The following is a 142262-nucleotide window of genomic DNA, read 5'->3' on the forward strand; positions in this document are numbered from 1 at the left end:
ATCGTACCACCTGCTGAAAATATTCCATTTAATGCTTATTATTTACAGATGTTTTAAGTTTTAATCTTACTGAAGTTGAAGAAACAAAGAAAACTGACCAAAGTGTGTCAAGCCCTTGGATCCATGTTCAACTGCACTGGTGTGGCCTGAGCGCAAGCTCAAAAGATACCAAAATAGACTCACAAGTCAGCGTGGCCAAACTGAGCAGCAACACAGGACCCAGCTACGAAGCGCACGTTGGAATAAGCAGTGGGTGTCGAGTGGCACGGCAAGACAGGCCAGCAGGATGAAATGGACACTGTCATTGGTTATTTTTGTAACTCAACAGTGAGCGCTGATAGGTTCTTGTATGGACCTTCTCTCTGCTGTCTGCCACCTTTGAAAACATGACAGGGTCTTCTTGTCAGTGTAAAGGAGCTGCTGATCAGTTTGGTGGACACTTGCCTGCTATCACTGGCCAGTATTTAGCACAGAACTCATTTTGCCTTTTGTCCTCCAGAGAAATTAGCTCTCTGATGTCGCCTCATACAAGTACAGATTAGTGTGACAGTCCATAAAGGGGAGATTGGTGGTCAGATGTTTCTTCACTGGCATGACTGTGATGGGGCTGGGCTCATTCTTGCCGTTTAAGCTCTGTTTACAGGGCTGAGTTGTGGACGTGAGTCAATGAGTAGTCTGGTTTCAGGGCAGCTGTTGTTGCTGTGAGATTATGCTGAAATGGAGGCAGTGTTTTGTTTACTCTGTATGACTCAAAGAAAGTCAGTAGATTATATTTCATGTGGTGAATGACCCCATGTACCCCGAAAAAAGAAAAATATTGTTTAAGAAATAAGGCGTTGCTCAATTCAAGTTTATGGAGTAATAACTTCATAAGGAGTGATAACTTTCCTTGCTATTCTTTGATTCTTTTTATAAAATAACTTTGCGCTTGTCAACTTGTTTCACAAAACACTCTTTTCTGCAAATACTATCTCAACAACAGACACATTTGAACTCACTAGTCTCTCAGCACATGAATAAGGCGCTTTATACACCATACAAAAGGTCTTCAACTAATCATATCCAATAAGTTTCTTGAATACTGTATGGAAGCAGATGTACTGTGTGAGAGGATTTCCTGTTACGCTGTCTGTATTAATGCCCATTTGATGTATTCAGTGAATAGACTTATCCAGGATAAGCTAGTTTAGCTTGGTTTAGCTATAGCTGAGTTTGTTCTGGGTCTTTAGTCTTTATCCAATCTTGCTGTGTGAGCCTCACTGAGGTGGAACACTTTAGCATATCGTTCTCTAACAAGTTCTGTGTGTAATAGTGATCCAAAAAGGAGTAACAGGAGCACAATGGCGACTATAAACTTGGCGTAAAATGTGCAGAGGATGAAATTAGCCCCACATGGGGGTCAGGAGAGATGGTCCATTGTTTGAACGCCTGGCCAAAGTGTCTGTCCAATTGACAAGCAAACTAAAGGCGCTGCTGGAAAAAATACCACCAGGTTTCTGACTGTAGTGGTTGGAGAGGCAGAGACAGGAAGAAGCAGGATCTTCCTGTATATTGACCAATTGTAGAGGAGCTGGACCAAGAAGGGCAGCCCTGCTCATTTGCATATTGAGGCAGAAATGCATAAAGTAAAGTAAAAAGAAGAGACGAGGGAATGTAAAAACAAGGAATGAATGTATGAGGAAAAGGAAAAATATATATACAGTACAGACCAAATGTTAGGACATACCTATATATACATACCATATATATATATATATATATATATATATATATATATATATATATATATATATATATATATATATATATATATATATATATATATATATATATATATATACATATATATATATACATATATATGTCAGTGCCTCCATAGGCATTATGTATCTAAATATGTGCACTGACTTATTCCTAGAGGGGAATAGTACATCTACTGATATTAATGAATGTGTATAATTTTAATATTAATGTTATTGAAAATATCATTTTATGTGAAGATAATGTGATAAAGTGACTTTAAAAAAAACGTTGAAAAGGCAGAAAAGGGGATAAAACGGCATGATTCAACACAGTAATACAAACTTGTAAGCAGCAGTATAAGTATCCAACCCTGCTGGTTCCCTGTTGGTGGACTGTGATCAGTCAGTCTTTGGAAAGAAGCTGGACTTCAGCCTCAGTGTTCTGGCAATGGGACCTTTTGGCTGAGATGAGGCAGTGAAACAGTCCATGTGCTGAGTGGACACGGTCTTTTACGATGCAGGAAGCTCTGTTGCTGCTGCACCTGCTGATATAAATATCTTCAATGGAAGCAGATCTCAAACTGCTTGAAAAAGCTATTTTCCCTTGTGATTCAGTTGATCTATCCATTATATCAGAAAGAACTGCTTGCTCCTTGAAGTGTTTGTATTTTTTATTTTTTTTATAATCCATGTTTGCCTTCATCTGAAAAATGCGGAGAGAAGTCGGTTAACTGAGTTGGACTGCAGACGATCGTGAATGAAGTCTCGTCTTTCACTGTCTGGAACCAGTCTTTGTTTTCATCTTTATGACTGACACACACATGTGCTTAGCTGTCTGTGAAATTAGTGGGAGGTATTCAGTAGCCTGGCTCAAGCTTCCTCGTTCCTGCTGAGACCTCAGACAGGCAGACAGAGGGGATGACCGGCCCTTGGGACTGTCAGGCGAGATGAGACATCTGAGACAGATCGTGTAACCTTAAGAGGTGGTGAGAGCAAAAACCACCATAAACCCACATAAAAGAATCTGGGTCTTTGACTGGACATTAAAGAATACTTTTAATGTCGACACATAAAATAGTATTGAGGCCAGCCTGGATTCTGCTCGGAGACATATTTTGTTCTGAATATTGACCATGCCCCTCCTTGAAACGCCACCTTACTGTGGTGGAGGGGTTTGTGTTGCCCGAGTGATCCTAGGAGCTATGTTGTCGGGGGCATTATGCCCCTGATAGGGTCTCCCATGGCAAACAGGTCCTAGGTGACGGGCCAGACTAAGAGCGGTTCACAAGCTTATTATGGTAAACAAAACAACAAGGACCGTTACGTCGCCCGGATTGGCGTCACCGGGGCCCCTCCCTGGAGCCAGGCCTGGGATGTGGCTCGAAGGCGAGCGCCTGGTGGCCGGGTCTTTGCCCGTGGGACCCGGCCTGGCTCAGCCCGAAATGGCGACGTGGGCCCGCCTTCCGTAGGCCCGCCTTCCGTAGGCCCACCATCCGCAGGAAGGACCGTGATGAGCTGGTGCCATGTGGACTGGGTAGCAGTCGTGGCGGGGTGCCTCGACGACCCAATCCCTGGACCAAAACCCTCTCAGTAGGGACATGGAATTTCACCTCGCTGGGGGTGAAGGAGCCAGAGCTTGTGCGTGAGGTTGAGAGATACCGGCTAGAGATAGTCGGGCTCACCTCCACACATAGCTTGGGCTCTGGAACCCAGCTCCTTGAAAGGGGCTGGACCCTCCACTACTCTGGAGTTACCCAGGGTGAGAGGCGGCGGGCTGGTGTGGGCTTGGTTATAGCCCCTCAGCTCAGTCGCCATGTGTTGGAGTTCACCCCGGTGAACGAGAGGGTCGCCTCCTTGCGCCTTCGGGTCGGGAAAAGGTCTCTCACTGTTGTTTGTGCCTACGGGCCGAACAGCAGTGCGGAGTACCCGGCCTTCTTGGAGTCCCTGGGAGGGGTACTGGATAGTGCTCCAACTGGAGACTCCATTGTTCTACTGGGGGACTTCAACGCTCACGTGGGCAATGACAATGATACCTGGAGAGGCGTGATTGGGAGGAATGGCCTCCCCGATCTGAACCCAAACGGTGCTTTGTTGTTGGACTTCTGTGCTAGTCACAGTTTGTCCATAACAAACACCATGTTCAGGCATAAGGGTGTCCATCAGTGCCAGGACACCCTTGGCCGGAGGTCAATGATCGCCTTTGTTGTCTTTTCATCTGACCTTCGGCCGCATGTCTTGGACACTCTGGTGAAGAGAGGGGCTGAGCTGTCAACTGATCACCACCTGGTGGTGAGTTGGATGCGCCGGCGGAGGAGAAGGTTGGATAGACCGGGCAGACCCAAACGGATTGTGAAGGTCTGTTGGGAACGTCTGGCTGAGCCCTCTGTCAGGGACATCTTCAACTCTCACCTCCGAGAGAACTTCTCTCAGATCCCGGGGGAGGCGGGGGACATTGAGTCCGAGTGAACCATGTTCTCTTCCTCCATTGTCGACGCAGCGGCTCGAAGTTGTGGACGCAAGGTCTCCGGTGCCTGTCGTGGCGGCAATCCTAGAACCCAGTGGTGGACACCGGAAGTAAAGGATGCCATCAGACTGAAGAAGGAGTCCTACCGGGCTATGTTGGCCTGTGGGACTCCTGACGCAGTAGATAGGTACCGGCAGGCCAAGCAGGCGCGCCTCAGGCAGTCCTGGAGGCAAAATCTATTGTAAAGAAATTCTATAATGGAAGCCTATATGAGAGTCAAGAAATGTCAAAGAGCTACTCACTGTAATCGTTTGACCAGTAAAGCTTTGAAAGCCACAATCTCAGGAAGCTGTGTGCTCTTTGTATGAAAGACTGCTTCAAAAAGTCATAATCACAAGAGCGATGAGGGCATTTCAGGTGCGAGGAAGCCTTTCAGCTGTCATCAGGACTGTCCTTATTACGGGTGAGGAAGCTTTATGTCATGAATATTTTTGGTTATATTTATATCCTATACACTGTTTAATGCACGTACGTATTAGTGATTTATGGTGACAACAACACGTGTTGTTCCAGAAGAGCTTTTTATAGTAACCCTCAACTGACCTTTAAACTGACATGCTCTTACTATTTTATAGCTTTTACTAACTAACTTTTTATAGAAAACCACTGGCAAACTTAAATAACTTTAGAACTCAGATAATATAGTCTGATAAGTGCAGACCACAAATAGACCAATGAAATATTCAAGTTTAGATATATTTTACTGATAAAATCACTTCAAATTCATGGCATGAGTTGATGTGTTTTTGTACCACGCCTCTGAGAGTTTGTGTGAAACAATACAGTTATTTCTAACATGTGAATGTGTTTGAATGTGTATGAATGTTTGGTGGTGGTCGGAGGGGCCGTTTGGCGCGATATGGCAGCCACGCTTCCGTCAGTCTGGCCCAGGGCAGCTGTGGCTACAAACGTACTGTAGCTTACCACCACCGGTGATAATGTGTATGAATGAATAATGATCTCTGTAAAGCGCTCTGGGTGCCTTGAAGGGCGCTATATAAAACCAAGTCATTATTATTATTATTAATATGATTTACTGACAGTCGGCTAGCCGTTATCACTTCCTCACCCGTAATCGTCATGCTACAAAGCTTAGCGACGCAGACAGTTTGTATTAACCCAGCGTTGGCTAAACACAACAGCAATTTTTGATTTTGGTGTTGCATCCGACAGCAGCTCTGCAGGTATTTCCACGGGGATCTGCTGAACGAGCTGATAACCAAAGCTAACTTTGATTGACATATGGTGGGCATGTTCCTGTCGGCTTCCTGAGCACATGTTGTTGGCTTAACACCGCTCCTCAGAAACCAATGGGTCACGTGACCAAATGCTACATCATTACTTTCATGCGTATGTCTGCCGTGATGTCCACTGTAGTAGCTCTAGGCACTAGCTTCATTGTTGTTCATGTGGGATGCTTTACAGTTGCTGCAAGAGATGACTGCAGTTAAAAAGGCTTTTCCTGATATTAAGGATAGGAGACTGTGAGATCTGGACAAATATTCTTGCCTGTGCTGCTTTGTCTGCACAGGCTGAGCCCAGACTATCACCACTGGTGTCTCTCAGCTGGCAACATGGATGGAAACTCAACAATATTTTATAACGTATGCTAAACTTAGCACAGTAACATGTCTGTTGTCCCTTATCTTTTACTATTACCCTTTTGTATTTATTACTTTGATTTATTTTTATTCAACATATGGTGGTTGGTATCAGTTTACAGATATTTTGTTGTACCTTAACTTATCCTGCGGGTCAAACTCAGTGAACCTGTATAGACGTGCCCTGTGTTGCTTGGTCTCCATGAGATATTATATAAGAGGTCACACGCTGGTCGCTGGATACTTTATCTGACACATACTCTGCCAGGGCATGATATGAACAAAAATATATAGGCTACGAGTGAATTTCTCTCGATACGGATCTTTTCTTGATCAGTCACAGCTTCAACACTGGCAACAGCCAACACCGTTTCTATCCCTAAGCAGGGTTATCTTAGATTTTCTGTTTTTATTTAAAGTTTTTACATTTTCTGCTGCCTTACATATAGTTTTTATTCTCATTTATCATCAGCACCGCCATAGATATCTGACTGGGCTCCTGTTTATGCACTTGCCGAGTGTATGCACTGTTTCAGCAACACTCTCGTACAGTCATGCATCACCTCACACAGCACCACTCCACTTATGCTGGCTCCTGAAAGAGCAGCTGGGTACTGAGTAGTTGGCTCATGGCTGTTAAAAAATGTCTGTATTCTTTCCATGTCCTGATGCCCTACCCTGTCCTAAATCATATAAATACTGCCTTAAATGTTTCAAGATTACATTTGAAAAAAGGGCAGAGGTATCACATAATGTAATATCAGCTGGGGATGCAAGGAACTACAACAATGATTAGCCCTCCTCCTTCAGAAGGAGGCTCCTGGATTGCGTGGTTGTGATGTAGCTGCTGTCTAATGCAGATGTGGAACATGTATAAACAGATGCAATTTAATTATCCATGATGAGCCCTCAAACTTGTAACAGGGACTCATAAGTCCAAATAAAGACCTGGATGAAACAAAGATGTGAGGTTTATTTCTGTCCCTATGCAGGGTTGATGTATAATTACTATCAAGCAGGGTGGTGGAGGTATGATGATTTTTTTTAAGCTACACACTTTGTTGAAACTGGGTCGTGCAACAGTTCAGTGATCCCAACAACACAAGCAAATCTACAACAGACATGCGGAAAAAAAAAATCACAGACCTCAGCTTATCTGAAATCCTAAAGACAGTTATGCACAAACCAACAATCGAACCTCCAAAAACTGAAGCAGCACTGCAAAGAAAAGGGGTCCAAAATCCCCCCACATAAAGCAAGAAATTGATAACATCACCCAGAGATCAGTTTCCCCAAGCCGTTCATCAGCTCTTTCAGATAAGACAGAAAAACAAGACAACTAAAAACAGACCCCCTTTTTTTGTGAAACACTTTCTTTTGAGATTTCACTGTTTCCATTAACCTTTGTGTTGCAAAAGCAGAAAAAATTCTGTTAGCCATTAAGTTTTTTTAAGAGTATAACCTTAACATCTAGTGGGAACTTCTCAGGCTCACGAGCTGAGAGGACAGAGTCAATGAATTTGAAATAAGATTTAAGATTTCAAAATTGAGCCACAACATCATGAAAATATGAAACTTAACAGTGATGCGAGAAGTGCATGTGATGAGCTGATTTCATTCACTAATACGAGATGATTCCATGACCAAGAAATGAGTTTAGCAGCAGCAGCAGTTCAGGACCAAATGGAGGTGATTAAAAGAATCTTAGCTAATTTGTGATTCAACTTGTGGAAAGGTGAGAGCGTTACAGAAATGTCTTTAGTAGTGCTGCAGATGCAGGAAGTCAGATCGGTGAGTGCTGCACCACAGCACGGTGGCTGCAGTTTGGTCTTATCTGATGGAAGAAATGATCATGTCATTTACATCCTTCCTGTTTGCACAGCCTGTTTTTGTGACCTGAAAATAATGAACAGAAACTAACGTGTTTCAGGGAGTCTGCTGAGGAGAGTGAAGGGAGACAGAGAAGATCCTTGAGAGCAAATAGGTGCGTCAACCTTTGAATCCCGGGACCGCTTTTTTTAATATAATATTTTAGAGCTAACTATTATAAAGGGCAAAGATTTAATCTTTTTTTATTTATTATCTTTTTATCTGGTTTCTAAGGTTCCAAAGTTCTGTATTTGAAGAATTAGTCAAGAGAAAGTACTCCGACTTACTTGCAAATAAATATTTGTCTTTATTTTTTACAGTGTAAAAAATCGGATACTCTGGAGCTAATGTCCAAGTCTGAGTGGTGTCATTTTTGAATGTGAGCAGTTATCTTCTACCTATCGGTCCGCTGCAGAGAGGATCGACACAATAGTCTTGAGACAGCCTCTAATCTGAACTTTGGTTAATTTGTGAGTTCTGAGCTGGGAACTAGTTCAGAGGGAGCACTTGGTCTTCATTCATTCTGGTTGAAGTAGCGGATGTTGCTACTGAAGCATCTGAACTAAGGAATGCCTGAGCTGAAACCCGAACTGCCGGAGCTCCAGTCGGCTAGGGTTCAGCTAACCAACCTAGACAGGTCCTGGCCCACTGAAAGGGTCATCGCTGGATGACGCTGGCTCCAGCAGCCAAAGAGGTTTGTGGCTGATGAGGTAGCAACAATCAAACCAGTTTCTCAGACTAGCCTAGCTATGGCTGTGCAGTTTAGCTACAGTAGCAGTAGCAGGTTGCACAGGAAGCCGTAGATGCTTCCTGTGCAACCTGGAGCCGGTTGTGACAATCGGTTAGTTCAATTAACAGCGCAAAAAGCCGCCTGTCCATCCATCCCTATTTCAGATTCCACTGTGGGGACAAGATATAAAACAAAGTGAACTGAAACAAGGACTCCTGCCGAGCTCAAACCTCCACAGACGGTTAGCCATCAGCTAACAACCTGGGGGTCAAGCCAACCTGGAAAGATCCAGGCAACGCTTCACTCTGCAGCCAGTGAAGTGGTGGCCATCCGACCGCTTGTCATCCAGCTATATCTGGCTTGCTGCATTTCTGGGGGGGGGGGTGTCTTAGTAGCTCCTATTGGCTGCTCTCTTTGAAGTCAAGTTTGCTAAAAGTGCTAAAACGGTAAAGGGATGAAACCATAGGCACCATAGGATGCTACATAAGCATGCATAAACTTGACTAAGACTTCATGTCCATTGTGAAAAACAGGTACTGGTACCAAAACCTTTCCACCAGGCTGTGAATAAATTTATTTCTGCTCACAAGCGGGTCATTAGAGATTGGCTCGGTTTTAGAGGCACATCCCAGTGGTCAGTCGAGGAACTGCAGGCTTTGCTACGTCCACATTGGCCGTATTGTAGCCCCTTATGGCACTAGCACCTACTCGGCTCTACTCATCTCAGCTCGGCTCGACTCAACTCGGCCTGGTTTCTTTTCCATAAGAATTCAGCACCTGGAGCAGAAGTAGGAGGTTGGAGCGAAGCTGCTGTGGCGTATTTGATTGTGTGATCTAAACGAAGAAGACAACAACAGTAAAGATGTAGAACATGGAGGAGATGATACATGTGCTGCTGGTTGTGTGGCTCGTGTTCGATATTGAGTTAAAAACTGCGAGTTAGAAGGGGGTTCAAGCGGCAACGCTTTTTAATTTTTTTTTAGTTTGTCTCAGTGCTGCTGAAAAGTCAGCTGGGAGTAGCGAGCAGCTATGAAGTGACAGAGCTCCTGGTAGATCTTTTCATTCCTTATCTAGATCCCTTTTTAATTATCTCCTCAGCCACCAGGTTTATGAACATCTGCACCTCAGAGTTGGATCATGAAACAGACTTTTGAACTGCCATTGCCTGTCGAATAAAATGAACGAGAAGCCGCTGTCAGAGTCGCTCTTCAGCTGATGTCACATCCTGACTCAGACGTCTGACTCCAACCCCCTGACCAATTGGTGGCGTGTAGTGTGATGACGTCAGATGCAGGCCGGCTCAGCCGCTTAGAACCTCCGCAGAGTAGAAAAAGTATCTACTCGGCACGGGTAGACTCCAAGTGGGAAAGAACCAAACCGAGTGGAGGCGAGCCGAGCCGGGCTGAGTAGGTACTAGTGGAAAAGTGCCATTAGATCAACTCCAAATCTGAAGAAAGTTGTGACTTCATGTAAAATGTAAATTAAACAGAAAACATTGATTTGGAGATATGATCAACCTATATTTCATCGTCAGTAAAGTAGTACAAAAATACAAGAAGATGCTACATCTCAGATAACAGACATCATAACCTGAGATATGCAGTATTTCTGATCTTGTTCCCATCTCATCTGATCTTATCAATATCATTCACGTGACGTCCTTGCTGGAATCGTCCCGCTTGTCTTTATTAGAGGGACTCCTGCATCATTGACCTGCAGTAACCTTCTGCTTGCAATGAATGAGAGATATCAAGGATTCATGTTGCAAACACTGGTGACGCAACCTGATTTGCAGAAAGAGCGTGACACGGACTTGCATCTCCCGCAGAGTAAACACGTTGTGAAATCAAACATCTCTCTTCCTTCCTCCTACTTTCCCACACACTCACGCACGTGCTTTTCAGCACGTTAGCAGGCTTGAACCTGAGCTGGTTTTCTCCAAACTGATGTTTTGCTCCGTAGCAGGTGTGGCTTTGCTCCGTTTTTTTTTTTTTTCTGATGACATCGGCTGGTTGTTCTCCATCCAGAAATGAAGTACATCTTGATCGGAGGTGGGATCGGCCTGTTCCTCACTGCCGTGTTTATCATCGTGAAGATCTACATCATCAGGAAGCACATTTGTGAAAACAACACAGGTGAGACGATGGATGGCTGGTGAGGTCCTGTTTACACTATTAGTTCAACATGCTTCTTTAATAGATAAATATATATCTCAACATGTTCTTTCCTTTAGAGAAGAGGAATAAGAGGAAGGTAAGCAGTCAACTACTAAGAAAATCAAACTCTGGCTTATCTGTTTTGTGTTCTTCAATAATTGAAAATATTTCAAAGAAGTAAGGATGACACAAACATTTTGCACGGTTGAAGGAAACATGCTTCCTTGTCTTTGAAAAGGCAAAGGCCTGCCGTAAATCTCATTTATTCTCCTCCGCAGCCGAACTTGGTCTCTCTGAGTCATCTCAGCCAATCAGAGCATCCCGTGGTGGCGGCGGTGTCCAATGACATGCAGTGTTAAAGGTCGCGCGGAGTGCAGAGGGGGCGTGAAGGGTCAGCCATGCAGCCCCACGTCTACTCTTATTTTGCTGCACAGTCATCAACGTTGAGCAGTTTCATACCTTCTACCTCTCAAACAATACTGTATATTTCACTTTGGCTATCGTGTGAAATGCTGGAAGAGAATCGTTCACATTGTTTGTAACCATGAAGTACTTTTTTGTTTTAAAAAAATGCAATAAATGAAGAATGAAAGAAAAAAGCATTTTGAGGTAAGAAGATGTTTATTTTTGAGCTTTCTTTCGCGCTTTCCTTGAAGAAACCTTGCATTCATCTGACAGACTTATTTCACTGAGCACCACTCAGCGGAACGCTCAGGCAGCAGTTCATGATGCTTCCAGAAGAGGGCAGCATTTACCTCTGAGTGTCAAGGACATCTCACCTGAGAGACCTTGACAACTCGCTCTCTCATTCTTTGTATCTCCAGTCATGTCCCCTCATGCTTTTTTTTGTTCAAAGTCTTTTTTCAGTTTTTCAGTTTCTGCTGAAATGCTGTGTTTGGTTTCCATCAACCTCGGCGCCACCCATAAAAGCCAAACAACTCCACTTAGTTCTAAAAGACGTTTTTTCAGAAGTATTTTGATTTGTTCGGATGTAGTTTTGTGAATTTTAGTTGTGCATGCGTGTTCATCTTAGACAGATGGGGGTTTCTTTTGCAAGCACTGAGGGGGGGTGGCTGGATACTTAGTATTACCCACATGACATTTTCTTTTTGGCCCTAAATTTGATAAATAAATAATTAGACGGTAAAAATTATTTATTTTTGTTGTCTGATGATTTTTTACAACAAAAAGCATTAAAAAGAGGGGGTACTAACATTTGCACATCCCTCAAAAAGTTTAGAGAGTTTAAATACAAATGGTCTGTGGAATAATGATGACTAAGTGTCCCGGTTTCACACCATCAGACAGCACTTCACGGTTACAAGCAGCACAAAGGCTCTATTTCAACATAATTTCCTTTAAGTTTGAAACAATAAACATTACTATTAACATATAAAGGGATTAACACAAATGAGAGGGCTTAAAAACAAAGCAGACCCGGCTGAGTGTTGTTTCAGCATACTGATCTCAGGGGAGTTTTATGACGCACCCTCTTCAGCCTCTTGGTCGCCTCGGCTTTGTGAGCTAGTATCATATGTGCTGATGTGTGACATAGACATAGACATAGACATATACAGACGTATACTAAACACACTTCCAAAAAAGGTATTTAAGTGTTTCTTCAAATGAAAATGAACCTAATGCTTGAACACGAGTAACAAAAGACCCCCAAAAACTTGAGGATGTCACTTCAGAAGACGTGTTACTACCAGGTGTCAGAATGCAGCTGTTGAAACAACGAGGGAAAAAAACATTTCAGGGTTATGTTTGGGTAAAACACTAGTGAGCAAACTGATGGACAGCAGCACGCATCAAAATAATAGAAAAATATATGACTGAGCATTTTATTCTGAAATAATTACATGCAGTTCAAGCATGGACAGTTCGTACCGACCTCACTTGCTGTCTCCCTGCTGAACTCTGCCCCCCCAGGCCCCCACCCCCTTTCACTCACACACACCAACCCCCGCATCCCTCCACCCCTCCAGAAGTGAACAGGGCTAGTACCCACTAACTCTTTGCACTATTCTGCACATCTGTACATAATATAATTGCACTGGACTTTTTTTTACCAACTACCTCCTCGCACTTCTGTAAATACTTCCACACTGTGAATGCTGCAATCACCCATGTACATACTGTTCTGTTATCATATAATCACATCTCATCTGTTTATAATCTGTTTATAATATATATTATCACTCATTCATGTCTGACCTGCACCTTATAACAAACATTATTTATTAATCTGCACTGTGTACATACATATTTATATATATATATATATATATATACCGGTATGTATATATGTGTATATATGTGTAAATGCTGTACATTGTGTTTATTTCACTGCACAAGCACTTCCGGTTAGATGCTAACTGCATTCCATTGCCCTGTACTTTAACATGTGCAATGATAATAAAGTCGAATCTAATCTAATCTAAACTCATGAGGAACAGATCACTCAAAATCAAGCTGTTTAGAACAAAAAACCAACATCCCAGATAAGTAATCCAACTAAACCAAGACTGAAGCCAGCTGGTTGGGTGATAAAAATTCACTTACTCCAATCAAATCTCAATAAATCCCGGACTTCACCGTCTTCACTCTGTTGTCTGCTCAAGTGTCCGAAGGCCTATTCAATTATGGGCTACTATTCACCCGAGTTTACACGTTTACCTTAGTCACGGTAGCTCCAGGTGCTGCGTTCATGACCAAAAACAGAATAAACAGAACAAGTTGAATTTCCTTGTAAGCGTATGAATCATTAAGCAAGTTTTCAAAAAAGGGAATTATCAGTAAACCCCTGAGTTGTTCTCAGTTCTGCTGCCAGTTTTAGCTTCATTGTTCGGGTTCAACTCCCCCCTCAGCTTCAGCCTCATGGCTCTCATTATCCTCATTTTTGGCCACAACAAAGAGAAGTTGCTTTGAACGACCACAGCTGGCCTTTAAGTGGTCATCTCAAGAGAGAATTTAGCAGCTCAACAGATGAGACGCTGGGAAAGGACAATGGGAAGGTGATAAAGAGAAACTCAGGAGCTCAGGATTTCCTCTCAAAAATTTTGAAAGTCGAATTGTTGCCTTAAAGGTATTGTGACATCATTTTTAACATGCTTTTAACACTATTAAAAGTCTTGGCCAACATCCCTCAAATGTATCTAAAAGGGTGTAACAAGAAAAACTTCACTCCAGTACTCCATGCCTGGCTTTTTATGACGGTGTTTTTTTGCGCCGTGAAAAACGCGTCCTTTTCCCCCTTTCCTGTCAATCATTGCCCCGCTCCTCCTCCCAACCTCCTCCAACCCAACTGCTACACGCTTCTGCCGGCGTCTCCACACACACGCGCGCACACCAAACCACAAACACCCACACACACAGCCCAGACAGGGCGACTACAGCCCGGGGATGAAGTCCGTGACCAGAGGACCGTAGCTCCCCGCAAGCCATACGCTCACAGCGGCGTCGGAGAGTTAAGCCGGGAGCGACAGGCAAAGCAAGCATGCACGGAAAAGCAGCACGGCGAAGCAGTCCACCGCAAACAATCATAAAAATAAAGGCATGCAAGCAGCAGTGTCCCCTTATCTTAAGTCCAGTCAGTGGCCGCGGGTCTTCTTAGCAGTTTTCCTCCGGTGATGAGAACAGAAGAGGCTCTAAACAGCTCCGTGTTAAGCCTGATTTATGGTTCCGCGTTAAATCGACGCAGAGCCTACGCCGTAGGGTTCAGCGTACGGTGCGCGTCGCCGCGTAACCCTACGCCGTTGGCTCTGCGTCGGTGTAACGCAGAACCATAAATCAGCCTTTATGGTGCGCTGGAGAGGAGAGGAGGCAGGGAGCTGGGTGGAGGGGGCGGTGATTTAGCGGGCCCTGACGTCACGGCCCGCCACCAAACCAGATGAGCCTTTTTTGCATAGTTATGCGGAAAATCCCAGAAAGCACACAATACACTGAATGTTAAAAGTTTGTTGTTTTTTGGGTGTAATTGATGTCAAGACACCCAACAAAACACAAAAAATCAAGAAAAATGTGTTTTTCATGTCACAATACCTTTAATCTGATCGATATCGAAGTTTTAAAAGCCACGTATACACCTTAGCCGGGCTGTAGTCGGACCAAACTGAAGCTCTTGAGATGGAGCTTTTAGTGCCAGATAATGTGTCCTAATTGGAACTATTCCGGCATGTATACGCAACCCACGCTTAGCCGAGCTAGTGACTGCCCCGGTGACTTCCAGAAGTGACGACACCGTGAAAGCCAGAATATCAACACAGTAGGAGAAGAAGAAGAAGACGAACAACAAAGAAGGAACCGGAAGAACGCTAACGCAAAAGTACATGTGGCATCACCTAGCATCGTGGAGTCGAACACTCAGTAATCGATTGTCTTCTCCTGGTTCTCCAGCATGTAAACTTGGATTTCTTGGAAACTCCACTTTAATCCTTAGCTAGATCGTTGCCAATAGCTTGATTTAGAGTGTCCAAGCATCACTTTTCAAAACAGCAAAGAAGGCTGCAGAATTGCTAATAGCACCCTGAATCAACATCTTTTTTACTGCAAAACAGCGTGCCAGATGTTGTTTCTTGATACTAGTCTGGTTGTGGCTCTGGTTTCAGAGAGGAAAATGGGAAAGTCGAGGCTGTTTGGAAATAGTGATTCTTTGAAATGTAATTTCTTTTCCATCAATCATGGTTTCCTTTGAGCCTTCAGTCATTGTTTTTTCACAATTATTTGTTACAAACACCTTGGTTAAGTATTCAAATCTGCATGGTTGAGGTCAGGAAGCGATAAAACAGACACTGTAATAAAATCTCAAAACATCTTTTACCAAGACTTCTTACTGATAAGTTTTGCGCCATCAGTCACTTCTGACTTATATAAGCTCCTTTTGTAACCCATGCTTCTCTTTTTTTTTTAAACTAACGTTCAAGGCAACTAAGGACTAAATAATAAACGCTATCTTGTTTCTTTGATTTATTGCCAGGGAAAAATGTATGGATAAGGATTTTTGCACTGCGGTTCAAGCCCGAATTTTGTTTCGCCTCAACTCCCAAGGGTTGTAAATCGTTGGTAAAGTGGGAACATGCTTGTAAAGGAAACATTCATGTTTGTCAAAATGTCACCAGGCCAGAAGCACTTCAGAGGCCTCTGCAGAAAGACTCCTTTATCAGTAAATCAAATGTATCCCGGAGCTCCACAGTGCTGCTTTCAGAGGTTCCACAAAAGCCCACAAAGTGTCTCAAAAAGCCTGAGCTGACAGACAGCCGCACAAAGATTCATTGAGGGATCTCATCTTACATGAGACAAGACACCATGGGAGATGTGAGGAGTCACAAACAGGCCTGCGATGATAAATCATAGACCGAGGATGAGAACCAGACCTGGACAATGATTTTATGATGTCATTCATAGGGTTTTCTGAAGAGTGATTTTTGGAGCCCATTTGTCTGAGTTCTGGTTGACACCAATATTAGCAGGAGCAGACCAACGGTCCGGCTACCTGGAACGATCCAGGCTACACTGGGCGAAGGTAGTTTGACCAGAGCAGACAGCTGCTCCAGCTGCTGCCGTCTGGCCCGGCTATCCTCCAGCTATTCCCAACCCAACTCAACTCAGAGTCCAATGGAAGTCCCGAGCAGCTAAGGTTATAGCATTTACCCGTTTGACCCCACTGTTGCAGTCACTCAATAAACTCATCATTTGAACTGATTAATTTTTTTTTTTTATTAACAATTGCAAACATAACAATGATAAAAAAAACTTCACATTATGCAAATTCACGTCGAATTATAACATATAAAGAGTACAACTCAAATAAAAAACAAAACAAAAAGCACAACACATTACAACCAGCCAGGGGGGGTGAAATTAGAACAGAAAGCCAAAACATTTACATACATTTATGGTTTTGATTGCCTTTGAATTATTAGAAAACTTAATAGAATACTGTTTTAGTTCACAATGAAAAGTAAAAAAAGAGGGTTTTTTGCGTAAGAATTTAGATTTGTGGATGTGGAATTTTGCGAGGATAATTAACAAATTAATAATAAACGTTTCCTTTGGCTTTGTTCTAATTGTTACATGATCAAAAACACCAAACAACACATCCTTCCAAAATAAATTAAAATCAATATCAATTCTATTTGAACTGATGAGTTACATAATGACACATCCCCATACAGTGGTCATGGATGTAAAACCGAACACAGTCCATGTAAAAAGCGCTAAAAAGTTAGTTTGAAGCCTGCTTTTGGATCTCAGGACGGAGCCATATTAGCATAAGTTGACTCCACCCAGCCTTTGTTATTCCAAAAATGGGCAAATGCGCAGAACAAATGAAGGAATGTCTTGAAATATGAAGATGCCAGGCAGCATGTTCCTAAGTCACCGCAAGTTAGCTCTTTTCTTTTAACTTAGGCCAAACTAAGCTTCGATGCTATTGTTACGTTACATTCATACTGATCAAACATCCTTTGATACAAGCACTGATGGAGTCCAGCCGACCCCCGCTTGGGAGTCCCGGGAGGCTCGGCCAGATCTCTCCATCTGAAACGGTCCAGTCCAGCTCGGCTAGAGGAGCTGGCTGTTCTGGCTGCTGTTAGGGGTAGGGTTAGAGGCTACCCTCCAGTCAGCCCCATGAGCAGCTCCAGCTGTGTCTAAGATAGCTGCCGTGGGCCTGGCAGTCTTAAAATAAGAATAATAAGCTCTGCTGGGCTTTATTTAAAGCTCAGAAGTGCTGAAATCCCTATTTAAATGAAATTAAGCTTTTATATTGTCTTGCAAGTTGGTTTAACAAGTCAATTTCCCCACTGTGGGATTGATAAAGTCTTATTATATCCTGATCTTGTAGGTTTTGTTAAAAATAAAAACCACAAATAACCCATAATAATTGATAAAATTACTATTTAACACAATTAAATTGTACTCCCTATACATTTGGATACAATATTTAGCCATGAAGACAAAAATCTTTATGTTTCACCTTTCCTTCTGCTGTAAAGTTGAACATTTTAACAGGGAGGACAGTGCAGGTTGAATCGCTTATGAAGCCCCTGGTGGTCGGTCGGGGGAACTGCATATTTTGACATTTTAGAGCTTTGATAAGTTGATCGAGCTGGATGTTGGGCCTCAATAACCTTGTTGTGTATATAACCATCACGTGCTGACCAACAGTGACAACAGTCGCTCCTTTGAGGAAAGTATTTGACTATTAAAGTAAGTTCAAAATAACATTTTGGTAACATGAGAGATTCTCACACACACAAAGAAAAGGCTGCAGACCTCCTCCCCCCCTTTTCTTTTTTTGCGCCTGTGTGTTCCAAAATAACAGCCCTGACTGAGGTCGGCCCCCGCTGTCCTCCACAGCTGGAAGTGCGATTCGCTCGGCGTCAATCTCAACAGCACACCCGTCCTCGACCCCCCCATCCTGCACAGGAAACGACTTTCCCCTCCCTCATCAGAACCAGAGGTGGTGCGTGCATGTGTGTCCTCACACGTGCTCACCTGTGTACTTGTGTGTGTGTGTGTGTGTGTGTGTGTGTGTGTGTGTGTGTGTGTGTGTGTGTGTGTGTGTGTGTGTGTGTGTGTGTGTGTGTGTGTGTGTGTGTGTGTGTGTGCACATGAGCCTGCCAAATGTGTTTTCACTGTGTGAGAGGAGACAAGGAGGAGGAGGAGGAGGGGCCAAGGGAGGTTCTCAGTAGAAACAGAGCGTTCAATGTTTCATATTACAATCCTCAGCTGGGAGGAAAAAAAAGAGAAGTAGTAGAAGAAAGTTGGGGATACTTTTGCTCAGGCGCATTTAACTTAGAGTTTATGGAGGCTGCAGCCGTGGAAAATGAAGAGGTTCTCTCTGCTCTTTGCTCTTCTGGCCCAAACTCTTCTTGAAGGTAGGAATGAACATGATCTTGCTTCCAGGGAGTAAAAGTGGTTTATGGAGATTGTTTCCAGCAGCATTCAGAGAAACTTTGGAGAAAACATCAGAGTCAGAGAGGATGCTAGGGTGATGGGTGCAGAGGTGGAGAAACAAACATCTTAGCCAGACAAATATGTTTTGAGAGTCGGATCTTTATGGATTGTCTGTTAAATGTATTTTCTTAATAATTCTGCAAAATGTATCAAAGTGAGAGACGTTTGTGCTGACAAAAGGATGAAACTTCTGTGAGAGTTCCTAAGTTATTTAGGTCCTGCTCATTAATGTTTAGTAATTTCCGTGATTTTCTGTCATGATATCACCAGGTATCGGCCTCTATTCTGTTACTCAAGAACAGTTACAATAGGAAACGGCCCAGGAGGAAGTGACCTCCAGTACGGGCACAGCTCAGCATCACATTCCTGACACAGTTTAAATGATTGCGTGTCGTGGAAAGCGTGTGTTGTGAAGTTGCCTAACGTTGGAAAAGCAGATGTGTTAGAAATACTGTCATGCAACGTGCAGAAGTTATGCTGGTTCCTCGTGATTCGGCCCTTGTACGTCGTCACGGGTGGCAGAAACCCCCCAACCGACTCTGTTGTGAAGGAAGACAAGTGCTGGGCAACAGCAAAGTCACTGCCAGTCCTGGACATGGAGTACTGTGTACTTGTTGACAGGAGACCAGTAAAACTCAGTCAGGCATTACACCATTTTATTTATTTATTATAAATAAATCCCATTGTTAAAGGCAGGGTATGCTATTTCTGGATGATATCTATTGATATCCGAAACAAAAACAACAAAATATAGAAAGTGAGCTCAGTGTTCAAGGAGAAAACGCATCCCATTATGATCACGAACATCATAACCCTGTTTCTAATTGGCTGGAGCAATGATTTTTGTGGGTTAGGGTGCAGGCTGCCCTCACTTAGTTCCGATTTTACAATAGCCAGGGCTGTGCATTTATTTTTACTCTGTACTCACAAAAGGGACAGACAGACGGACGGTGAGGACATATTCATTTAAAGCGATTTAAAAAAAAAAGGATTCTGGGCTATAAATACCCCAGAATTACTTACTCCACCTTTAAATTGCATCACAGTAAACAAAAATTTCAAGCTTGTTATGTTTGGAGGTGGAAATGAGGAGACGTCTTAAATGAGTTACTAAGATTAAATAAATTACTAAGAGTTAAGAGCATGACAACTAAGCAGTCTGGGCACTTTTCTTCTCCTCTCTGTTGCCGAGTAACTAACGATCAACCTCCCTCTCGTGGTTGCAGAACACAACACAGCTGAAAAGCTTTACACCACTTTTTTTACTCTCACCTTGGGCCCTGTTATTTATTTGTCCACTTCTTTCAAAAGTTTGGTTTTTCCTTTCTTTCCCCTCACATTGACAAAGACTTATCAACAAACAGAAACTTGAAAAACTTGATTTAAATTTAAAAAGTGCTCTTCACTGCAAACGTAGATAGAATAAAGCCATTTCAAATTTATCACCATATTGTTTTCTTTTTATTGTTTTTATTGTTTTCTTTTCATAAATATAACACGTGTTTTTGGGAGAGTGTCATTTAACATTTCAGTCAAAGTTTCTAACATTTATCACAACATACATACACATACAGACGTCAAGAAGAAATTTTCCTTTTTTTGGAGTTCACCCGGTTCCAAGATCCTATCTTTTCCCTTCTGCGGTGACATGGTGTTGAAAATGAACTCCACTCTCACGAATGGACCATTTTCAGATGAATAAAGTTTGTTGTGGACAAAATATTTTCTCTGCTAAATTTTTCAAAGCTTGATGAAGATTATTGTCCCCAAACATTATGTAAATGGTCATAAATTGTGGCTTAAGTGTACAATTTTGTTCAAAAGACAACCACATTTCCCCAAAAGTTGGACAGAACCACAAATAAAACAGTTAAACAATGTAAATTAAAACAAAATGCAATGATCTGCAAATTTCGAAGAAAGTTGGGCCACCATGTAGCATCCTCGTCCTCTTTTTACAACAGTCCATATGGAAGTGGAACTAAGGAACGTCAGCCAGTTGTTGGGAGAAGAATGTCGTCCCGTTCTTGTAGGATATAAGATTCAAGTTGCTCAACAGTTCTGGATCTTCTTCGTCATGTTTTGGGGGGTTTTACTTACTGAAAGGTTAAGACTGCAGGGAGGCCAGTTCAACACCTGGACTGTTCTACTATGAAGCAACGCTTTTGTAACGGATGCATTTTTGCATTGTCTTGCTGAACGATGCAAGGTCTTCCCCAAAAAGAGACTTTGTCTGGATGGGAGTGTTTGTTGCTTCATGTTCAGGTGTTCAAGCTGCCCGGTCCAAAAGCGCTAACACATCCATGTAACATCTGGGATGTTATGCCGCGTTCCATTTGTCCTCGGAAGTGGGGATTTCCCAGTTCCCAGTCGGAATTTTCAACTGGAACGCCCTCGAAGTGGGATTTCCCACTGGGAAAGTGGGAGAGTCTTCACCACCCCCAAGTTCACATTCCAAGATGGCTGCCCCGGTTGTAAACAGTAGAAGAGAGCTCTGTAAAAATTCATAGCACTTCATTCTAGTTTTGGTCACACTAAATCAGTCGTATACAAGTATTGTTCGGCATATATATGCTGCTATAGTGTAATTTACATTTGTCATGTGGTATATGCGAACTACAAACTTGTTTACCTATTTTGTAACTGGAACGCTGATAACTCGGCTGTGACGTCATTCCCAGTCCCGACTTCCGAGGTAAATGGAACGCAGCATTACTCTGTGTCCCAGCTTTTGTTTTTTTGGAATTGCTGCTGTAAAGATTGTGCTGTCACATAACTGTTTAACTCCCTAACTACTAGAGGATTATAATCAGAAAAGGGAAACAGATGCCATTAAATTTAAGTGGGAATGTGTGAGACAAGAAAAGCCGGTCCTGCTAAGTTATATCTCAGTGATCAGATGTGGAATCTTAGTGTGGGGGATCATTTTCACAACCCAAACAGATGAAGACATGTGATATCATGGCTCCAAATACAACAATAATTTGTGGTTGAACCCTCTTTTTCCAGATTTATGTCTGGCCATCAACGCCACCATCACTCCCTCCCCGTTCACGGTTGCCCAGGAGGGTCAAAACACCACCCTCACTTGTGTGGTGTCCCAGCGACGGCGTAACACAGCTCTACCCGTTGTCAAATGGACCTTTCTGCCAGCGGGCTCCGATCGAGCAGAAGATGAACTCCTCATCGCCCGTGTCAACATGAGGAAAGCTCGTTTCTATGGAAACTACACAAAGAGCTTCACGTGGCCAAAGATGAAGCTGACGGTGGTGAAGCAGGGGAAGATCTTTGAGCTCCTGATCCTGAATGTGTCGGAGGATGACCGGGGACTCTACATTTGCCGGGTGCAGGAGTTTAAAAAGCAAAAGGACCGCTGGAAGGCCTCGTCCAACTGCACTGCTGCTACAGAGCTCAGAGGTAAGGGCTTCATCCATTATCCTCCACCCTGTTTCACACTTTATCAGCTCAGATCATTGCGGTGATGAGAACATGCGCACCTTTACACAAACAGCGAGGAATTTCATGTTTTTTCCCTCCTTTCAAAGTCATTTAATTTGTCGAACATCCATTCTTGCATTTGAAGCTGGTAAAAAGCACTAAAAAGATGGTTTTAAGGTATTTTAGTGTTACCTAAGCTGGTGAAGTCAACTGAAATAATCATTTGGTACAAATAAGCCAGTAACCGTTCAAGGCTCTGAGGAGCAAAGATGGGCAGAGGATCTCCATTCCATCAACGAATGTGTGACAGAATCACTGAAGTGTTTGGAAACAATGTTATTCACACAAATTTGGGGATTTGACTAATCCTCCTTCCAGAGGGAAGAATTTTACTACATTATTCAAGGAATCTGGAGGAATGTCTATGTGTAAAGGGCAGGAGTGTGAGCCCTAACTGGTCACTGATGATCTAAAGCATCTCAGGAAGCGTTGTTCTAAGAACCAGTGCTTATGCAACCACATGGGTAAGAGATTACCTTTGGAAACTTTTGTCAAGCTCAGTAATATGGAGCTATGCTGAGAAATCCCATTTAAAAATGTACCGTGTAAGAAAGAAGTCTCCTGCAAACCTTGTCCAGAGGCGGTGTTGACATCTCTGGCCTCAGAGGCGTCTGGGATGGACCATCACAGGAAGTGTGGATAGAGGAAAAAGGTATTCTAGACTATTTATGGATGAAATGGATGACATATACTCCAGACCAAGACTGTTATCAGCAACAAGTCCAAAAGTCAGGCTCTGTAATACTTTGGAGCTCATTTACTTTCTTGTCATGGCCAGCATGAATACATGTATTTAGAAAATGTAGAGATGAGGGAGGAAGAGTTGCTGCCCTGACTGAATATTGCATCTCTTGTTCGGTTTTTTTTTTCCTGGGACATTATACATTTTTGAACAGGACATCATACAAGCACATTCTGCTTAGGCATGACTAAGAAAGAAAAGGTCTGAATGTCCTGGACTTGTCTGCCTGCAGTCCTGATCTGTCCTCTGTACAGACTGTTGGAGAATTTTGAAATGGAAAAAAAGGGTGACAATATTGACTCTGCAATGTCACAGACTTTGAAACGTGCCTGCAGGGAGAATGGGACAAAATAACAAGTGGAAAATGTTATCACTTGCTTTCTTCAATCCCGCAATGCCTTTTGAGTGTGGTGAGAAGGAGCGGCAACATTACAAAGAGCTCAAATCTGTCCCAACTTCATTGTTGCCAGCGATAGCAGACACCTGAAGTTAGTGTGAGGTTGGAACAACGTTGTATTCCAACATTTCTTTTTTTTTTTTTTTTTTTTTTTTTAATTGTATTTTTATATTTTCAGCCACAAAAAGAGGGGTATACCTTAGATACATAGAACACAAACCCCCACAACTCAATTTCAAAAAAAAAAAAAAAAGTCAAAGTCCATACATACGGTACCAAAACATATTTCATAGTGCTATAATCATGCCAAATATACTAACCAAAAATTCTACTCAATGCACTAATTGAGAATACCAGATAGTACTACCCTATCTGTTCTATCAATGACTCTGAAATAATAATTAAAAAGTTAAATAATATTCCTACCTACTTCTTGATGAAGGGGACTTATCAAAAAAAAAAAAAAAAGAAAAGTAGGAAACACTTAATGTCATTACTTTCTTATCCTAAGTTGGGGCTGGTCCGTTAAAGAACCAAAATGATATCCAAATGTATACCCTCAAAACACAACGAAAACAAAACCAAAAAAAAAAAAATTCCAACATTTAATTATAATTAGATTATGATTTAGATTTGAAAATTGTGTTAACGCCAAAAACCTAATGTTGGCTTGAGGTCTAATGATAGTAAGGTAACATGGACTAGATGTTGGATGATAGTTGCTTGCCAGCACTACATAATTAGTTATCTGACAGTGTCTGCCGTTGCAACCGTACTCAACCAAGGACCGACTTTAATGTGTCAGCTGAATAGTCCGACAATCGGTCAAGCGGAGCGGCTTCGTTGCTTACCGAAGTCGCACTAAAACATGTTGACAGATTTTTGAGCGCAGTGTACCAGATAAAACTGGTTCGAGGTCAGTAAGCACAACACAATTCATACATGAGGTGCACCGGATTATAGGGCGCAATGCTGATTTTTGAGAAAATGTAAGGATTTTAAGTGCGACTTACAGTGCAGGAAATACAGTAGTTCAAATGAAAATCCATCCAGCATTGTGGCGCACCATGTAACCATACCAATCTAGACCAAATGGAGGCAACACAACACAGGAAGGTTCATGTGCCAGCCCCTGATGTAAGACACAGTGAAGTGCATGATACAAATAAGTTAAAAAAAAGTGAAAAATCAGTTTCCACTAATCATTTACAGGATCTCCCAGTTGCTTCGTGGAGCTCTCTTCCTCACAATTCCTTGCCAGTTTCTTGCTCTCCTGTTAGCTCTAGCTTGAATGAGGACTTTTTTGAGCTCAGTCCAAAACGTATATCTGGGGCGGTGTGCTCAACATGACTGACAAGCATAACTTCCTGTCCTTCATTTAAATTCATTTAAATACATATAAAAAAGGTAGACCAAATGCTGCAATGATTTATATTAACTCTAGAGGGAGAAAGTGCTTTTACAAAGCCTCCCGGACCGTTCCCCTTTATCAGCATAATATTTTTATTGACTCTTTCATTAACACAGTGGATTGAGAGAGTGTATCTAACGTTTTTGTTAGTGTTTGTGATTTACTTACATTACAATATTTAAAAAAAGTGTACATCTTACATAAAGTAGCTTCAAAGGTTCTATTGTAATTGTGATGCCGTTCAAAGCTGCTGCACCAACCTCATGTTTCAGTTATAATGCATTCATTAGTTACTTAGATTTAAGTTTGCATTAAAGCCATTACCTTGCAAAACCAGCCCAAACCTAGAAAAAGTTGGGAATTTTGCATTTTCTTCCGCATGAAGCCATTTGTGTGGTATGTTTCTCTAAGGATGCTGGCATTTCTTTTTATCGGACGGGACGAGGCAAAGACTTTCTAACAGCGCCTCCAACCACAACAGAGTGACCACACAGAAGTTTAAGCTGGTGCATATTCTCCTGCAGGGAATTCAGTTTTCACCTGACAATAAGAAGAGAGAAAAAAAGGAGCACAGACCCCCTGTTAGCTGCCTGGCAAGAATTTCGAACCAAAAACCCATAGGGAATATGCATAGTTCCTGCCCTCAAACAGGCATTTAAAGTAAAGGGAGAGATGCTCATAGGTTCAGAGACATACAGATAAAGTGGGCCAGATGAACTGAAACCGTGATAACTATTTGTCTCTGGAGACCAATTATGTGTCTCCAGTAGCTGCAGTGTCTGACCACAGCTGGGTGATGTCATACATCTGGCTGCACAGAATGCTGAGTGGTTTCAAGCGAGCACAGCGCAGTCCTGCTTTTCATTTGGGAGGATAAATGTCATTGGTTGGGACGAGGCCTGGAGATGACACGATCCTCCGTCTCAGTAAGCTCTGGAACGAGAGTAAAGTGTGCAAGGTTTCGTTGACACTGCTGGCACGAGAGACTTTCACACAATGGAACTGATGACATATTCACTGCTACCAGATCCTTCACTGAAACCTTAAAACCTGAAACACATTTAGAGAAATTTTGCAGTGTTGCCTTTCAGTGGATGTAGATTTACAATTCAGACATTCATCCATAGCAGTGAAGAAGCTTCTCCTCTGTTGCAACATTTGTCACACTAAACAACAGTCTTAACTACATTACTGTACATTTTTGTTTTAAGGACACTTGTTTCCATGAGCTGCACTTAATGACCTTTGAAGAAACTCTTCTAAAAAAAGGTCCAAAACTTGAATTTCTCCTCATGTAGAAGAACTGGTCTCAAGTAAGAGCAGGCTGGGATGTGGTCTCCTATATTCTGGCTTTTCCAAAACACTCTAAAAAAAACAATACACAGGCAAATGTGTACAGCTTTGGTCCATCAATGAGAGTGGTGCCATTAGCAGCATGTGTTCTCCAAAAACTTTATGATCTCCGTTATCCATCCTTAGAAGGACCTAAGCAAGGTGAGGCAGCGTTCAGTTATTCTGCTCCTCACCGGTGGAACAAACTTCCTGTAGACCTGAGGTCTGCTCCAACTGTCAGCTCCTTTAAATCAGGCCTAAAAACATTACTGTTTACTCAAGCGTACTCCTAAATTAAATACTTACCTGCTGTACTTTACTGTCCTTACTTTTTAACAGCTTGTGCTTTTTATTATTTTACTTATTTTCTTATCATCTTATTCATAATTTTATTCAATCTTGTTTGTTATTTACTGTCTAATTATGTCTTGCCGCTTTTAATGCCAATGTTAAGCACTTTGAATTACCTTGTGTTCAATTGTGCTATATAAATAAACTTGCCTTGCCTAAGCGCCATTTCAGGGCACTCCCAAGTGTACTATAATCTGCTCATTTAAAGACGTATTTCTCGTCCATTTGTCTCCTGTTATTTCTGCTATAATACTTGTGCCAAAAAAAAAAAAAAAATACTGGTGCAAAAAAATGTGTTCAGACTTCTAAAATAAACCTTTCCTCAAATGTGCTTAAAATATCTTCTGAGACCCTCCGAACTGTTTATCTGCAACCTCCGGAAATTAAGATAATGTTGACCTATAAATCAGGTTGCCTGTTTTCTTATCATCAAAATGAACCAGATTCTTTATGGCATTCTTGTATCTAACTTCCCGTCAGAGCGATCTTCCACCTGTAAGTCGGCAAAGCGCCAAAACAGACTCCAAGCAAAGCAGATCGCTTCTTGGCACCCTTTGAAAACGGATGCACCTGTGGTGGAGCAGCTGCCATCAAGTGGAAGAGACTCTTATAGCGGAGTTATGCCGTCCTCACTGAAAAAACAACAACACAGAAACAATAAATACATAAAAAACATACTGGCTATGAAAGGAGCACCACAAAGAGAGTCTTGCAAATGTAAAGATAAAGTGACATTGACCTCTCTGTGAATGCCAGATTCCTTTTTTTGGGCACAGAAAGTTTCATTTCTCATTCAGGCTTTCGAACTGATTTTGCACCACATATGTCAGTAATGCGTTTAAGATTCAACTCTGTTTTCCTGTCAGACGATTGCTAATGCTACACTCGTGAACATGTCTGCATCGCTTCATCAGACATTTATTACACAATCTAAGACACAGTTTTGTTTGGACCCATGTTTAGCCAGACAGATGACGCTCAAATGCTTTTAAACCTTTCTTCAAATTGAGCCACTAGACCAATGGCTTTCATGAAACTTTCAATTGTCAGCTTTTCCTTAGCCTTTATGTAGCCTTCTCTTGATTCATGTGGACTGGTGGTTGGATATATTTTGCACTAAAAGAAGAAATTATCCATTTTTCCCCTCAAGTGGAATTTGTTTTCCTACTTTGATGCCTCACGCTGAAATTTCCCTGTATTCAGCAACTGAAATGCCAGATGAGACAATTTTCTTTTACAGACGGAAAACAATTTTCAGTAGTTTTGGGAAATGAGTGAGAGCAAAACACAGATGTCGTAAATTAAAAACTCATCGGGTCTCGTGCTTTGTATTTTGTGGTTAAGATGTGTGGTTGTCACACGTGGACCTTTTTTTTTGAGGTCACAACAATGATCTAAAGGCTGTGACTTGTAGGGTTTCCGTCCTGGCTTAGAAAAGATCAGATCCAACACGTAGTCCTGTTGACATTGGCTTCAACGTAGAGTTTCCCTCCAAAGTAGAACGGACAGAGTCCGGTGTCCCGACAGAAATGGAACAAGGAGCAAAGCTCAACGTTTCTCTGCAGTGACCGTTGACTGGGCAGCTGCGTCGTGTCTGGCTCTTAACACAATGTGGTCGAGGAAGTGGGAAGTTATTTCCATCCAAGGAAGTCAGACCATTGTGGTTTGAGTGATAATAATAAAAAAGCCCACTGCAACAGTTCTGAATGCTACAATTAAGCCACCAGTGGTCAAATTCATATGGATTCCAAGGTGACAAGAAGCTAAATCAAGGGATGGTGAACACCTCCCTTGTTGAAGAGGCGCTTGTAGGCCCAGAACTTAACAGTCTAGATTCTGTGTCATAAATCTCCACCCTTGATCCCCAGATCTAACTTGCAAAGATGCAAGCTTTGATTCAGGCCGAAAGATGATTATTTACATCTGATTTTGAGCTTAACACTGCTTCACTGTGTGTGGTTCTAACTCTGGGTACAGAAAGCCGGCATTACTGTGATGACCTGAGGGTTCTGGTTGGTTCAGAGATTTATAAACCAACAGCACGATTAGAAAATCCAGTTCTGAATGAACTGGTAGGGAGACCCACCAATAGGAGAGGGGATGTCAGACAGCGTTACAGTAGTCCAGTCTACTGAAGATAAAAACATGTACAGGTTTTTCTATGTCCTACTGAGATATCAGTCCTTTAATCCTCCATATGTTCTTTAGGTGATAATAGGCTGACTTCACTGCTGTCATAATGTGGCTGTTGAAATTCAGATCTGAATCCAGAACTACTCCTAGATTTCTGGCTTGGTTATTGGTTTTTAGCTTTACTGCTTGAAGATGAGTGCTGACTTTTAATCTTTCTTCCTTGGCTCCAAACACTATTATTTCTGTTTTGGCTTTTTTGACACATGCACTCTTTAGTTTGATCAATGTTTGAATTGGATTACAGTCTCCTTGCAAGATGGTTATATAGATTTGAGATCAACACAGTAGGAGAAGAAGAAGATGAAGAACAAAGAAGGAACCAGAAGAACACCAAACGCAAAAGTTTGTGTGGCGCCACCTAGCATCGCAGAGTCGAACGCACCTCACTCAATAATCGATTGTCTTCTCGCGCATGTTTACTTGGATTTCTCAGAAAGTCCAGTTTAATCCTTAGCTAGATTGTTTCCAATAGCTTGATTTAGATGTGCATGTAACCGCACTGAGTGCTGTGGTGTGGATGGAAACTTGACCGGAAAACATCAAAATAGTAATTTAGTGTCAGGATCTTATACAGCTGTTGAAAAACAGCTTTTTCTATAATTATTTTAAGAATAGGGAGGTTTGCTATAGCTGTTCATAAGTTAACCATCTAGAGTTTTTTTTTTTTTAAATGTGGCTTAATGGCAGCTGTTTTTGGGTACTTTGGAAGTATACCTGAAAGCAATGTCAAGGAGCTCTGAGGCCAAACAATGTGCAATACTTTAAAAACGTTCTGTTTGCTGTATCAAGACAGCAAAGAGTGGAATTCAGGTGATGTATGATGTCATCCAGCTTATAATGAGTGATTAGACAAAATTGTGTCATGGCTTCTTCAAAAACATGACACATGGTGGAGAGAACAGTACAGATCTGCAAGGAGCAAGGGAAAGACAAGACAAGATATACAGTACAAAGAGGGCTTGATGAGACACAGGTGCAAACAATCAGGGCAGATGGGAACAAGGGAAGTCAAGCTCAAAACTTAAACACGAGGACATGGAATTTCAAAATAAAACAGAAACCTAAATTCCAAAACCGTGACAAAACCCAACACCATGCCAGAATTAAAAAAATGAATTTTGTCAATAAAGAAAGAGGCAAACTCATTGCAAAGAATAGTATAGATGTTTGCAACTGAAGATTAACAGACCTTTAAATTAGCTTTGGTATCAACAATTAAGATTCAGACTTTATCTTGAAGATAGAAGATGGCAATCAAATCATTTTTATCAAGGTATATGTATTTGCTGTTAAGCCAACAGTCTAAATAGCAAGTTACACAACACACTCTCCTGTTGAGTTGTTTTAATCACTTTGAATACATTATCATATTAGTTGCTCTGATTACTCATATCACTAACCAACTGTGTACAAAGTCAGATTGATAAGCAACTCTCTGTGCTGCCCCTTGGATCAGGAGGCCTGATGGATCGTTTTTAGACCCTACATGTTTCTTGATGTGAGTTTGACCTATAAGGCTACCAGCTTCCTCCAACAGTCTAAAATCATGCTAGTATGTTACGCTAATTGGTGATCCTAAGTTGTCCATAGGAGCGATAGAGTTTGTGGTTGTCCATCTATATGTACTCTTGCAATGAATGATCTGGGGTCAGCTGGAGCCTTTCCCCCAAAGAGAGGTGGGATAGGCCCCAGCAGATCAACGTAACCCGGAATAGGAAGGGATGGATGGATGGATGGATGGATGGATGGATGGATGGATGGATGGATGGATGGATGGATGGATGGATGGATGGATGGATGGATGGATGGATGGATGGATGGATGGATGGATACACCGATGCTTATACTTTCAAATTTAATAAAACACTTAAATAGGATCTCTAGAAAAAGATTGATTGAAGATTGTTCAATAGTGCTGGAAAACAATCTTTGCTCTTTGGTCCAAATTCAGATACGACACCAGACAGCTGATGACCACTCGTGTGTATGCTTTTGTGACATCAAACTAATGGAATTTGGGCTCTGGGAAACATGAGGCGGTCAGGTGTTTCCACAATTTGTCTCATTCACAAACCCCCCACCACTCTTACTACTACCATAATAAACACTCCCAGAGCTTAATGTGGAAGCAGCCTCCTCCTGAACTCTTATTCTTCAATAAAATTCTTCAACAAAATGAAATTCAGGGATAGCTCTCATCTCTTCAAAACTTTTTTCTTTAAAATAAAAATAAAAAAAATAAAAATAAAGAGGATGATGACTAACCATCCCACAAATAGGACACAGAGGCACATTGATCAACCGCGTAAAAAAGATGCAGATTCTCAGAAGGAATAGATGCAAAGAGACGACAGGAAGTTTGAGGGTAGATTGTTAAAAGCTTTGTACTTCCATTCATCTGTAGTCATTTATAATACAGCAGATCAGAGCGATGAGTGATTTAGTCACAGAGGAACATTATTCTGTACAGTTCCCGTCTGTGTCTTGATGTTTACAGCACTGGGTTTGTTGGGAAAGAAAAAAAAGAGCCACAAGTCTAAATAGTCTGTAACTGAATACAACTCTGTGCCTCTGATGGACAAAAAGGATCGTGATGAATCCCTCCTCTGTAGGCCTGTGCTTTTTTTCAGCCATTCAGACGTTGGCAGGAGGACAGGAGTCAGTTTAACGGAGCACAGTACAGCAGATTCAACACATTTGTGATTGCTCCAGCATGAACAGCTGCTCCACTGACAGCTACACAGAACCCGAGGCAAAAGCAACACATAAATGTCAGAGATTTAATCATGATTTATGCTGTGGATTATTGAATGTGATGGAGTGGAGGTGATCTATGTTACATCATCTGCTGTTTGAAAATACTGGAAGGATATTTCACAGAGACAGAGACTGTACTCACCATTTTATTAACCACAGACTTCTGCATCTCTCACAAACTCTGTGGGTGGGAATAAAAAGGAAAATATGCATTTCTCTCGAACAACTTTGGACAATTAAAAAATAGGGAATTGTGAATTATTTTCTTGTGACTATGAGCCTAAATTGATTTTTGTTAAAGGTCTGTGAAAAGCGTCCAAACACTAACATAAGACTCTGGTTTGATTTTGTCTCATTGATTAAAAACAGCTTCAGGAGTTTGACTCGATCAGTGTCATGCTATCGTTTAGCTTTACATATCCTGTTTAATGGATCTCATTGGTCATTTATACCTCTCCTCTATCAAACAAGCGACGTATCTCCTCTGCAGCCGGAGACCCCTTGCGCTGTGACCTCCGCCACACCAGAACAGTAATTATGCTGCTGATCAGCTAGAACATGAATAGGAGAACGCCAGTTCTTTCTACATGTTCCATCCATCCACCCATACCTGATTATTCTAAATTAGGGTTACAAGGATCTATTGGAGCCTATCCCAGGTGAAAGGCAGGTACTCCCTAGACAAATCACCAGTCCATCACAGAACTCACATAGTATATAATAGACTTGATTAATTGCTAAATAAGTGAACAAAAGAGAGTTAAGCACCTTGCGCTATATCACTGCAGAACAGAACCCACTCAACCATAGCACTTGGTGATGTAATTACACATGCACCATCCCCCTGCACCCGTTGCCCTTGGGAGACACTCTCACTGGCACAAGACCCAGACAGCATAGCTACTGGGATCATTCTGGATTCAAATCCAATCCATCGCAGTAAGGTGATTATTCCCCTGGAACTTGAACACAAATGAGAGTAATGTGATAATATGAAGTTGACATCACGCCTCACCGAATATTCAGCTATGTTTTTTTTCTCTCCAACACCATTGTGGTGTAGTCATTCTCATCTAAGGGTCCACATCCAGCATGCTAGCCTTATTTGAACATGGAAATAATTACGATTGCAGTTCCTCAACTGACCACAGGGTGGCTTCAAAGCTAATCAATTTCCACTGTTAAAATGACAATTCCTGCGTTGTTAACTGTACTTAGAGACCAATGTATACAGTTTTGGATTACATTGGAAGGGTCCAGGATCAACACACAAGTTTGCTAATCAGGCTACTTGCCAAAAGCTCCTGAAGCGACCTGAAGGCCTCTGATGTCACTGGGCCCTCGGCTCACGGGTCTAAGTTGGAAGTTTTGCCCGATAGGTCCTGGCTGAGCCACAGCATGTCCACGTTCAGCTCTGGTAGCACTGGTTTCAAGTCTTGCCTCTGCAGCACCATTTGAAGTGAGGCCCGTTTCTCCCACCCATTTGCAACATTATGCCGTGCGGTACGAAGAAAAAGAGGGTTGAAAAGCCCTCTTTTGAAAACCTATGGATGACGTCCCTGAGAGTCTGTCCAGTTCTTTGTGTACAGTTTATGCTTTGGCCTCATAGCCAGGAGATTCCAGGCTCAGCTCTCAGCTGGAGCTTTTCTATGTGGCGTTACCATATCCCTCCCATGAGTTTCACTCGGTACACCAGCTTCCTCCCGCAGTCCTTAAACATGTCTTTATCTCTGATTCTAAATCTTCTGTGAGTGTCAGCCCCCTACAAATACCAGTGTACTAAAGACAAGTATGAAAGTGATTTACAGAAAAAATAAAAGGACAAAAGATGGGAGGGATCAGATTACACAGATAGTTAGATTTTGACACACTTAAAGGAGCTTGAGGCCGGATTGTGGCAAGATTTATGAAAAAAATCCGTATACATTTTAAGTTTTCTAGTAATAATGTCAGATGAAGCGTTCCAAACCCAAAAGAATGAGCCCTCTAGTGTATCTCTTCTTTGCCTTGAACAGGCTGTGTGCTGCAAAATGTGCTGCAATTCGGTCCCGAATTTCCCGCGCTGGGCTGCGGATGTGACGTCACATGACGCTGCATGCGCGTTCTCCCCGTTCTCCCGTGCCGGCTTCACTGTTGGCTGCAGTACCCCCAACGGCCGTCGTGGTGAAGGGTGGCGCTAGAGAGTCTCATTTCTTAAAAGGAGCCTCAAGCTCCTTTAATGTTAATTGCTTAAAAATTAAAACCATAATTCAATGATCCCTGCTATGAATGATTGCTAGCTTTGTTTTGAAACAACACATATGGATGGTTAGTGTGTGGTTTCACACGCACTAAATTTAAAAAGTATTGTTCTGATGTACTTAACTTTAATTAAATTCTTATACCACAGTCCCATTGAATTTTTGTCTGAAAGCATTCTCAGTTTGTGTAAAATAAGTACAAAGCAATAAACACACATTGCTCTACGTGACATTTAACAGCCTCTAGATTTTGCTTACTTGCTTACTTACTCCACTCTACTTTATGATTTTGGCCACAAATCTTTTTTTTTTCCGCAACAGAAGCTGCGATTGACACAAAGTCTGATTTGTTTCTATACCTTTTACTCTGCGTCCACTTTCTCAAAAGCTTATTTCCCTTAATACTAGAATACGAGAAAATGTAAAACCTTTTCCTGTTTTCGTCCGACTCCAGAGATTGTAGTATTTCTGGATCATGTGAGGCATGCAGCCTTGCTGGCAGCCCTGCTTTCCCTGTCCGTCTGTGGGAAAGTCTCCAGTGGGCGTGGTGACGAGCCTGCCCGTCGTCAGCTGCTGGTGGTTTTGGGTACTCCAAAATTTGCTGGTGGGTGTCACTTCACGAGCTTCCTGCCACCAGCTCAGCAAGAGTACAGCAGTGTTAAAGCTCCTGTGGTCAAACAGGGAAGAGAAATGAGGGAGGCGAGTTTGTGTGGGCCAAAAGGTTCACATCAAGATTATCCCACTGGGGCCTATATTCAGTTTTTTGGGGTGTGTTATAACTCTTTTTTTATGTACTACATCCTGCGATGTCAAGCGACCCATGTATAAAGAAACTGTAATGGTTTTGACCCAAGAGATTTAACTTTAACCACTAATGTTTTCATTTAAATCTCTTTTTTGGCAACAAAACTACTGAGTTGACAACAAAAAAAGTGGTTATTCTGAGAATGTAAGTTAAGCAAGGCAGCTGGACATTTTAACATGGAAATCAACTGAGATTGAGGGTTTTCACACTGACACCATTTAGGTCGCCCCAAAGGTCCTCTGGACGCGAGTACGGTTAATTTGTGTCGGTATGGGCATCAAAGAGGCCGTACTGAGGCCGCTTGTATCAGGTGGTCTCGGTACAGGTGTGAGTGAGCCCTGGTATAGTCTGTTTGTGGTGTGAAAGCTCCAGGACTCTGACTCAACCCAACTATGGGCAGATTACGCGTGTTTGAGCTTACAAGGCTTCTCTAGCTGGGTGGTCCATTGTGGTTTATGAAGGAGCACATAAACAGTTAAGTAAATACTCTTATTCCAGTTTATTTCTGTTTTAACCAAAACGTTACTGTTGGTACGTGACAAATCTATTTATGAGCTGTGGAGTAAAAATGCAGCGCAGTGAAAAGTTTTTTATTCCATCTGAGAAAATATTCCAATAGTCTACACAGTCATTACACTTATGAATTATGATACAGTGACGGAGGACTAGTAGACTAGAGAACAACTAGGGGGTGGTTTCAGATACAACAGCCATGGTTGAAGAAAGTAATGCAAAAGTGACAGAGAAACAGCCTTCAGCTGCAGTTGCGCTTCACAAACCATCCATAAAAAGATGTCCGAGTCTGGGTCAAAACACACAGTTGTTGGGTCGCTATGCCCTGGTATAGTCTGTTATAGTCGTTATACTTCAGGTGGGTTGTCATGGTAACACAAACACATCTGGTGGGGGGTTTGGACCCAAATTAAAACAACACTTTTAAACACGAAATGAAACTTGAAACAATGTAACCTGGAGCTGCGACATAAGCGCTGACAGCCTGATTTGCTTTTGCAACCAGCCTCCCAGTGTTCAGTCGAGGAACTACATCAGACCAGCAAGCCGGATGCAGTCCCTTAAAGTTATTCTATGCAACTTCCTAGAGCTAGCAAGATTTGAAAGTGGCGCTTCCTCTAAGCCCCGCCCCCACCCACGAGCGCTCCGTCCAAAGCCACGCCCCCACAAACACGAACACGGGGCTGGAAGCGAGTGCGCGCATGGGACAGGGCGGGGGGGGCGTGGTTTAAAATGAAGGCATCTGATTGGTTCTTTCCCTTCCTGGACCTGGACCAATCCGTATCATTCGAACCGAATGGGCGGGGCTTAGAGGTGCCTCTTTCAAAATTCTTGCTAGCTCTTTCAGATCAGGGAGAATACCTTTAAATCTACCTCACATAGTGTATCCCACAATGTAATGGGCCACTATAGTGGTAACCAGTCACTTTTACTATTATATTACATCCATCACGTACAACAGTAGCATTTCAGACATTAAATACACAAGTTTCCCCTTTCAACCACAAGAGAAGGTTGGCATTTGGGCATACTTAGGTGTGAGTAAAAAGTTTACCCCGGCGTCTGACTTAATGAGACATGTATCATTTTCGCCCGGCGAAGGTTAACCGCTGTGGACAGTGAATCAGAGACACAATCATTCAGGGAGGAGGCCAAGCTTGGCTCCCTGTCTTCAACAATTAGCTTTATTTAAACTTCAGTTAGGGTGTAATCAGGCAGCAGTGGAAGCCACAGTGATGACTATGGATGTCTCTCTTCTGTTTTTTTCTTTCCTGTATAGTGCACGTTGTACCAGCGACCAAAGCCAAAGAAAGCCTGTGGAGTTTGTTTGAAGGTAAGTTGTGGTATTTGAGCATGCTTTTGTGTGCACGTTTGTGGTGGACTACCATCGCCCTTGGTAGGCAAAAATAGCCTAACCCCCAAGAATATACATCTTAAAATAGCCCAGCAAAACGTGTATTTCTTTTTTTTTCCCCTTCATAATTTTACAAAGAGTGTAGTAATGTGGATGTTCTTGTGCTGCTGCACTGATGTGTTTGTTTCAGATGTGTACCTGTGTGCAGTGCTGATCTGCTCAGTGGGTCTGCTGTGCATGTGCATGTTCACTGTGACAGTAACCTGCCAGTTCATACAGAGGAAGCAGAGACTAAAAGGTCAGCACCGCAGCCATATCCTACCATCTTCAGTACTACACACTGTAGAATTGTGTCTCCATATTCATTCATATTAATGTTCTATCTTCACAGATAATTACCTTTTGGTCAAAAGCCCTCAGAACAGGTACGATGTCAGAGCACGATAGTTTTCTCCCAACAAATCATTGGTCAGTAGCTATGATAGTAACTGGAAAAACTAAATATTTGCTCATCTGGTTCCACTCCAGCTCAGGTGAGACGGTCACCAGCGTGGTCAGTGTCTCTCCTGCTCTTCCCAAGAAAGAGAGGAAATACAGAAAGAAAAGAAGCAGGGATTACCAGGAGGAAACACCACCAGAGATACCAGCAAAAGGTAAACACGACTCTACAGCTGATTCTGTTTAGTGAAAAGCAAAGATAGAGACTGTTAAAGGGGACCTATTATGAAAAACACGTTTTTTCTTGTTTTAATATAAAGTGGTCTCCCCTCACCCTGCCAACACAGGGAAGATAAAATACCATGAAATTCTGCAGGGTCTGCTCCCCCCCCCTGACTGAGTCTTCCAGTGTCACGTGACCTTTTTTTGAGCCATTCTGAATCTGCGCCTATGGTGACGTCACCATAGGCGCTCATTTCCATAGGTTCAGCCTCCGCTGCTGAAACCACGCCCACAACCAGCTCTCTACGCTGCTGGAGCGGTCCTTCCTTGAGCCAGTCAGACGCGGCGCCGCGGATCCGGGTTAAATCATCCAGGTTCCCGGGTGGTTTGGGAGCTGGGTCCTTGGGGGTCTGTCCCAGGCTGGACCAGCTTCATGCTCCGAGATTTACAGCCAAATCTGTCGGTTTGATCCCCGGTAACGGGCGATGCGCCGCGGATGCGCCGCGGATGCGGCCCGGAGCCGATCTGTGCACCGGGCGCCCGTCGCGCAGCATCCGCCGGGCAGATCCGGCTGAAATTCCGCTGGTCGGTCCCCGGGAGTCCCTGCTACCAGTCCAGGCCGGTTCCTGGGGTCCGGTCGGAACCGGTCAAATTCCCCGGTTGAAGTCGCGGTGATGCGCGCTGCTCCAGCCTACTTCCCCGTTCCCAAAGCGCAGTCCGTCCTACTAAATTGTCCAGGTTCCCAGCCGCTTTGGGAGCAGGGATTTCTGGGGTACGTCCCAGGCTGGATCAGCTTCACCCTCCGAGATTTTCATCGAAATCTGTCGGTTTGATCCCCGGTAACGGGGGATGCGCCCCGGAGCCACGCCGGGCGCCCGGCGTGGCTCCGGGGCCAGCGTTCAGCATCCGCCGGGCAGATCCGGCTGAAATAGTGCATAAATGTTATTTATACACAACTCATATTTAATTTTTTTAACAATAAAGTTGCCATTTGTGAAAATTCAGTGTTGTATTTATTTACAGGCTCGGGCTGCTCTGGCGGAGCAAGGTTTATTCTCCTCCCCTGCTACACGTCATTCAGAGAGCCAATCAGCACAGAGCCTCATTATCATACCCCCCCCTTCCCTAAAAATGAGGCGCAGAAAAAGAGGTTAGAAGCGGTAAAACTAGTGACAGGGCCCACAGGCTGGATTTCTGATTTATGTAGAAAAAACAAGCTTTAGATTGTTTTTAAGACATTCAAGGCCTGTTTAAAATATACATTAAATGCCATAATATGTCCCCTTTAAGTAAGCATCTGTCAAAACTGAAGTTCTTGTTGACTCATTAAAGCAGCACAGATGAGTTTTGTCATGTTAAAATATCAGTTTTAATATTGTTTTAAGGAATAATTGATTAACTTTGAGGAATAGTTGTTTAGCCTTTTTCTGTCTCCGGTTCCTCCTATCATAAATGACCCAAAGTAACTTTAGACACCTGTCTTGGTTGTCTCTTGCATCAAGTGCACTATATCACACATCAACAACGATGGAACTATATCAAAGAGCTTCAGTGGATATCATGGCAAAGGTGATGAAAGAGAAAATATTGACAGAAGAGAAACTGTGTGACCGAGCAAGAGACCAAACAAGAGGTTTCCTTTAGTGGTGGTTTGGGGTAAAAACCTAGAGGGCTGAAGCTGTAACAGAGTTGACCTCCTTCTTGGTTCTCCCAGCCATTTCAAATACAGTGTTGGACCCAGTAGGATCCACTGATTTTGGAAACTACCACTCCATACCACTGGGTGGTGGTAGTGCCCCATATTCTGTGCTTGACAATTGAAAAAAGAAGAAGAAGAATATGCAAAAGAAGAATAAAAAGTAGTAGATAAACACTCAAATGATGAGATCAGCACTGAATGGGTTGCTGCTTTTCTGTTTGCATAGACGGTAATGGAAAGAGAAGAAATTAGTCAAACATCAAAATAGCTGAAGAATCTCATCTCTCAAGCACTGAATGAGCACCATCCCGCATCTAACAGTTTGTCAGGACTGCAATGTAGTACCTGACCCAGGACAGGGGCTTGTTCTGACCTTGGAAAGGTTCCCAGAAATTCTTGTTGTATGCTAGGCTTTATAATACTACCCCTAGACCTTCACGAACCGAAACCCACTTACTTCCAGGGAGTGTTGTAAAAGCAATTTCCACTTCATGTCTATTGGGGGCCCTCTGAGCTAAGAACTGCTAAATTAATTTGTGCTGCTTCAAATTTGAAAAATATTTTTGAGTCATGGAGCTGGTTCTTTTTTATTATTTATACCATCTCATTCTTAATTTATATATCAATCGCACTGGAGCAGCTGACAAGATTTATTCGACCCACATTTAAAAAAAAAATGTTTGTACAGTTGGAAAAGGTACGCTTGGGCATGTGGTGACAAGGGCATGTACATTACTTTTGCATGACATGTACAGTAGATGTTACATCCTCATGACAATCATGTGTACTTTGAGCAAACAAACCGGTGCTTAACATTCATAATGTATAATGAGATATGCCCACGTGGTTATCGTGGTTAACAAGCTGGGACTGTAGTAATATGGGTGCGAGGCAGCAGGGGAATCGAGAGAATCATGCCTAGACTTGGGGCAACTCAGTTAGTGTGTTTGCTGCTTTAAGAAGCCTAAAACATTACTTGTTATACTAACAAAAATCTCTTTTATTGTTGCTAGGAAAGGAGTACATATCAAGTGTTTTTAATCATACATGGCACATTTGCTATTCTAACTGTACAAAACCACTCGCTTATGTGTCATCTCTGCAGTTCCCATTGGAGACAAAACACGCAAACCAAAACTTTTAAAACCTCATCAAAGGAAAGTAGTATTGGTGAGTACATCTATGTTCTTTTTGCATGCTGCTTTCGATGTTCTTGGTGCTTTATTGTGTTACAAATACATGCAGTGTATTATACTTGGGTGTGAACCAATCCAACATTTAATGTGCCTTGATACTTCATGTCTGAAAATTGCAATATATTTCAAATGTAATGGAAAATAAAGGACATATAGCAGAGAGCTTTGCAGTAAATGTGCCAGAAATCTTCATAAAACGTGCCAGTTGAAGTGACTCTGTGTCAGCTTTGTGCTTTGATGGCACAAATTAGGTTTTTGAACTTTTAACTTCTTCTGGGTGGCATCTGCACAAAGCCTGGTCTCATTTCCCAAACCCAGAGGTTTATGCTTACAATTTATTTACAGCGCTCAACACCACTAAGCTTAATGGAGTTTTTCATGAAACTTTCATTAACTTTTTTTGCCCTCTTAAGCTTCCTTATATTCGTCTTATCACTGACTCCCTCCTCACCATCATGTTTTCTCCCCTCTCCCCTAGCCGAGGATAGTGGAGGAGAACCTGACCTATGCAGAGCTGGATCTGGTGAGGCCAATACCAGACACAAAGGCATCGTGCAGCGGGACTGTGTATGCTCAGATACTGTTTGGGCAGCAGCAGCTATGAAAGAAACGCTTCACCACTAATAACTGTGCCTTATGTAAAAAGAACTGTCTATTTATACCTCTGTGTTTTAATATGTTGTATACAAATGGACTGAGAAGACGTAAATGTGTAGTTTCTCAAACTTTTAACAAAATGTTGATGTGATTTTATATATTGTGGTATAACTATGTATCGGAGAACTTCGTTTTGCACCCGTGTCTGAATCCTGTGTAGCCTACATTACGAATGCAGTAGAGGTGTTTGTGTAGATTTAGAACTGATTTGTCCATGAATGATAATCAGAAGTCAGATCAACCATGTGGTATTTGTGACCTGATGTCAATATGTCATTATTGTGGTGTGGCTTTGTCTTGGCCAGTTATAGTGAGGTTAACTGTGGAAATAAACTGAGATATAGAACATGCCATCCCCACTGTCCATCCATCCACTGAATTCTGCTTATCCAGGTTTGGGGGGCAACCTAAGCAAAGAAGTCCAGACTTCCCTCTCCCCAGCCACCTCCTTCAGTTCATCCGTGAAGACACCAAGGCATTCCCAGATAAGCTGAGAAATGTGATCAGTCCAGTGTCTCCTGGGTGTGCCTCAAAGCCTTCCCCTGGTTGGACATGAGCAAACACCTCCTACAGGGAGACATCTGCACCTCAATTTGGTCCTCCTGATATGGAGAACAAGCCACTCTGCTCTGAGTCCCTCTTGGATCACTAGACTTCTCAGCCTGTCTAAAGGGATAGTCCAGCAACCCTGCAGAGGCAACTCATTTCAACCACTTAGGCTGCGTCCCAATACTCCCCCTCGCCATCGTTTTCTTCACTAACCCTAACTTTTGCGCGTTCCCGTGAAGGTAGTGGTGTCCCAATTCCTCTTTTCACCTAGGGGGAGGGGGCATAACGACGGCTAGAGGCTGAGAATAGCCCCTTCAAATCGAGGGTTTGCAGATGCTCACTTGGCGAGCGAGGGGGTATGAAAATGTTTTGCCATAGGCTCTGCGTCGATTTGACTCGCCGACCGAAGGCAAACAGGCAGACTCGTCTCAGAGAAATAGAGAGAAATAATCCTGTGACTCGTCAGATTTGTTTTGGATGTTTCTGATATAATAGTCTTCAGAAACCACAAAGTAATCCAGCTGTTATCTGGGTAATTTACACACTTTCAGATAAAGTTGCGGAAGATCAGGCCAGAATAAAGGGATTTATGATTCCGCGTTACACCAACGCAGAGCCTACGTCGTAAGGTCTGCGTCGATGTATGCGGCGACGTGCGCCGTACGCCGTACCCTACGGCGTAGGCTCTGCGTCGATTTAACGCGGACCCAAGCTCCGGAGCCGGCAGACAGAAATCTATAAATTTCTGAGCAAATTTCTTAACAGGCGTAGCTACAACTGTTATATTTAATCTATTAAACCAACATCTTCCTAAATGATTTATTTCAGCCAGCGTAATTCTCAACAGAGCTGCGTCCCAGAGAGAGTTTCTCTCCCGGGGCGACGGAGCAGCCTGACCCGGCGGACACGTCTCTTCTCGGGCTGTGAGCTGCTGCTGCTCCCCGGGGGCGGCGGCTCTTCTCATCTCCGAAAACATCGGGTCAAATTTCTTAACAGGCGTTATTTGGATAAACTGAGCCCCGGTTGCGGATCTTAAGGTTACCTTTATACCTGAAAAAATATTAAAACTTAATAAAGTGCCATATTAACAGCGCTACAGCTGAAATTAAAACAGCTTTTGGCTCTCAGCTTCCTGATCAGGTTAGGGATGAAAACGAGGGGGAGTAGGAGAATTGGGACAGGCACCTGGGCCAAGTGCTCTAGATTTCAAGTGCCCTAAAATCTCCCCCTTCTTTTTTAGGGGTTAGGGAAGAAAAGAAGGGCGAGTGAAGAAAAGTAGGGGGAGTCTTGAGATTGGGCCTTACACTTGCAGTCTTGTTCTTTCAGTCACTGTTCCTTCACTATGTTAAGGGAAACAACAAAAAGCCAGAGACCTCAGCTGTGTGGACCACTTTAAATTAAATGACCAGTTGGTATTACATTTATTCCTTCAAAAGGGTTGGGGTTAGAGTTTTCACCAGCACACTTCTGTTGCGTGTTGCTTGGTTGGTCACGCACACATTTATAAGTAATTTGCTCTTATGCTCCTCTCAAAACCCAGAATGTGTGCGGTTTTCACGCTCAGTCCACTGCCAGCGGACCTCTCTTGTTCGGTGTTGCGCATGTAAGTCACACTCAAACTTGCACATGGGCCAAATGTGGTGTGTGGACCGTTCTCATTCAATGGTGTGTACAGTATCACTACATTATACAAGGCAGTCCCAAGGGCAGTCGTTGATTTTTGAGCAGTGGCTCTTGGATGCTCCTGTATGAGTCTTTTTATACAGACTTCGCCCCATTGCAACATTTCAGTACGTAGTGTGGAAGTGGCTCTGAATGGCAGTTGTACCAGACCTGTTTCACAGGAGATCATTTTCATGAAGTGACGAGGTATGGCTGACCACTCTAAATAAATACTTCTCTTTACAGAAAAAGATTTTCTCCACTGTTGGCAGCAAAGCAGTGGCATCAAAAACACCAGCACTCCCCAAATCCATGTTATCATAAGACATCCTCTCATCACTCTGTCTCAGTCTGTCACCTTCCTTTATGTCTCGTCGTCAACTTATGAAGCTCCTTGTCTGTAGTTGTCAACGCAAATAAATACGTTAGACCAATCACAGAAGTGAAGCAACATGAGACTGTCATCATGATAATCTACAAGATAAACTGGCATAGACTTTAGTTCTTATTTATAGAAAATGTGCCTTTTTCAATCAACCAGCTTGCTATATTCAATGAGTGGACAAAGTCAGTACAAATAAACACACGCAGACATACATAAAAACTGCTGTTTATGCATCCAATTTTCTGTGTTTGCATCTTCTCTCCTGACACCAGGGAACAATGGACAGTATTTATTTTCTTATACCTCCGATAGATATTTATCTACTTGACAGGTTAATTACATACAACAAGAATCCGAGTGACATTACTTGTTAACAGTGTTCTAGTTTATAATGATGGAAAAGCTATGGGCTCATACTCATAATAGCTGTCCCCACTACTAACATTTGTTAGTAATAGCCTTTCATACCAACGCTTTACACTGGGTTTAACACATACGAACAACAGGACTGTATTATATGTTTATCTGACTTAATGGGAATAAAATGTGACAAAACAGTTTAAACAGTCAAAATTAGCTGCGTTTACGTTGAGATAACTGGCATTACAGCAGGAAGATCAGGTTGGTGAGGTTTCTCAGACAGCCTGAGTTCAAATTCTTCCTTTAGGTGGCATTCCAGTTGAAACTTCCAATTAGGAACTTGGAAATTGCAACTTCTGAGTACAAATGAAGGCAATTAAGTTCCACAACGTGACAAGTACCAATTTAAATATCTATTTCTCTAACTGATGAACTGTAACTTCAAATTCAAAGATTTGTACGTCATTTTTGATATTTCAGTTTAAAAGTGCAGAACGGAAACAGTCTATATAATTTATTTTGAAATACCCAAATTAATATATTTTCTCTGGTTATAGCCATAGACTATAAAAAAAAAGAATTGGGCAAGCCCACATGTGACATCACCTATAGGTTTATGGAAAATGTCTTTTTAATCCTTTTTTTCCATCGCCTTGCACCGTGTCATGTTGGCACAAACTGAGTCTGACCAACCTGATTAATCCAAAAATTTGGATTGGAACATCCCCATCACAGATAAATCACCTCAAGCTCACATAATTTAGCTTGGTTTACCCCACACTCACCCATGATGCTAACTAATGTTACCAAACATTTGCTTTAATTGAATCTGTACATGTTTCCTCATTTTAGATATTGCTACCAAATACATTTCGGAAACAATTTGGAAAGGTCCTGGAGTGGTCAAAGATGAAAGTCACTTGACCAGTAGACCTATTTGCTCTGGGAGGTAGAAGTGGGTGAGCTAGAGGTAGTCTGTCTGGGCATTGGCTAGTTAGCCTCAGTCTTCAAGCGGGGCTGAACGTAGATGCTTCAAAATGAGGACTGGAATAGGCTCCAGCCCCTGTTACCATGTATAGGAAAAGGTGGATATAGATAATGGATGCATAGATGGATAGGTGGATCAAACTCCTAGGGCCTGATTTACTAAGATCCTAAATAAAGAGTACTAAATTGTGTGTGCACTGAAAAAGTTTGCGCGTGCTGTTGTTGTGTGTTTTGCGGGTGATCAACTAAGAATGCTTGCGCAATTGATAACAGGTGCAAACCGCAGTATTTAAATGAGGTGTTGCGTGTCTTGCGGTTTGCGCCATGGAGAGTTTGGATGAAAAGCAGGATAGTCGCAAGCGCAAAATGAAATTTGACGAGTTGGAGTTAGAGATATTAGTGGAAGAGGCAAATAAACACATTCATGAACTACAGCAAAGAAATTTAAACATTACCAAAAGAAACGCAATATGGGAGAAAATCTGCGATAGAATAAATGCAGTTGGTAACACAAAAAGAACGGCAGATGAGGTTAAAAGAAGGTGGCAAGATATAAGGCGAAGAACCAAAGAAAAAGTGGCCTTTAATAAAACTTCGGCAAAGACTCTCTCTCTGCGTATTCTTTGATTTTGGCGATGTCCCCTCCTTGCCTCTGTTGTGCCGTATTCAGCACCCCTGCCGTGAAAAGCACCCCCTCGTCTGACATATATTACCCACAGATCTCTTATTCACGAGTAAATGTCAAAAAGGACTAAATGCTCATGTTTAATTTACTACAAATGACAACGTACACACAATGACAAAAATTATATTCTCATTCTGTGTCACGTTCTGTTTAGCGTCCAGTTTTGTGTTAATGATTCATGTTTAAATGCGCTCATGGATTCCACAATAGTCGTACTTTCCCACAATCACAGTCACAGATAACAAAAATCGGGTAAATGGTTATTGATGTCATTAATTAATAGCCTGCTTACTGTGTTGTCTTCCATAATATTTGTAAATATATATAATAGAAACTCCTAAGTATGTGTTTGTGTGAGTGTGTATGAGGGGGTGCTTTTCACGGCGGGGGTGCTGAATACGGCACAACACCACAATAACAGCAGCCATCGGTGCGTAATGCTGGGCAGATTAGCACCTTCCTTTCGAACGTATTAAATACAGACGCAATCACAATCCCCGCAATTACTTTCGGGCTTGGTAAATCTCATTGCGTGTGGTAAATTAACCTATTTGCATTTTCCCCTCCCAGTATTTAGCGCTTTCTGGTGGGTACGCCCCATATTGATTATTCATCAGGTCAAAAGTACTAAATGAACAGCGTGTGCTATTTTGCTCATTTGAGAGGCGCAGTCCTCTTTGCACGCTGTTAGTAGATCAGCTGGCACATTGGTTTGCGAGTGATGTCAAGTTTGCACACGTTTTTACACACGCAAACCTTTAGTAAATCAGGCCCCTAGTGGTCCGCTTAGGAACAACACTTTAACATAGAAAACTAGCGGTTGTAACTTGGTTTTAGCCTTTTATGGTAGCGGTTTCTTATATAGATTAAACTCACTACCACAGTAATATGTAGGAAAACCCTTCTAAAGTGAGCAGATTTATCAGGAATTAAAGTAAATCAAAAACATCCGTTGCTGTCAGTTTGAACTAATGCATTATTGGATACCAATTCAGTGTCTTCTAAGCAATATTTGCCTCACAACATCTGCGTTCGGTCTTTTTCTATGTTTGACGCTGACATTTAAAATGACCGCAGTGCCACAGAGTTGATGCTAAACCTAGCAATTAGCCTCCGACCTCCCCCACAGGCAAGTATGTGAGACCATACGAGTCCTTTCATCTGGCGCCAACATCAATTTAACAGACTGTTAACAGCACACATGCTCTCAAAAACATACATACAAATGTGGAGTGAAGGAATGAGGGGTAAACGTAGTGGGAGGAAGGGATGCACCGTATAGTTAAAAAGCTGCAAACAATTGTGAAACTTGATCTTTGAATGGGCACAGACTTCAGACCTGTTTTTTCTGCTGTTTTACATTAATTTCAGTCACAGTTTACTTCAAATTTTTGATTATGCTGATTAAGAACTGGAGGACACATTGGCCACAATCCCTAAACCTTTGCTACGGTCTCCTTGCTTTTTCACTTTCCATGAATCTGAGCGTGAAAGCAGTTTGGGCTCTTTTTCCATTGAATGATCCTTTGGACTCAGGCATGGAAAAGAAAGGGAGAGCTTATTTAAACAGTGAACTTGAAACCCAGACACAAAGGCACCCGTCCCTCCCTTCCCCCAAGACTTTCGCTATCTTCCTTAAAGTCACCAATAATGATGGACAGCTGGTCTTTTCTCCTGCTTGATTATTGAAACCCTAAATGAGCATCTTCTTCTTTAAATGGTGATTTCCTCTCTTTTCAGTGGACACACATTAGCTAATCCATTGTTTGATCATCAACTGATACATATAACATAGAGCATTTAGAATTAAAGAGACCTACTCATGTCAGACAAATATAAATCTGATAAAATTAGGAAATCCAAGTTATATATATATTTACAAAATATTGTACTGTGCATGCCCTTCCTCTATGTTGTATTACATTGTAAGCCAATTTAACCTTTGTCCTTTTCTGTATTCCACTTCTTCACTGTCGTTCTGTAATGTTGGTTTTGGTTACACAGTGTGTATTATCCATATATGAAATTAAATTCTCAAAGTGACCCTCAGTGGTGGGTAGAAGTGTCTTTAAAATGCCTTCAGACTGTAAAATGTAAAGTTTCTTCCAAACCAAATTATCTGTATTGGAAATCCACTAACTAAAACCATGTGTGAGAATTCTGCCTCTGTGTTTCCTTTCATTTTTTCCTCTCTGGGGCCTACACTGACCTCTGCACTATCAACATTCCAGCTGTTTTGCTCCAGTTGCACATTTTAGCTACAGTGTGTTTGGAAATATGTGAAATAAATAGGCAATGAAGGTGGATTTAAGCAGTAGTGGTTTTAGCAACATCCAGGTGGATGGTGATGTTAACTGGTTGGCCATCCCATTTTCAGAGCAGTTGGAAAAGTGGAAAATATAGGAATAAAATGCAATGAATTCAAAATACAAGCTTGAAGTTTTTTGGAAAATGCGTACTTATTTTAATGTTGTTGCAGATCATTTTTAAGTTGATTATGGAACAATAACAGTTGGGGAAGTTGTGTAATATTGAAAAAGTATTTGGTGGAACATTAACACTATTCAGAATTCAAGATTACTTGCACCACAGATATCATACTTTACTTGGATTCTAAGGACTTGAGGGTGATGTTGGGTGACATCAAAGTCTGGACAGGCAAGAAGTATAGTGCCCAAGAAGATGTGGAGATGGTCAAGTCATAGCAGAGGAACAGAACGGCATTGGCTGAAACAGCAGCCATCACAAGTTAGGGTGAGCCATTACCCAACACCACAATGAAAAGGCCCACTGGAGAATCACCAACCAACAAGCTTGTCCTTTGTGCCCTGGCAAAGTTTCCCTAGAGAACATCCTAAGTATCTACCCAGGGGCCCTGGAGGAAGGCCATGACATCTGCTGGCAGAATGACCAAGTGGTGAAGACAATTGCAGAAAGTCAATTGTTAGCTATGGCCAAGAACATGCATACCCACCATCAGGGGGCTGTCAGTTTTATTAAGGTGGGAGAGCAGCCCCTCTTCCAACAAAAACCTGCAACTGGGCTGTTTACCCTGGTGTTGGACTGTGAGCTTCAAGTTGATCTGGGTAGACAACTCAAGCATTCAGACTACATTACAACAACTTTCTTGAGGCCAGATGTGGTGCTGACGTCAGGCGCTCATTGAGGAGCCCACAGTTCCCCGTTGAAGTGGTGTGCAGAGGCTTTGCTGGTTGGTCACAGTGCAAGGGTCGACACACTACTTTTGGAAAAACTGGGGCTACAAAGAGGAAAGACATCAAATCCATCATAGAGGGAGTGGAAAGGGCCTCCAGATGGCTGTGGCTCAGCAGGAGTGACCCAAGTTTGGATCAACTCTGGTTAGGTCACCTAAGTGAGGGTATATGACGTTGACAGATTCGTTACATCCAATGACCTCAGGAACATTCATTAAGCATATCTGACATGCATCTTTGAGACAGAGATATCGTGAGGAGGACATGGCTTAGGATAAAACCCTCAAGCTGTCTTTTATTGAATTTAACTGACACCGAGTTAACATTTGTGTCTACAAATTATGTCCATCCATCCATGCATGTATGTATGAATGCATCCATCCATGAACTTCAGCTTATTCAAGTTTGGGTTCATTTGCACAGAAACTGAAAAACCTGACCTAGATTATTAACTATACTGGAAAAGAAAATTGGTGACCAGCTAAAAATAATGATGAAACATGTGCGCAGCAATACCCAGGAGGTGCACCACTAAAAAGGCAGCATTGACAGCAGTCTGCCCAGCGTTTCAGACTTCAGACTTTGATTTTTCCAATGGTAATAGTAATATTGGTTACTGCAAAGGACACTGCATTACCTCTATGTGGAGGGCAGTAATTAAAAGCATTGGTTCCTATTTGGAAACAATGTCCTCACAAAAACTTAGGAACATAAAATGAGTCCAATAAAACAATGGCAGTAGAGTTGTTATACGATCAGGCAGGGGTCCATCATGTTTAGCATCAACCTGCATTAGACGACAACAGTGAACATGATAACCAGAAATCAGGATGACTTGAGGTTGAACAAGTGCAAACATGTAGGTGAGATGATAATCATGGATACCAATGCAAATGTGATCATGTGTTGAGAGGTGAGGACCCAAATGCAGGAGTCAGGATGATGGAGTGTGCAAAAACAGGTTTAATCTCACCAAAAACACTGCAATACACAGGGAATCCCAAACTCAAAGAACTGAAAATAAATAACCAGAAACCGAATCATAAGAACGGAAACCAGAGGAGTTAACAGGCAGGCAGACAACAGCATGGACCACCAGGTTGGAAGGGAACGACAAAAGAATATATGCAGACTGGGGCGAGACACAGGTGCAGTGAGGACAGATGAGAACCAGGGAAGTCAAACTCAGACTGAAGCACAAGGATGCCGACTTTCAAAATAAAACAGGAAACTAATCAAAATCCAAAACGGTGACAGTCCTGCTCTACAACATCTCATCAACCACCAGGTTTTGTTCCAGTCTCCATATAGCTTTGCTGTGGAGGACCATTGCCCTCATAAGATCCAGGTGGATCATCACTGGATCTGACAAAACATTTTTTTTTGTTTAAGGCGTCGCAGGAAGCTGGTCATTCCTTACCACAAGCAAGATGTACAGTACAGTACTGAGACATACCAGTGTGTGGCTTTGGCCTTGCATCAGTGTTTTGCTATATAAGAACTGCATTCAGAGCTCTCTGCATTCAGAGCAAATAAAACAAACAAGCAAATAAACAAGCATGTTTGTTTATTTTTCCTACGAGGAAAAATAAACAAACATGCTTGGGAATAATCAAATTATGTCGGAAATGTCGGAATCATCTCATATTCAGTAATATTATGCATAGGTACGTTTAGTTCAGCTGGATGAAATCCTTTTTTCACATTTAACCAAAGCCTTAACTCTACAGCAAAAAAGTGCTTATTTTAGCTGTTCCCACCTGGTATTAATAATCGGAGTTAGTAATCAGTAAAAAAGCTGTAATTAGAGCTCAGACTTTTGTCTCCAAGTTGATAGGGGGAAAAAAAGAAGGAGCTACAGCCGTTATGGGTGTTAGTACCCATGTGGTGCCGAAGGATCTGTAATGAGAGACGGAGGGTTTTAAATGTTGGGATTAGTTTACTTGCAGCCTCCAAATTATTTTCAAAAATGAAAAGAGGGGAAAAGTTCAACACGTGTGAGAGAAAAAGGAACCCCAGAGGTCTTACCCAGATGTCTCTCCCACAAAGAAAATATATGAAGTCGATGAAAAGAAACTGGTCAGTAGATGACTTTGTCTGGGGGGAAAGTGGTCCAATTGCAATAGAATCCAATAAAAAAGGAAAATAAAGGCTTAAATTGCTCAATTGGGTGGGACTGTTGAAAAGAATAACGATGGAGACCTCGGGCCTAAGGAGGGAATGAAAGATCAGAAATAAAAGAGTAAGAGTTTAGGAAACAATTTGTTTATAGAAAGGGGGGGCAGAAAGACGCACAGGCGTGCACAAATTGATGTTTGTCTGAGCATGAAACAGCAAGTCTCACTGACGCCCCCTAAACCAGGCACAAATGATGTCACCAGAGAAACAGGCAAACAGACCAGTTGTTAAACCTGAATAGGTTGTGTGTCCATGCGCTGGTTTCGTCTCCTGCATGCCATCATCTAGGAGACAGAACCAGAACCAGAACAGAACTCCATGCAGGAGTTGGGGGTGATCCACCAGCCTCCAAACCCAGTATGCTTCCAGCGCTCAGTTTTCATCAAAACACACTGAAATGTGCCACACGAGTGTCAGATAGGAAAACTGCTGTGACAAGAGAAACGGTCAGCTGACCTGCAGCTTCACTTTTCATCGACTAACTTGTCCAGTCACTTTAAAGGCATTCATTATTGGTCAAGACCTACATTTGGAGAGATACTGGTTGAATTTCAAGTTCCTTGTCTATGACTTGAGAAAAACAACAACAGGACCAAACAAAGTTTTAGAGATTATTCAGTACAGCAGAAAAACCGAGGGTAATCTGTTTGTTTTCAGTCCCACACACTTGGATGTGTTTGACAGGCGAGCGGTAACCACAAGACGTTTCCAGCCAGATTTATTAGTCTGCAGTAGGGGCGACTGTCATCTCTCAGTGCTATGATTCATCCTGCTCTTGTTTAGAAGTGCAGGCCAAGCAGGACAAATGAGAAACAGACTGGCAGACGACCTGCAACCATGTTTGGGTTCCCCTCAAAATGATGACATCATACTACAGTGACATGGATTAAAAGGATTAGAAGTCTCCAAGAAAAACATTGCGAGACGAAAGCTGTAAATGATAAGGTCGATGAAGTCCAAATGAGGATTCCTTGACCATGGAGTTGATTTTGTACATTCATCTGGTGTTGTAACTTTGAGCAGAGAGTATGGTATTTTCTATTGAGCTTGGCTAACAGCTGCTATCTTGAGCAGATCTACTGGCAGAGGTTTGAAGGTCTAAAGATGTAGGACAATTTATGAGCCTTACAAGTGTGAAGTAGAATTTAGAACTTTTTCTTGGAAAGTTGAACAAAAAGGATTAAAAAGGAGCACAAAGTGATCACAAAAGTCTAAATTGACCAGTGAAATTAACTGAACTGGACGTATGACCCTTCTGCTTTTGGTGTGAGTTTCCTGTCTTTCCTATCATTTGCCCATCTCTTGAACAAATCCGTGAAAAATTTGGCGCTGTTGGACATTTACCGCTCGTGTTAGCATCTGGTCCGGCCACACAAACTATCGGTTTAAGCAGAGACCAATAATCTTTTTTATTTGGACACGTCAACCGTGCAGCTCCGAACTACCACCAAATTAGAAACTCAACCCCAACATTTGATTTATTCATACCAGAAATGCTCCAGTACCTTTGTTCTAATTTCTTTGAGGAATTTCTACATTTTCTGAAAGGTTAACTCCAAGGTGTGGTTCCTACGTGTTCCCTTTTGGTTTAAAGAGTCCTCATGCACTTTCACCTGATGGCCAGTCCAAATGGGGGCAGTATAGGTGCGCAGAGTGACTTGATCTACACTCGTGCAAGAAACGAGAAAACACAAAGTCCCTCCTCATCAGTTCTGCAAATCAAATCTTGGTTTTTAGAGTGGAGACCTGTGCAGCCCGAATGGCAGTTGCCAAAATGTCTTTGGTTTCCCTCCAGGTGAGCCAATCTAACCTAAACCAAGCTGCACCAGTCCAGAACAATGGAGTTCATGAAGGAGTGTAGGTACAGTAGCTCTGAAAAGGTTGCCAAGTACCAGGATATACCAGTGACGAAAAACCAAGACGGAACTGTAACGAGTGGTTGATGTGTTGAAAAAGAATTTTTGAGTTCTGCTCCTCCACATTTGAGAGGATTTGGGATTCTGGTTAGCAATCCTAGCAATTAGCAATTATGCAATTATGTCTCTCAGACACCTTACTGTTGCCGTTGAAGCGGCATGCGGCCAGATAGAAGGAGGCATGGCCCTTAGAAACACATCTTTTCAAAAAGGCCCTCATAAGAAATAATTGATTCCTTCATATCTTTTAATTCAGGTTGTAAAACGTTCAAACACACTCAAATGCAGTTTGCAGCTCCAGCAAACTATCCTGACCCGGTCGTTCCATCCACCTTGGGACTGACTGTTTGAACTTTCTCACACTTCTGGTGAATATTTTGTCAAGTCTATGTTAAGCTTCCCCGAGTGAAACGTGAACAAACGTTAAGAAAAAGGAAGGGCATTCTTTGAAGTCGCAGCGTCGAAGCAACAACACAACAGTTTAGAGGAAAGGAAACCCACGTCCACTCGGAGCTCAAATAAACACGAGGGCCACTGCCCCCGTGGTGCCAGCTTTCCTAAACACGTCTAACAAGCTATCACTTACCTCCGCACAAAAGCAGCTTCACTCTTGCTTTGAATTAAAAGGTTGGAAGAAAAGTAAAGAAGCAAAGTGTGTGGAAGCAAGCAATGAAGCGAAAGCCCCCAAAACAAACCCAGGAGGCCTTTTTATAGATTTTGTCTATGTTCACTTTCCGCTCTGTAAAGGTTCATTCTTGCCTTTATTGACGTTTGATGAAATTTCCTCCACTTTGCTGATTGAAAATTGCGCTACATTTGTGAAAAGTGAATATCAGTTCAAGCTCATAGACAACTTAAATGACATAGATCATGTGATCAGATGTTGGTTTGCTCCAAACATTTGTGTTCCAGGTAAATTAAAACATTACTTTAAGAGTGCTCCAGAGGTGCATGAAACTATAATCATAAACCAGAACTCGTGTATGTCATCGACTGGATGAACATAATATTTTCCAGGCTGCTCTTCCTGGGTCAGCATCTTCGGGAGATGTTTTCCCACTGAAAGGGAAGTTTTCTTGTGCCTTCCACCCTTTGTTGCTTTCCTTCGCTAAACTGCTTCTTGGTGGGATTGTCCACTAAACGCTGTTGTCACAAAAACACATTTCTTCACAGGAGCCAATGCAAACCATCAAGCACTTCCCCTCTTACCACTCACCACAGATGTGCATAACATTTCCGAAAGACACAAAAGAAAGAAAGAAATCAACAATTTATCATGAAAAATGAAAAAATCCAGATCAATGAAAGGCAGAGTTTTTGACAGAGCGGAGGAAGCTAAGAAGACAACCTTTTCTTTCTTTAACCTGCTCTAAAGACCAGAGTTTTCACTAAATAAAATCCGGAAAAAAAGTTTCCAAACGAAATCTTTTTGCTCGGCTGTGGCTCTCACTGTGGAGTCATCGTTTGTCTTTAACCTTTCAAGTCTCACCATCGCCATGATCAAATCAAGCAACTGCTGCACAGTGCAGGCTAGTAGCACCTGTAAGCTGTAAATTTGTATACTTGGATAATTACATTTAAAAAAAGCTTAATCATTACACCTGTTTTTTAATTTTATTCTGTTTTATTTTTTATCTTGAATTCACTCGATTAAAGTGAATTCATGTTTGTCTACAAACAATTGAACTGCAATTGAAATTCTCGGCCTTTATTTTCTTTTGTATGTTCATGTGATCTTTAGTTTAAAAAAAGGTTTAATTCCAAACTTGTTTTTTTTTTGTTTTTCATTGTACATTTTGTGGTATACCATATGGAAGCAAATTATGAAATCTAAGTATAAGTTCCTATAGAGGAGGCTGTGCAAAAAAAAACCCCAACAACATTGTTTTCATTCTATACCACTAAAGTAGCTCAGAAAAGCCCAAAATCCCTAACATGGCTTTGAGAACAACAATGTGTATTATCGCTCTGAGTCACACTATACATCAGATCAGCAGCTTCTCTGTTACGTGCTGTATTTTACACACACTTTCATATCTTCACCTAAACATTTGAGGCAGTAAGCCGTCGAGCCATGCTCCAGGAACTGCTCAGTCCAGTCAAAAACTGGTATTATAGGAATCCGGGTATCTCAGGGTGGATTGAATTTGCTTTTCAATGGATAATAATGTGATTTGAACTGTATGTTAGTCATACTGTATATTTACTTCACTGAGTTTGCTTTCCTTGAACATTTCCCCCGAGACTACTCTGGCTTTGAAATGTCATTATAAGTAAACTAAACTGAATATGTTACAATAAAGTTGTGAATAAAAGCAGGGAACAAACGGATGCAGGAAGTGCTGCTGTCGAGTGGCTGTGAAAGAGGGTGGAAGGAAGTGAGTGCTTGAAAGAAAGGAAATGTTCATGAATGAAATACAGCTGAGGATTTTTATTTACAAGCATGTAACTCTCTAATTATCTGCTGCAATTCCAGTTATTCCAGTTATTAGATGTTCGAGTCTCCAACTTCAACCATGTTTTAAGGTTTGGAGCGACATGATGTTATGCTTTAATAACCTGTTCTTGTACCTAAACTGCTCACAATTTGCTGTAAATTTCCTTTCTAGCATTAAAAGAACATACAAATATTTAGAAATTGTTTAATGCAAAGTTACAAAGCCTTTTACAAACTCTTATTAATGGATAGTGACGTAAATCAAATTATCAGAATCCATCAGCGCTCAAACGCAAAGCAAAAACAGGTTTGTTTTAAAACAGCGCCCCCTGCTGGAGACACGGAGTTACTGCGCGGCAGTGACGTCATCATCCAAAATGCATGAGGCTAAATTTAGACTCGTCACAGCTGAGTAATGCTGCATTTAAGGAATGTCATACATTAAAGCCGTTGCTGTCACATTCTTGAGAATCATGTGTTTGGGAAAGAGAGGAAACTTCCTTCATGTGGGAGTTAAAGGGAAACCATCAGTCACATGTGTTTTGAGTTTATGCATGTATTGTGTTTATTTCCTTTATTCCATCACTGTTATTCATATGCAAACATGGCATTTGATTGGAACTGTGTGCCTTGTCAATTCAAACAGTCGTTTTCAGCAGGCTTGGCGCTTTATTGGGGCACACCCACAAATACTACAGTACAGTTTAGAAAGCCCATTCATATCTTTAGTGAAGGAAACTTAAAACGAACTCAACTCAACTCAAACTTTATTTATAGAGCACAGTATACAATGAAATTAAAAATAAAAATCAAATAATTAAAAATTAGAATATGTCCAAAATCCACTAAACTAACAAAAAGCCAGGGAGAAAAATGTGTTTTTGAAACTGATTCTGCAAAACTAACACATTGTATATCACCAAAGATATTTGTTATATTGTGGACTTCACTGCTCCTCAGCATTGATGGGTATAGAAAAATAAATCTGTGAGGTATATCATGAACTGATCAGAGATGCAACGTCCACTATGAGAAGAAACCATGTTTCATAAGAGAATTTAAAATGAAAAATCGAGCTAAGTCCTTGCTTGAAATAAAGTTTTGGCACAAAAATTTCTTAAAACTATGGATAAACAAATAATGGCTTGTGGTAAGATGTAGTTATGAGATAATCAAATAGCATTTAACATAATGTTGTAGTCTGTGGATGATATTTGAATTTTCTGCCATCATTAATTCCTTTTGTTTGCATTGATAAAATTATGAAACCACTTTGATGTGCAAGTTTTTATTTGAAAGAGAATCATTACAGAAGCAGAAAACTGTAGTTTTGTAAAATGCCTTCCAAACCGAGACACAAAACAAAGACGCCTTGCTGGTGTGACTGTAAAACGGCTGTAAAGCATTCTCAGTGCAAAGAGTCGTTGCCGGGAAACAAATGAAAACAAATGTCCCGTCTGGTGTCCGGTGTGTCCTGCAAGGTCAAGAAGATGGGCAGACAGTCTAAAAGTAAGACTATCACCTTGAAAAAGGCTAAGAGCTACGTGGAGTGTACACTGTATGGGAAACGGCGGCTGGACCTCAGTTTCAAAGACCTCTCCACCGTGCCCAAGTGCATCAGGAAGCTCTGTGACGTGGATGAATTGGACCTGGAACTGGATAAGAGATGTCCCAGATTTCATTGATTGTTTCACTACCCTCATTGTTTTGGATCTGCACAGCAATTGCGTGAGTACTACAGACAGTTGAGACACTCACAGTTCAAGTCTATCCGCCAACAGGCGAGGGAAACTGTAGTTCCCCTGACTGACCACTAAGGGCTCCAAAAAGACGAGTGAGTCTCCAATGACCCCTACTTTAAAAGAATCAGCTTTGCAGCACAATGAACATTATGTTACATTTAGCATACGCTTGTATCCAAAGTGACCTAAAACAGAGGAATACAATCAAGCCACATGGTACATGACAAAGAAGGTGCAGATGAAGCCCAATTTATACGTCTGCATCAAAGCAACGCTGTAACTAGGGTGTAAATGTTGACTGGTTTGCACCTCTCTACAAATGTAACTACAACAGTAACTCCAACAGCCCATCTTACAAACGAGTCATGATACGCTACTGTCTGGAGTTAACAACCTATCAGCCAATCAGAAAATATCATTTTTGTTGCCGGGTAAGGTCTGAGTTTCAGCTTCAAGCGTTCCATGAATGTGTAGTGGAGGTAACCTAACTTACAACACACATAAACACACACACACAAACAGGGATAGAATAACCACCACCATTCAAGGGGCCCATTTGGGGCTAAATGTGTTTTTTATTTAATTGAAGTGCATATTCAGTAAGGTACAGTCATATTTCTTTTATGTTGTAGCGAGCAAAGCGACACAAGCGGGACACTGAGGCAACGTGGCCAGAGAACGAGAACCGGTCATCAAACATGACACCGGACTAACAGCCTGTATCATACCTAGATTTCACTTCCATGTCAACTGCACAGTGTTTGAATTGTTATGTGCCACATCAGGTAAAATTATGTAAAGCCATGAATTCACAAGTGGATAGCATTACCTGGGGACTAGCAGTAATTCAAAAATGACACTTCAATATATGAGTTTTGCACAGCAATTTTGCACAGGGTAAGCAAAATTTGTGCTTCACTGTAACTTACAAATCTAATCCTCAGATGTGTCACCAGGAGCTCACGTTTTGATAAACAATGTTTTTTTTATTGACATAAACATTCACTATTGAAGTGGAAGCCTCTGATCGCACACGCTACAGCTAGACTTGAGATGAAACCTACAGTTCTTACTGTAAGTTGCCACGGTAACAGTAAACTGACCAGTAGCTGTAACTGGAGCTTTAGTTGTAGCCTAAAGGCTTTGTGCTGTCAGATGTGGTTTTGAGATTGATGGAAAATAGTATGTTTCTTCTTTTCTATGCATCTCATGAATGGAAAAACTTTCAAATAATTCTGAAACAACATTTTTGGTTTTGGATTATTAAAATGGAAATATGGGAATGTGAAGTTGGACATTTAAATAAATGGTCCATAGAGACTGACTCGATTTTGGAGCCTGCCCCTAGTGGTCAGACAAATAACTACAATTTGCTGCACTTCCTGAACCACCAGACTAGTAAACCAGATGTAGCCCCTTCATAGCGTACCTATATGTTCTGTGCTGTTCTCCATTGTGCCGGTTGGCTACAACGCATGCACTTTGAGTAAACAAATGGGTGTTTATTGCAGCGATATGATGACGTATGTAAAACCGACAGTCGTGTTCAAGCACTACTGAGACAGAGACGGATGAATGTGTATATTGCAACACAACAACAAATATAACAACTGTCCAAATGTTCTACTTCTTTTACAACAGTTGGAGGAGTTCCCTGTGACTATCTGCCACCTCCCGCGTTTGCTGGTCTTACACCTGTAGTCTATTTGCCAGCCTATAGAGCCCTATTGTGAACCCGGAAATGTTGAGTACCCCAAAGTTTTATGTTAGAAATGTACAGTATAGGTCCCCAGCATTTAGAAACTGCCGGATGCTAACTTGCATATGTTGGGCAATTAGCATAATTAGCAACAATTAGCATACTCACATATATGGACAATATTTCAGCAATTGCTTGGCCAATTTGGACAATATTTGAGTGGTTTTGGGGGTTATTGATGATGCTGAATCCATTTCTGAATTCTGATTCTTTTCAGAATTCAAAATGGCCGTTTCAACCAGAAGTGGCCATATTTCAACTCAACACTTTCAATTTCAACTCCCGATTTTGATTAATTTTAGTTGATTTTGAGGTTATTGATGTGCTTAATACATTGGACTTACATTTCAGAATCAAGAGAGCTAACCCTAACCCTAACCTTAACCCTCTAAATGTGATGAGCGACAGGATGACTGGGCTAGGGTAGTGGAGCTACGGGTGAATGGCGTCCTGGACCTGCCTGCAGCTGATGCCCAGTATCACACCAAGTGCTACAATGATTTTAGGAAGGTGCCTATTGACTCAAGTGCAAGTGTTAGTTATAAATAGGGGTGTAACGATACACTAATCTCACGATACGGTACGATACACGATATTGAGGTCACGATAACGATACGATACGATATTATAGCAGTATTTTTTTAACAACCTTGAATGAGGAACATATGACTGGAAAAAATTGTCTTTTATTTGAAAGACACAAAATACAAAACAATGCTGTGCATTTGCCCTATTGTTACAGTTTGTAATGCTTTATAACTGTTTAAGTTTTAAAGAGAGGGCCAGGCCAACCATTTTCCACAAACTGAACTAAAAGTAAATGTCAGGTTTGCATTATGCATCTTCAGTATAAATATTTTGCCACAAACTGAATAGTTTCTCTCATGTATGATTTCATTTTTTTCTTTCTAATTTAACAACTAAAATTAAATAAATAAATAAAAGTAAATAAATACATACAATTTTACATCATAAAAAAGATTGATTCATGCTCACCTTATAAGTGTAAGAGGAGATTTATTTTTGTTAAGAAGTTTATTTTGGTAATTCAGGGTTCATTATTTTATAAATATATTCTTTATATTCTGATGTAAATCAGGGACTATAATGACACTAGTCAGTTTATCTGTAGTTGTTAATATGTTTTAGATTGGGCGGAGTGATACAGCACTAGGTGCTGTGTTGATGCTCTAAAATCCTACGCTGTTGAGCGGACATTAAAGTACACTGGAGCTCAGCAGAAGTTGCCTGCGTGTTTATCCTACTCACGACCCGAAAAAGGTTTAATTTAATAAGGTTAGGCTTAACTCTACACCAGCCTTACATAAGTAAAAGTTCAGAGCTCAAAACGGGACCACAAAACGGGACTAGTTTCTTCTGAGCGGAGTAAGATTTCTGTCCGCGGGTCGAGGTGCGGTCGCGGCCGTGGTCGTGGTCGGATGCGCGTTACTAGTCAACACAATAGATTCATATTAATAACCCAATATCGTTTCGTGACGTTTTTGTATCGCGAAATTTCGTGGCACGATATATTGTTACACCCCTAGTTATAAACCAGTTGATAGATACTTAGCTGCTGTCATTGACCACATGAATGCAAACAAGTCGGTGACCTGGACTGTGTCAGAGTTACACGATGTATATGAAGCTAATTCAGGGGACCTCTGCAGGAAGCAGATGCTATCCAACTTGTGTGATTATTATGGTGACACTGTAGTTGTACTGAGGGTTGAAGGGTGCCTGACTATTGTTGGCTTTAGACAGTGCGTTGGTAAGTCACTCAAACTAGTAAAACAAGCTGAAACCTCTAGTGATGATGATGATGTCACCAAGCTTGTTAGGAGAGTGCGGGCGGAGGTCCGGAATATTCCCTTGCCCCGTGAATATGACCTTGGCAGCTTCCGACATGACAAGGTCATACAAGACACAAGTCCAACCCTCCTCCAGCTTGTCTCCAGTCTCATGTCCAAGGAAGGAAAGGTGACTAAACCATTACACTTGCTCAATGCATCCAGCAGCACATCAGTAGGAGCTGGAATCAGACAACTCTGGGGCTTGCTGTGAAACTCCACCATAAGCATGGTAGGTCAGAACTGGTTCAGAACCTAAATGAGCATGGCATTGTCACTACCTATGATGAAGTCCTACGGTTCCGGAAGTCAGCTGCCAAATATGCTTCTGAGGACCCAAATATGTACCTGCGCGCAGTTGGCCTAGAGAAACGCATCGGCCCTATCCACAGTTGGGGTGATAATTTTGATCTTGTCGTCTTCACACCCAATAGTCGCCGCACGACTCATGCCATGGCCACTCAGTTTGTGCAGAATCCAGCAGGTATCCTGTTCACTGGAGGAGCCACTCCTGGTGGTGGAGTCATGTCACTAAAATTACCCCGTCTGACGAAGCTCGAAGCTGGGAAACTTTGTCTAGCAGAAGGGAGCAGTTTTGTCATTGAACATTATACAGGCCCCAAGAGGCATTGTTTGCTCGGCTGCTGGTGGTGGGGAACAAGAGAAGAATTGAACTCTCTACCCTCTTTGACTACGAGCTCGGCCCGGTCCCTGTATCCATCACCGATGAGTATGGATGCCTCAGAAAGGGTAACAAGTCTGTGATCATCCAGCATCTTGGAATCCTTGTCCCCAATCCCCACCCACCAGACATTGTACTCGTTGATGCATCGCAGCTTTTCTACCACGTGGTGTGGCCATCGTCAGGCACCGTGACTGACCTTGCAACCAGCATGGGGCGCAGGCTTAATCGCTACATGATGAGGCTGACGTCTCCCTTATCTCATACATGTTGGATGCAGCCAGGCGTGGAGCTAAAACTGTCCGCATTCTCAGCGATGACACTGATGTGTTTGTGCTCATGGTCTATTGGTGCTGGAAGGTGGGTATCACATGTCACCTGCAGATGGAGAGATGGGATGGCACTGTTCTCAATATCAATTCGACAGTATAGAATCTGGGTGAGCAGTGTCGCTCCATCCTGGCTATGCATGCTCTCTCTGGGTGTGACACCACCTCCTATCCCACCAGGAAAGGGAAGGTGTCTGCGCTCAAGGCCATGAGAGTAGTACCTGGTGACCTGCTTCACTTTATTGGAGAGGAGGGAGCTACTGATTTGCAGATCACAGAGGCAGTGAGGGGTTTCTTCCTGGCTCTGTACAACCAGAGGAAGTCGGCATCTCTGAACGTCGCCAGATATGACATCTACCGAAAGCGTAAAAACCCCCCAGCACTGAAGACACTGCCTCCTGCAGAGCGAAACGCGCACCTTCATGGACGACGTGCCCATCTACAGGTGCTGCTTTGGAAAACAGCAGACCGCCCTGATCCACCAGCTGTGGACATCACAAAGTTTGGATGGGACAAGAAAGAAGGCGAGAAGGAAGGAGAGGAAGTCATCATGCCCGTCCTGGATGCAAGCCCCATTGCTCCTCCTGCCCTGTTGGACATTATCAGCTGTAGCTGCAAAGCTGGGTTAAAGCCATATACAACAGCAAAGTGCAGCTGCGCAGCTGCAGGCCTGGCCTGTACCAGCTACTGCTTCTGCAAAGGCTATGATGGTAGATGTTGCAACACGTACACACACTCACAGCAAGAAGAGCAAGACAACAAGAATGTAGAGTCTGGAGAAGAAGATGATGACAGAGCAGACGACGAGGATGATGTTGGGATTGATTATGAGGATATGATTTATAACAGTGCAGAGTAGTAGAAGTGCAAGGCGCTCTTGCTTGATGAAAGTTTTCCAGTTGTAATGCATTGTGTAACTAGTTCACATAGAGTTTTCTGCTTTGATAATTTTGGGTATATTTGTGTTTTAAAACCTGTGTGTAAACTCATGTGTTCTACCTGTTGAACATTTTTTACTTGTATTATAGTCCCTTCTCTATTATTTGAGGATATTATTCAGCCATAGTCATATTATTAGGGCCTGAGCACTTACAGTGCGAAGGCCCTATTGTATCTGTAGGAATTATTCTTTCTTTATTCTTTCTTCTGACGAAATGAGGGACTTTTTTCCCCCTAAACGTCCCCCAAAAGTCACCAAATTTTGCACGCAAGCCAGGCCTGGCGAAAAATTTGATATTTAATGGTTTGCATTAATGGGCGTGGCAAAATGGCTCAACAGCGCCCCCTAGAAAACTTTGTGCCTCCAGTCCCACAATACGGTTTGACGTACATGCACGAAAATCGGTACACACCTGTATCATGGTGCAACTTAAAGAAAAGTCTCTTGGCGCCATGGCCGAAACCCAACAGGAAGTCGGCCATTTTGAACTAATCGTGTAATTTTGGCGCAATTTATGCCATTCCTTCGGCAGTTAATACGGCCCGAACCGTAACGTGCACCCAGGTGTGTTATACATCCAAATGTGCGTCTCCATCCTGCCACTACACGCATTACTTTTCTCAGTCTGGACATGTTAATCTTGTGGCACATAGTTAGTTTGATGGGTTGCTGTAAAGCTCAGGAGGTAGAGAATGTGTTTGAGATGTTGCAAGACTGAGTTCAATTATATGCAAAACTATCAGAAAATGACGCCAAGGAATGCTCTGTCAAATATTAAATGTGAGAACTAGTCAGTTTTTTTTTATTTAAATAGGAGTACCGGCTTGTGTTGAGGTTCAGTGCCCTCTTCAACATGTTCTTTAACATGTTGAACATTTTGAAAGCTTGAAACAAAGGACAAAAGATAAAAAGTTTTCAGTGCAGTTAAACTTGTGTCCTGGTGTAGCTCATCTTGGAACAAAGAGGCTTTTAATGCAGAAGTTATTGGACGTCCTTCTACTGACGATTGAAAACTGGCCAGGAAGCCTGGGAAAGAGGCAAGAATGTGGGGCCTCATGGTAAAGACCTGAACATTGGTAAAGAGACTGAGGGCCAAATCCACAAAGAATAGATTGCGCCCGAAAATAGCGCTGTGAATTGCGCTGCATTTGCGCCCGCAATTTGCCCCGCTTTAAGGTCCTATTCACAAAAGATTTTGCTCTAATGATATACCGGCGCAAACACGGCCATAAAGTTTTGGAGCTGAGTGCAATTTGCACTTGTCTGAGTCGAGCGGAGCTGTTTCCAGTGTTCTCCATATTTCAGCACACAGATTGGTCCATAATGAAAACTGCAGAAATAAAAAATAAAGCGTCCAAAGCGAGTGAAAATTGCGCAAGGGCGCAATTTCCACTGGGAACAGGGGGGACATGCCCCCCCACTTTTCAAACTCATGCTTTTGTCTCTCTCCCCCGGTTTTTTTTACAGTTTAAGAACTAACGGTAGGCTCAGCCTGTAAATCCTCAAGACACTGTGCGAAGAGGGGAAGGGAGCTCGCTCCCCCTCCTCCCTCCTCCCTCCTCCCTCAGTGCTGTTCAAGGCTGATTTATGGTTCCGCGTTAAATCGACGCAGAGCATACGGCTAAGGTTACGCGGCGACGCGCACCGTACAGTGCGCATCGCCGCATCTTTCAGGCCCTTTTTGTGCGCAAGCAAGCTTTATAGATGAGGTCCCAGATAAGGATCTGACGGTAATTCATGTTCTGTGTTTTGCTACACACACCTACAGGTCAGCTGTTAAACACACACATTCTACATTTATATGTTTATATGGTGGAATTGTTTGTAATAAAGCAGCCCCTACTGTATGGATGAATCCTGAGCTCCGTCCTGTTATTTTTATTTTTAAATCCGAGATAAGTCCACAACCCCACTTGATCTGAGTGTGTACAGTCATGTCTGACTGTAGATTTCACCTTTAATATCATTCGGTATCACACAGGCTTGAATGATATTGAAGAGAGAAACAGAGACAGACGGGGAGTGAGTTTGCGCGCAGTTTAATACACGCTTCTGAAACACGATATTTGCTCCACTATTTTTGCGTGTGGCAAATAGCCCTGGCCTTTGTGAATTAGGCGCTTTTTGCAATGAGGCTTATTTGCATAGAAAGGGGGCAATTTTGCGCCGATGTATGAATATTACCTAATTTGCATGCATGCAAATGGCACCGGCGCAGACTGCAACTATTTGCTTGGCAGCGCAGTTTGTGGAGCAATTCGCCCTTTGCGGGTGCTTTGTGAATTAGACGCTCTCTTTTTGTCTCATTTGCACCGGTTTAGCGGCCGCAAAAGCCGCGCAATCCTTTTGTGGATTTGGCCCTGAGAGTTCAATTCCTGCCAGAGGTCTTCAGCCCGTTGACTTTAAGTAGCACAAAATCCACTTTTAGAGTTCAACACACAAACTGAAAAGTTAAATGCGCTATATGAGAGATGTCTTCTGTCTGAGTCTAGTTGGTGGTGTGGAGTGTTTGCTCACGCCTTTAAGGCGCCAATGAAAAGGTGGTGCATGCTGGTTCAAACCATCCTCAGTATCTGGAGGCATCAGACTTTATAATTGGACCACTTTTTAAATGATGTCCTTCAACTGAGGACTGAAAACTGGCCGGGAAGCCTGCAAAGGAGGCAAGTATGTTGTGCACCATGAAAGAGTGCCGCACGTTGTTAAACAGACTGTGAGTTCAATTCCCGCCGGACTTCTTCATCCAGTTGTCTTTAAGTAGAGCTAAATCCACTTATAGAGTTCAACACTCAAAATGAAAAGATAAATGCACTATGAGAGATGTCCTCCCCCAAGGATACTGGTGGTGTGGAGGGTTTGCTCAGGGCTCTAAGGTTCCAATGAAAGGGTGGTCCATGCTGGTTCAAACCCGAGGTAGAGGCATCAGACCTTATACCTGGACCACTTTTAAAAAGGATGTTTTTCTACTGAGGATTGAAAACTGGCCAGGAAGCCTGGGAACGAGGGGAGAATGTGGCGCATCATGGAAAAGTGCTGCACATTGTTAAAGAGACTGTGAGTTCAATTCCAGCCAGAGGTCTTCAGCCCGTTGACTTTAAGTACCGGTAGATCAAAATCCACTTTTAGAGTTCAACACTCAAAATGAAAAGATAAATGCACTATGAGAGATGTCTTCCCCCAAGGATACTGGTGGTGTGAATGGGTTTGCTCAGGGCTCTAAGGTGCCAATGTAAGGATGGTGCATGCTGGTTCAAACCCTCCCCATCCTCACAATCTGGTGAGGTAGAGGCATCAGACCTTATACCTGGACCACTTTTAAAATGACGTCCTTGTACTGAAGATTGAAAACTGGCCAGGAAGCCTGGGAAAGAGGCAATAATGTGGGTTATCATGGTAAAAAGTTGCACATTGTTAAAGAGACTGTGAGTTCAATTGCCGCCAGAGGTCTTCAGCCCGTTGACTTTAAGTAGCACAAAATCCACTTTTAGAGTTCAACGCTAAAAATGAAAAGATAAATGCACTAAGAGAGATGTCTTCCCCCCAAGGATACTGGTGGTGTGGAGGGTTTGCTCATGGCTGTAAGGTGCCAATGAAAGGGTGGTGCATGCTGGTTCAAACCCTCCCCATCCTCAGTATCTGGAGGGATAGAGGGATCAAGGAGGATGAGAGGTTAGGAGTGCTAGGGGGATGAGGTAGGATGATGAAGGCTTGGGGGGTCAGGTAGGATGAGGGGGGTCAGGTAGGATGAGGAGAGCTAGGGGGGTCAGGTAGGATGAGGTGGGCTTGGAGGGGTCAGGTAGGATGAGCAGGGGTCAGGTAGGATGAGCAGCGGTCAGGTAGGATGAGCAGGGGTCAGGTAGGATGAGCAGGGCTTGAGGGGTCAGGTAGGATGAGGAGGGGTCCGGCAGGGTGAGCAGGGGTCAGGTAGGGTGAGCAGGGGTCAGGCAGGATGAGGATGGCTAGGGGGGTCAGGTAGGATGAGGAGGGCTAGGGGGGTCAGGTAGGATGAGGAGGGCTTGGAGGGGTCAGGTAGGATGAGCAGGGGTCAGGTAGGATGAGCAGGGCTTGGAGGGGTCAGGTAGGATGAGCAGGGCTTGGAGGGGTCAGGTAGGATGAGCAGGGGTCAGGTAGGATGAGGAGGGCTAGGGGGGTCAGGTAGGATGAGGAGGGGTCAGGTAGGATGAGGAGGGGTCTGGTAGGGTGAGCAGGGGTCAGGCAGGATGAGGAGGGCTAGGGGGGTCAGGTAGGATGAGGAGGGCTTGGTGGGGTCAGGTAGGATGAGGAGGGCTTGGTGGGGTCAGGTAGGATGAGGAGGGCTTGGTGGGGTCAGGTAGGATGAGGAGGGCTTGGTGGGGTCAGGTAGGATGAGGAGGGCTTGGTGGGGTCAGGTAGGATGAGGAGGGCTTGGTGGGGTCAGGTAGGATGAGGAGGGCTTGAGGACTAGATGAGAAAGGCAAGGGGGATCAGGGTGTAAGAGGCTAGGGACATGAGGAAAGACAGCTTGGGGGGGTCAGGAAGGTTGAGGTAAGAAAGTAATTCAAAGCTTTGATTTGTAAAAGGCCCTATCACCTGATCCACCTAGCCCTCCCACCATTTCCTCTTACCTGATCCTCCAAGCACTCCTACCTAGCCTGCCCCCTCATCCTTCCTGGCCCCCTTTGCCCTTCTCCTACCTAACCCCCCAAGCCCTTCTCAACGCCACCAAGCCCTCCTCTTCCTGGCCCTTCAGCTGTCCTCTTACTCCCTAGCCCTCCTCATAGCCCCTAGCCCTCATGCCCTCTCCTCCTACCTGACCACCCCCTAACCTTCTCATCCTACCTCATCCCCCAGGCGCTCCTGCCTTCTCATCCTCCCTGATACCTCTACCCCTCCAGATACTGAGGATGGATCCTACCTGACCCCTCCTCATCCTACCTGACCCCTCCTCATCCTACCTGACCCCCCAAGCCATGCTCATCCTACCTGACCCCTCCTCATCCTACCTGACCCCACTCATCCTACCTGACCCCTCCAAGCCCTACTCATCCTACCTGACCCCTCCAAGCCCTACTCATCCTACCTCACCCCCTAGCACTCCTAACCTCTCATCCTCCCTGATCCCTCTACCCCCTCCAGAGGATGGGGAGGGTTTGAACCAGCATGCACCACCGTTTCATTGGCACCTTATAGCCATGAGCAAACCCTCCACACCACCAGTACCCTTGGGGGGAAGACATCTCTCTTAGTGCATTTATCTTTTCATTTTTAGCGTTGAACTCTAAAAGTGGATTTCGTGCTACTTAAAGTCAACGGGCTGAAGACCTCTGGCGGGAATTGAACTCTCAGTCTCTTTAATAATGTGCAACTTTTTACCATGAGGCCACACATTCTTTTTACTCCTTACATTTTAAAAACAGCCTATTTCATTTTGGCCTTTAAAATAAAACTATCCAGTTAAATTGCTCCATCCGGATAGAGTGAATTTGGTTGTGGTTGTGGCACAGATGTTCTTGTCCAGTTTTGTTCTTACACCCGTTGCCCTCAGATTCCTGCAACTAAACTTGGATGTACATTCCAATAAAGGTTAGGATAAATGATAACATGCATTAGATTATGTGCTACTTAAAGTCAACGGGCTGAAGACCTCTGGCGGGAATTGAACTCACAGTGTCTTTAATAATGTGCAGCTCTTTACCATGATGCTCCACATACAGTACTCACCTCTTTCACAGGCTTCCTGGCCAGTTTTCAATCCTCAGTAGGACATTAGTTTAAAAGATGCTCAGGTATAGGGTTTGCTCCAATAACCTCTGCATTTGAAACCCTCTTTGTTCCAAGATGAGCTACACCAGGACACAAGTTCAGCTGCACTGAAAATTGTAATCCCTCCAAACCACCAAATAACCTCTTCAGTCATGTCTCATAGCGCATTTAACTTTTCATTTTGAACTTTAAAATTGACAGGTTTGGTGCTTTTTAAAGACAACAGGATGAAGAACTCTAGAAGGAATTGAACCTTAAGTCTTCTTTAGACCATGCACCTCCATAACATCTTGTGCCATAGAGTCACATGCCGCTAAGGCTTCCTAGTGAGTTTTTAGTCCTCAGTAGAAGGAAATCGCTTTAAAAGTGGTCCCGGGATAAGGTTCTAACACAAGCTCTGCAGTGGAAAGCCTCTTTGCATCCAGTTGAGCTACTGAAGAGTACTTTGACATGAGGTTTCAAAATAGTCTATCACAGGGCTCTTTAAGTCCGGTCCTCGAGGGATCAGGTAGGATGAGAGGGCAAGAGGGGTAGAGGGATCAGAAGGGTCATGCATTGTTTAGGTGTTATCTTGCATCAACACACCTGATTCTAATCAATGGTCATCACCAGAAGTTTCAAGTAACAAAGTACAAATACTTCGTTACCTTACTTAAGTAGAAATTTTGGTTATCTTTACTTCACTGGAGTAATTATGTTTCAGACGACTTTTTACTTTTACTCCTTACATTTTCACGCAATTATCTGTACTTTTTACTCCTTACATTTTAAAAACAGCCTTGTTACTCTATTTCATTTCGGCCTTTAAATAAAAACTATCCAGTTAAATTGCTCCATCCGGATAGAGTGAATTTGGTTGTGGTTGTGGCACAGATGTTCTTGTCCAGTTTTGTTCTTACATCCGTTCCCTCAGATTCCTGCAACTAAACTTGGATGTACATTCCAATAAAGGTTAGGACATTGCTGGCAAGTAGACTACTGTGTAACAACCGTTTGACGAGTCTCCCCAAAGAAGTCGGCCAGCTGAATACACTGGAAACGCTGAACCTGAGCCTCAACCGGCTCTCAGCCCTTCCCGCCTCCATCAGCTCGCTGAAGGAGCTCCGATGCATCAGCCTGTGTGACAACCTGTTCATGCGGGTCCCTGTCTGCCTCGCCAAGCTCAAGAAGCTGGAGAAGGTCAACCTGGACAGGAACCCCTTGTTTGACCGTCACAGGGAGGTTAAGGTTACGTTAGCAGAGAGCTTTTACTTGGTCAATTTGAACCGTCTGTGCAACGACTGTCGGAACAAGTGCCAAATCGAGAGGAGAAAGATGGAAGATGCAGAGAGGATGAAACCGAGTTATCCACAAATCCAAGTTAAAAATGAGCGTTTCGTTTAAGTCCTTTGATTTATGTGTCTTCATCTGAAGTGAATCAATAAACTGAACAACAGACACACTGCTGTTTCATATCACAAACGCATGCATGAATCAGTCAAGAACCGCTGTGTGCATACATAAACATGACCTGTATTCAAAAATAAAATGAATCAAGACGTGATGACACGTGGATTTCTCACGTGTCATCATCAGTGGAACGTCATGGGAGCGCTCACTGCAGCATTTCTGATCAGCTGCAGGCTGTTCAGAGTTACTTCAGGACATCCAACATGTTTCTGCCTGTGTTGGCAGTTTTTCTGGACTAGAGGGCAGCAAACATCTGCAGAACTCACTTAAATGGTATTCAGTTTCAGTTTTGATAAGGTATTCAGTTAAATCATTACACCGCAGCCTCAATCTGTGATTACAACGAGTCTTTAAGAGCTGGGTTCAACTGTCGCTGTAAGAAATCAAGAAAAAGTGCAGCGAAACTGTAAAGGACCACTGGATCATGACGACCGACAGACTTCTTTAGATTTAATTCATTTCCATTTTATTTATATAGCTTCTACTGCAAAACAAGCTGTATCTAGGGCTTTTCAGAGACCCAGAGCAGGATCCCCCGAGCAAATATTAGTAGAAAACGTCTCAGATGTGAAACTGCTTGTAGTTTTTAACTCATTTCGGAAGGAAAAGCTACCTGTTTTTACTTTAATTTGAAAACTCCCTGTTTCCAGTCAGATTGCCTCTGTTAAGCTGGTTTCCACAGACCTTGTTTGTGTCTCTCACCAGATCTGGCAACGCTTGGCTTCACTGCGGTAGCGAGGTTTGGTGGTTTAGATACAAAAACCATTGAGTGAGGTTCATGGAAATATCCAGTTTGGGTTTAAAATAGACATTTACTTTAAAGTTAGATGGTAAACACAAGTTCAAAAATAAAAGAACAAGACATGAACAAAAAGAAAACACATTTTCCCTGAGAACGAAACAAGTCAGCAGTCCCCTTCTGTCACAGTCATAATGATACATGAGCAAAGTGTTGGTTTACAATAGGATAAAAATCCCTCGAGTTTTGGCCCAGCGTTGTGCTGATGCACCAGTCTGAACTCTCTCCACAAGATGAAACATGAAAATACGCTGTGCTTGTTTCTCCGTTTGTAATGAAGAATCACCTCAGCTTGAGTTTAAATGAACGACTGTTGGAGTAAAGTCATATTCCCGTTCCATCCCAAAGCTGATCCATTCATATATGGCCAATTCTCAGATCCCGTCTGTGTGTCCTTTGCTGGCGTTGCCATGGCAGCCCTCACGCATGGAGCTGACGTGAGCAAACTGAGATGGAGGGTGAACTGTGTTACGTGGAGCTGTGACAAGTTTCAAGAAAGCGCCAGAGATGAAGGACGCTTCTGTGCACTGCTCTGGTTGATGTGGGTTTTAATATTTCAAAACACTTTTTTTTTTTTTTTTTACTTTTTATTTAAACATTTTAAACATTTTACAGAACATATCCTGACATATGACTTCACATCAAACAGAATAAGTGACTACAGAGCAGAGCAGAAATGAATCTGCCAAAAGCAAGGTAAATTAAAGAACCCCATAATTGTTATATTAAAAATAATAACGGTAACAACGATAAGTAGAAGAGCAAATATCTATGAATAGTGGCTGAGCAGGATTTTATAAAGAGGAACTCCCAAAAGTTCTCCCTCACATCATCCCATCCATCAAACCCTCAGGTATCTTGAAATGCAAGTCCATCTCCGCAGGATTGTGAGCTGTAGACTAGCTGTCATTCGCTCCATCGTGTATACATCTTTCAGTCTCTGGGTCCATTGAGCTATAGTTGGTGGTTTTACTTCTCTCCAGTTCACTGTAATCATTTTTTTTTTTTTTAAGAATCCTCAATATATATTGTTTGTCTACATTATACACGTCTTTGGGTATGACTCCCAACAAGAACAACATTGGTTCTAGTGTATTCAAAACACTTTTTGAAACCGTATATGAGCAAAACAGAGCACTCAGATTGAGATGTTGTCTGGTAAAATTCAAGTTAAATCACATTTGAAACCACCTCCAAAAGTGGTTTCAACCTGAAATGTGAAAAATTGTAATAAAGTACTCCTTCACATGGAAAAGACTCTGAACATAAACAGCTTTTTCTTGCTTTAGTTTATCCTGACCAGAAGTGCACATTCTCGTACGTCTTCCATTCGCAGCCGTATCTGCTGGTACACAATGTACCGAACCAGTTACTGGGGCTTAAAGCAATGACTAATACAAGAGTGTCCAAAGGCCGCCATGCAACAACGAGGCCTTGGACCTCGGGTCCTACGCCTCTCCAGTGGCATTCAGAGACCGTTTCGTTCGTTAACATGCTGAAAATCAAAGTCCAACCTAGAGGAACCAGATGAATTCTTTGGGAGATTAAAAGAGCTATTATCGTATATATATATTGTTGGCTAAAAAGATGGCGGGGTCCGTAGGGTCTGTCCTTTTTTTAGTTTTTTTTCTCAAATATCCTGTCTGAAATCGATTCCTTCTTTTATTTTCTCCCTCGTCTGCCGCGCCTTGCCGACAAAAAAAGGTCAATAATATTGGAGAAGGGGGACAACCCTCAGGGGAACGCGTCCTTCAGTTTCTAGCGTGCGGCTGAGCCGAGGACTGCTGAGTCGGCTGAGCTGGGATCTCAGCAGACACGGTCATTAGGTGGGGAGCAGCACGCCATCCACTCTACAATTTAGGTGCCCTGAAACAGACATCACAACAGGTCTAGCGTGTATTATTTATTTGCTCTTGGGGACGTTCCCGTCCCAGTCTGCATGAACAAACCTCAGACTGAAGACACTCCTGACACTCTGCTGTTGAATCACTGCTTTCTGAAGAGGATGTGCAGTTTTAGGAGGTTCAGCGACGTCTGCGGCACGGCCCTCATTTATCAGCTCGTTCAGCTTCTTCGAGTCTCTGGCTCTGATGCAGATTTGAAAAAAAAACTTAAATAAACCAATCCGGTGGATAGTTGGTCAGAGTTGGTCATAGCTGGACAGTCTACAGGTTCTTTGGGTAAGACTCATGATCACAATGTCAGGGGTGTTGGAAATCAGTGCACACACATTCAGATGTCCAGGTTCTTCCTGCTGTGATACTCATCAATTTCATCAGTCCACTCCTCCAGCAACCCGCCATCCCTCCTCCCCCCTCCATCAATCAACTAAACCCTCAGAGGCAGACCGAATGAATCAGAGCTGATGTGAAGGAAAAGAAGTGTGGAACAGCCCCCGTATTTATCTGCAGTGCACAGATGCAGAGACGCAGGACATACGGACACTGAATTAAAAAGAGAAGAAATTACACCAGGACCTTGGACCTTTCTGTGAAGTCTAGTTTCCTCTATTATTTTAACAAAGTATATGAGGTTTTTTGTGTAATTTAAAAGGAGGTACCATTATGTTTAAGATAGAGTTTTATTTATAGTCCTGATTGAGTTTTTCAAGTAAGGTTCACTGCAAGGTGGCTGTGTGGTGAACTGGTGGCCATAGGGGTCACAGTAGAAAACCATCCAGCAGTGAGGGACACTGTGATATAGGCCCAAACGTAACAGGGGCAGAAGAAAGTTAGCGTAGACCAGTAGACGAGCCCCCCTTTGGTTTATAAGAAAATCCTTCCAACCCCTCATAACCTCTTTTAAATAACACAACAAACCACATTTACACGGTTATTTTTTCAAGTGTAACTGTTTTTATTTATTGTGCAACAGTATTCTTTGCTTTCAGGGTAATTATGTTCAGTGTAACATATTTCTTTTTTTATTCCTGTGTAACAATATTCAACATTCAATACATTTTTCAAAAAATGCCTCTCTGCGTAAAATGTTTTTAAAAACATGAACAACTCCCCATCCAACAACCATCAAAAACCTATCCATCATACTCAGAGGCAGTTCTAAAGTCTCTTGGGGCCATGGGCCAAAATTCACAGGGGGCCCCTCCAACAAATTAAAAAACGTTATATACAGTAAATAATCTGATGCTAACAAGAAATTTGAAAGAAAAACACAAGTTTAAATAACGCATATTTATATTGTTTCAAAATAAAATATAAACACCACTGGCACACAACGCACAATTATTTCCATCCATGCACCTTGAATTCTATAATGTTTCATTCGTTAAGCTTAATTGACACAGCTTTGATTTGATTAGCTGAAGAAGGAGTTCTGTCCAAGATGGCTATTTTATTTTCAGCCTGCTAGCTGAGTAAACAAGTTGATTGCAGGTGCCTTTACTGTGACACAACATTAGCACGACATTAGCTGCTCTGAGCTAAATTACATTTAGCTTATGTACTATCTGTACTACTTACCACTTTCTTGATGGTTTTTTTGCTCCTCCTGTTTTTTCCTTTCATTTCTCACTGCCAGATGGAAGAATTCTCTTCATTTTGATAGACCTGCTCTCATCAGGTTTGTTTACATGAGACCCAGGGAGCGAGAAGCAGGGCCACTTTAGGCTCTTCTCCTCTGGCCCGGCATTGTCATTAAAAATGATTTTCATTGCCCCTGATCTGTTGCGATTCAAAGTTGATCGGCCCTCACAGGCCCCCTTCTGGCTTGGGGCCTCAAGCATTTGCCTGGTATGCCTGTTGGCAAGCTGCTCCTCTGATTATGGTAGCAGGTTCCAAGCATTCATTTTTTTCATTCATTCATACCACACACCCCCTGCAATGGCTCTGCGCTTCCCCTAGGGGGCATGCCCCCCACGTCGGGAACCACCTGTGAAGTCAAAGGACTGATTAAAATATGATCTCCAGTGAACCCTAAAAGCGGCCTGCGGTTCCGTGAAAAGTTACGCATTGTGCTGTGCAGCACGTAGCGCTCACATTTAAGCTGCGTGGACACAACAGAGAACAGAAGACGAGCCTGCGCATGCATGCAGTCTAAACCACAAGCGGGAAAGCAAGGTGAAGAGAATGAATGGATTTTTTGAGCGATAACTGATTGTGACACGCTAACAAGGTAAAATAACTGAGCTAAGTAGGAAAGTAGCAGCTCAGGGAGTTATTTGAGGTGCTCTTTTTGTATTGGTGGATCCAGGAAGTGTTTAGTTTGTTGGAAGTGAAGGTCCAATGTTGACTCTGGCTCTAAGTGAGCTGGGGTCTGTTCCAGAAAGCAGGTTATGTTGAAAGTCTGGGTAACCCTGAGCTGGGGGGCGGACTCTGGGTTTCCATCTCAGCAAGCAAGGTTAGTTTTACCTTGATTCTGTTACCATGGTAACTGGTTGTCATAGCAGCGTGATCCCAGAGAATTATTACACAATAATTTACATAGAGAGAAGATTTTCCAAAACTCGAACAGAAGCATTATCATTTCCTTATCAGTAGTTCATCAAACGGTACCGTTTTGCAGTTCCTCGGATTCTCCAGTCGTACATATCCAACATGACGCACCGTAGACATGAGATGATGCCACAGCACAAGTTGTACTTTGCGCTGCGATACTTTTTACACAAAAACCTTTCTAGGTCAGATGCTCCCCAGGGTTCATGAACTGGACTAAATTTGGATTCTGGCACATTTTAAAAGAGCCAGACATTGTCCTAATTTCATAAGGTAGTTTTTAACATTGGATACGGCGATTGTGGTGGTGGCCAGGTGTGACCCAGAGGCCCAAAGAAAATGAAGAGGTGGGCCATGCTGCGTCCGCTGGTTATGTGGCCACGTTGATGCAACCACACTCACCTTGAGTCAGTGCTGTCAGTCTAAGCTAAATGTCAACCAGACAAAACTGCAGACATGGGCCAGGTTTGGGCCAAACATTCTTTTCTATATAGGAACTGGGTTATACCAGAGACGTTCTATAACCGAGACAGCCCACTACGGTTGTGTTTCTTGTATCTCTGTCACGTGACTGCTACGCCCCCTTAGGAGACCGGAAGTAGGTCCTGAGTCTATTGAGTCCTATGGGAAAAGTGAACATGAGCACAGATTATTACCAATTCCTTCGCCCCATAGTAACCTAAGTAAATATGGGACCCATTTTTCAAAAGCCACAAACCTTCTGAACATTCTGACACCAAAATGGAAATTTTCAGACCGGCAGATTAGGAGAAAATGAACTTTGTTTGAGACCTGTCTCTGTCTGAGCAACACACTCTCGCGAGATTTGGCTCTCATCGTTTTCCCAACGGATAAAATGAAGTTTAAAACTAAAATAAAACTTGCTTCTTTGCTTAATAATACTGTTATTTTTATTATTTAAGTATTTTTGGAAGAAAGTTGTACTGTATCTAGTGTTGTATGTTCCAAAACGATGTGCGGAGAGGGGCGGCCACGCCCACTTAGGAGACCGGAAGTGTATACCGTTTCAAACCATTGCCAGTAACGGCAATGCGCTATCTTGTGTATAGAAGATCTTTGGTTATACGTACACATGATTATAAAACTGCATAATTCAGTAATTGGACTCTTAAATTCAGCTACCAAACTTTAACTCAACAGAAATACTGCAGAGGAATCTTTAGTGGACAGTTTATGCTGGGAAAACCATCAGCAACCCAGTTGTAATAGTTGTGACACTGGCGTCACAGGAAAATAAAAACACAGTCTTAGCAACAGCTATCTGGCAAAAGGACAGCAGAGTAAGAAAACACAGAGAGACAAACACCCAGTTGGACAGGCAGAAGGCTGCCATCCATATTGCATACACCGCAGTCTGCTCCCCTTTCAACCATTAGTGGATGAAGTCATGGCCCTGTGATAATTGTCAGTGACAGAGTAGTGAGGGGATGGTAATCGGGGGCAGAGGGGGGGGTTAGAGAGAAAGACAGTAGCAGACGAGGGACACACCTCTTGGGAAAACACCTGTCTCCCAGATATTTTCAGAGAATCGTGTTCCTCTCTTGACCACAACCAATTTAAATTTTTCATTTTTTTTTTCCTTCTAATTAAAGACTTGAGATGCGTTTGAGTCTCTCATCTGTTCCAGAGGGGGGATTTTAATGAGCCAAATTTCAGATCAGCTTGACCAGTGGGAATGTTTTTAACTGCTACGTACTTTGCATACAAACCCTTTATTATTGTCTGGGGCACTATAGGACAAATTAATGGGATTAATATCAGAAAATACATGGAGATATTGGATAATTTGTAAGCAGCACTCTGACAAGCCTTATTTTGCTTGATCCACATCAAACAAAATGTTTGAGCCTTCAAACTTCAGACTTTTGAAGGCTCAAAATGGTCTTGAACTGTCATACAACTTTTTTAATTTAATTTGCTAATTCTTTTTGTCGGACAAGAATTTTAAAGTTTTATAAATACCTGACATGTTTCTCCGATTTCTTTCGCTTTTCCTTTTTATCATAAACCCTGTTTTCAGTCCATCGAAGTGTCATTTTAAAAAGGTGTGTGATTGATTAAGCAATAAATACAAGAGCAGTGACTTCTAAAGACTGCCACAGATTTTTCCTTTTTTTAACAAAACGACTTTCTGTTCATGTAAGCATTATTTGCATATGCAGATTAGTCGACTAAAGTCCAACTGTATATCAATCCAGCCCATGCATCCACCTCCATAGATAACCAATAACAGAGTGTGCGGAGGATTAGTTAAACTGAAAGCATAGATATAGATTGAATTGTGGTTTAGTTGAAAGTGTACAGCATCTCCTGTTTGCTTCACCAACTTCGTTACCTTACAGTGGTGCCAAACCATGCCTTGTCCTCAAACTGATATTTCTCTGATGGCCAAGAGATTTACCATGTTAAAATATCTGTCGGCAGTCAAAGTTGTTCAAACATAACAGTCGAATTCTGATTGGACACTGTCGGGGTTTGGGCCAAAGTGAGTATTCTGTCAGCACAACGGTTCAATGTCTATAACATGGAGTACCCATTGTATCTGCAGACTTTCATTCACTGAGCCATTCAGATTTGCAGAGTACGGTGACATCACTGACCCAGATCAGAGTAGAATTACCCACTCTCCCCTTAATATTGTCCACATCATATTTCCGTTGTCCATTTCACATCATGCTGCATTTGCTTGTCCTCCAAAGTCGGCAATACAATGCCTTAAATGATAAAAATGCCCATCTTGCAAAAGAGAAGGTGGAGTGAACCACTGTTTATAAATAATACATTTACTTAGCAGTGTTACGGTCGGCGCAGCCCTTCTGTCGGAGCCGGTGGCCGATGCTAATCAGTCAGTCAGTTTTCATCAATAAATGATGCTAAGTCAACAGTCACACCTCTAGCCCGCCAGCACTATATGAAATTTTAATCATGACTAGCATCAATATTTCAAAAAGTTTTCTAAACACTGTATTCTAAAGGGCGTATTTGCATTATGAGCATCGTCCCTGGTGACATTATTGGACCTCAAGAGACAGAGGAAGGATGAGGACAAGCTGGGCGGTGCTGGTCATGGAAGCAAAAGTCCCTTTTTTCTGTTTTTCTTATCTTCAAACGTGTATTTTGGGAAGAAACATCTCATCAACAGCAAATATTTTCAATGGTCTATCTCCACTTTACCTCCTAACTGTTATCTCTCTTAGGATGTGCAGTGGCAACCAAAAGTATGGACAAAAAGTGTGAGCCTGTAAGGAAATAAAGAGTTGTTCACATGCACAAGGAATACTGTACCAAGTGATCTTAGAATGTTTAGGCATCCATCAGTCCACAGTAGACAAACATGTCTGTAAATTTAGATATTTATACGAATGAACTTCTCACTCTACCTCTAGGGCAGAGTCCAGCCACCCTGTGGGGAAAACTTTTCCACCTGAGGCAGTAACTCATTCCCAAACCAGAGAGGGAATTCCACCCTTTTCTGATTGAGAACCTCGGTCTCAGATTCGGAGGTGCTGATTTTCAACCTTGCCGCTTCACACTCGGCTGCTCCAGTGAGACCTGAAGATTGAGGCTAGGTGATACCAGCAGGACCACATCATCCCCCAAAAGAAGAGGTGTAATCCTGATCCTAGAAATGTTGTTCATAAACATTATGAGAAGAACTGGTGACAATGGTCTCACTCCCACTTGGAACAAACCTGCGATGCGAACAAAACTCTTCTGTTTGTACAGGGACTGATCTGATGACACCACCCCAGTAATGAAGTACGATGGAGGGAGCATCATTATTTGGGTTAATTTAGCTACCTCAGTAAATCCACCATATAATGGCTTTAGAGAAAGAAAATTCACCTTATGGAGAGCACACAGACTTTTAGCAGTTCTGGAAGGAGGGATGGTCAGAAATGTTTTCCCAGTGTTGTTCTGGTCCGCAGATATGTACAGTTTTTGCTGGCCAGCTGTTATCTGGATGAGTTCACTTTATTTTTCCTCCTCGACAGTTAAATGGGGGTTTTCAACAGAAACATGAAAAGTCGAATGCTATCGAGTGTTATTATTAACCATTGTGTTTGGTTCTTTTATTATTTCGTGGATGAAGATCAGACTCTTTCTAAACTATGAATCTATCTCGTATCATAGAAGATACTAGAAAACTAATACCCAAATATCTTTATGGAAATGAAAATCTTTGTTGGAAAGAGACGGTAAAAGAACACAGAAAACCAAGCATCCGTCACGACACTCCACCCTGCTTTAATCGCAGCCCTGTCCTTCGCATCAAACCGGAGAGAAAAGGCTGACATTTAATCAAGCTCTGAAATAGCTGGTACACGGGTGCTCTGGTGTCAGTGAGGTGTATATAGAGAGCAGATGCGGTTATAGCTGAACAAAAACAGAAAACATTGGTTGTGGCCTAGTTTGGCGGTTTGCAGCTTTTCAACTGGTCTCAATGTGCGGCTTCCGTCCTAGACTCCATGTTCATTCCATTTCCCACCATCCCATTTCTTCCTCTTTTGTCCGACATTCCACACCATGATAAAACAACACAAGGATGTTCCGGGTGGTAAATTTAGAGGGAGCAGTGCTCACAGCCACACCCAGCATGGCCACTAAGCCTTCAACCAATCTCAGTTTGAAAGTAAACACTGCAACTGAAGGTTGCTTTTTCTTTCTCTCTTTCTTTTTTATTGCCATCTCATTTTGGCTCACTCCTCCCTTACTCTGCTTCATCTTGGTTTGTTGTTGGTGTGTAATCTCTTTTCCATTGTTTCATTTCAGCTTGCACAACCTCATCTCTGTTTCTGTCAGTCTTCGTTTGGCTCCCGTTTGCATTTCTCTGTTAGTGTGTGTGTGTGTGTTCAATTTGTCTGTGTGTTTGCTGTTTCATTTTAACAGCTTGTTATCTCGTGTGTGCGAGTATAAATGCTTGCATGTTATGTGTGGGCACACGCCCCCCTCCAACCCCCCATCTTTCCCCCTCTTTGCTCTGTAATAAGAGCAGCTGTGGTTGACGTTAGGCCAGCTCTGATTCAATTGCAGTGCAGGACGAAGGCTATTATCCTCTGTATACTGGAGGAGGAGGAGGAGGAGGAGGAGGAGGAGGGTAAAGCAGCTGCTACGGCAACGACAGGTTTGATACTGCCTTCCAGGATTGACTCACAGTGGGAAATTTTAGAGATCAGCCAAAGAAATATGTAAAGAAATGGCCATATAACACATATTATCATTTATGAATCACCTAACGCATTCTTAACGGAAGCACATACCATAATGTCTAGGACTAGTACAGTAGAGACATATCATAGGAAGACGATGGGCAGCGTAGGGCAGAGTGACAGTAGCTTCCAGCCGAGCAACGTCCTGTTAGTCAACTTGGAAGGGTCCTGAAATGATCTGAGGCAAAAGTCACATGACTAAAGGACACAGCTGCTGTTAGAGGTAAACACTCGTGAGCTAGAAGCAGTCCAGTTTGTGTCCTCTGGTCAGCTCTGACCAGCAGCCTTTAAAAAGGGGTGAATATATCTATATTGCTAACTTTTGAATGGTTTGACATAGAGAGTAGTGGGTGGTGTCATCAGACTCGGTATTGAGTCCTTGACCATAATTGGTGCAAATTAGCCCCGCCCCTTCTTCTGATTGGTCGATATTTGATAGTCCCTATTCTCTGCCGTAACTTTTGAACAGGTTGTGATAAAGACATGTGGGTGGTGTCATCGGACTCGGTATTGAGTACTTGACCTTCATTGGCCTGAATTAGCCCCGCCCCTTCTTCTGATTGGTCAATATTTGATAGTCCCTATTTTCTGCTATAACTTTTCAATGGTTTGACATAGAGAGTCGTGGGTGGTGTCATCAGACTCGGTTTTGAGTGCTTGACCATAATTGGTGCAAATTAGCCCCGCCCCTTTTTCTTATTGGTCGATATTTGATAGTCCCTATTTTCTGCCATAACTTTTGAATGGTTTGACATAAAGAGTCGTGGGTGGTGTCATCAGACTCGGTTTTGAGTCCTTGAACATAATTGGTGCAAATTTGCCCCGCCCCTTCTTCTGATTGGTCGATATTTGATAGTTCCTATTTTCTGCCATAACTTTGGAATGTTTTGACATAAAGAGTCATGGGTGGTGTCGTCGGACTCGGCTTTGAGTCCTTGACCATAATTGGTGCAAATTAGCCCCGCCCCTTCTTCTGATTGGTCGATATTTGATAGTCCCTATTCTCTGCCGTAACTTTTGAACAGGTTGTGATAAAGACATGTGGGTGGTGTCATCGGACTCGGTATTGAGTACTTGACCTTCATTGGCCTGAATTGGCCCCGCCCCTTCTTCTGATTGGTCAATATTTGATAGTCCCTATTTTCTGCTATAACTTTTCAATGGTTTGACATAGAGAGTAGTGGGTGGTGTCATCTGACTCGGTTTTGAGTGCTTGACCATAATTGGTGCAAATTAGCCCCGCCCCTTTTTCTTACTGGTCGATATTTGATAGTCCCTATTTTCTGCCATAACTTTTGAATGGTTTGACATAAAGAGTCGTGGGTGGTGTCATCAGACTCGGTTTTGAGTCCTTGAACATAATTGGTGCAAATTTGCCCCGCCCCTTCTTCTGATTGGTCGATATTTGATAGTTCCTATTTTCTGCCATAACTTTGGAATGTTTTGACATAAAGAGTCATGGGTGGTGTCATCGGACTCGGCTTTGAGTCCTTGACCTTTATTGGTGAAAATTGCATGTGCGAGGGCCCGTTCATCGCTGCTTGCAGCTTTATTTATCTGTTAGATCTTTATTCACAACTTAGAAGTCAGGTTAAGATTGTAGTAAGAGCCAACTATGTAACTTCTGGGTTGAATCTGATGCCTTACTAAGATTCCTTGCAGTTCCTCGGTTGGCCTTTGTAGGGTGGCTCCAAAAGCCAGTCAATCTCCATTGGTTTCCCTGTTAAAACTTCCAACTTTGCAGCAGAAATAAAAATATTTGCAACTTGGTTCAATAAAACATTTTCATCTCAATCGTTTGATATATGACTGACAGTTAACTGAGCTGCCATTGGCAAGCTCTGCAGGTATTTTGGGGGGGGTCTGCTGAAGGAGCAGAGTGGAAGCCATAGCATAAGTTGAGCATCTTCTCCTCGGTTTCTCAGGCAGCATAGCAGCGAGCACTACAAGGAAACAGAGGTTTAAAAACAGCTCTTCAGAAACCTGGGGGTCATGTGACAGATTCTTTGTCCATTGTATTTACAGTCTATGGTGCTGAATAGTGATGACAGCTAGCTAATTATGCTTAAATGTATAGTTTAATATCATCATATAAATATCATTAATTTCAGCAACAGCTTGAGTATTAGTTCAGCTTAGTTCAGAGGGTAAATAAGAATAAATATTGGGCCGAGTTGTAAAAGCAACTTAAGCTGTTCACACATAGAGGAAAAAAAAATGCAAACTATCAGAACTGTCAACTCCAGATTTGGAGGACCAGAGACAAAATAAAACACGCCCGAAAAAATGAGGAAAAACATGAAAATGAAGGCGATATAATGGTATACAGAAAAGGTTTCCCTTTTTTTATTATTATTTTTATTCCGCACTTTTTTTCGTCCGTTAATGCGGCCCGAACCGCAACGTGCACCCATGCATGCCATACATGGTTGGATGCGTCTCCATCGTGCCATCGTTTTCTCAGTAATAGGGGTTACCGTGGCAACGCTAGTTGCCAAAAAGCAAAAAAAAAGGCAAAAATTCAGACGCTTATCGCTCGGTCGAACTTTATCGTAGAGACATCGTTAAAACTTTCAAACACTCGGCCCGATTGGCACTAACAGACCGTAGAACGTCATTATGCCAATTATTACAGTTTTTGCGATAATGACCTTTCTTTTTCTTTTTTTTTTTCAGTTCGACTTTGGACGCTTGTTGCTAGGCAACAGGTTATCGTAGAGACATCATACAAATGTTCCCTAACTCGGCACACTGGACCTTAACATATTCAAATTTCATGAAACTGGGATTTAAGGAAATTTTTTGTGAAAATCCAGGCCGCACGGCCCCATTCATTCGGATGGAGTTTTTTACCATGGTGGAAAAAAAACCTATCCATTAACGTAGCCTGAACCAGAACATGCGCCCATGCATGGCATACATCGTTGGATGCGTCTCCATCGTTCCTCGATGGGCATTACTTTTCTCAGTAAAAAGTGTTACCGTAGCAACGTGAGACGCCAAAATGCAAAAAAAAAGGCGAAAATTCGGACGCTTATTGCTCGGCCGAACTCTATCGTAGAGACATGGTTGAAACTTTCAAACACTCGGCCCGATTGGCAATAACGGACCCTACAACCTCATTATGCTAATTATTACAGTTTTTGCGATATTAACCTTTCATTTTTTTTTAAATTTCTGTTTGAATTTGGACGCTTGTTGCTAGGCAACAGGTTATCGTAGAGACATCGTACAAATGTTTCCTGACTCGGCACGCTATGGACTTCAACATATTCAAATTTCATGAAGCTGGGATTTAAGGAAGTTTTATGTCAAAATCCAGGCCAAATGGCCCCATTCATTCGGATGGGGTTTTTTACCACGGTGAAAAAAAAACCTATCCGTTAACGTAGCCTGAACCAGAACGTGCACCCATGCATGGCATACATCGTTAGATGCGTCTCCATCTTGCCTCAATGGGCATTACTACTCTCAGTCAAAAGCGTTACCGTGGCAACGCTAGATGCCAAAAAGTGCGCCCCATTAATAACTATTGGGAGCACAGGAATGAATGAAATACAAGCGTAAAAACACCTCAAACTGACATAGAACCACCCCGAACACAAACACTACTGCCCCAAACCAAAGCAGCGAGAGGGGTCGAATGGGCGGTAGGGCATGCCCATATCAAAATTTCATGAAATTTTCTAGTTAAATATGTTGTTTCAATCACACCTGTTATTTATAAAATTAGGAGTTTCAATCATACCTGTGGCCACAAGTGAATAAAATCAAGGATTACACAATGCATCTCCGGTTGAAATAATGTGTAATATAACATTGTTTTATTCTGAAAGGTTTAATGACATCAAGCATGACGCTGTGATAAGATGCCACCTTTGCAGTGAGACGATTCATATATCATCATCCCTGCTGGATAATCCACAGTTAGCTGTAAGTGATATTATTAAAAAAGTAGAAATGTTTAGGGACAACAGCAACTCAGCCACAAAGCAGAAGACCATCTAAAATCACAGCCCATAGTTAATGACTGCTGCAGTATTTGTGGTATCTGAAAGACACCAAGGTTCTGATTTTGTAGCTGAGTTCAAAACATCCACTGGCATTAAAGAAAGCACAAAAACTGCGCAGCAGGAGCTTCATAGCATGGGCTTCCATGGCCGAGCTGCTGCATGCAAGCCTTACATCACCAAGTCCGATGCCAGGCGGCGGTTGGACTGGTGTAAAGCCTGATTTATGCTTCTCTGTTAATTTGACATTGTCGTGATGCAGAGCCTTTGCTTCTATGTGTACCACCCCCCTCTCTAGAGCCTCTGCATCACCCGACCTGCACCTCCAGCATTTTCTGACTAACTGTCCATGCAAGAGAGATCGCAAGGGATGCTGCACTGCACAATTTCAGTCACTTCGCTTTTCAGCTTTATCCCTTTCGCTAGATTCGATCAAATGCCGCACAGAGCAACTCTTGGCTGGACTTCTCTTTAGTTTACGATGAAACATTTGCAATAAAAGCTTTCTCAGTTCCACATCGACCAGATCCAACTCAACCAAGGTAAACACACAACCAAGTGTTTCATATGATTTCAGGGAAGATCCTTCCAAAATTGAACACACCGTAGCACTATGGTGGTGAAATGCTTCACGAGGCTTCACAAGGCACAACCCCTAACCATAACCATAGTTACCTGCCTAACAGGATTGTGCTTGCTCTGAAGTTTGGTGGGGGAGGGATTATGGTTTTATAAGGACTTGACAGTTCATGATTTTTTGGTATCACAAATGTTTTGGGATACCAAAACATTTTTGAGTTCTTAGCTAAGCTTTTCTATTCCGATATGACAGCATCTCATTGCACGAAGCGAGGTTCTAATAGACAGATGAGTTCTGTGGGGAGGCACTCGACTGACCTGCACAGAGCCAAACCTTTAGCACTTTTGGGTTGAACTAGAGACGAGATTGTGACCCAGACCTTATTGTCCTATTGTGCCTGACGTCATGCTCCAGAGAACAAATGGATACAAATTCCCACAGCAAAACTTCAAAATCATGTGGAAATGTTTCTAAGAAGAGTGGAAGCTGTTACAGCTGCAAAGGGGGGACCAACTCCAGAGTAAAGTTTATATAATTGAATAATGTCACTACAATAAATGTTGGTGTAATGCTCTACTACTTTTTTCCATATCTACTCCTCTGTGGTTCTCACAGCCATGGCATTGAGCAGATGTGTGAGAAAGTGTTTTTAGACGTGTGAAACTAAGTGAAACACAGCCGTTGCAATATTAACAGAAAAAAATTAAACCTGTTTTCACCTCTGCCTAGAGAACAAATTAAGTGACCAAAACCCACAGCTGCAGTGATGAAAATCAGTGTAAATAAAGTGGTGACAATAAAATGTGACTAAAACGCATTTTCTCATTCCCAGGATGTTTTTTCTTTGCCCAGCATTACCACACTCCTACACTCGTGCACTTAGCTGAAGGTGACAGGACTGTTATGAAGGACTGCATTCTCTCTGCTGAGCTGTACGGCTGAAATGCCTGGAGGGTGTAATTACAACCGAATGCCCGAGCTGGGATTTTTATCCTGTCCTGAAGTGAAGGCAGCATTACTCTAAAAAAGTCAAACCCAAAACTGTTCATATCAGTAATTAAAGGAAAACTGGGGACCCGGGAACCGTAGGCGGTGGTGGAATGAACAACAAGCAGTGATAAACCGAGTGGGGGGTAAATGGCTAATTAAAGGAAGGAGGTGGGGACAAGTTGAGGACATCTACATCCTAATTAGGAGCAGAGGCAGGAGACACCTGCCACATAAACACCCTATGTTCTCTTTAGATGCAGACAGATCTTCGTGAAAAAAAACCCCAGATTGTAGAGAAGAGGAACACTTAAAATCTTCAAGCCCGGTTTCACTGATGGGGTGCACTCCCCACCTCCCACAGGCGGATGTACCACTATGAATAATGGAACAGGGAGGGGTGGAGGACACTGGGCGTGTGCTCAGAGAGAGAGAGAGAGAGAGAGAGAAAATAAGAGGTGTAGTTCCTCCCCCTCCTTCTCCATTACCACCCCTGTTCTCTTCCCTTTCTCCTCCCCTCATATGTTCACCCAACCCCCTTAGCTGCCGGCCGCACTGCAGAAGGTCAGAGGGAGAAGGAGAGGAGCAAGGAAGAGGGAGACGCAGGGGCGGGGTGCTTGGATGTACATGAACATGCTGATAGGCGAGCGTGTGGACGAGCAATGACAACCATGCTGAGCCCAAAGATCAGACAGACCAGGAGAGGTGAGTTTATTCACCTTCACAGGTTCATCTCCTGCCACCTGCATCATCCTCACCTCTGCGGTGACACATCTGGTTACGTGTGATGGGGACTGTGATGGAAGTTAAATCCCAGGATGTAGTAGGGCTTCAGAGACACCTAGGACGTACCTCAACTTTTACAAGCAAAAATAATTTCAACAAGTCTCTCCTAAAATTAGGACTTGACACCATAATGTATCTGTGGACTCTTCTCCACTCCAATTCCCTTCTTCTGTCCCAAGGTTCTGAATGAAGCAATCCATTTGCCCACACGGGAGGTTTCCTGCGCACATTAGCATTTTACTACAGCTGGCTGGTGCTGCTGCTGCGAATCCCGTCAGGAGGAGCGATCTGCATCTCTAGTTTCATCTCTGCAACGTTCAGCATCATCAGGCTGCCGTCAGCTGCTGCCGCCGTTGCCGCGTGTGCGCTCTCGCTCGGGCTCGTCTCCGTAGATGGATGTATTAATAGTGTTACTCCTTCCTTCCTGTCTTGGCACTAATCTCCACAACTGCAATTATACAGCTGGATCTGATTAAGCTGAAATGAATAGGCTTCAACAATGGAAGCGTGAAGTTGAAATCCTCTGCTGGAGTGGCAGAAAATTAGAAGTGAGGTGGATTCAATTTGCATTTGCATGTACAGAGCAGAAGGAATTTAACATGATAAATGAATGGAAGCAATTCTCTGTGTACATATTGAACATTAGCATTTAATTGATTACACAGCCCCACAAATACCTTTTATAATGATGGTATACCATCATCATAAAAGGGGGAGATATATTTGGTTGAATATGCATGTACAGAGGCATCACATGCGCAAAAATATTAAAAATTAAATAAGTAAATCAACTGCCTCAAGGAGGTGTTCATACCACATGTCCTTGCTGCTTTTCTAAGACTGAAAATGAAAGGGATTAAAGCGCCTGTGTGATTCTGCGTGGGATGCATTCCCTGCATAGCTTCTGTAAATTGGTGCCCGACTGCTGACAGCATCACATTTGCTGCATCAGGCGCGTGAATAACCGAGTATGTGACAGATGTAGAGGTGTAATGCATGGCGAGCCCGGGTCAGAGCTGGTCAAGAGGCAACACAGCATCAACCACAGTGTATGTGGTTATGGCTATGACACGACATTATAATGTGGAGTCTAAGAAGACAAAGGGAGGAGGACTAAAAATGTGATGGTGCAATTATGTGTCATGTTATCGATCATGCACAACATTAAAGTTATTAAAGCTAGTTGGTCAGTTTATGCAAGCAGATTTAGATTTACTACAAACTGTCATGTCTAAAAATAGATTAGATATGCTAAGTTATTTTGGCACAACCCTAGTATGTAACCAGACAACTAAATATATTTGGAAACTAATTCACATTTTAACCTATTTATGATTTTTTGTACCCTCTACTATTGCAGAGAAAACCTGTTTGCAAGAGGCCATTTTTCAAAGGTTTGGTTGAAGCCCCACTGGCAGGAGCTAACTCCGCCCAGTCCTGGTCAAACCAAAAACTGTCATCAGAATATTGAGTTGGTATAGATTTTCTGTTGGATGCCTTTCCTGACATTTCTGATGAGACTTTGCAGCACCATAAACAACCGATCAAAGTTCACCCCCCACTCGCCACACAAGTAAGCCGTGTGCTTTTAAGCAGACCCCCTTGAACTATTTTATTGATTAGCACTAGTTTTGCAGCGAGAATCTGACGGGCCGACACTCGCTTTGAAGCGAGAAAAGTTTGAAGACGTTCTTGACGTGACCCCTTTCGTGATTAACGAGCAATGATGAGGACAGTTCCAGCGAGCAAACTCGTTCTATACTTGATCCATCCCATAACGCACACACTAGGGACTTGCTGTCACTGGGTGACGAACAGGGTACCCTGGACAGGCTGTCAGTCCTTCACAAGGCTAGCGTTTCAGATGGATTTAATTATTGCTAACTTGTTCTAATCGCTATTAAAACCTAGAACAACAGTGGTTAATCATCGTCTGGTTCGTTACTGCAGAAATGCGGTCTGACTTCCCCATTATCATTGATACAAGCGCTTAGCAGAAACAATAAATAAATTGCTCTCTGGACTCCAATCATTGATGTAGCAAGAGTAGCTAATACACGCCATAATCAAAGCTGAAGATTATCCAACAGAATATTGTAGCTCCAGATATTTTTCATGTTTACACAATATGCAGATGACGTACAGAAAGATATGTATTTTAACATGACATGATTTAGACAACAGATAGCAAAATGAAGCCGATTTTTCCCTGGCTTTGACTGTGATGTGTAGCGTTGAAGCAAACTGGCACAAATATTTTAATCTAGTCCAGAAAGCCAACAATCTCCTTATATCTCACACTGACAGGCAGCAGAAATCTCATAGCAGCTTTAATTGCCCACACATCAGCTGCTTCGTGTCTTGCTGAAGCTTTTTCATCCACGTGACGTTACCATGGTTTTATGATCAAAGTCATACAGTGCGGTAGCACCGTGATGTGCACTCTTTCTGCGGCATGTGGAGGAAAAGCGTCCGTGGGTAGTTTCGGTGGGCGGGAGCACGTCTGAAACAATCACACATAGATCATTTGCATGCGGAGACGATGAAGCGTACGTGCTCACCGCTGCAGATTTGTTCCACTCCGCTGCAGCTCTCATATAACGGGCTTGTTTGTCATTGGCTTGTCAAGGAAAAGGCTGCTACACACACACACACACACACACACACACACACACACACACACACACACACACACACACACACACACACACACACACACACGCAGATAACGGCTAACACATCAATCTGCAATGATAGAAAAGCTCCAAGTTCCACACTGATGCACCTGTAACTCTCTCTCCCTTTTTCCGTGAGCCATAAATCGCTAAACAAACAACCAGATTAACAAACATGAATTCCTCCACCATGCCTACATGGATATATGAATGCGCTTGTGTGAATGCATTTCAGTACCGCACTAATGCTAATGGAAGCCCTCCCGTCTGAAGTGGATGAAAGCCGCGTTTCCCATCGCTGATGATGATAAATATACGAGTCCAAGCTGCATAATGTGGCACCATGGGAGCCTGGAGGCATGCGCGTAAGAATGTAGTATCAGATGTCATAACAATTGTGTTTTGTTTTAGGTTTGTAGACAACCATTTGTTCACAACGTAACATTAGATCCACTTTGAACAGACAGGTGTCCCTGCACTGCCGGTTTGAAGGCGCAAAAGACTTTACAAAATGGAGGGGAACCCGTGAAAATTGATCTTTTAAAAAACTGATTAAAGGGCTTCACCTCATTTCTATCATGTATACATAATGATGATGTTGTAGATGTCCCTGTTACACGCGGACAAAATTTCTTATAAAGAAGTAAACCTACAACTCTGACATGATCACTGTATTTCCAGCAATTTCTTTTTTTTCTTATGTTCTCGTAATGACCTACTGTAACATCTGCTTCTGTGTACTGTGATACATCATTTACAAGGACCGATCTTGTTGCATTTCTGCCCAAAGCTCAAACTAAATGTTTGCCAATGGAGCTTTAAGCAATTCCCCCCCCCTTTTTATTGTTTTTGTACAACATACTTTTTCAAAGGGGTCTACAGTACATGATCCGGTTTGCACACTAACACCAACACACACACGCGCACACACTGTTGATGATAACTTCTCTTGCATGAGCTCATTGCTGAACCAGTAGCCAGTCTAATTGGTATTCCTTGATTTCAGTTACTTACCGAGAATTATCCTAAAATAACATGACTCATGCATTGATTTACATGAATGATCTTTGGAGTGTGTCATGATACATTTACGTGCGCCCACTGAGCGCACAATAAGACACCAAATTTAACTCAGCTCACCCTTGATTACCATCTGATGCAAACAAATGAGCAACAGCTTCCCTAAAATGTCGAAATTGTGCATTTTCTGTAAAACAGGCTGTTCACAGAGCTGCAGTCGATTGTTGTAGAAGGGACCACAGAGCAGCTCCACCCAAAACCAAGGAAGGTCTGAATCACTCAGAGAAAAAGGGTCTGAAGCGGCGCAGTGGGCAGTCGTGCTTGGCACACACACACTCACACACTCGCAGAGTCAAAAATCTGTTGGTGTGACTCAAGCGTGAATCATCCAGTATGTTCCACTCGGTCTGTGATCCAGGCAGCTGATGTGTGGAACAGCGGTGCTCTCTCATGTGAATACTGGCAGGCAGAGATGGAAAGACATGAGGGACGTGATGTGGTGAAGATAAACAGGAGGACCAAGCAGGACAGAGGAGGTGAAAGCTACTATTAGCTGCAATGAAACTGAAAGAACAAACAGCCGTACCAGTCGGTTTGATTTCACGCTGCTGCTGAGCACAAGTCAGCATGTCAAACAGAAGACTTACGCATGGTGTCTGACTTCATAGCAGGAAGAAATGGATGAACCGTCATTAAACTAATTAGAAAGAAAATGTTTGGCAAACGTCTGCAGTTTCTGGTGTACCTTCAGGTACCCACCTTCCCCTCTCAACACTCATGTAACTGATGTCTTGTTCGGGCCACAGCTGTCACATAAAACAAAAGTTATGACCAATGTTGAGTGATAACCTTTCAGCCCATGGCCCATATGCCAGTGGCATAACTGCGCCAGAAGTGCCTGAAGTGCGCCAGATTTGGCCCAAATGTGCCGGCTCTCTGTGGAAACTTGACAGCCGCCAAATTGAATTGAATTGAAAACCTTTTATGACTTTTATGGACAGAATTTCTAGCACGGCCAAGAGGATCAGGATGCCCAGTTTTAGTTTCGTCACAATTTCATCTCTATTTTTTTATGGACGATGTGGCCCTGTTGGCTTCATCGAGCAGGGATCTTCAGTTCTCCGTGGAGCGGTTCTCAGTGGAGTGTGAAGTTGTGAATCAACACCTCCAAGTTCACAGTGGGAAATGGGTGGAATTTGGCCGGAGGTGACGCGCTTCCTAAAGTGACGGAGTTTAGATAGATCTGGGTCTTTTTCGTGAGTGAGGAAAAAATAGAATGGGAGGTTGACCAGTGAATTGGTGCAGCTTCTGCAGTGGTGTGGACTTGGTACCGGTCTGGTGTAGTGAACGGAGAGAGACGCTGAAACACAGAACTCTGATCTTTGCTCCTACCTTGACCAAACTGTGGGTAGTGAGTCAAGCTATCTGGTTAAGATGGCTCCTGGTCACTAGCTTAGGGAGCTGTTTGGGCTTGTCCATGGTTGGATGGATGGATGGATGGATGGATGGATGGATGGATGGATGGATGGATGGATGGATGGATGGATGGATGGATGGATGGATGGATGGATGGATGGATGGATGGATGGATGGATGGATGGATGGATGGATGGATGTCAAGTTTCAGTATCCAAATAAAAGACCATGGGTAGTTGTCATTGTCAGTGGTTAAACTTTGATGTAATTGATGATTTTAAAATCTCAAATCTCTTCTAAGAACAACAATCACGACTAAAGTAATAATATTCCGTTTCCACATTACTGATGTAATAACGTGATGTAAACAGACATCTGGTTGGGAAATGTAGTAACAAAACCTCCTGATGCCTCATTAGAGAGGTGTTTGGAGCATGTCCAGGGAGGAGGAGGCCCCAGGGTAGACATCAATGCTGGAGAGATCGCACATCTCTGCAGGGTTAAGGAAGGCTTTGGTATTGTCCTTGAAGATCAACAGGAGGTGGACATGAAGAGGTAGGTCCGGTTTGGGCCTTACGCTGTTGCCTCGGTGACCTGAACTTGTTCACCGATGGTTCATACAGTTAATCTGTCTGAAAGTCGTATGTACGTTCAGTTCAGTGAAGTATTTGTTTCTGATTCTATAACTTTAAAACTAAACTATCTTTAGTACTAAAGAAGAATTGCACGACAGCTATCTGACCTATGAAACATGGGTGGATGTGGGAGGGGACATTTATCAGTGAGGTAAATAAATTTGATAAACAGATCTGATATATGACAACCCAGTCTCACAGGAAAACGTGGTAGAGGCTACGTTGGTCCACATTGCAAAACGTGGCAATGTTACGATTTGCCCTCCTAAAACGTGAGATGTGAACGCGTTGTGGCCCATTCATTTTAATAGGTTTCGTTAGGTTTCGTTTCTGTCACGTGACTTTCAAGTTTTCGGCTGTGGAGGAAAAATAAAATTGCTGCCATTTCTTTGATTCTCGGTCTAAATTGCAATATTTTAAGATAGTTTCGCCATGAAAAGCAGATTTGATCATATTCATAGCAAGAAATATATATTGAAATTTCACAATATTTGTGTGTCTGTTTACCTCACGTCGAGACCGGCAACTTTTTTTTTTTTTTTTTTTAACTTACTCCTCTTCCGGGGCTCTCTCGCGGTAAAAACTTCTTCTTATAATTACGCGCGGCCCATTCTGACACCATGTGTTGTCTGTCTTAATATATATGTATATAGCAGACGAGGCGTGTAGCTGGTCTCATCAAGACGTTTATTCCCAGACCGTTATAATCAACGACTGGCTGTCATGGCAACAACAACAACTGACGCTTTCATCTGGCGCTCTGCTGAAGCTGCATGTGCTAATCACCTAGGGCATGCTGGGTAATGGAGTTCCTACACAGTAATCCATACAACACAGAAACCAAGTGGCTTATATGCTATTTTAATTACTTTTAATATTAGGTAGTTGTGTGAACTGTTAAGATATTTGTGTAATTTTGTATAACTGTAGATGATATTATTTCAACATAGAACAACATAAAACGGCTTTTAGTGTCCCCAGGGTCACACATTTCTTCTTTGAATATCAGCACCCCCGTGTTTTTGTGAGACAACCTGGAAATTATTGCTCGCTCCAAAAAAAAAGCATGTTGTTTTTTTATTATACCTTTTATCAGGGTGCGATTTGCCGGAAGAGCCACGGAAGAGGAGTAAGTTAAAAAAAAAAAAAAAAGTTGCCGGTCTCGACGTGAGGTAAACAGACACACAAATATTGTGAAATTTCAATATATATTTCTTGCTATGAATATGATCAAATCTGCTTTTCATGGCGAAACTATCTTAAAATATTGCAATTTAGACCGAGAATCAAAGAAATGGCAGCAATTTTATTTTTCCTCCACAGCCGAAAACTTGAAAGTCACGTGACAGAAACGAAACCTAACGAAACTATTAAAATGAATGGACCACAACGCGTTCACATCTCACGTTTTAGGAGGGCAAATCGTAACATTGCCACATTTTGCAATGTGGACCAACGTAGCCTCTACCACGTTTTCCTGTGAGACTGGGTTGTATATGAATGCAAATGGTGAAACGGCTTGCTGGCGGGTAAGGGCCTTTATAAAATAAGTTCTTTAACTCCAATCATTCAATCTGCCACGCCTTACCAGCAGGACCCAAGCATTGCCTCATGTCTGCATGACCGGAAGGGAGCGCTGAGCTAACACAGTGGCAGTGGATGACAAAGCCGCTGTGGTTTTTTAAGACATGTTCAGAGAGGATTCAGAGATGAGAAAAGAAGATAGCGGGTTTTAACACAACCAGGGTAACGTCTCACCTGAAGGGTCGTCATGGTGACAAAGTTGTGTGGGAGGAATATGAAGCAGCAGCTGGAAGCTCCGAGGCTGAAACAATAACACGGAGGTTCAGGCTCCTGAACACTGAAAGAGAGAATGCTGAAACCATAGACATTACCCTTAGGTCAAATACACAAAATATCAACTTCTTGGTTATCAATATCAGTATTGGTCATACTGGAGCAATTATGATATATATTATGATTTAGATGTTTTATGTGGTGCATTCCTATATTGAAGTCCTGAAGGTTAACACAATTTGGACTCAAAAGATAAAGAACATTGAACAGGGGGGTTCTTCTTCTCCACTTCTGCTGTGTCCTACATTGTTGGCATAATGGGCATAATAAAAACAATTTAAATCTTAATTAGCAGCACCAATGTTCATCACTGGCATTGTTCTCACAAACAATGTAAATGATTGTTTGGGTTTTTTTTTTTTAAATAGGGATAATGAAAGCATGCCTCTAATCCAAGAGCTAATTTATTAGACAAAGACAAGTGAGACGTGGAGCCAGTTGTGATTATTCCCTTCACGAGCCAGTGGCCCGAACATAGTTTAGATTTTCAGGACCAGCATTGCTTTGCATAAGGTGGAAGAATCATTTGAGTCTCAAGTAAAATAAATGGAGGTTACAAGGCATACCGGTGAAAATACAGAACCAAGCAGGACTGGAACTAAAAGGTCAAAGTAGAGGAGAGATATATATATATGGTATTAAAGGAAGGGTATGCCATGGGGAGCTAGCTCTTCCTCCTCCAATACTAGAATGAATGTTTTCTCTGTCTGTAATCGGCTGGATCAATGTCCGTTGAGGTTTGGGTGACGGGGTGCCCCCACAGAACCAGGGCTGTGTGTAAAACTCTTTTTTTGTTTTGTTTAAACAGCATAGTCATATCATAGTGGGACCAGCTAGTGAATGGTGAGGACACATTAACTGAATATGACAAAAAGTTATATAGAATTGCTTCCACTACCTTTAAAGACAAGAAAGCCCTGGGCAGTCATCAATACTGCGATACTGGGGAAAACTGCCTGTACTGGATCCACTATTGAACTATAAAACAAAACGGGCACCGAAGTCCACTTAAAATGATGTTACAAACCCAGGCAATCTTAGAAAGAAGTGTTCTGCAGCTTCCTCGGTCAACATGTTAGCCGTTATTGGATCCCCGATGACTTGGAGGCTTCAAAGCTGCACTAATGAATCTTATTACAGAAAGAAAAAATGATTAAATGACAACGAGCGAACACGCCTACCACTAGCCTCCAATTCCCTTGAGCTCAACAGAGTATTGAAGTATCTTAAAGAGCTTTATATTAGTTCTTCCACTCATCCAATCAGCTGTTTTACTTGGCCGTCATGTAGCTTTTTCAGTGAAAGAGCTCAATAAAACCTTTATTCACCAACTTCTCAGCACATTTCATAACATCAACAGGCGTTATTGGCTGACAAGATTAACGTATTACATGTGACATTAGCCATGTCCTTCAAGCCACGTATATATATTACATATATATAACATATAATATATGAGAAGGGACAATAAAGAAGAATAAACATTGATTTTCTGCCCCCACCCATTCAGTCTTCTTCTGCTTTACCTCAGCGCCATCTGAAAATTGATCGTGTCTGGGTGTGTGTTCCTGTGTGTGTGTGTGTAATGGTGCAGTGAGGACGTCTGCTCAAATAGAGCGTATAAGTGATACGGGATCATTTAATAACACATAGGTCAGCTTACCAGTGCCGAACCTTCAATCCTTAATCTGAAGTTGTAACGGTTGACTATAAGAGTGTGCACAGACATATGTTATGTTATGTTGACAGGGGTCGTACATAAATGTCAGCACGCGTGATTATTCAACGTATAAAATTGAACCACTGATTTCATCGGAGGGGTGTCCGAGCAGAGCAAAGGCTCTGAAGCTGCCATCTTCTCTTTAAACATGTCCTCGGCTGAGCTCAGGTTACACACATTTGCTAAGAATCACTCAGCGGGTGAGTCAGTGAGTCAGTCCCATGTGGTCCTATTATCTGCGCTCAAAGCCGCCGCTGTTCTGCTACGCTGTGACAACACACAATAAGTCTCTGCCAAGGACCTCTGAAATTGAAGAGGGATATCCCTGTCACCCGAGGCTATGCGTAATGCACACTTGTGTGTATTTGTGTCTGTTTTTCTCCCCCTACACAGTCTGTGTTGTAGCTGCGCTCCATTATTACAGCCTTTATGTCTGCCGTCTCTCTGCTCCCACTCCGGCTTCATAAAGAGGCGTAGCAGCCTGAGGTCACAATCTGTTTGAGCATGCGTGTCCGTGCAGCGTACCCACCGGAGAAATAACCCACAACCCTATAAGACGTGAGCAAAACCCCAAAGCAGTCTCCTCTGACCTTTATCCCATGATGCATTCAGAGTTTGAAAGTCTGCCTTGTCTGTGTTTGCAGCCAGGTCAAAGAGCATGGTGATGGGCGAGGTGTCGCGGGGCCCGTGCCGGCCGGCCTCCCCCAGCCTCCAGGAGGGGGCGCTGAAGGCTGGATGGCTGAAGAAGCAGCGCAGCATCATGAAGAACTGGCAGCTGCGCTGGTTTGTGCTGCGCTCAGATCAGCTCTTCTTCTACAAGGACGAGGAGGAAACCAAACCGCAGGTAACACTTCAGCCACATCTGCACAACACAGTAAACGCTCTGAACTGAAACTCGGAACTGGCCTACTAGTTTGTTTCCCACGAGCCTGCTGGCTGGTTTTTATGCAAAATTGTGCATGCGCGCTCCCAGCGCAACTGGGCCGTGGAGGAAACCCCGGCCGGCTGAGTTTTGTTTAAAATTGAATTTCTGTTGCAAATAAAACTTGTCTTCCAATTCATTGCATTTTTCATTGCATTTTTAGCCTAGTTATTTTTGTGGTAGAAGTATCGGATCGGTACTCGGTATCGGCGATTAGACAAATTAAAATACTCGTACTCGTACTCGGTGTGAAAAAAATGGTATCGGGGCATCCCTAGCAACCATTGAACTTCACCCACTCATATCTATAAAGTGGAGTCACTTGGTAGTTTAGGAACATGGGAAGAAAAACCTTCTACATTGTTCCCTGCACTTCTTTTGATTAAGAACTATCCTCCAGTAGCAATTGTGGTGTGTGGCAGCACCCGCACATAGCTGGAAGCTGAAGGAAGTAGATTCTCTCTCCTCTGTCACCTTGACAGAAACCAAATGAGAAGACGGTAAAAGGACTGGTGCAGACAAACGTTCCCGCAACACAAAGGTGTTTATCAACTTTACACACAACACCACACCTCCTCAGGAAGTACAAATGTCAGCTTTGCGATAGATTGGGTGAAAGCTTCACCATCGATTGAACCGTTAACGGTGAGGCTCTCCTGCTGGTGAACTGATGGATGTATGATCGGGTGCAAATGACTTGGATCGGACGTGCCAAAGCCAAGGTGCGCTGGTCAAATTTGTCCTTCTTAGACATGTTTCTTTCTAAAGAAGAAAGCCAGTACTTTATTTTAGTGGCATAAAGGTTGATTGTCCGTTAAGTCTGCCACACTTCTACACTAGTAATGAATTTATAGCTGTCATTAATAGTTTAATACAGAGGCTTAAAATAGTTAGTCGAAAGCAGTTCTGTTCTGTTTTTGTGTTATTCTTCATCAAACTTTCAGAGACGTATGTTTTTGGCCCTTTTGCATGCAAATCATTAAATTCACCTAAGTTTAGCCATTTTTCAAGTCTTCATTTACCAGGTTGCTATTACTTAATCCGAACTAGTAGAGGTATTACATATTTTTCCGACAACAGACACTAACCTTAATGCTGATGTGGCCTGGGATGAAATACGCTCTTGGCACCTCTGACTGGCTATCGAGGGTTACGTTGAAAAATATTGTATTCCAGATCATGCAAATTTAAAGAAGTGGTTGCTAGAAAAAGGTTCCCATGTACAGCCTTCTACGTGGTTTATTCAAAGCTTTGTAGGTTCATAAGTCTATTTAAACCGTGCTTTCAAATCTCTTGCCACCTGCTGCGTCCAGCCATCCGAGTGCACAGCTGGATGCTGAGGGTGTACCGGGCTGCAGCTTCCTCACATACACTTTCTGCTTCAGCTTCTACTGATTTCCTGTTCTTTCTCCAGCTCATGCGCTGCGGCACATAGACATGCATTTGCGTGCACCGAGTATGCATCAAGAGCACACGTAACCATGGAAACAAGCAGAAAAGGCCGGTTGATTAGAAGGAACAGTAACAAATCATTTCACCAAGCACACGTCAAATAATTATGTCTGCTGATTTGTTTCATTTATGTTTGTTTGTTTGTGTTTTACAGTGCTCCCGCCTCCATAGTGAAACCTTAAAAAAAAGATTCTTGAATTGATAACCCATTTAATATTGCACTGAGGATCCAATTTATGCCACTAGAGGTGCACTTTGCTTCGTCTTAGTCACTGACTCCTAACATCAGGGCATCATACTGACTGCAAACAGCAGCAGTGCTTCGGGTTTTGAGCAAACAAATGATCTTTCGAATTCTGTAATAATCACCCTTCCACATTCCTGCTCGGAGCCTCAGCACATATTGATTTCTCCGGACTTCACTCAGCACGACTGCTGTTCATTTCTTGTAGGCAGCAGCCGGCTGCCGTCACTGTCTCTTAGTGCCTGTCATCTCAAACACGCACACGCACGCACGCACGCACGCACGCACGCACGCACGCACGCACGCACGCACAGACACACACACACACACACACACACACACACACACACACACACACACACACACACACACACACACACACACAAAATGACTGAAGGCTCTGACAACCCGTCTTTCATCAGAGCTTGCCAATACTCATTCAGCCTGTATTGATTTGTAACTCCCAGCGGATTCAAGATGCATACATGGCTGAACGCTCAACACACCCTCTGAGAAATACACACTTATACAAAGACATACACAACACCTCCCCTCGCCAGGGGCTAGAAGCACGACAGAGTCACCAGCTTTCTAATCAATGGGAAATCCGAGGCCGGGAGTGTCATGGGTGTGTCTGTGTGTGGTGGAGGGGTCAGGAGGGTGTAGCCGGATCACTGCTGCAGGCCGAGACTCACCCCCCCTACCCAAAAAGAAGGGATGTGATAATTGGTTGAGGGAAAGACAATACTGACAAAAGGATCTTTACAGGTTTTCTTTTCCTTTTCATCATGTGGGGGATAAAGCCACAGCCAGACAAATGGACTCAAGTTATTGGACAGTCGAGGGTGGGAAGCTCCATTAGCTGCGATAAAAGATAAAAGATAAAAGATAGCTTTTAAAGTGGTGAGACACGACAAGATTTTCTTGTCTCCATCTTTATTAGTAAGTGGTTATTGCTGCCATGTTCAGACAGAGAGGCCACCTGTCAGCCCAACAGTGTGGTGAAAAGTTGACGTCGACGGTTGACAGTGTTCTAATTTTACTTGACTTACTTGACTTACTTGACAATGAGAAGTATACGGGTGCATTTTTATGTACCTCAGTCAAAATTTGACTGAGGCCATTAGGGAGAGTGAACAGGGGGAGTGAAATCAGGTGTGGCATATTCTCCTCAGCTGTGGAACAGGAAAATAAAAAGTTAGTAACAACCAGTACTGGAGTTGAGGGGGATGAGGGGGGATGGCATCCCCCCCTGAAATAAAAACGGTCAAAATCATCCCCCTGTAAAACTGCCATCCCCCCTTTCCATTCCTTATGTCATTTCATCAATGAATGTGGTTTTACTGCTATTTCAACATTTAGAGTCATCACCAGAAAAATTACTTATTTAACCATTTTCACCTGTTTCAAGTAAATTTTCACTTGAAATAAGTAGACAAATCTGCCAGTGGGACAAGATTTGTCTTCTTATTACAAGCAAATAAATATTTTTCCACTGGCAGATTTTTCTACTTATTTCAAGTGAAAATCTACTTGAAACAGGTGAAAAATGTTGTTTTTTCCAGTGATGAGTCTTGTTTTAAGTGTAATGAGATTTTTTTTAAACTAAAATGAGACATTTTAACTAGAAATAAGACAAATATTCTTGTTAGGATTTTGAGTTTTTGCAGTGATCCATTTTACTTATCCTGTGAAGGACAGAGTCATATTGATAAGTTCAGAAAACTGTTTTTATTGTTGTGTTTTGATGTATTTGATGTAAGCCCAGTGGATATTTAAAGCTTACAGAAGGCTGCATTTAACTGCTGCTATGTCATTCCTGCAGTATTTCTGCAGGTGTTTTGGTCACTGCTATTATTTGTAACATATTATATTATTTGTAATCAGCACAAATTATCTGTCCCCATATGATAAAATCCACCATCCCCCCTGATTTCTTTTTACAACTCGAGTACTGGTAACAACCATAGTGCCACCAACAGCAGGGGATGGGTAGTCACAGTGGTCAGGCTCATCCCAGACTAGAAAAGTGAGTTGCCCCTGCTCGAAGCACACAACTGCAGGACGGGCAACATGAATTAGTTGAGATGTGGTATGAAGGCATAGGCATTGGTGTTCTGACCCTGAATGGGATGAAGCAGATAGAAATAATGTATGGCTTTATGCAGATTCCTGATGTAGTTTAGATTTATGCAGCATCTGTTAATCAAAGTTTACGTATACACCACATACCCTTTGGTCTTGGAAAATTTACTTAAGAGTATCAGCTTTTCTTTCCGCTTGCTTGCAAGCTTGAATACAAGGAATGTCATGGGGATACGTTCTGTCAGTAGTTTACAGCTTTGACTGGTGTCCAGTGTTTTTATATCACCGGTTTCTCTTTGAGGAGAGAATTGTTCTGACCTGGAATGTCCTCAACAGCCGGAGTTGGAGAAGATTCTGTCTGCACATGATGCTCATCAGCAGGAATGTGTGATATCTGTATCGGATCTTGCGCTGGTGGTGAAAGTGACCACAGTGAGATAAACGCGAAAAGGAGCGACAGGAAGCTAAGCTCACGTTTGGGTCCAGGTTGAAGACTAATTGACATTCATTCATGCAAACTAAGTTAATTTGGACGTGTGCACATCTGTTTGCAGCTTTTCAGGGCGTTATGCATGCTTCACAACCATTATCTAACCTGTAGAAAAGGTCTGTGTACCTCTCCTTGTACTCTCTCAGTCTGCTATTGTCGGTCTGATTTGTGTTCTCGAATTACAGGTTGGCTTTTCCTATTCATTCATCTCCAGCAACCTACTGTGTTATTCTGAGCACATAGCACCCTTGGGACACCCATCCCGCCCTGCCCCTGCACTACATCCATCCACAGCTCCCAACCTCTTCCATTTGTTGCCATGGAGATTAATGCTGGCGACAGCCCGGCCCTCTGGCTGAGGCCGTTTGGCAGACACCTCTGGCTGTTTGATGGAGGATGCCAGTGCGGAGAAAATCAGAGCCGACCCACAGACGCTGGCATCCCTTCACGGCTCACTTGGCCTGAGTTCTCTGAGCTTAATGGGTATTGATCTGGATAATGTATTCTGATAATCTGTGTGGGTCCCGGTTCAATCACAGGAGTAGCTGCTTCAAATTTTCAAAGCAGTTAAGAGGTGAGAAATAAGAAGGAAGGAAGTGGGTTCTGTGGAAAAAATACCTCTGTAGAAACACATGAAGCCTGAAATAATATAATAGCACTTTAAAATGAAGACTTGGCAATATGGCTCGAATTAGTGAACTATTTAATCATATTTAAGAGTCAAAAGTTAAATTCTTGAGAAAAATAAGTTCCTCCAGACATTGGATGGCGTGGAGGAAACGTTGTGCGCATGAGACAAGAAAATAGACGTAAAACATAGAATAGTCCTGTTTCTGCTTTGGAACTGGGGTCACAAGAATATAAAGGCAGATGGCAAATGAAACCTGAGCAGAACCCATGATCATCTTATGAAAACAAGGAATCACACAGCAACACAAAAACAAAATCCAGAGACCAAATAATCAGAACTTCTTCAGTAACACCTCAGTACTCTGGAAGTACATCTCTTTCAGTGACCCAGGATCCCAGGTCAACAAGTGGAGCATGTATCTGTAATTATACGACAACCAGCAAACGCCCTCTTTTATTATCGACATGCAGTTTTATAGGGTAACATTATGGTTCCAGTTCCAGTTGACTGGAAGAGGGTCAAACCCCCCAGTGGTGAGGACTCGAGTGTGATCAGAGGTCCAACCGCTTGCTTTTCTTTTCTTCTTGCCATTATGTCTTTTAATATTTACTCAGGGGAGGTCGCTCAGGACATCCGAGAAGCACCAAGAGACGTATGTAGACGAGATGTATTGAACCAAACTGAATTTGAAAAGAAAAACCGAGGGTTATATGCCAATTTTTTTTATTTTTTTTTTAACTCTGGAGAACCCACGGGGTCAAATTTGAACACCATTTTTTGCTAATACCCAAAATAAACAAACCAAAAAAAAGATTACCTCAAGTGAGACAAGGCACATGAGGAATTTTTGACTTGTCAAATTTGTCCCAGAAAATGGTCTTCGGGGGCACGGTGGCACAGCTGGTAGTGCAGCCGTCTCACAGCAAGAAGGTGCTGGGTTTTATTCCCGCTGTGGGCGCTGAAGTGAACCATGACTTCAGCGCCCACACCCTGGGTGGGGTTGGCGAAAGGGCCTTTCTGTGTGGAGTTTGCATGATCTCCCCGTGAGCTACGCTCACAAAAACATGCACACAGTCCTGGGCTATACATGCCCCCTCTGGCCAACCGGGGCGCCAGATGGGGTGGGGAGGATCTGGCCGGAATAACGTGATCCTTCCACGCGCTACGTCCGGCCGGAGAATCCTCACCCTGTCTGGTGAAAAGATGCGGCCTGCTCACTCCTCAGGTTAAGGAGGAGACCTGAGCTCAGTGCAGGGCCCTCCCGGGGCTGGTAGAGGATGGCAATGCCCAGGACTGTCACTTAGGTAGGAGCACTGGGTGATATAATGGGAAAAAAATTGGGGATAAAAAAATATTAAAAAAAAAAAAAAAAAAAAAAAGGTCTTCTCGGCAAACTAACAGTAACCGTGTATTTTTTGTTAGCCTATGTAGTATTAGCCAGCATAACATGTAGAAGTACTTTTTATATGACTTTTAGATAATTTAGCAAAGCTGAGCTACATCAAAAAACATGTCAAAAATTACCCTTTGGGGCTCAGAGTCATTTTGTATATGGAGAATAGTGACAGTTCTGTATTTGGCTAAAGCCTTAAAATAAATTCATTTGTAGAATAAAATGTAACAATAAGAACAAATGTATGATAAAATAAATATAAATAATATATACATTTAATTCAATTTATTTTTTTGATGATGATATATATAAATAAGAGTATACAGTAAGTAAAGTAAAGTAAAAATCCTGTCCAGCAGTTATTCCGACCAATCACTAAACCAGCTTCTCTTCAGGTAGATGGTAGGGCGTTTGTTAGGAATGCGGTTGGAGTAGGACCCAGATGTAGGAGACCAGGAGGCAGGAGTTCCAAAAAAAACATGATTTATTAACAAAAAGCACTGTTGAGCAGGATTGCAAAAACACCCGAACATGAACGTTACAAAGTACAAAAACCTGAGCTGAAAACACGGAGGAACAAACAGTAAGGACCAGCTGGGAGCAAGGGAAAGATTAAAGCTGCAAGCAGCGATGAACGGGCCCTCGCGCGTGCAATTTTCACAAATTAAGGTCAAGGACTCAAATATTGACCAATCAGAAGAAGGGGCGGGGCTAATTAAGGCCAATGAAGGTCAAGTACTCAATACCGAGTCCGATGACACCACCCACGACTCTCTATGTCAAACCATTCAAAAGTTATAGCAGAAAATAGGGACAACCAATCAGAATAAGGGGTGGGGCTAATTTTCACCAATTGCGGTCAAGGACTCAATACCAAGTCCGATGACACCACCCACGAGTCTTTATGTCAAACCATTCAAAAGTTATGGCAGAATCACATATCGGCCAATCAGCTACTAGTATCACTTCCTGTTTAGCGTTGAAGTTTGACGCGGCGCCACGGCCACGCCATTTCACGAAAACTCACGATTTTGATAACTTTTCATCGTTAACGTCTTTTGTGTCTCCTGAGCGAGTTTAATGTCGAACGGACTATCCTGCTAGGAGGAGTTCGTTAAAGTACGACACGTGAAAATGGCATAAAATTGCGCCAAAATGACACGATTAATTCAAAATGGCCGACAAACTGTTCGGTTTCGGCCATGGCGCCAAGAGACTTTTCTTTAAGTTGCGACATGATACAGGTGTGTACCGATTTTCATGCATCTACGTCAAACCGTATTGTGGGGTTTGAGGCACAAAGTTTTCTAGGGGGTGCTGTTGAGCCATTAGGCCACGCCCCTTTTTGAATTATTAGAATACGTAATTTTTCGCCACATGAAACGTGCGTGCCAAGTTTCACAACTTTTCGAGTAAGTTATGCACCTCAAAAACGCAATTGTTTTCGGATAAAATAATAATAATAATCTTTCCGATTTCAATAAGGCTTCGCACAAGCCTTGCTGGTGCTCGGTCCCTAACAAGACCAGATATACAGAAGGGTAAACAAGACACAGGTGCAGACGATCAGGGCAGATGGGAAACCGGAAAGTCAAGACAGAACTCAAACACAAAGACACAGGCTTCAAAATAAAACAGGAACTATCAAAACCATAACACCGTTGGTGAAAACACCTGTTCTGGATGGAGAGGCTGATCCAGAAACATGGCAGGGTTTTTACTTCATGGCACCTGGATTATCCACCTCTGGAAGTCAGCGTCAGAAGTTTACTTTAAAATAAGTTTTAGAGCTACTTGAAGCTGACAGTGACTTTGGCCCTGAACTAGACACTGGTAGCGATTCTAATGAATTGTTTCAACCGCATGAAAGTGATGCCCAACAAGCAAAAAAATTAGTTAGAAACAAATGTTTAGTGTAGTTCTGTGTTGGACTGTTAATTTTCCCAAAAATAAAATAATTTGCATTGACAATTTTTATTATTTTGATTCTTTGAAATTATACCCGTTAAAACCCAATGGGTCAAATTTGACCCTTATCCTGGATTAGGGAATTATAAACTAAAATTAATAAAAAATAATAATAATTTAAATTATAAAAATAGTTAACCTAAAGTAATCATTTGATGCATAGTTCATAATTTATCAAATAAGACAAGGGTTGTTGGGTTCTCCAGGGTTAAAGTGGGCCAACACACAAGGAACGCTCAAGATGGACAAACAATCAATAATCATGAAATCCGAACAGTGTGTGCGTGACACCACAAGCAGCAGTCCTGGTGAGGTCATAGATGTCCCAGGAAGTGTCCTTGTTATCCACACTGGCCGTGGAAACAAACAGGAGCTTTAAAAATAGAGTAGTGGTTCTGTAACGGATGGGTGACTGATCGCATCAGTCCGGCACGTGTGGATCTCCAAGGATCAGTCGACACGAACAAATACTCTCACATGGGGAGTTCACTCACCTAGACGTTTACCAGCCCATATCCGATAAAAAAAAAAATAGAAATTAAGAAAGAAATAAGAGTCTCACTCAGGAAAGGTCACCATGGTTCCTTCAACAGACATCGGTAGTGCACCTCCCACTGCCCAAAGCGGACGTCAAACCACATCCCTTCAAATCCTATCTGGGGTAAGTCTGGCAGGAAGTCTCCCAGAGACGTCCACTCTGCAACGGGGGAAATACACAGTGTACTTTCGTAGTCGCCAAAATTGTTGTGGAAAAAAGTATCTGATACTTCTGTAGAAACACATTTTAACCATTCAATGGGACTGCATCCGTCCATCCACCCATCCATCCATGTCCCAGCTTAATACTTTACAGGATCACAGGGGTCTGCTGGAGCCCATCCCGGCTCTGGGTGACTACAATATCTGAGTAAGACTGAAATAATATAATAGCACTCTAAAATAAAGACTTGGCAATATGGCTTGAATTAGTGAATTATTTAATTATCTTTTGCATGCAAAAGGGTCAAAACGTACATCTCAAGTTTCAATGCGGGAGGGACACAGAGATCCGACGGTACAGCCGTTTTACAGAGCAGAGCTCGGTGCTCTTTAGACAAAATAACCTGCAGTTTTCACAACAACATCTTTGCAGCTGTCTCAGACAGCTAAACCCAAACTGCACATACACAATACTGGTCTGACCTGAGTAATAATGACCTCACAGAGAGACTGAAAATTTCCATCACAGTGGGAACCTCTTCCATTTACTTAAGATGTCTAGTTCAATGAGAAAGGTGTCTGATGGAAAAGAAAGATGGACATAAGGACATCATTACGTCTGTGCTCGATTGTTGCTCTGATGCTTCCTGCTGTGTGTTTCAGGGCTGCATTCCCCTACAGGGATGTCAGGTTAATGAGCTCGCAGGCAACCCGGATGAACCAGGAAGACACCTATTTGAAATCGTACCAGGTGAGATCTGCAACTTCCTTCATCTTTCTCATCCTCTCTGAATCACAGATGTCACAGAATACATTTTGGTCTTTGTCTCTGCTCACAGCCTGGATGTGATATCATGTGTGATATCAGGGTGAAAATATCTAAATATCTGCGGCTACATGACCTTAGCTGCATATCAAAAGCTCACATCGCAGCATGTCATTTGGTCTGATTTACAAGAAAAACTTTTATTAGTTTTTTTTTATGACTTCATCTGGTTCCTGTTCAAATGTTTATATGTTCGTAAGTTGTAAGTCTGTTTTCAGACAGCAGAGAGTGCTGTTCTCCAAGCTGCTGCAGGGGACAGGTCCCTTGTTTTACAGACCTGCTGAAATATCCTGCTTCTGTGTCTAGTTTGTGGCCAAATAGAGGGAAAGTTTGTTCCTGGGTGAAGGAAACAAAATGAACTAAGTAGAAATGGGTTCTCTGAGACTTTGGACCCGTGCCTTTCGCCCATAAAGTAAGGGATATCTCGTTTTTGCATGTCCTGATTGGAGGTACCTCGATTTACATTTAAAGGGAGATCTGTGCTGCTGTTGTCAAGAACAAAACCCAATAGAGCAAGCCTCTGTTCAGACAGGCTTTTTTTGTACCGGATCAGATAACCTCACGCTTTCTGAGTGGGGGTCAGCATTCAATTCAATTCAATTCAGTTTATTTGGGAAGGGACAGTGTACATTCAATATACATTTAGAATTAAAAATGCAATGCACCCAATTTTAGCTACAGAGCTAGTTTCCATTGGCAGTCCCCCAACATAAGAGTACAGTGAATCAAAAACTGGATTGAGAGAACTCGGCAGACCTTTTTATAACATCACCCGAAGGTTTCTGAAGAGTTGTGTTGAAGCCTTATCTTCTGAGCGATGATGAGTCCATGTTGGTGTGAGCTGACTCGGCCTGACCCAAACTGAACTTGCACAGACTGGTGGGACAAACACGCTAGGTAGTTGGTTAAAACACGCCTAGCTAACTTTAATTAACACAAGCAACCTGTTTTATCTTATGATGTTAATTAGCTCATGATGCTAACTAACATTCCTTCTGACAGTCACATTAAGACAGTAGTGAAGTCAGCTTTTTATCACCTAAAGAACATATCAAGGGTTAAAGGACTGATGTCTCAGCAGGACATAGACAAATGTGTCCATGCTTTTTTTCTTCAGTAGAGTGGACTACTGTAACGCTGCCTTCACGGGTCTCCTTAAAAAATCCATCAAACCGATGCAGTTACTTCAGAAAGCTGCTGCCCGAGTCCCCACTAAGACCAAGAGAGTTGACCATATCACTCCAGTTCTTAGATCTTTACACTGGTTTCCTGTCTGTCACAGAATAGATTTTAAAATCCTGCTGGTGGTTTATAAATCTCTGATAGGTCTAGATACATCTCTGATCTCCTGGTCCTTTATGAACCAACCAGAACCCTCAGGTCATCAGGGTCTCGCCTTTTTTCTGTACCCAGAGTTAGAACCAAACACAGTGAGGCAGCGTTCAGCTTTTGAGCTCCCCATCTGTGGAACGAACTCCCAGAATGCATCAGGCCTGCTGAAACACTCAGTTGCTTTAAGTTAAAGTTGAAAACCTCAATGTAATATTTCAGTAATCTCCCACAATGCACTGCAACCTTTAGTTCTTGCATCTCATTTGTTTAATTCTTTTTAACTGATGTCTGTCCATCTTTGATTACCGATTTTAACTCTTTTCTGCACTGGTACTTTTCAATTTGAGTTTCAAAGAATATGATTAAGTATCATATTCTAACTCCTGTAAACTCTACTTGGGTTCCCATTTGGTTTGAGTCCGCCAAAATACGAAGTGTTTTATTTTATTGCTTTTTTCTTTAAACTTAAATCATGCTTTTTATTTCTACTATGTGATGTTTTAATGTCTCTTTAAAGCACTTTGAATCACCTTGTTGTTGAATTGTGCTGTACAAATAAACGTATCATCCAATCACGGCTTGAGACGTTGCTACTGAAACAACATCTGAAACGAGGACTGCTGGAGCTCCGCTGAACCCACCGTAGTCATACGGCCGCTAACAGGACGCCTGTGGCGAGTAGTCTGCTAGTTACTTACTTCAGACAGCAAAACATTTACTTTTCATACAAAGAAATATATATTTTTCTCATAATAGATCCACAAGGGGATGACGGAGATCGCCTTATGCCCCACTTATCCGTATGTTTGCCTGGCAGTCCTTCTCCTCCTGTTTATAATGGCTGACAGGCTCGTCGGCCTCTGTGTGCTTTGTTTATGACCGGTCAACATCACAGAGGGGCGTGAACCCCTGTGAGCTTCAAAGCTGCTGACAGGCCTGGAGATGCTGCACGCTGAGAGGGAAGGGGATGATGGCAGGAGGGCAGAAAGCTGACAGGCAGAGAGGGAAGCAGTCAGGTGTAAATAGACAGGGTGGATGGAGAGAAGAATAAAGCAGCTTGGAGGAGAAATAAAGTTTGGACTGTAAATTACTGCAGAGTCCTGCAGCTTAGAAGATGATGCAGCTACATAGGCTACTGAGAATCATCAGGGGAGAAAGACTTGTTATTCTGCTCTTTCTTTCTCCTGTCTATAATCGGCTTACAGTGATGAAAGCTTTATCAGCTACTCTTGTATGAAATGAGTGGACCCAGGGGGTTTAGACTGTACGCTGTGTTGAAGTGATATTTTGAGGAGGTTGGAGCGCCGTCTCATTTTCAAAGCAGTCTTTTATGCTCTCCATTCATGTGCTCATAGAAAATGCACAAAAAGAGGCTTGGAGAACGCAGATGCTCCCTCACAAACATCCTCTTTTACTCATGAAGAGTTGTAAAAAGAAATAAACTGATCAGTTACGCATTTAGCTATCTGATTTTCAGTATCCAAGATTCAAGTTTCAAGATTGGTAATACACATAGAAAACAGTGTTTCTCACCAGCACAAGCAGTGCAGAAAAACTACACTCATTTTTATTTTTATTGTTCGTTTTGTCCCACCATGCAGCTCGTCTCGTTACCACGTAGCCTTCGTGCTACATAAAAAAACGATTTATTCCTATGAAACATCTCTAATCTCTGACAGGGTCCCTCTGGTGTTACTCGGAGCATCATGGATGTGTTTAAAACCTTTTAACTCATGTGGTGAATTTCAGAGAGAACGTATGGTGTGCTAGCATCCAATGCTAGCTAGAAAGATGGAAATAACTATGAGGCTGATAAAGAATGTAACTTCTATCAGTTGTTTGACTTTGTTGTGCAACTGTACCACCAAGGGGGCTGTTAATAGTTTCACTGCCATGTCAGACACAAGTTAGCATGTTAGCATTGTTAGCATTGGCAATGAGCCAAACCATCATTACAGAGCTGTACTTCCTTACTACTTACATTTTCTGTATTTTCAAAACAGATTTACAGAAGATGTTCAATACTACTATCTAAACACTATAGTATAGTGTGTAGATGATAGTATTGAATGTCTTTTATTTTGTATAGTGACTACAGTAGGCTATAAACAACTAGCTGCTAGCACACTTAGCAACGTGGCTGCAGTCGTTACGATGCTGCTGTTTTTAGTCGCAGTAACCGCTCAGTGACATTTCACATGACAGAGCCAGGACTCTACTTGGTTTGACATCAAACATTTCCACGAGAGGGAAGCGGTCAGGTGGAGCAGGGGGTTCTACTAACATGTCCTAGCGCTATGCGGACCAGTTGTCCAACAGGACAAGAGGTACATGATATCCTATGTAGTTTAGCTTCTTGTATTTGGTATAAGTGCTTTTTTTTTAATTGCTTGCCTACCATCATGTAAAATATATTAGACATGAAAGCAGCATCCATCCATCATCCATTATCTAAACTGGTTATTTCTATTCAGGCAAAAGTGGTACACTCTGGAGACATGGGTAGTCCATCAAAGGACCATATAGGCTATAGATAAACACACAGACTCACATTAACTCCCGTGGGGAATGTAGAATCACCAATTCATGCAAGTAAGCATTTCAAAAGAATAGATGGATAATTTATTTCATACTCAACCCAAAGCTTGCTGTAAGCTTGTGCAAACGTGATAGAGCCCCCTAAAAAGGTATTTGGGTAAAAGTAGCAGTTACACATACTGTTCTTTTTGCTCATTTTTATTTAAAAAGAAAACTCCTGCACACCTTCTTCTCACCAGACTAGTGTTTTATTGGGCCAACGTTTCGGTCATAGACCTTTCTCAAGGATGCCTTGAGAAAGGTCTATGACCGAAACGTTGGTAGAAGAAGGTGTGCGGGAGTTTTCTTTTTAAATTGGCTGCAGCTTTCCTCCTCCGACGCACCTTTCTGCATATCCGGTGTACTAAACGTTTTCTACTTTGCTCATTTTTATTTAAAACGACAAACTGTCTGAATATAAACCCCAGGGTTTCAAATACTAGCTCTCCCTGTTGGCTTTACATTATGGAAAGGTGGTTTGTATAAATTACTATCCACTTCTCAACCTTACTGTTGATGCTGATCGATCAGCTGCTGGTTTCGAGCGCTATTGTCTCCTGTGACCAGGAGCTTAAACTGACGGATGGACTTTGGTCAACGTGTGTGTGCAGTACGAGTGTGTCCAGTCAAAGGGGAAATTCATTGCCTTTCTTCTTCATGGAGATGTTGGAATGCCAGACCTGTTGCCAAAGCTACAGACAAGACAGATGGAAGCGGCAACAGGCTAAATGTAATGTAAGCATCCCAACCAAATGAGCAGTGTTTCAATGGCTCCCAGTGGCTTGTGTATCTGAAATCTTCTTTCAGTGCATGATGTCTGGCCAAATAATCACCGAAACAAAGCCATTTCAGGGCTTGTGCGTGTTGACTGTGTCCCAAGCAGGAAGGCATGAAGGAAATAGGCAAATAATTGGTTATAATAAAACATTCTCTGGAGTTAATGGCTGACTCAAGGCTGTAATCCTTCTGTTGTGGTACTATGATGCAATTATAACACACTTGGGAAACAGCACACTCACACACACAAACACAACACCTAAAACTTCAGCCAATTTACTGTTGTGGGTCAGCGGCTCAGGCAGGACTCAATCTGTGCACCACAGCCCCTTTGCAACTACACAACAATAAAAAACCACATCACAGAGATTCAGAGCTCCGGTGTCTGACCCTGAAAGCACAAAAACACGACAAATTATGTCTTTTCAGTCAAAAAAACTGATGAATATGTTTCCCCTGCTGTTGGTAATCAGCATGGTTTTAGATTGATTGGAACATTGAGTTTCTTGCATCATATTCAAAGATCCAAGCATGTGCAAAGAGAACAATCATTTTGCTCATTTGGCAAATCATATTTTACTTTTAGACCTACAAGTGAGATTTTTAGCATTTTTTCATGTACAAAAAAGAAAAAGGAACACTTAATGTCCTCATTAGAAGCAGATAGTGGACAACATTTGGCACCTACAGCAGTTTTGGCAGTGGCAAGTGCAGTGTGGACTAGGCGTGTCACACAGTTCAGTTCATGTTTTGGCACGCGCGTTCTGTGAGCCAGATGAGGTCCAGATTTCTAGAGCCAGTTCTGATATGGGACACGATAAGTGTTGTGAGGACCAGGAGTGGCTCTGAAATGTGAGAATGTGAACAATTAGGTCACGTCTGGTGGATATGTTGCCGACTGTAAACAGCCAGGCACACATAGACTCTGTGGCATCAATCAAAAGCAAATATTGGTCAAAACAAAGAAGAAAAATTTCAGACATGGGCCAAGTTTGGGCCAGACGTTCTTTCCTATCTGGGATGGGTTTTCTCATTGAAAATGCTGCTGTGACTGGTTTTGATTGTGGGTTTTGAAGGGACAGCTGCTCTCTTTTCCTGCTTGAACTTTGTCCCATCAAACAATAAATGTAGCTTCCGCCTACTTTCACCTGTCGTAAATAAAAGTATAAACTTATCAGTATGAGTTTAATCGCTTGCTTGGTTATAACAATGTAACAACACATAATTAGTCAATGCGAAACTCATCTTGTAAGACATTTTAGAAACAGAAATGTAAAGAATAAATCCTGTGTGACTTCAGGAAGAAGGTCAAACCTGTGCTGCCTGTGGCTCGCAGCGCTTGATTGGCATTGTCTGTTTAACCTCTGTGTGTCTATGAGTTTGTTTGGCAAAGACTGGAGGACAGCCCATCTCCCATTACTGCACACACACTCACACACGGAGAGAGAGAGACGAAGAGAGAGAGCCTTGTTACACTCCTCCTCAGGGATTTGCTTCTCCCCAGGGGGGCCGAAGGGAACAGACTTGCTGCCTGCACTGCTAAATGAGAGACAAGGAGAAAAGATTGAATGAAAAGACAGAGTAAAGGGGTGAGGAGTGAGAAGCAGGGCTCGTTTCACGGGTTAGGTTTCCTCTGGCATCGAGCATGCCTCTCGGGCAGGTTGTGGCCGTCGGTGCTACCTGCGTACTGATCTGCTTCCAGACGGACTCTGCGTTGTTGGAGGAGCCTCCTCTTCAGGCTGCAGCTCTAGGCTGGAGCCGGTCGCTGCTCCAGTCGCTGCTCCAGCCCGCGCCGCTCGCTCAGACATGGGGCCGGTCTGCTGCAAGCCGAACAGACTGAAGAAACAACATCTCCAAGGTAACGGGAAACAGATGCTGGAGAGTTTTTACAAGTGTAGGAGAGACTGAGGTGGAACGCCCGAGTAGCTTTGAGACTGTTGGAAACGCAGATTTACAGCGTGTTTGGAATAAAACAGATTCTTGTCCTTTTTCTAACCTTTCCGTGACTCAGAAAGAAAAACATTTTTGAATATTTAGCAAAGCCACACAAAGTTAGTATGAGTTCTGGTGCAAGAAGAGTTTTATCAGACACTGCAAAGTCTTTGAATGTATCCAGGTTGTGAATTGTTACATGTACTTGGTTGATTTTTTTAACAACCATGCTTAAATTTATACATGTTTTACATGATGACACATGCCGTCATCAGTACATTCTACATGAATTTATTTGGCTTTCAATTTTCTGTTCCCAGAATCACATTTTACTTCAGAGAAGTCCTTTTCTTGACAAACAGTTCTCTTTGACTGCGATCGTGACGTTGTTGTATACAGTGTGGCTGAAGACAGCAGACATACTGAGGCAGGAGCTGGGCAGGTCGCTTCTCAGGTCATGTGTGTGTTTATGTGGAGATGGGTCAGCTTCCTCTCTTGGTTTCTGTCTATTTAGATAATATAACTCTTCCTCTCCCCTTTTTGATGGATTTTAATTACATTCTGTCCTGTGAGACGGCTCCCTTCTCGTAGCAGAGATGATAGATGACTATGTACTGGTGATACTGTTAAAGTAAAGGGTAAAGGGGCTTGTGTTGCAACCTTAGATGCTATGATACTATGAGTTGGTTTCAGACCAATTTCTCCCACTTATATAGCCAAAAGGAAAAAGCACATAAGTCTCATAAAGTTAATCCGAGATCACAGATCACAATCATCCATTGCATTATGAATGTTGTACTAGATCAGAAGGACAGAAGATATAAAACAGCCTGGCCAGCCGTCCTTATTCTTTTACTCTTCAAGAGAAACACTTTGTCTGGTTCCTTTGGATTTGACTGGACATACCCAGAGCGTGGTACCAACAGATGAAGAAGAAACTTCCTCTGGACGCCATGGATTAGGGTCACCACCTTTCAGAAATAGAAATAAGGGACGCCCCGATTTCAGCAGCGCAGGAACCAAAAAAAAGCCCCAAAACTTCTAAACTGCATAAAAATGTGTTTATTTTATATGAAAAAAACAAAATGCTTTGATTTAAAGTTTAAAGTGCTTTAATAGCATTGAACTTGTATGACTGTATAGACAGCCAAACATACTAGCAACTGAAATATCCTCCTAATATCCTATGCTCTGTATGTCCACATCAGCCCAGATGTATAATATAGCCTGCAGGTGAAGAATATGGTGTAAAAGTTAATTTATTTCAATAATTCAACTAGAAAATGGTTTAAAAGTTAATTTATTTCAACAATTCAACTAGAATATGGTTTAAAAGTTAATTTATTTCAACAATTCAACTAGAATATGGTTTAAAAGTTAATTTATTTCAATAATTCAACTAGAATATGGTTTAAAAGTTAATTTATTTCAATAATTCAACTAGAATATGGTGTAAAGGTTAATTTATTTCAATAATTCAACTAGAATATGGTGTAAAGGTTAATTTATTTCAATAATTCAACTAGAATATGGTGTAAAGGTTAATTTATTTCAATAATTCAACTAGAATATGGTTTAAAAGTTCATTTATTTCAATAATTCAACTAGAATATGGTGTAAAAGTTAATTTATTTCAATAATTCAACTAGAATATGGTTTAAAAGTTAATTTATTTCAATAATTCAACTATGGTGTAAAAGTTAATTTACACAAACAAAGATTTTGCTGGCCTTAATGTTTCCTGTGTTTTATTTTGTTCATTATTGTTAAATTTAGTGTTGATGTGTGTGTGACAGACGTGTGTATGGGGCGTTAATAAAAATACGGGACAAATTGCGTCCCGTATTAGTTCAATACGGGACGCAACATTTTTTTCTCAAATAAAGGACAATTCCGTATTTTACGGGACGGGTGGCAACCCTACCATGGATAGAAAGACAATCAATCAGAGAACTGAAGCATGTGACGCAGGCAGAGCGACAACAAACGGTGGACTAGGAATACTTGTGAAGGAGAAATGTTGGTTTTAAAATAAAAAAACTGCTGATCCAAGGCGTTCTGTAGCCATCTTGTTTGTTTTCAGTAATGAGACTTGGCGTGAGTCATCTCATAAGCCCCGCCCCTGCCGTGCTGCGATTGGTTTGTAGTAGGGATGGGCGGTATGGACTAAAAAATGTATCACGATAATTTCTGGCATTTATCCCGATAACGATAAAAATGACGATAAAAAAAATACCAATTCAACTCCATCTTTTCAACTATAAATCTATCTCTTTCTTTCTTTCTTTCTTTCTTTCTTTCTTTCTTTCTTTCTTTCTTTCTTTCTTTCTTTCTTTCTTTCTTTCTTTCTTTCTTTCTTTCTTTCTTTCTTTCTTTCTTTCTTTCTGGCTCATTTCTTTCTTTCTTTCTTTCTTTCTTTCTTTCTTTTTGCCTCATTTCTTTCTTTCTTTCTTTTTGCCTCATTTCTTTCTTTCTTTCTTTTTGCCTAATTTCTTTCTTTCTTTCTTTCTTTCTTTCTTTCTTTCTTTCTTTCTTTCTTTTTGCCTCATTTCTTTCTTTCTTTCTTTTTGCCTCATTTCTTTCTTTCTTTCTTTTTGCCTAATTTCTTTCTTTCTCTCTTTCTTTCTTTCTTTCTTTCTTTCTTTCTTTCTTTCTTTCTTTCTTTCTTTCTGGCTCCTTTCTTTCTGGCTCATTTCTTTCTTTCTTTCTTTCTTTCTTTCTTTCTTTCTTTCTTTCTTTCTTTCTTTCTTTCTTTCTTTCTTTCTTTCTTTCTTTCAGGCTCATTTCCTTCCTTCCTTCCTTCCTTCCTTCCTTCCTTCCTTCCTTCCTTCCTTCCTTCCTTCCTTCCTTCCTTCCTTCCTTCCTTCCTTCCTTCCTTCCTTCACGTACGTTGTGCATGGATTTAACGCAGAACCATAAATCAGTTTTACACAAAAACGTCATCAACGGGAATTTATCGTTTTTACCGCGAGATGACAAATTCTTACCGTGGGGAATTTTTTTAACGGTTTATCGTGAACGGTAAAATATCGCCCATCCCTAGTTTGTAGTGGCGGAAATAGCTGTGACCTTATCTGGGATAGACATGGACAAAACCGTCACCTGGAAGGGTTCATGTGGACAGTTTGTGTGCTCATCTGCAGTGAAGACTGTTGGTTTTGCGTATGTTGAGGATGTTCGACGTGGACCGGACCATCACATTTTTATTCGATCAGGTTCCTGAGTTTGGTCAGGAACGGCGGGATGGCTGGTTATGGGAACCTCTGTGTTCAGCGATACTGAATGGTCCACAGGTCTATGAAGGCGATGGAGAACAATGAACATCCAACCCTTCAATCCTTTAATAACTATTCTGTTCTTAGGAGAGTTCAGAAGGTTTTGAGTATGAACGTTCACCCAGCGGGAGGCATTACAGTGTACCTCACTCCTTTTTCCATCAAACCTTTAAACACGTTGTGAGGCTTATGGAATTGTTCATAGTTTCATGGTGTCTTAACGGGGTCTGTGCAATATTAGTAGTGTTATTACTGCAGTTTCTACTGAATACTTGTTTTAGTTGCCGTTTCTGTGGGGTGTGTGTTTTTATGCTGTGTGTGTTTTATGTGGAGTGCTGTTTTTATCGTTGTCTTGTGTGCAATATTTTGGAGTATTTTTAAAATGAGAAAGCTTCTCTATACCCAGCATGAGTCCAAGACAGATTTCACTAAAGGGAACAATAAAGTAAATTGTATTGCATGAAACCGCTTTGATCCATGTCACTTTGGTCCCTAGTGAAAGTTTACACCCCTTACCATCGAATGATGGACTTGGGGTTGATTTAACTCTGAAATTTTGCTTTACAGTTTTTCACAATTGTTAACACACAAAAAACGAAAACTTGGCACAATTTGCACAACCATCACTTTAAGTACCTAATCAATCAACACAATTTACACTACATCACACTCCCTTATCTGCATTAGACTCTGACTTTCCTTCTTTACACTCTGTTGTCAATTTCACACAACCTTGTTGTCAAAACACTACACACAGTGTTTAGTTGTTGGACACACTTATCACATCAAATCTCAAAGCATCAACCTACAACACACCTTGTTGTCAAAACACTACACACAGTGTTCAGTCGTTGCAAACACTTCTCACATAAAATCACAAAGCATCAATCTACAACACACACATAATCAAATCTCAAAACATCCACGTCTGGTGAGCCATTTGCAATCAGGACTGCACTATCAAAGGGCCTTGAGAGCAATGTTTTGTTTGGTGAACAATGGAGAACCAGAGAAGAAGAGGGTTGAGAGTGAGAGGAGAACGACATAGATGAGTAGGTAGACAGAGAGAAGGAGGCGGAGGACAAGGAGAAGATCAAGGTGGAGGAGGAGGGAGAGGAAGAGGAGGACAAGGTGGAGGAGGACAAGGAGAAGAACAAGGTGGAGGAGGAGGAGCAGGAGGAGGAGGAGGGAGAGGAAGAGGAAGAGGAGAAGAACAAGGTGGAGGAGGAGGTGGAGGGAGAGGAAGAGGAAGAGGAGAAGAACAAGGTGGAGGAGGAGGTGGATGAGGCCCTCTGGCCAGATAGAAACCAGAGGCATGATGGAGGGGGGGTTTGAGCAGGCCAGTTCACAGTACATTTACGTCCAAAAGTAGGCCTACAGAGTAATCTTCCAAAAAGATAAATTGATTATTCTCAATAGTCATTGACATCCATGTGTGTTCCATTTCTATGATTGTGTTTTCAGTTTTGCACTTCATTGTGCTGTGAATGCTTGGTGTGTGTGCAGTAAATGCTTAGTTGTGTGTACCAAATGAATGGTATGTGTGTATCATTTGAAAATATGGCTGTGTGTACCAAATGAAAACATGAGCTCCATTTTGGGAACAGTTAAGAGATTTGATGGAAAAGAGTCTTCCTGGAGAAGAAGTGACAGGGTTTAGCATTTTGTGTGTGATGTTTTTAGTTTTGTGTGTGCAGTTTTGAGAATGCCGTTAGGTTGTGAAAAACGTGTGTTAGCAATTGTCAAAAACTGTAATTAAGCAAAGATTTGTGGCATTAAATAATTGTGCCTGGATGTCAAATAAACCAAATGGTTTATTACTGTAAATCTGTTTATTTCTACTTCAAATTTAGACATTTAAAGGAGCATGAGGCTCCTTTTAAGAAATGAGACTCATTAGTGCCACCCTTCGCCACGACGGCCGTCGGGGGTACTGCAGCCAACAGCGAAGCCGGCACGGGAGAACGGGGAGAACCCACATGCAGCGTCATGTGACGTCACATCCGCAGCCCAGCGCGGGAAATTCCGGTCACAATTGTAGCACATTTTGCAGCACACAGCCTGTTCAAGGCAAAGGAGAGATACGCTAGAGGGCTCATTCTTTTTGGTTTGAAACGCTTCATCTGACATTACTACTAGAAAACTTAAAACGTATACGAATTTTTTTCATAAATCCTGCCTCAATCCTGCCTCATGCTCCTTTAAGGATTGGTGGTCAATGGAGATGGATGCACGTTTGGAGCCGGCTCGATTCAAGGAACAATTGTATCAGACCATACACAACTGCCAGGTGCTAGAATTACTTTCTCAATGAGGGTTGACTGGAATCTCAGGACAATTGGTGATCAACAGCTTGAAACCATCCTCCAAAATGCATTACCTCATCTGACTGCTCTTTTGGTCCATTTTGGGAATTTAATGTGCATAAAGTGCCATAGTGCAAAACGGTTCTTATTCTTTTTCTCTGCTCCCTTCCACCACTTATCTGCCATCCAGCCATCCGGAGAAGAATCTTCTGACATTTAAGAGTCGAAGCCGCATTTCCAGGACGTGAATCTGCAGCTGAAAACATTCAGCCTCCTTGCCGGCCCAAATGTCAGCTCCTGTCTGATGGCCGTGTGGAGCGACTATAATCAAACCCATCACAGGGGCTCTGAGAGGAAAACTCAGTTAAATGTGTTTCTCTGTAAAGCTCCGAGTCAGTGTTATCTTAATTAGCTCCAAAAGGTATCTTTGGTTCTCTTGTCAATCCAAACGTGGATGTTCCCAGAGATCGGATGTCTGCTGGAAATGCGAGGACTGATTTAAGTGGCTCTGAATGTGCATCTCTTATCAGGGCATGACTGAAAAAAAAGTCTAACATCTGTAAATCCTCATTTTGGCAGAATAACTAACAGACAGCAGAGCAGTTTTCAACACGATAGCGTGACTTTGAAAAGCTGGGTGACAATGGCTCTTAGCTTTACAGCACCACTGTTTATATTTGGTTTCCCCACTCGCAGCTAAATGACTGGGACAACAATGACTGTGGCTGTGGAAACGCCGCCACCCGGCACTAATGGCTCTATACAAAATAATAGGAAAGTGACTTATTCTTTACTTTTTTTAAATGGAAAGGACTAAAAACCATCATGTAAATACAAGAGGTCAGGATGTGTCTGAGGTGAATAAAATGAATGAATAAAAAAACTTTATTTCGAACATGCTAAAATATATATATATATATATATATATATATATATATATATATATATATATATATAAATATATTTAAACCAAAGAACAATAGTTAAATAATAATCATGATAAATACAGTATAATACAAATCATAACAATCATAAACAAAAACATGCCTCACTGGCTTTTTTTTTTTTTTTTTCCTTTTCTGCATGCTCGAAATGGAGCAGGGAGAAGTTAAAAAACTTATTTAGCCCTGCCCCGGTTATCCACAACACAAAACAAAACATAATTCGCCACCCTAAATTAAGCCGTATACATATATACATACATACATATACACATACACCTACATACAGATACAGGAATATACTTGCAGTTTGTTTAGCGTTATAATCATTTCTTGTGATAATCTTTTTTTTTTATGAATAGAAGCGTTCCCAACATCCATATCTCAACTAATTAATTCCTAGAGTTTTTAAATGCAGCGTTTCTGATATGGCTTGTTTCACATGTTCACAGGCAACTGTATTTGTGCTGGAAGAGGCGAGCCAGTTCCAGGTGTTCAGCAGCACTGCAGCGCCATCTACAGTTCACAAAACCTTACTGCATCTAGAGTTCACAAAACCTTACTGCATCTAGAGTTCAGAAAACCTTACTGCATCTAGAGTTCAGAAAACCTTACTGCATCTACAGTTCAGAAAACCTTACTGCATCTAGAGTTCAGAAAACCTTACTGCATCTAGAGTTCAGAAAACCTTACTGCATCTACAGTTCAGAAAACCTTACTGCATCTAGAGTTCAGAAAACCTTACTGCATCTAGAGTTCAGAAAACCTTACTGCATCTAGAGTTCACAAAACCTTACTGCATCTAGAGTTCAGAAAACCTTACTGCATCTAGAGTTCACAAAACCTTACTGCATCTAGAGTTCACAAAACCTTACTGCATGTTAGTTTAACTCATAATGTTTGGTATTTATGTTAAGTATTAAGTTTCTTACAGATGTTTAAGAAAATCTTCACTGCAGTGTGAATAGCCTTGTACCAAATCAATACCAAATTACAAGAATAATGTTCTTACCATCTAGGGTGGATTCAGGAGACAGGTATAGACTATGTGGATCCACATGTCTGGATTCATTATGTGGCGACTAGAGCACTTTCCCTAAGTATCCGCTTTTCATCTTCAATCCTCCGAACCCCTTTTGTTGTCTCTCTTTTTTTTCATCTGTTAAATAAAGCTTGAAAAAAAATCTGACAGGTGGGAACTGTGCTCTTTTTTTTCCTTCTGACTGACTGCAGTTCAGGCATCGCATGTCAAAAATCGTGGCACGTTTATTTGCTTTTAGGGCCGGGGAGTAAGATGTGATCACAAACTGCCACTCAAGAAGCAAATTGGAGACACGTTAACGGCAGATATGAACAGATGTGCTCAGAGATGTCCACTTGTGATCAGATCACGCCTGATGGATTTTAATACCAGATGGAAGTGCTGTTTTCTAGACATGCTCTGTATTTCTTGCCTTTTCTTGAGGTAAAAATAAAAAATACAGCGTTACCTTTAGGAATCAGTTGATTTTCATTTCAGTTTTCAAGAACAATTAAAAATAATTTCTGGCTTCCATGTGAGGAAGAGAAGACACGTCCCCTGGTAAAAGCATGCCTTCATTTGTGTGCCGTACTCACCTGTGCTCACTGAACTCCTGACAGGTGGAGCGGGAGAGAAGGAGCGGGCCCCCATCAGCCATGAATCCTTGCTGCTCATGGCAAACTCCCAGACAGACGTGGACGACTGGGTCAAGGCCATACGGCGGGTCATCTGGGCGCCGTTTGGAGGAGGTAAGACTCAACCTTTGAACTGAAACACGAGGATCGCAGCTATTTTTACAACAAGTCTTGGAGTACTTTCTAGTATGGAAATGAAAACATAGAAAACAGCAACTGTTGAAAGAGAAGAAATGTGGCATCTTTTCATCATATTTTCTTGATCCACCAAATATTTACAGTTGGTGACGGGTGACCGGACTGCAGGTAGAGCAGTTCACCAGCCAGACTTTTCTAATATGAAGACATTCTTTTAATGCTTTTCTGCAGCATTGAGTTGCTAAAAGATGAAAGACATCCTTGTCTGTGTGGAAGCTTGTGTTGCCCTAAACCTGCATAGGCTATATACCCTTCAGCAATGATTTTTCCAGTCCAGGTGAGCCAGCTGTCCATGTCAGACACTAAAGCACCACTCGACCATCAGAGAAGCAGGTCATGATAACAACCTGGATGGTCCGTCTCCTCTTTAGTCTGGAAGGTTTATGCTCCATAGTTTTAAAAACAAAAACAATTGCAAATTTTGATTCATCAAATCACAGGTAAGCTTCTTATTTTGGCTCAGTCCATTTTAAATGAGCAGAGGGTGACAGGTATACTGTAGGTGTTTTTTTTTGCATATGGCTTCTTATTCGATTGACTGAGTGATTAGCACAGCAGCGCCAGAGATTTTGAGAAGCATCAGTGATTTCTAATTATTAATATTGTTTTATTGTTTGGGGTTTTTATTTTACCTTCTCCCCTGCACACAGAGATTTCTCCATTATTATAATTGTTTAATGATTTGTACTGTAAATTAGGATATATTCAAAGTTATATCTTGATGCCCGTGTCTCATCTTTCCAGACATGCCTTGCTGCCACCAAATTCAAAAATGAGCTCGTATTTTATGTCTCATTTTCAATAGTTGATATGTTCACCGTGATTTTATGAGATTTGCTGATTCTGTTTTTATGTACATTTTACACAGCGTTCTAGCTTTTCAGGAAAAAGGCGTTGTACATTCACAGATTATCATCCTTCACAGGCAATGATTAAAGCACGGGCATTAAACATTAATGAGCATCGCTTCAGTTTAGCATCATATTGTAAGAACAAAAATGAAGAAGCATTTCTAAAGATACTTTCCTCAAGCATCTTTGAAAGCATACTTTCCTAAGCCTTCATTTCCTCTCCGCCCTGCAGGCTCCAGAGATCTATATTTGAAATAAGACCTCACAGTTAACATATGAAAAGACAACAACATTTCTGCTGTAAGTCGACTGTATTTTACCGTATAAGGAACAAACTGAGACTATATCAATGTCAGCTAGCTCTACTGTGACTTATTTCTCCTGGATGCACTACTCTCAGTCTGTGTCTCTATTTCTGTTCTTGAACGTCTAAACGTGAATGGAGAAATGTGATCAGAGCTGCAGTTGCTCTATTCCAGTATACCGTTGCTATAAATTCAGATACAGATGACACGTTCCTCCTGTCTGGTCCCAAGCAGGTTTGCTGTCATTTCTTTTTTAATTAAAGCAAAGTGTCTCTTGTGTTCAAGTAGAGCAGCTGACCTTTGGTACTGTTTCTGCATGCTGGGCCTCTGGACTTGACAGAAGTGCAGAAATATGCCCAGACATGTCCGGCTGGGAACGTAAAGGGAGCAGCTGAACACGGAAGTGTTGGGTTACAAATAATACTTTATTAATAGGAGCCTATATGTAGCGTAACAGGACAACGATTGAGGTTGTGACATCATCTTGTTTTATCTTAGTCTTTGTTGTGTCCGGATGAAACTAGCACCGCGTCTACCATCTTATCATTATCCACTTTCACAATCTCATTTATGCTCACTTCAGTGCGTTCACATTAAAACACTGTCATAAAAAGTTGCAGTGAACAACGCAGTGAACAAAGTTATCACTTAGCTGATGTATTCATCTTCAAACAATTTCAGTGAAGTTCGTGATTTAGACATCCTCTCATACGTCTGCTTGACCCCATGAAAAAAAAAATATTCTAACAGACAACAACATCCCATATTGACACAAAAAATTAAGTGTAGAGTTCTGTAATGATTTAATGACACTAAGCAGAAAAAAAAGGAGATTGAGTCTCAATGATTCACATAGCGGAAGTGGATTCTGGCTGATTCTTCAATTTCCAAACTCTAATCTGAGGATATTGTCCCATGATGCACCCTTTACCATGGTAACAGGTTTACCAATTGTGGTCCTTATGGATTAAAAATAATTTTTTCATCTTCTTTTTAACTGCCTACATCTTAACTTCTTAGTTCATATTCAGAACATGACATATAAGTTGGTGAGATTACATTTTTACACCCTCAAGTTTGACGTATGATCCATCGTTCCCTCAGCCTTTAGAAACCCAAGGTTACGAGCCACAAGATGGTTAGTTACATAAACTGTATAAGTAGAGCTGCGGGAGAAAATAATAACCTCTGAAGACTGAAGCCATAAATATTTTTTTGTGGAAGTTGCCATCTTATCAACAAAGACAAAACTCCAACTAATCCAAAAACGGGTGCACAAGCAAGCCTGGTGGCCACTCGGAGCACTTCAGTCATGGCAAGTTAGCTATTTTAGCTTGGTGTGGCTAATGTTAATCTATAAAGAAAAATTTTGTCAAATTTGTCCATGCTCATTTCTGTTATCACTACCAAGGCGATAATTGAAACCGGGTCTGCCAGGGCTAAAACAAAGACTGGCAGCTCCGATTGAACACCAGCACTACCCTCGACGATGCACCATTGACTGACAGCAACGTCAGGATCTCCGGGACTTTATCAGAATTCCTTGTGAAGGTCCGGGAACGTTTTTTCAGCTGGCCTGAAAACGGCACCAAAAAATCCATTATCTATTAAATAAGAATCACTGCACACTTTTTGGTTTTAATTTATAGATAAGTAGTCAAATCAAGACGGTGCTAAGCGCTAAGCTGCTAAAGTAAAGAAGCACACCCTAAATTTCAGACCGCAGGACACGGTGGGGAAACTTTAAAGGAGGAAAATTTGGTCCTTTAAATCAAACGAGAAGTTACAGGCTACTGTTTTGTAAACTTGGAAGAGGGCTCTTCATTTTCCTCTAGTTTGCGTAGTTTTTCAGACAAAAAGGCTCAATACACCATTTGATTCTACAAATTAGCCTGGAGATTGTTGCCATAGAGACAGGACTAACTTCAAACATACTTCATGTCACTTTTAGGTAGTTTAAACTTATCAGAAGACACTTTACAGCAAATAAACAACATGAAAGTGCCAAAAAGAAATGCATATTGATAACACAATGCTATTTTTATTCGTGTGGTATTTATCGAGTAGCATTTCTAGCTAACTAGAAAGAAGCGAGTTGCAGAGAATTTCAACTTAAAGTTGAAAATTTATGGCCTACATTTTTCAAATACTCTTCACAATATGATGACGAAACTCTGACACATGTATTAAAAAACAATCTATGGTCAAATACTGTCAGTAAAAAAGGGATTAGCTAGCACTGCAACGTTTTTCTCAAGCTTGAATCAAGTTTAGCTTAGATATAAAGATCAGTCTTGTATCTCATTTGTTCTGATTTTAAACAATACTTTGTCAAAAATTTTACAAACAAAAGTGAGTAATTAAATCCTCAGTAAAGTTCGACCGAAGTTGTCACAACAGCGGTGAAATTGGTGGTTAGCGCTGTGTGTGTGTGGTTTCTGATTGTGGCTCGGTTATATTTCCAGCCTCCCTCTCACATTCACAGGCTTCAGGCATCTGTGCTCAGCCTGAGGTCTAGAATAGATCAGTCGCCGACATGCGGTTGTTAACAGCAGCGCTGCCGTCGGAGACACTGACCCTGGCTCCTGCCGGTCACATTTCTCCTCCGCTTTAGCTGCCCTTTGCCTCCGTCCTTTTCATCAGCGCAGGAGTTCGGAAAGGGAGGGTTAATTTACCGGATCCAGAGTGAAATGCCAGACACGAAATGGATTAACTTGGTGAAAAATGGGTTGGGAATGTATGAGAAGCATTCTCTGCTGATGTGCAACTCCTGCGCGCTGAAATACTACGATTACTGTGAGTTGTCACTCAGCTGCGACTGCTGCAGCCAATCAGCAGGTAAATAGTAAAAGTCGATTTACTGTAGCCTACATTAGAAATAAGGATGTCTTCAGTGCTTTTAAGATTTTCTGTTTAATACTGAATGTTTTTTTGTTTGTCTCAATGTCTGCTTGGAAAGCTGCGTACAAACTGAGTCCAGTTGAAACAATAATACCATGATTGGACATCCTTCATGTGGAAAACTGATCAATATTACAGAGCAAGGTTCAGTGACTTCATCTTTGATACATTAATAGAGGAAAAATCCTACTTATTTCACTGAGAGATACCCGTAGACTCAAGATGGAAAATATTGCATAATTTGCATAGCTTGCATAATTTGTACACCTCCAAATGGGCAAAATCCAGTTTATGGGGTTCAAATAAGAAAAACTGCAGTTCATTGACTGACCATAAGGGGTTTTTCTTCAAAAGCAAATCAATCTTCACTGACTCCGATGTTAAACGTCCAGCTTTGGAGCAGAAACAAACATATCAACCGCTTGATTTAAAGGAAAAAACAATGATGGTCTCCACGGGTAGATTTCATGTGCATGACAACTGTACAGGGGGTGAATTTTTACATGCCACATCAGGTAAAGTTGTATAAAAACCCGGATTTATACATACTTGTGTAGTGAAGCTTAGTTAAACAGCTTGATGCAACTACCTTCGCTCCCATCTGAAGGTCGTTGGCCAGGAAACACCAAAGGACAGTGTTCCAGCTGGTTTCCAGGGCCACTCATTCCTCCAACTGGCCCATTCTAGGATTAACCATGGGTTGGGCAGCTGCAGTTCTTACCAGCATAGCGCCATACAGTAAGACAAAAACAAGGTCTCAAAAGCACCCCCTAGAAAATTCTATGGGTAACCTATTAGGGGGGTTTGTCCAGTTCTTTGTAGATTGTCTGTGATGTCTCCTCCAAAATACTCTTCTTTCATCCGCAGGGATTTTTGGCCAGCGCCTAGAGGACACTGTGCAGTATGAGAAGAAGTTTGGCCCCCGCCTGGCCCCCTTGCTGGTGGAGCAGTGTGTGGACTTCATCAGAGAGAGGGGTCTGGACGAAGAGGGTCTCTTTCGGATGCCGGGACAGGCCAACCTAGTCAAAGAGCTGCAGGAGGCCTTCGACTGTGGAGACAAACCTCTGTTTGACAGGTGACACAAAGGAATTTGATTTGATTTTTAGGATATTCAAATGAAAAATGTAGTGTCTCTAACCTTGACAGTCTTGGTTAATGTTTTGTTCTCTTCTTTTCTTTTTTCTTTTGCAAAATCACTTGCAGTAACACGGATGTCCACACGGTGGCATCCTTGTTAAAGCTGTACCTGCGAGAGTTGCCTGAACCAGTTATACCCTTCTCCAAATATGAAGACTTTCTAACCTGTGCACAGGTTTTGGCCAAAGATGAAGAGGAAGTATGTGCCGTTTACTTTTTAAGGGTGCTTAATGTGAGTGTTACTGTGTTTACAGCAACTGTTTTATATTAGGGGGTCCAGGAGCTTGGAAGACAAGTGAGCACTCTACCTCTACCTAACTACAATCTCCTCAAGTACATATGCAAGTAAGTCCCCTCCCACCTGTTTCCTTGTGACAGCATGTGATACCACTATGTTGTTGTGGTGGATGGTTTGAATGTTCTGCTAAGGTTAGGGTCTTCTAAGGAAAACTGGTCGTGGGTGAAGGGTAACAGAAAGAGTTTTATTTTTTTTAAATATGATAAGTCGGTCTAAGCATCTAGACACCAGGGCCTAGCCTGGGAGCCATCCCTGGAAGAAAGGCTTGTCCAGCTACTGAAAATGGCTGTGGGAACGCAGAAAATCTTTTTGATTGTGGGAAATGATCCAAGCTCATGCAGAAAGTTGAGAGAACCTGGCTAATTATAGTGGCACTCTTATTTATGAAGAGCATGGGTCATTACGGACTCATTCTCTTGGAGAGCGGCTCCAGTGTGTCTAGTCCAAATTCCAGTCTGGAGGCACCAAGTAGTGCTGGGCACACTTGGTGCCTCCCAGCCTGTTGTAGAAGAGGGTGGCTTCACTGCACCTTGGATTAGGGTACTAGCTTTTTATATTGTATGGCCTCATGTACTTGAAGGGCACATACTGTATTATGCTTTTCCTGGCTTTCAAAGGTTCAAAATGGTCAAAATGCATTCAACCGTAAATACAGTTTTTGATAGAACAATCTCATGACATGAGCCCATGCCTATATTCTTGCACTGGGTCAGCCCCGACCCTCTTTAGACGGAATACATCTAAAAAAAACGACACATCCTCCACTTGTCTCTCTCACCTTGATAGGTGACTAGCAGTAACCGGACTGAAAGTTTAGGAATAAATGACAGCAGAATGAGCAGGGAGCAGGGGAAGGCAGATGAGCTGCTCACCAGAGCTCATAGAAAATAAAAGATTCGGGTTGTTTGAGTTGCAAAGTAAAAACAGTATTATGGTGCTTGATCAATATGAATAGGGAACTACACATGTGGTGGTGGTGGAAGGTGCTTGAGCTCATCTTTAGGGTTAGGTTGGGGAGCTAGTCAAGCAGGAGAGAAGGAAAGGAGCCCCTTGAGGTGGTTCAGAACCCTAGATAGAATGCATTCCTAATGTTTCCACGGAGAGGCGTTCAAGCAGGAGGAGGCCTGGTGGAAACCTCAGAAGTGAATGGCGAGATGATGAAGGAGAGGGAGGCTGGATCTAGATAAGCACTAGACATGGGAGTTGAATGCAAGGGGAGAGGAATGAACCGATGGATAGACTTATGGTTCTTGTTAATGTTCACATTTTACTTTTCTAAAGCCTTATATTTCTTTAGATTTCTCGATGAGGTCCAGTCCCACTGTCATGAGAATAAGATGAGTGTCCAGAACTTAGCCACTGTATTTGGACCAAATATCCTTCGACCTAAGATGGAGGACCCAGTCACTATCATGGAAGGTGTGGACAATCGTCTTAATGATTGTTTATTGCACATACAGACTGAAATGTATAATCGTTCACTGTGCCTTAGTGATATCCTGTCTAAATATGATCTCAATTGTCCAGGAACCTCTCTGGTCCAGCACCTGATGACAATCCTCATCAGGGAACACGACCGGTTATACTTAAGGGGGGACCAGGAAGAACTTACTTTATCACAAACTGAGATTCCTGCCCAGGGGCATCAGTTTCAACACCGTAGCCTGGGAGCTTGGATCTCTGAAGAGGATCTCCAGAGCTGTCCCATTTCCAATCCTGACCAAGAACTGCACAGCAGTGCCTCATCTCTGGATGCCAAACTTTGTGCTGCTATCACTCCCACCCAGACCCCGAACCCTGGGTCAAAAGTAGTGTCTTCAACGGGGAGGGGAGAAGCAGTGGTGAGCCCAAGTAAACAAGTAAAGACCATGCCCTCCTGGAAGTACTCCTTCAAAAGTTCCTCAGCGCCTCGCTCGCAGGCACAAGCTAAGCAATGCAACTCTGGGGGATCGGCAGCAGATACGACCAGTGTGTCCTCTGGTGGTGGAGGAGGTGGAGGGGGAGGTAACTGGCTCATGAATGGACTGTCCTCTTTGAGGGGACACAGGCGCACATCATCAGGAGAGCGATCCGCCCGTGATCGGGACTCCACCGGTTCGTCCCAGAGACTGTCCACTTACGATAACGTCACTTCCTCTTCCAGCATGGGGAGCGTTCCCAGCGTTTCCAGCACACCGTGGTCAACTTCCTCCTGCGAAATCACCGTGCCCGACTCAGGTGGTGAGCCTTCAGCGCACCAGAACTTTGGATGTGCGGTAGAGGATGGCGAAAAAGGGGAATGGGTGGACAACCAGAGGGAGGCTGAGAGAGAAAGGGATGCAGGGATGATGACAGAGCCCAGCTCTGAGCAGGACAGTTGTGAGGCCATGGAGCTATGCACCAGCAGTGCAGCCTGCAGCGAAAATGAAAACGTGCCTGTGACAGCTGGGGTGCCGTCCATTATTATGACTGAAGATGGAGATGGGACGGACCTAATGCTTAGCAGTTTGGTGGAGGGGCTGAATGATGACTTGAAGAAACAGAAGCTGACATATGAAACCAGGATTCAAAAGTAGGTCCATGTTGCTAGATCTTTTAAGAGATTGATTCTCTCTTTGTGCTGTTTGTTTGTCAGGTGTGACGTCCGTCAAAGAACTCTGTAGTGTTTTAAAATGCAGCTCTACCAAAAGATTTTATGTGCTGGCTCTAAAGATTTCTGGCATCAATATACTCCAGATTAAAAACATGAGAAATAATTATATATTCACTTAGATTTATTCCTTTTGATCAGTATGCTGGAGGTCGTATTTCAATGATAAGATATATATTAAACTTTCAGGAAGTAATGTTGTCCAATAATACGTTCCAGTTTGCTCTCCAGCTTCACTTTCTTATGAAAATATGGTTATATTTAGCAAATGTGCTAAATCACGTTAATAAACAAACTGCTTAGTTCAGTTACCGGGAGTTAGCTATGTTAGCATGACTAGCTTAGCTTATGCTAACTTGTGATGCTGAGTAGTTTCTTCAAACATTAATTGAAATGATGCAACCCAAACAACTTCCAAACTGAGTGCTGGCGGAGATGAAACGCTCCACTGGGACTCATGGACCAAAGCCCGTTGCAGTCCCCTGCAGGCTCACTAGGCCTGTGTCACGTGATGGCAGGTCCCAGGACAGCTACACTAGTCCTTGTTTGAGCTCCTGCAGCACACATTTAAAGGGGACCTATTATGGGCCGCCCGGTGGCGCAGTGGGTTAAGCAGCGGGCCATATATTGAGGCTACAGTCCTCCTCCTGCAGCGGTCGCGGGTTCGAATCCAGCCCGCGCACCTTTGCTGCGTGTCTTCCCCGTTCTTTCTCTCTACCCCTTTCCAATCTGCATCTCCAATAAAGGGCCACTAGAGCCCAAAAAAACCTTAAAAAAAAAAAAAAAAAAAAGGGGACCTATTATGCATCTAATACCTATTTAAACAGGCCTTGAATGTCTTAAAAACAAGCTTTTGATTGTTTTTGCTAAATAAATTAGAAATTCAGCCTCTAAACCATGTCTTTATCTTCCCAGTCTCTAACCTCATTATCTATGCGGGATTCTGAGTGGCCGGGGAGGCTATGATAATGAGGCTCTGTGCTGATTGACTGATTGAATGGTGCGTTACACCGCTATGAAAAAATGGCGGAGCTCCGGCCGGCGGAGTTGTTGTTGTTGTTCCGGCCAGAGTTAGTTGTGGGTGTGGTTTCACGCATCGGAGGCCAACCTATGTAAATTGCATCTTGGTTACGTAACGAAAGTGAGCAGAATCTGAACAGCTCGTAGAAGCCACATCAGACTGGATGGACTGCAGAATTTGGTTGCTTTCCTCCTTCTCTGAGTTGGCAGGCTGAGGGGAGACCACTTTATATATGTTAAAGGAGCATGAGGCTCCTTTTAAGAAATGAGACTCTCTAGCGCCACCCTTCGCCACGACGGCCGTCGGGGGTACTGCAGCCAACAGCGAAGCCGGCACGGGAGAACGGGGAGAACGCGCATTCAGTGTCATGTGACGTCACATCCGCAGGACAGCGCGGGAAATTCCGGTCACAATTGCAGCACATTTTGCAGCACCCAGCCTGTTCAAGGCAACGGAGAGAGCTCATTCTTTTTGGTTTGGAACGCTTCATCTGACATTATTACTAGAAAACTTAAAACGTATACAAATTTTTTTCATAAATCCTGCCTTAAGCTCCTTTAAAGCAAGAAAAAAACGTGTTTTTCATAATAGGTCCCCTTTAAGATGTTGTGCACTGGTCTGGTTAGCAATTATGGAACGATCCTGAAATGTTTGGAGGCAAAGGTCGCTGAATGATTGAATTATTATTTGGGGAAAGGGTTAGAGATATTCTTTTATGAATAACTCATCTGTACAAGAAATAAATCATTACTGACATTAAACTATTTTGTGCTGCATCCCCTCAGACTGGAAGAGTCCAGCGCAGCTCTGTGTGCTCAGATGGAGCGTTTGGAGCAAGAGATGGAACAGGAGAGGAAGAAGCAACGCATGCTGGAGATCAAACTTCGAAATTCGGAGCGGGCACGGGAAGATGCAGAGAATCGCAACCGGCTTTTGGAGAAGGAGATGGAGGATTTCTTTTCGACACTGGGAGATCTTGCCTTAGGCGCACGGACAAGTGACATATGACACATTTATCTGAGGCCAACACTGTGGTTGTTAGGAGGCTTTCAGGGACTCGTGTCCTCCTCTGTGCATTAGGATGTTCCTTTAACAGAAGATTGAAACAAGAAAATAAAGGAAGCATAATGTTGCACATTTCCATCAGGCTTGAAACTTAAATGTGGAGATAAGAAATACTGGAGAAAATCAGTGTAATCCTGGTCAGGATGATTTCCGCTGAACGATTTTGACTATCTTCTGCATGCTTGAAACTGAATGTCAAAAAGGTGCTCCTGTGATTAGCCTCCACTCATCATGAATAGTCCAGGGTTTGTCTTATTTTAAACATTTCATGTGTTTGTACATGACTAACAGAACATAGAGTAACTCTCCTGACATTCTCTGTACTGCACAGCAGTGATTTCTTCAGCCACCTCTCCACATGCACACTAATTGAAGATTTTTTAATCCTAAAATAGTAGACTTGTTAGAAACATCAGTGTTAATTCAGATAACTTCTACTTCAAACTCTGTTCATCCTGCTGTGGAAGTTCTGAAAAAACTTTCATTTTGTCCAAGCTTTGGGAATATGAAAGAATAAGTGGAAAAGGAAAGTTACAAAATTGTAAATTTATGGAAGTGGTAATGTGATAATGTTTTGAGGGCCAGACACTGAAAATCCAATCAGTGCCCAAAATCCCATTAATGTACAGTATAATGCCTATATTGGCTAAGTTAAAGTATTTAAGTAGATAATAATTGCTAGTTTTGAGTACATTTGTGTAATTTCTGGTGAACTGACTATTTACATACAGTGGTAGCTTTAGCAGAGGTTCCTCTACCTGTGTTTATCCTGCTCCATATTTGTACTACAAGTATTTCTAGCCATGGTTTACAGTAGAATTCAAATTGTATGTCGTAATTGCAGAAACAGGTCTCAGAAAAAAAAAGTTTTGCAAACGTTTTTTTCAGGATTAAAGCATCAACAAATGGGACTTCTGCCACAGCAGCCTCAAAAGGGGGGATTTCCATTTGCGAAGGTCCGGAGTAGTTTTGCAGGGCCTTGACCGTTGGCACTCGTACCTCCATTTCTTGTAAGAGTCCTGCAGTGTTAGTTTTCAGGGAACTTCTACAGGGCTGAAACAAGTCCCTGCCTTTAATTAGGTACTTTAGTGTGGCCCTGAAAAAGTGCTGGGTGAGGGTCGTCTTACCACCATCTCAGTTTATGCAAACAGAAAGAGTTACCATCTCAATCTCAATCATCTCCTTGACTGTTGATCCTGTTGTTCTAATTTGTTTTTGCGTTGGCATTGGCAGTTGGCAAACCGTGTAAGTGGTATACTGCTACTACCGCAACGTTTGTTTGCTAAGTCAGTGGATCCTACCAGGTCCAACACTGTGGTGACACGATTGGTAAAAGGACCAAGGAGGAGTTAGGGCTTTAACAGTTGTAGCCTTCTGGACTTTATAAAAAGTACTGGACAAACCCTTGTGAGGTCAGCCATAGGTTTTTTTTTAAAGCATCTTGTTGTCTTACAATACAGCCCCATGTTGGTTGGTATTGGCACTGCCATCTGACGGTCAATACAAAATTAAGCAAATTGGCAAATGAGAAGGCCTTGAAGCCAGCCTGAACATGTCCCCTTAACGAGTTATCTATTTTGGCTCAGCTGGCTTATTTTATGCAAACCTATCAAGCTAACTAATATCACCTTACATTTATTATGATTAAATCTGTCCAGATATCCTCACTTCAGATGTTGCTATTAAAACGAAACTAAAAATACAGTGCCATTCAAAAGTTTGGTCATGGTAGGTATGGTAGTGCACGTGCTGCCAGAGTTGATATGAGGATTATCGGAGCTCTGCTGGGATGCATGGTTGCTTAGTTGCCTGTATACAGTCTAGGCCTGTGGGCAGGTTGGTGGTAGTTGCGGTCACATGATCGAGCCTAAGTGACCAAGCAGTGAAGGACTGAGTGATCAACTACTTGTTGATTAATAGTCTGGTCCTGAAATGATTCAAGAAAAAGGCCCTTTAACCAGAGGACCCAGCTGCTGTAAGAGGAAGAAGCCAATGAACAACACTAGTCCAGCTGATGATGATAGCTCCGGACCAACAACCAAATCAATTGTAGCATGCTATTAGAAAGGATGATGACTAAAGGAGCCACATTATCTTTAAAATAAGAATGATTATGCTCTGTTAGGTCTCTCTATTTACAGTTTACAATGCCAGGACAATACTTAGTAGCTAACTGGAGACAGCTAGCCATTTGCCATGGCCAGTTTTCAATTCAAAGACCATCCCCTCTGTTATGCCTACATTTGTTGGGGTATGTAATTGTGCATGACGAGATTCATAAAAAATAATCTCTGCACAGCTGTCATGAGTGTCAAATTTAGCAATGGAGACCACAACAGAAAACTGCAAAAGGAAATTTTAACCTGGGTGTCAATAGAGATTGACTCACTTTGATATAAAGCCCCATTGAATGAGGAGCAATTGGTTTTAATTCTGGGTTTGATTCCAACTAGCTAGCTGGATGTAGCCCCTTGATTTTACTCCGGACCATCACTAATGGAAACCCACCTAATGCCTTCTTTGTCCTCAGGCCGTTCCAGTGCCTCTCTCGTTACCATCTACGTGGTTTCCGAGTCCATTTGATCACAACTCCTCAATCTAATGTTAACTCTGACCTTCACTGATGTCAATAATATGCCTTTAATGAGTAGATGACAGGGATGTTGAAAACAATTCTTCAAGCATTTTCAGCCTAGAACACAGGGCATGTGATTCATTTTACTATACAGACGACAAACCAAAGTTGGACCGCCTCAGCTGTTCACTGTCTACAGATCACAATGGCCTGCCTGGAAGCCATGTTGATTTTGGCACATGAAGCTGAACACTGCCCTCAGAGAAACAATGGAGTTTCCTGGTTGTGCCTTCAGGGAAGTGTTTTTAAAATAGGAAATAAAATATAGTGATTGCTTGCCCGGAGATGTAGTGCATATATTTACCCATGGTACACACAGTGGTCACATTGATTTTTGTTTTAATATGGAACAAACTGCTGATGATTCCCTTTATGGTGCCAATTCTTGTGGAAGTCATTTGTGATTTGAATGGATGTTTTGCATCAAGAATGTATCGTTGTAGCGAATGTAATGTGTTATTGATAGAACCAACCCTTTGAAAGAAAGAAAAAAAAATGTAAGTGGTCAGTACAGTATGGCTGAAGACACAGGGTACTGCCAGGTATATGAAAAAAATGACTGCAATATGTATCTGATCCATTACAAACTGGGGCACACATTTAAAGCCACACTACGTAGCAACACCAGGAGCAAACTTATCTGTTGGGTTGGCCATAGACTAAAAATTACTGAACAGCCCATCAGTCTCTTGCTGGTTTCCTGATGAGTGGTTTTGAAGTCTCTTTTTTTTTTTTCGTATTTTGCGGCTCCATGTTGCAAACAGGCAGGACGAACTTCCCACTTATGTCAAAGTTGCAGCTTCTTAGTTGATTTGGCAAAACCAGAAATGACCTTTGATTTGAATTTAATAGTTGAAATATGTAGCATGACATTGACTGATGAGAAAATGATAATGGCAAGCCTTTACCACTGAGCTGGCTGCCAATCAAAAGTTTACAGCCCTAAAAATACATATATTTATTGCTTTATAAACATAAACCTTATGTGGTACGAAACAAAGTTTGAACCAGGAAATAAATGGTTATTTCAGTAGCAAAGTTGGACATTTTAACATGGAGTTAGATTGACTCCCTTTTGGAGCCATCCCCCAGTGGTCACTCGAGGAACTGCATCTTCACTTAGTTCTGCATTGGCGTCAGTGTGGAAGTTAGATTGTAACTTGGTGTTAATAAAAGACCCACTGACAATATTGAGTTAATGAGTGGGGGTAACACCACTTCGTCCCACTAGAGGTGCACTTTGGTGTGTGTTACACCATCGGTGAACACATTAACTTTCTTGTGATATGTTGCCCCCATGTGGTTGGAACTGCTACTGCCACATGAAGCTGCGTTGAATTTGTTTTTAGTCTAAACGAAGAACTTGGTTCTCAGAGTTACATGCTATTTTACAAACTTCTTTCCAGCCTCTCATTTATCAGAAAAATGTCCGGGGGTGCCATTTTTAATGCCTATTTCCGTATGGCACTGCAATTGTAAGTGGAGGTCTGCTTCAAGCTGGACTCAGTGACTTTCATAAAAAAACAAAGCGACGTAGTTATATTTTTTTGCACAGGTTTACAAGGTAGCCTTCTCTTCTGAACTCATCACACTTAATAGTCCAGACTATAATAGTCTAAATAAAACAGCAGGTACTTTCATTCCAACACAGACTTATTTTCCTCATATGTGTTTCTCATAAGTAAGGATAAATGATTCTTATTGCTCCGAAGATCTGTGGTGCTTATTTATTATGGCTTTTGTCCCTTATAATAAACGGCCATATCTGGGAATAAAGCTGACAGCCATCACATGTGAAATTGTGGTTAACTTGTGTTTGTGGAGTGTGTGTTATGAATGAAAAGTTTTTGTTTTTTTTCCTTTTCCCCACATTCAACATGAATATAAAAGCCGTCTTGAAACAGAAGAATGAGGAGAGAATAGTATGCAGCTCTCAGAAAACATCGGGAACAGAAGTTAGTAATTTGTAGGGACTACTTTCCCGAGCGGACTAATACATGTTTGACGCTCTAATGAGTATACTGTAGAGGTGAGTATGCAACAGCATAATTGTAAATGCTTATTTAACACAACTTAATATGTTCTTTTTCTCGATTACACTTCATTAGGGTTTGGAAAGAAGACATTAAACCAAGTAGTCCACCCTGAAATACAGTGTTTTTGCCAAGATAATTGTTAAGGAACCTACTATGCCTCAGAATGTCACAGCATACATATTTTAAGTCAGAGTAAACTCACAGATTGTTAAAAAAAGAATTGGGGGAACTCTGTGTGACATTTCAGACATAAGAACTGCAGTCTAAACACAAACATCTTGAAACTTATTGTTCTGTCAATTAGCATGTGGCTAGGCTGATTTAGATCAGCACAAATTAGTTTTATGTAAAAATATCACTTTCAATTTATTTTTTTAATATTTGATTATTTTAAGTAAATATTGTCTACCTTGGAAGATCACCTGTCAGCAAAAATCAGCAAAAATACACTAAATTGTTGAATTATCATCCCAGTCACCATGTCACAACTTTACATGACTACATCGTGAAAGTAGCTCAGAAAAGTGCGTGGAAGTCATATTTATAGGATGGATATATTAAATTAAGTCGTGAACAACGGAGAAAGAGGTTTAAGGGCCCAATTGACTTTATGTCACAAATACGTCAAAACCAGGTTATTTATAACCATCAGGTAAGATAACTTCATAACCATTGTTAGTTGAGTTTTATATTTTAAAACATGCAATAAAAACCCGCTTAAGATTTGCTTTAAAGAAACTGCATACGTTAGTAAAGTCAGAATGCAGTCCAGCACTGATGTAAACAATGGATTACTTAAACCCATAAAACATTTTTTCCCAGGTTAACATAAATAAATAAAATACAATCATAAACCAAAGTGTATTTCTTTTATTTGTAGTACATGTTTTTTTTTTTCCATTTCCATTTTTAGACTAGTAGTGCACTTCTTCATTCGTTGCGGTTGGGACACAGATCCAGGAATTCTTAAGAACTAGTTGCATGGCTGGATTCACTAGCAAACATTACAAACCAGCACCATACATACAGTATATAACAATTTCTTGTAGGAATTAACTTTTTTTAATTTTTTTTTATTTATTATTTTTTACTGTTTTTGTTTAACGCAATAATGCGCTCCAAATCAAAAATTTGCCAGCTCCATCTGAATCAAAGAACGGTCTCTTCATCATATCGCGGCCGACAGATTTTTTTTGGTAACATGACTATAAGACAAGTCACAGAAATAAAAATCAATCTTTTTCATTAAAAAATAAGGAAAACATGGATTGACAGTACCAAACATTTTCTTTACCTTCAGAAGACAGCTAAAGGGGTAAGCCCATCACATACGACTAGCACAGTTTGCTGAAGGTATTGCACATTTAATTTAAAAAAAACAAAAAAAAAAAACAATCCCCAACCCCCCCTCCCCTGCAAAACAAAGAAGAGAAAAAAATGAAAAAAACCATAAATCTCTTACTTCTGGGTGAAGTATAGAAGTATACATAATGTACAAAACTAGAAGTCTGTTGAAACTGACAAATAGTACGCTTTCAAATAAATAAATAATGGAATTTGTTATTCACACATCTTCGGTAGCTAATTCTGCAGGCTATATTTCCAAGAACTGGCAGAATTTCCGCGTGAGGTAGTTCATCAAAGCCGATTTGAAAGTAATGAATTTGTTGAGACATAATATTAGTACTAATGATAAAGCAACAGCAAACTAAGACAAAGAATCAAAAATTAACAAAATTCAAATTAATGCCTCTAATACGTGGCTAAGAAATTTAAGAGCACTTTCAAATTTTGTTGTCACAGATTTTTTTCCCCTTCTTTTAGCTAATGTTACAATTGGATAAATGCCACCGTATCGCTATCTCTTACTGTTCCTTTATTTATTTATTTATTTTCAGTAGCACCAACTGTTTTTAAAGATTTTTGACATTAAGTACAGCCTGGGTTTACCGGTACACATCACAAAATTGAAAAGGGCTACACCAGATAAACTATTTAAGCATTAAAATGATTCTGGCACAGCCATTAGCTTCCTAGCAATCCAAATGCTAACTGTTGCATGACTCAGCGAAGAAGCAAAAACTTGCCCCCCCGCCCCCCCAACAGTTGCATTGCTTACCAAGAGGTTAAGGCTTGCTTGTTAAAACATTAACACCTGAGAAGAAATTGATAATCAAAATATTTTTCGTGATATTAAAGAGGACATAACATATGAAGCGAAAAAAAACGAATGGTTGCTCTTCTTATGCTTCATGGGTGAATTGACGATGTGTGTGCCGCAGCAGGGAAGCCTACGATGTATGTTACCCTGATGTTCACCTATTCACAACTGTTATTACACATTGGATAGTGGATCTATAACACCAGTTTCAGAAGAGGCCTAATGGATTTGGCTAACTCCATTCCTTAGAACCAGTTGGAACAGAGGTTTAAAGATATGGTTGAAAAGGGAAGATTGTGTGCAATATTTATTTGGTATATTGACGATTCACTAAGACCTCAAATTTTTGACTTTTAAAAAAAATAGCAGAATACATCTTTTTCAACTTGTGTGTAACTAAGTGAGCATTTTTGTGTTCATTTTCAAACAGACTATATCAACAGCAGTGTAACTGAAAAGATAGCTTGGCAGCTTCCATTAATTTAAAAGAAATTGCACAGCTAACTGACAAACCAGTTTGCTAGTTAGTTAGCAGTTGTGCAGCTTACATACAACTGTTAAGCTAAGAGATCAAATTTAATTTTTATCTACATTTTGTTTATATATTCAATAAAAATAAGTCTAACAGCCAAAGCTAACGTTTACTTTTTAACAGATTAAGATCTGTGTAACTAAAAGACTATCTGATGCTAATTTTTGAACATGATGGGTAGCCGATATAGCTAACTTACTAGATAAACTTTGTAGTCAACTGAACATATTAAAGTCTAACTGGTGTGAAGAATATTCACAAAGCTAATGGCTGGTTGTTAATACTGCAAAACTTAAGTTTGTGTGGCTAAATGACAAGCTAATGTTTGATAATGCTCAATTTCAAAAGATGTGTTGCTGACTGACGAGCTAATGTTTGTCTGTTAACCTATAAAATATTAGTGTCTTTGCATATAACTGGTTCAGCTAATTTCTCCCTAAAACATTAAATAAATGACAACACTAACACAAGCTTGTGCTATTAACTATCGTATAGCTATGTGAAAAGGCTCAAGGTTACTGAGATGTAAAAGAGGTCATTTGATAAAGGCTGTATTTGATGAGATAATTCATAAACTGCTGCCGCAGAAGAAAATGTAATTTGTTACACTGACCATTTACTGATATAATTGTTAGCTACTGTTGTAATTGCAGGGATTTTGAAGGGTGCTTCATCTGTTGCTTAGATATTTTCAACCAAGAAGATTTTGTTAAATTTTTTTTGCAATAATTGGGGATTTGGCCTATTTGCTGTCAGCCTCAGAGTTTGATAAAAGGATGAATATCGTTCTCTTCTTTCTGCGTCCAGTAGTCCAGTAGCCTAGCTTAGCATAGTTGCTGGAGACAGTTTACTACACTTAGCCAAGGTGAATAAATAAACACCCTAATAACAGAATTTTCAATTTATATGTTGTGGCTTCAGGCCTTAAATTGTGTAGAAATAGTAGCAGTTTGAAGACGACAGCAAAAAAAAAAGCTAATTCTGAAAAATGTTGGCGTGTCCCTTTAATAATGCAATCTGGTTTAGTAAATCAGTCATAAACTTGCTAGTCATTCGAAAACTGACTGGAAATACATTTAAATTGGGTGGCGGCTATCACAAACTGTAAGCAATGAAGGATCCATAGTCCAGCAATATTTCAGAAAATATGCCACTTGATGGTTAAATCTGTGTTCAGCTTGACCTATTTGGCAGAGAACAAGTTGCCGGAGCAATAAAGAATACATTTTACAGTGTATGCTACAGTCAAAACAGCCAATTTGCAGCTCTTGTCAGAGTTTTATGTTACACAGTCAACCCTCCCTTGGTGGCATTAATTTCCCTTCTGTAAGAATCAGCCACGTTGGCTTATGATCCATGCAAGAGCGCATCACTTTATAAATGCAAGAAATAAGATGGATAGTATTGGCTGGAGCACCCCTTCCTCAGTTTATATCACAAGGTTTACACAGAAACCCTGTGGTAGCTTGACTGCATTTCAGAGGGCTATTTATCTTAAATTCATCGACCTGCCCTCCCAAAAGGAAACAATATTCAAAGCCTTTTACAAAAATGCATTAGCAGAAATTAGAAATTCATTTCATTTTTCCTCAACTACAATCATCACATTTAGTAAGTACTTAAAGGAAATGTGTAAAAGAACAGTTATTAACCTATTATCTGGTTGATATTACTGCAGAGAATGACTTTTTCACTTTGATGAAAGACCTTGATAAAACTGCCCTTTCTTCTGAAATTACTCAAAAAATAACCAACAAAAAAACATGCTTAACCACCTCAACGTCTTTGTACTCCATCAACATCTCATCCTGCAAGACACTAGAGTCTCCCGATCAAAAAAAGTAGAAAAATATACAATACATTTGTGAGACGGACAACCTCCTCTTACAATATCGTTTAGACATGGAAACCACTGTTGTTATCAAGATGCCATAAAAGCCTACGCATACTCAGTAAATACACTTCCTTCCACATTCTCAGGAATGAATGACAAACAACAGGCACTTTTCCTTTCAAAACAAAAATTAAACACGCTGCCAGATGGCATCATTATTGCATACAGTAAGAAGAACTTGTTTCGAGTCTGGTTGTGCTGCTAGGTTTTTTCATTCTTTTAGTTTGATACATAATTGGAGGCGAGTCTGGTATGCAGTGTTTAGCCAACTCTGAAAGAAATAATAATAAAAAAACAAGAAAAAACTAAGAAAAACCTCACTTTTCAGTATTCAACCTTAAAGTACTCACTATAGCCTGGCCAGGCATATTAAATCTTTTCCTCTTAAAAAGTAGTCTGGACTGACTGAGTGGGATGGATGCACATAACAGCTGCTACGTCCACCACCGGAGTGCAAGAGCGAGCGAGTTATTAATGTGCGAGACCAACCACAGAGTCGGCAAGATAAAACGTAACTTCCCAACTAGGAATAAACGCCATGGGGGACAAGTTCGTAATTTGTCAACTTGTAGTTACTCTCTTTAAGGTGTACCACAGAGCTGATGTCTCGGGCATGTCGTCTTGTTTAATAGACTAAATTAACTGATTTGTTACTGCAGATGATGGTGACGGAGTGTGATTACCAGGATTGAAATCCGGATGGCCATTTAATCAATGAATATCCGAACATCTGACTATCTGGGTCCAGCCCTACAGGCTCGTATCAACAAAAGATATCCAAAATGGTGCGTCTTTAAAAAAACCTGGTTGATCAAGGTGCAATTCTGCCACCATCTCAGTGGTTTTGAACGGTGGTTCTTGGACCCTCCCTCCTTGGAAGCCTGCCCTTGATCCATTGCAATCGGTTCGGTACGTTCTGTACCAGCGGAAACAGCAGAGAATATGACAGGTACCAGATCCATTTCACGAGAGAGAACTTTTTGCGAAGTTAACGGTATGGCTGGCCAGGCTAGACTTCGAGCAGATCTTTGGGTGGAACGCAGACTTCGTTACACCGCCCCAAACAACATACGAATACTTTCTCCTCCTTTCCTTAATGTCACAATTCCCCTCTTGACTGAAGCACATTCTATTTCCACCATCACCGACTTGACATCCTTAACCAACTCCATGTTTCATAATAACCTCTCAAAGCACAGATAACATCCTTAAACCCTGAACAGAACAGTTCCAGCCCACCGGCCTCAGAGTCCACAACGCTGCGCCACTTGTTGGACACAGAATATTCTGAAAAGCACTTAAAATGAAGAAGATTCGTAAAAAAAAGTAATCCTGCAGAACCTACGTGTGCCTTCCAACAGCCTAAATGTAGATGCTATGAATCAAATCTCAACGTTTGCAAAAAATTTGACACAAAAGAAAGTAAAGATTCAAAAAGGATAAAGCTTTCTTTAAAGTGAAATTTTAAAACAAAAGGAAGTAGTAGTGACAAAAAAAATCTTTAAATAAAATCATCTAAATTATCTGATCACATAAATGGACATGATTTTCATGTATTAGGTCAGATAAAAACAGATATGGGAACTTCTAAGACAATAGGTTTGTCAAAGCAGTTTTCGAAGGCTCACTGTGAGCCTTCGATTTTACCCTAAATTTTACCCTAAAATCTGTAC

At 42.0% G+C, this 142262-nt stretch overlaps 4 protein-coding genes and 1 long non-coding RNA gene across 10 annotated transcripts in view; 4 read left to right on the forward strand and 1 right to left on the reverse strand.

Annotated features, from left to right (window-relative positions):
• Positions 1 to 237, reverse strand: part of LOC133418962 (uncharacterized) — a 10261-nt gene extending 10024 nt beyond the window's left edge. Inside the window, exons 1-2 of one of the 3 annotated variants that reach the window (XM_061707921.1) lie at positions 99 to 237; positions 1 to 10 (exon numbers count right to left, since the gene is read on the reverse strand). The exon at positions 1 to 10 is cut by the window's left edge and continues 93 nt beyond it. The gene's annotated coding sequence lies outside the window, so the exon portion shown is untranslated. The other 2 variants (XM_061707922.1, XM_061707919.1) reach the window with 2 other exon arrangements.
• A 7554-nt stretch (positions 238 to 7791) lies between these two features.
• On the forward strand, positions 7792 to 11218 carry LOC133419481 (uncharacterized). Its single transcript, XR_009770521.1, has 4 exons — positions 7792 to 7851; positions 10494 to 10601; positions 10700 to 10719; positions 10901 to 11218. It is a non-coding gene; the product is annotated as an uncharacterized LOC133419481 (long non-coding RNA).
• A 7154-nt stretch (positions 11219 to 18372) lies between these two features.
• vstm4b (V-set and transmembrane domain containing 4b) lies at positions 18373 to 41118 on the forward strand. The gene is made up of 8 exons (XM_061708019.1): positions 18373 to 18502; positions 21591 to 21998; positions 36100 to 36153; positions 36365 to 36472; positions 36566 to 36599; positions 36703 to 36827; positions 39639 to 39703; positions 40208 to 41118. Exons 1-8 carry the CDS (start codon positions 18451 to 18453, stop codon positions 40331 to 40333), a joined length of 972 nt encoding a protein of 323 aa, XP_061564003.1. The 5' UTR covers positions 18373 to 18450; the 3' UTR covers positions 40334 to 41118.
• Positions 41119 to 56208: 15090 nt separating this feature from the next.
• lrrc18b (leucine rich repeat containing 18b) lies at positions 56209 to 69187 on the forward strand. The gene is given in 4 exon segments (XM_061708118.1): positions 56209 to 56411; positions 56413 to 56488; positions 58144 to 58199; positions 68779 to 69187. Coding segments are annotated over 4 exon segments (744 nt in total).
• Positions 69188 to 85888: 16701 nt separating this feature from the next.
• On the forward strand, positions 85889 to 135801 carry si:dkey-191m6.4 (rho GTPase-activating protein 22). 4 transcript variants are annotated; one of them, XM_061708032.1, is made up of 10 exons: positions 85889 to 86016; positions 96065 to 96264; positions 105968 to 106055; positions 120912 to 121040; positions 126049 to 126256; positions 126385 to 126517; positions 126590 to 126663; positions 127914 to 128035; positions 128144 to 129167; positions 131052 to 135801. In XM_061708032.1, exons 1-10 carry the CDS (start codon positions 85974 to 85976, stop codon positions 131272 to 131274), a joined length of 2244 nt encoding a protein of 747 aa, XP_061564016.1. In that variant the 5' UTR covers positions 85889 to 85973; the 3' UTR covers positions 131275 to 135801. The 4 variants fall into 4 exon arrangements, with proteins under 4 accessions (XP_061564016.1, XP_061564017.1, XP_061564018.1 ...); XM_061708033.1 differs by lacking the exons at positions 85889 to 86016; positions 96065 to 96264; positions 105968 to 106055; positions 120912 to 121040 and adding an exon at positions 124824 to 125118; XM_061708034.1 differs by lacking the exons at positions 85889 to 86016; positions 96065 to 96264; positions 105968 to 106055; positions 120912 to 121040 and adding an exon at positions 124824 to 125076.
• The last annotated feature ends 6461 nt before the right edge of the window (positions 135802 to 142262 follow it).

Source organism: Cololabis saira, chromosome 19, assembly GCF_033807715.1.
Source record: "Cololabis saira isolate AMF1-May2022 chromosome 19, fColSai1.1, whole genome shotgun sequence".
In the NCBI taxonomy this organism is placed as follows: domain Eukaryota; kingdom Metazoa; phylum Chordata; class Actinopteri; order Beloniformes; family Belonidae; genus Cololabis; species Cololabis saira.

Bases quoted from the DNA above. Each gene is read 5' to 3' on its own strand.
- vstm4b (XM_061708019.1), top strand. From the start codon at position 18,451: ATGAAGAGGTTCTCTCTGCTCTTTGCTCTTCTGGCCCAAACTCTTCTT. The intron at 21,999-36,099 runs GTAAGGGCTTCA...TTTCCTGTATAG, and splicing joins TGCTGCTACAGAGCTCAGAG to TGCACGTTGTACCAGCGACC. The intron at 39,704-40,207 runs GTGAGTACATCT...CCTCTCCCCTAG, and splicing joins ATCAAAGGAAAGTAGTATTG to CCGAGGATAGTGGAGGAGAA.
- si:dkey-191m6.4 (XM_061708032.1), top strand. From the start codon at position 85,974: ATGACAACCATGCTGAGCCCAAAGATCAGACAGACCAGGAGAG. The intron at 106,056-120,911 runs GTGAGATCTGCA...AACTCCTGACAG, and splicing joins CCTATTTGAAATCGTACCAG to GTGGAGCGGGAGAGAAGGAG. The intron at 126,257-126,384 runs GTGACACAAAGG...AATCACTTGCAG, and splicing joins GACAAACCTCTGTTTGACAG to TAACACGGATGTCCACACGG.